The 114957-nt window shown below is 45.3% G+C and overlaps 1 protein-coding gene and 1 long non-coding RNA gene across 5 annotated transcripts; one reads left to right on the forward strand and one right to left on the reverse strand.

Moving 5' to 3' along the window:
- Positions 1 to 5871: 5871 nt before the first annotated feature.
- Nf2 (NF2, moesin-ezrin-radixin like (MERLIN) tumor suppressor) lies at positions 5872 to 94208 on the reverse strand. 4 transcript variants are annotated; one of them, XM_006972955.4, is made up of 17 exons: positions 94075 to 94208; positions 62355 to 62480; positions 60258 to 60380; positions 57938 to 58021; positions 49902 to 49970; positions 47968 to 48050; positions 45132 to 45207; positions 41133 to 41267; positions 35908 to 35982; positions 34646 to 34759; positions 31267 to 31389; positions 29900 to 30117; positions 27368 to 27473; positions 24382 to 24509; positions 21853 to 22018; positions 20285 to 20329; positions 5872 to 8228 (listed from the first exon to the last, which is right to left on the reverse strand). In XM_006972955.4, exons 1-16 carry the CDS (start codon positions 94186 to 94188, stop codon positions 20294 to 20296), a joined length of 1776 nt encoding a protein of 591 aa, XP_006973017.1. In that variant the 5' UTR covers positions 94189 to 94208; the 3' UTR covers positions 5872 to 8228; positions 20285 to 20293. The 4 variants fall into 4 exon arrangements, with proteins under 4 accessions (XP_006973017.1, XP_042141636.1, XP_015847226.1 ...); XM_042285702.2 differs by having other exon boundaries at positions 20270 to 20329; XM_015991740.3 differs by lacking the exon at positions 20285 to 20329.
- On the forward strand, positions 75445 to 87040 carry LOC143267552 (uncharacterized). Its single transcript, XR_013042740.1, has 2 exons — positions 75445 to 75537; positions 86840 to 87040. It is a non-coding gene; the product is annotated as an uncharacterized LOC143267552 (long non-coding RNA).
- Positions 94209 to 114957: the final 20749 nt, after the last annotated feature.

Below are 114957 nucleotides of genomic sequence, written 5' to 3' on the forward strand. Positions count from 1 at the left end.
GGCCCAGCTGCAGATGGGGGTGGGCCGGCTGCCAGAGGGGCTGAGGATGCCCTGGGAATGCTGATGCAGGACCAGGGTCCCCGTCCCTGTGGCTTCCAGGACGGCTGCACCCTCCAGGCTGTAGTTCTGTCACCAACTCGGGGACGCTTGTAACTGCGGGTCCCGATTCTGACCCCCCACAACGCGAACTCCAGGCTGCTTCTTGGCTGGCCGGATTTACCCCTTTGTTTGCCTTGCAGAGGTTCCAAAAGGGGGGCCCAGCTGCCCTGGGCTTCTGAGTGGGAAGTAGAACCATGCAGAGCTCTCTGGGCCCATGCTCGGTCTTGAGCTGTCACCCTCGATGACTGATCCAGGACACGCACACAGTACACACAGCTATAACCACACAGCAGCCAGCTTCACTTAATGCACTCTCGCTGCAGCAGGCCTTGGCTCACAACCAAGGCTCCCTGATCTAATGTGGCCCCAGGAAGAGCCTGTAGTGGGCTCAGAAGTGACTCCTGTTGGAAAGGGATGTAGCTGAGAGGCCAAACAGCAATATGGGCCAGAGCATCCTCACATGGTCCTTGTGGGCCCCAGCCTTCCATCCAGCCCCTACTCGGTATATCTCAAAGCAGCCTCCTGAGGTGGGCGTTTGCTCTGGAAGTCGCGTTGTTTCTTCATGGCTCATTGGCCTATCCTGGATAGGAAGGCTGCAGGGGAAAATGGGGCTCCCTGAAGATTTGGGGGCACAAGACCACCCATCTCAGATAAAAGCAGAGGGGAGGCATTCACTGGTACCTGTACCCCTTTTTCTCTTCTTCCGGAAACCCAGTCTCCAGGTCTAAAATCTGCAAAGTTCAGCCCAACTCATACCTGTCCCAGACCCAACATTTCCTATGCGCATGCCTGGGTTTCTCCCAGAGGAGCCAGGAGCAGTGGCCTTGGGACTGACATGTGGCAGCCAGCCAGGTCCCCCAAGAAAGCTGTGATTTCCACATGGAGCCAGTGAGCACCCTCCCTGAGTTAGTGGTAGGCAGTTCCTACCTCCTGGTATCCCCCATCCCAACTCTCTTCCTTTCCCTTCTAAATTTGGTCCTTAAGGGGCTGGGCCCCAACTATGCGTGAACCGGCCACAGCAAGGCCCACTGAAGGTTGTTGGTAAAGTTGCACCAAGATCCCAGAGAGACAGCAGCATGCAGCTGTTTTCCCCAGGAAAACGCAGTTCCATTGGGAGCTGCTCCGGGCCCCTCGTTCTTGGCATCCCCACGTGGAGAGGGGAGCCCTGGAATCCCCTGCCACTCTTCCCCTTCCTTGGGAAAAGAAGAGGGAGGAGAGAAAAGCCGTATTAATAAAAGAATAGAATGCTGCAACTAACTCCTTGCTGGTGTGTGCAGCCCAGAATAGCAATGGGCTTTCTCAAGGCAAACAGAACTCCCCAGGTGTTAATGCAAATTCACTCGCTTAAGATGAAAGAGGGTTGTTTCCCCCTTCGCTGGTTAATATGAAGGACTTAATAGATTCAGCCTAGGGAACTGGGGATCTCAGCCTGGGAGCTGAAGGCAGGGAGGAGGGAGGGCGGGGAGGGATCGGGCGTGGTCCCCCGTGGATTTCAAAGCAGGGCAACTGTCATAGCAGGGCAGGCTGAGGACTCAGCGCCTGCCACCCCATCCTCCATCCTGACTGACAGGAAGGACCTGTCAGGGACTCCAGAGGCAGAGCACTGGGAAAGTCTGCAGTGGCCATGCCAACCTTCTGTCTCCATTAATCTGGGGGCCTCTAAGGCCCCTTCCCAAGCTGTGCCAAGAGAATGTAGGGCTAGGAGAGAAAACGGGGTGAGGTGAGTATTCTTACCACAGGCCAGGCTGGCTGGGTCTAGTCCATCTCCATCGTTCTTTTATTTCCCCCAATGGTGACCCTCTTTTGACAGAGCTGAGGAAAGCCAGGCTGTGAAACTGAAACTTAGGGGATCCCAGAGTTCTTGTGCGAACACGACCTTGCACAGCCGAGGCTCAGGAGCCCAGACAGGAGACAGGACTTCCTTCCTCAAGTCTACACAGCTAAAGCAGCGAGCTGGAGGGAGCAGAGCCCTGCCCGCAGCAGCTCCCTGGGGCTTTCTCTGTCAATCTCTCCTCCCAGCCTGGAGACCCTCAGGCCTGGACTAAGCCACACAGCCCAGGGCATTCAAGCTTTTCCTGCGGGCTTCCCAGGGCACCTCTCTCCACGAAAACTACTCACTCACTCAGGACCTCCAGAGAGGAAAGAGTGGAGATGTGGCGCCGAGCGATGCTAGGCTCCCATAGGTGAGGGCCAGGAGCTCTAGAGGGGTGTCACTTGGACTCAGCTGGGGATACAGAGAAACTTGGAGCCCGGCTGTGCCGACCCAGGCTAGAACCTAACTCTGGTCTGGGGTAAAGGCACAGCAGGTACCTGTCACAAGACACCACAGCCGCTCTTGCTTTTGTTTACTGACTTAATTCCTTCAGATCAAAGGCTGCCCCTTCCTCCTCAATGGGGGGGGGGGGGTGGAGGTGGCGAATTACATTATTAATATTGGAAATGGGCAAGGCTCTGTGGGGACTACTCCCTTATGCCTGATAAGAGAAAATTAGGTCACTGCCACCTCTCTCTAGTGTCTGCTGCAAGAGTCTTTCAACCTGGGTGCCTTGGAGAGGGATAGATCCATATGCAGAGGCGATCGTGGCCCATCCAGAGCCTCAGGTCCATCCTGAACCTCCAGTAAATTATTGACCCAAGTGGAGAGTATTAATGTGGCACAATAACGTCCTTCCCGGGCAGCTCAAGCCAGGCTATCTATCATTTCGTGGGCTCTGCAGCTGGCACTGGGCAAACACTGAGGACAAATAGGCCAGATGCAAGGTCATTAAGCTCCAGGTGCAGGGGGTGGGATGGGGCCCACACGGGGCAGTGGGTAGGCCTGGTGCCTCTGGGCTGTGACTTCCTCTGCGTCACCCTGGTCCTTTTCTCTGCTTCCTCCTGCCTCAGCCCTCCAGAAGGCACTATTCAGAGAAAGCCAGCACCCTGGAGTGACCGACCACATGTCTGGGTCCTAGGCTCAGGGCCTTTAGGCATCATTAATCTCTATAAAGCCCTTGAAAGTCCCATTGACAGCACCAAAAAGTGAAACCACTTGCCGAGGTTGGAATGGCTGGTGAGGGGCTGAGCAGGTGTGGGACCCCGGGCTTATTGGGCCAAGTCAAGAAGGGCCTTAAGTCCCTCTGCTAGGACAAGACTTGTCCCCAGTGCCCCAAGGCTGGTGATAAAGAAGATTCCAGATGCCAATGATGGCACACACCTGCTATCTCAGCACTTGGGAGGTGAGGTGGGAGGATTTTCTTGAGTTCAAGGGCACCCTGGAGTACAGGAAGAGCCTGTCTAAAAACAAAAACATTGTTTCTTCATGCCGTTCCTGATGTTACATGCCCATACCACAATTTCCTGAGAAATTGGAATACCTTATTTATTTAGGTTTTTCAACACTCTGTAGACCAGGCTGGCCCCAAACTCACAGAGATCTGCCTGCCTGAGTGCTGGGATTAAAGGCGCGCGCCACCACTGCCTGGCATTTAAATTTTTATTAGTGTCTTGGAATATTTAAATTTTTTATTACAAATGTTTACTGGGGGGTGGCATGCACGTGCTGAGGTGCTGGGGTAGAGGTCAGAGAACAACTTGTGGGAGTCAGTACCTCGTGGGTCCTGGGATTGGATTTAACAGCAAGTGTCTACCCACTGAGCCCTCTCGTGGCTGCGGAGTATTTTTTGTTTCCCATTTTCATCTGCCTCAGGCCCCTAGAGGTATCACGTCAATCACTTTTACAGAAGTGACAGACAACCCTGCCCAGGGGGTGAGGGCAGTGCTATGGCTAGGCAGAGCTGATAAGTGTAGGCTGGGGTTTCCTCCGGGTTTTGTGGCTCCCACCTCAGGGTTCACAGGCGGCCCTGAAGTCTCCCTGGCAGCAGCAGGCAAGGTGCTATTCTGGGGTCACCACTCCAGTGAGAAACCTGCATCCAGTGAGAACAGGAGAGCAACCAGCGGGGTTCCTCTCTGAGCCAAATAAGAGACCTTGCTGTGCTGATAAACGGTCCCATAATTTGCTAGCACGGCCCTGCACCACGCTGATGGCTGAAGGAGCTTTCTCCCTACAGGGCTGGAACTGCAGCCTCGGGATCCTGCCATAATGCAGTAATGACAGGCTGCCAGGGAGCCCCGCACGGCAGGCAGGCAGGGAGGGGCGGGGGAGAGCCCTCTCGCTGGAGAGGATGTCTGGGCCGTCTGCAGGGAGACACAGAGGTGAAGGCGGTGACTTTATCTTCTCCAGACTGCAAGGGATTGGACCAGACAAGGTTGCAGCAATATTCTGTCAGAACCTTCTGCCCTTCTAGACCTGGGCTCCCAGCTCTTCAGTACACGTGGGAAACTCCTAATCTGATCCTCCCCATGAAGGCTTCTGGGACACACAGCCCTGGGGGACAGCTGCCAGGCACTCCCCACTCAAGAAGCATAAGGCAGAGGAGGAAGTGCTGGCAGGGAGGCCACAATGAACACCAAGGTCCATGCTACCTGAAGACACCAGAACTCAGGCAGTCTGTTCACATTCCGATGCCAGACAGAGCCTGGCATCCCAGCACTCGGTGAGGCAATGACAGGGAGATGGGGGCCAGCCTGGACTACATGATGTTTCAAAATAATGAATTATCAGCCAATACTGTCAGTTCCAGCTCCGCTTGACGGAGATGTTAGGCTGCCACTTTGGGCTATTGGGGTGTCTTTAAACAGTCAGGTAAAAATACTGCTTAAAATGACCAGTATATACAGAGCAATATCTCTGCTTTGACTGTCCAGGAAGTCAGGCTCCTCCAGTGATTAGGACTAACAGTCTACACGTAGAAGCTTGTATTTAAGTTGACCCAATACAAAATAGCATGCCTGGAGCCCTGGGTATGACCCCAGCAGCACATGAATCAGGAGTGGTGTTTTGTGACTGCAGCCCCAGCACGGGGCTGGGGGTGGAGACGGGGAAACAGGAGTTCAAGGTCATCTTCAGCTGTGTAGTGAGACAGAGTAGCCTGGGCTACATGAGACAATATCTCAAAAAAAAAAAAAAATGTTCTGCCAGGCATAGTGGCAAAATCCCAGCACTCAGGAAGCAGAGGCAGGTGGATCTCTGAGTTTGAGGCTAGCCAGGGCTACACAGAGAAACCCTGTCTTGAGAAGCCAAAACAGCATGATTTAATCAGTAATGGACTCTATATTCAAAGCTAACAAAACATTGCCAAAACTTTTATAAGCGTTATAACATCATTCCAAAATATATAAAACAGTATTTAACTCAGACCCTGGGAAATATGTATCCAACTATGCACACTCAGTGATGGGGACAGATTCTGAAATACACTGTTATTTCCTTGTCTCACAAATGCCATAGCGTACGCACACAGACCGCCAGTCACTAGGCCGCACGGCCTACAGAACCACTGCATAGAACGGCAGCATCACCAGGGAGGGAGCGTAACTTAGTTTATATTTTTGGAGACAGGCTGGCCTCAAACTCGAAATCCTCTTGCCTCTGCCTCCTGAGAGCTATATAGGTGTGTGCCATGGACTATTTTAATTTATTTGTGTATGAGTGTCCTGCCTGCATGCATATGGCTCAGAAGTTAAGAGCATTTGTTGTTCCAGAGGACCCAGGTTCAGTTCCCAGCAACCATATAGTGACACACAACCATCCCTAACTCCAGTTCCAGGGGTTCCGATGTCTTCTGACCTCCGTGAGCATCAGACATACATGTGGTACACATATTTACATGCAGGCAAAATATACAGTAAAGAAAAATAAATCTAAAAAAAGTTAAGACACTAATGACAGACTCTAGCAGCTTAGAATTTTTATTAAAACAATCACTTAAATTACAATCACCCCCACCCCAAATAGAAAACAGCTTTATGTTCTGGGCCCAACAGGAGTGACATGGGCCTCGCAGGAAGAGCTGTTTAATAAGAGAACAGAGGAATGGAAGCCCATGGGCGCTGGCTTGGCCTCAGGCACCTGGGGGAGGCTGGATCCCCCCAACACACACACACACACACACACCATGAAGGCTGCTTTCACCGGGGCTTCGAGACTCTGGCCCTGTTGGCAAGGACAGTTCGTCACTGCTGCTGGCTGTCAGCCTCTGGACTTTTTTGAAAGTGAGGGAACAAGAAAAACCTGTCTACAAGATGATAAAACAGTAACTCAAGTAGTGTTATATACATCCATGGGTGTTATTTAGCAAGGCCTGGCAAGTAAACCAATAACTGAGCAGTGACCTCGGGTCAGAGTGCTGCTGTGGCCGAGGTATGACCTCAGGCAGGATGTATGACCGGCCCCAGGCCAACAGCAAGGCCTCAGTGTCCTGCACTGAGCAGTGACTGCTGAATGTCATGGTACCTCAGCACAAGAGCTGCTGAAGCTGGAAAGGCACTCAGTCGCCAGGGCTGGGGCCCACTTCCCTTGGACTTCAGAGATGTCTCTCCCATAAAGAACTCAGTCCTCCTTCTCCTGGGGCTGAAGACACCCTGGGGACCTCAGCCTCTCTCTTCAGAGGAGCTGAGGTACTCCTGACTGAGTGGGTTTTGGCCCCACCTACCAGGCAATGGTCACACCTGCCACTGTTCAAATACCAGGGCTCCCACGTGGTTATGTAGCTTGGCATTCCCCAAACTTGAGATACAAACAGTAGTTAAATTAAAAAACAAGGCCTGACATAATTTTTAGAAACCAGCTTCATGCTCCTGTGCCCCACAGCCATTGTCAAAGATTAAATTTACAGAGAGGAAGAAAGTCAATCCTGGAAGAAATTCAGGCCCAAGAAGACAGCTCAACATCAGAGCCAGGGCAGGCTTGGCAAACACCAGCATGTCAATCTGGAGGACTTTCCCGCAGCCTTAGGTTCCAGCCTAGAGTCCTAACCTAGGTGCCCAAGGAGGCCGGGTGACACTCAGGGGTGGCTAACGATGGCAAAGTGGCCAAATGGGCAGCCAGCCAGTGGGAACAAGGTAGAGTACCACCTCCGTTTCTCAAAACCAAACTGTTACTGTGGAGTGTACCTTTGTTCCCAGCCCCTCAACTCAGCTCTCTTCAGTTAATATACTTCTTTTCATGGATTGAGGCATATCACCTGTTCTGCTAGGACCTGAAGGGTCCTGATTGGTCACAGTAGTGACACCCAATACAAAGAAGGTAGACCCAACCATGGAGTGTGTGAGCCGCACGGTATGCATCTGCTGCCCTGCACAGAGGCAACCCACAGGGTTAACCTGTGAGACCCCGACTGTGAGTGGACACCTGTCAGGCTCAGGAACGGAGGAACAAGAGGGACACTGCTGGGCCCCAAGGGAGCACAAGGGCAACGAGGCCTAGGTATTAGACAGAGCTGGGGAGAGGATGATGGGATGGGCAGCAGGGTTCTGGAGTTCCATGTGCTGAATGGGATGATGGAGGGAGGCCCTGGTCACAGCTGGGGCCCAGGCACTGATGGGACTGTGACCAGGAAACCCCTGGCTTACCACAGGCAAGTGACTGAGCCTGAAGGGAGTCATGTGCACACTATACTATCAGATCCCCGCATGGGCTCCACTCGCCCCCCAGCCCTTTAGCCAGCCACCAGCCTCTCATCACAACTTCTATCTTAAGCCCGCTTCCTGCCATCAGACAGCTACAACACTGTCTCAGAGGAGCCTGGCCATGCTTCTGCACTGTGTCTCACTGTGGAGGGAAGGCACAGCTCAGAACCCCAGTGGGGAGCGGGTAGCACCAGCATGGTAGATTTTAGGCAGCCTCCACACTGGACTCCTAAAGTCACTTCCCGAACCAGGTTCTGGAGTCAGCAGCAGGCACTGGGACACTTACACCACCGTGCCTAGAACGTAGGAAGGATGGCATCCATGCACAACAACAAATACTTCTTAAAAGAAAAAGAAAAAAGAAAAGAAAGAGCAGGCCAGGAGAACTGGAACACCTTGAGAGATCTCTCTGCAAGGCCAGAGTTCAAAACCAACTGCACACGAAGGGGATTGGGCCCTCTACTCAGTTCCCAAATACGCCAGCCCCCTACTGATGGTTCCCATGGGGTCAGGCCATCCTGTCGCTGTCAGGAACAGAAGTAGCAGATCCTGAGGTGGCCGGGTCACTGCTAGAGTTCTTCAAAGAAGGCCACTCGGGACTTGGCACTCTGCAGAGTGAGCTGTAAGAGAGGAGAGAGAAGCTGAAAGGGGCTCTGGGGTCACGGCAGGGCCCGTCGTGCTGCAGGGAGCGACCTCACAGATGTCAGAGCAAGGGAAGCATGTCCAAGTAGATGTTCAAGACACTGGTGGTCAAGCCCAGGTAAGGGTCCAGATATACCCCAGGATTCAAATGTAGAATGACAAATGCATGCCAGAAAGGATGGTTTGTGGGCAGACGCATCACAGCAGGTACATGTCTATCATATAACCTTTTCCCAGAGGAGAGCCTAGTCTGTGATGCTCGTGTTTCTTCTGGCTCCGGAACACCAACTCTCATTCTGTGCTACCCGTAGCACACCAGCCTCTCTGGGCTGAGGCCCAGGTTGGCACTACAAGCCTTTCTTACACCTAGGGCAAGGCGTATAGCTTCGGGTGAGGAGGGCTCATGTCAGATCAAAGAGTGCTCTCTCTGCTCCCTGTTTGGGGTGACTTCAAAGCACACTTGCCCATGGCCTGGAAGCCAAGAGGCAACAGATTCTCCTTCTCTGCAGGACAGGTGTACTAGGCAGTGCCTGAGCAGTCACCCCAATACCTCCCAGAAAGAGAGCACCCAAGAAAACGGAGAAGAGGAGCAGAGGCAGACATGCCTCCCCGACTCCAACTCTGGGGCTGCCTCCCAGCCTCTCTGTAGACACAAGCATCTGCCATGGCACCTATTTCAAGCTATTTCTGAAATGGAGCCCTGGGGGGCTCTGGGTGCAGCCCTGGGTTTCCCAGAAAGGAGTGTGTCAGCAACTTCACACTGTCTTTATCCCCCAAATATCTACCTTAGAGCTTGGCTCCAAATGGGAGAATAGATTGTTTATTGAGTGGATGGAATGGGAGATGGGCTATAGTTGTAACTAAATAGGAGACACAAGGCTGACTGTTTCCATTCCAGCTCACTGTGTGGCCTTAGTAAACACCCTTGACAACTCTGAACCTCACTCCTCTGGAGGTAAGCCATGGGGCAGGCTAGCTGGTCTGGTCCTTCCCTGGGCCTTGGGTCGTCTCTGAGTCTGAAGACGCTGCAGTACTCCCCAAAGCTCTACAAAAGGCAGGAGAGGGAGACTGTGACCCACCTTACCATCAAAAGACAGGCAGCATTAGTGTGCTCAAAACGAGACAGCTTGAGAGCCGTCTCTTTAAATCCTGCCAAATCTTTTGGCCTTGAAGTTCCCGACTAACAAGCTGAATGCAAGGAGGCATCCGAGCTGTTTTCTGAGCGGAACCAATCCCAGAAGCTCTATGGAAGCCCAGTCTGCCAGGAATGGAGAGGGCTTTTCTTTGCTGAGGCAAACACCCTCCAGACGGGAACTGCATTTGGCTGGGTTTCTCCCACAGCGCCAGCAGAGAGGGGACAGTGTGTGTGTGCCCTGTGATAATGGGGACCAGGGCGGTAAAGGAGCCGATGGTGCCAGAGATCTAGGACAAAAATCCTCCCCGGGGAGGGCTTAAATCAAAAGGTGTCCCCACACTTCTGGGGCAACCTCAGGAGGTTTCTTGGGAATGAGGAGCCTGCAGGCAGGGACAGGACAAACCCACAACCACTTCCAGTGAAATCTAAGCACAGTGAGACCCAAGAATCTGTCTGTGCAGTAACCAGGTCCCAAACCCACTGGCCTCAGTTCCCCACAGTGACACAGAGTAAGGCGGCCCCTTCTCAGGGTGGCACCCACCTGGTTCACACTAAGAACTCATCCGCTGTCATTTCTAATTGTGGCGTCAAACCCTTCTAGGTTAGCAGAGCCCTGGTTAGATGAGCTGCAGGCAGAAGGGCCACAAACTGTGCCAGCCTCAGAGCCAGGACAGACACTGCCCTGAGAGGCCTGGCTACTTCCCCAGGCAGGACGCCCAGGATGTGGGGGCCTCTCAAAGTCTCTTGCCTGTTTCCACAATGTTGGCTCCAAGAATTCCTGGATCCACTATGAAAGTATGCTGGCTGTCCCCTCAAGGTGCTTGGGGAGGGTTCTGGCAGCATCCGATTCCAGGTACTCAAGCATGTACTCGTTAGGATGCAAAGCTCTCTTTTCGGGAAGCTGTTCCTACCAGAATCCCACTCGTGCTGCACTGCAGGGTAAAATGACCTCTTTCCTTGCCAGGAGGGTCTGTCTGTCCTCAGTACACGGGAAAGTACAGGCTGAGAGCACAGTCAACACCGCAATGTCATGCAGATGGTGGCCTTTCAGGAGCCCTAGGCTGGTAAGTCCACAGTAAGGGTAGCTGAGAGCCTCCTGTGGTCACCGCCCAGTTCAAAGGGAGGCCTGACTGTACTGCCCCACCCTCTACCCTTACCCTACAGTCCCTGGCACTTGTAATTCCATCAGGAAACCCAAAGTCTGATGAATTTACAGTGTGTGCTCACTCCGGCTGCTGGAATGCTTCCAGTGGCCACCTCTGCCTGCTTCTCCCTCAGCAGTATCCTTTATCTTAAGACATCAAATGCCCTCCTCCTGGCAGGACCGGAGGGCAGAGCTCATGTAGGAAGGAGGCAGTGGTTCAAGGGTATTCGGAGAGAAGCCTTGAGCTTCTTTCTTTAGTCTGCACTCAAGGGACCCATGAAGGAGCCATTCCAGAGCCCAAGAAGCCCTTGTTTTGGGGGGACTGCCACCTGTTTCTGCTGAGTGTGCTCCTGGTGAGGCACTCTGCAGGCAAGCTACCCCGGGGATCTACTGTTAGCTGCTCTCTCTGACATAGGCAGCGCTCACCCTAGAAAGCTGGTCACCACACTACAAGCAGGAGGTCCTCATGAAAGGAAATGCTCAGGCTCAGAGGAACTGGAACATGGTTTGAGTCCTTCATAATACCAGCCAACAAATTTCCTGGGGTTCTTGTGAGACTTTCTTCACATCCCAAAGTCCATGAACCCACAGCAACACTTGGGCTGTCTTGTCGCTCAGTGATAGGATTGGATCCCTAAGCACAACACAGCAACATTTCTGCTTGTAAGATCAGGGAGTGCCCACTAAGATTCCAGCCTCAGCAGGGCATGGTGGCGCAGAGGCAGGTGGATCTCTGAGTTCCAGGCTGCCCTGGACTACAGAGAGAATTCCAGGACAGCCAGGGCCACACAGAGAAACCCTGTCTTGAAAAAAACAAACCAAAGATTCCAGCCTTACTTCCTTTCACAAGAGCCTGATATCATGTCACACTGAGCTGAGAATTGAACCCACCCAAGTCCCAGCCACCAGCAGAATCCCAGCCACAATGTTCACATACACACTTTGGCTATGGAGGTGGGGTGCAGAATCCCAGCTATAGAGTTTAATATGTACCCTTTGGCTGTGGAGGCAGACCCCTTGAATATGGGGTACAGGCTCTGCTTGGACCACTAAGATACCTGGGAGACTGGGCACAGAGAGTTCTCTATTTCATCAGGCAGTGAAGCTGAGATGCTCAAGACATGGATATGCCACCAGGTCCAATGCTCCAGGCTGGGACCTGCCTTCTGTGAACAAGCTAGCTGAGCCTGTCCTGACCAGTGACCATTCTGCCATGCACAGTCCTTCAAAACTCACACTGGATGCAGACAAGGTCAACCACAGGCATCTGGACAATCAGACCTTGCTCCTCTGGGAAGGCTGGAAACCACGAGGAACCAGCTCCCTGAAGATGACTAAAGACATGCAGCCTCCTCACCAGGCACTAGGCTGACCTGCTGCTCTTTAGCTGTCTTCATATCTGATTGGAATCAGCCCTGTGAATAACACAGGAGGAATTAAGTTCTCTCTGACGGAACCGGTTAGTCTGTCACTAATCCAATTCCAATCTGAAGAGACCAACTTCCTTTTCCTTCTCTGTGGCAGATCTACGTGGCTTTGTTTTTATCATATGGGTCCCTGGTCTTCCTTCCTACCTCAGTACACACAGACAGGCCTTGGAAGAAGCGGTTTTCCTCCTGCCCACCAAATGACCAGGCTGTGGAAAGGGCGAAGAGGGAGCCACTTAGCAAAGCAAGGTCTCTTTGTGTTACGTGACAAAAATGGACATATCATCAACTCTAAACAAGTCTGGATTTGGGAGATACATTTGTCTCTTTAAAAAGACAGGAGTGTCCAGCACAGTGTGCCCGCCTGTGATCCCAGCACTTGGAAGGCAGAGACAGGAGTATTATAGCAGGTTTGAGGCCAGACCAGCCAGAACTACACAGCAAACAAATGAACAAAAGACGAGAAGCACACTGGCACATGCCTGTAATCCCAGGATTCAGGAGGTTGAGACAAGAGCACTCTAAATAGTAAGTTCAAGGCTAGCCTGTACAACAAAGACCCTGTCCTGGGGGGAAAAAAGAAAAAAGAAAAAGAAAACTGGCCAGATATGCTGGTGTTAACCTTTAAATATCAGCACTAGAGAGGCAGAGGGAGGAGAACCTCTGAGTTTGAGGCCACCCTGGATTACAGAGTGAGTTCCAGACCAGCCAAGGCTACAGAGAGACCCTGCCTAAAAAAAAAAAAAAAAAAAAAAAACAACAAAAGAAGACTGGCTTTTCCCACCTTCAAAAGTGACCTGCTACCCAGCTGGTCTCCTCTGATCCATGCATGGATCTGCAAACACAGCTGTCTCCTGCTCACTGTATGTATGACATGGACTCCATCAAGATGCTCTGGAGAAACAGCTCTGCTCCAGGGCTGGCAGACACCAAGCCTGGAGGTACCTGTAACCAGTGTTGCCCTGCTGAGAAGGGAGGAGTCTAACGTTCTTCTAACATTGACCCTAAGAGCGCCCCCTGCTGGAAACCCACTGTGAGAAGGCAGACTGCCAACTCTGCCCATCTCTCCTCTAAAAGTCCTTTTGGGGGACCATTTCCCAGAGTGACAGGGGGGTAACTAAATGTATTCCAGCATGAAACCCGCAGCAGCAAGGCTGCATGATTAAGAATGAATTACACTTTCATCAGCACAGAAAGAAAATTGATTCACAAGGCTGCATTGTGGCAATCTTGTCCTAATACAAAAGGGAGCAGAGAGGCAGACAGGACAGAGGCACTTTGGCTATCAGTGGGTGGAAAGGAAGCGCCACAATTAAGCGGAAAGAACAAAACTAATCAGGGCACCAGGATTCCTTAAACTAGTCTCTGGGGGCCTTGCCTCAATCCACTTACCCCCAGGGAGAAGAGGAAGGTGGGAGGGGGCTGTCTAATTCATTTTAAATAATAAGACCCACTGTGCCGAACTCATTTTAGATACTAACCTAATAACTCCCAGTGCTGAGACTCAGCTCGTCCCATAAAAATGCAAGCCCTAAAATCATGTTAGACTTCCTCTCCGCCACTACATATTGAAAATGAAGGAGCGGGGGAGGGCGGAGATAGAAAAGGACATGCAGATTCTCTGGCATGAGGATGCACAGGGAACAAGCAGACTCGAGCAGAAAGGTGACAGTCAGAGCCAGCACCAGCAGATTCAACATGATCTTCGTTTGGGTAAGATGAACATTCCCTTTTCTAGAGTGGAGCCAAGGTGGGAGGGGGCACTGCTATAAACTGGGTACACTAAACTCTTCTGCAGTCTTGCTCATGACAGCTCACACTCAAATGCTTTCTTCACCATGTCTTCATGGAGAGAGCTGTCCACATGCTTACGCTAAACAGAGGTGGAACGAGAGGCCACATCCATCCCGATAAACAAATCCAATTCCTTTACAGAGAAATCTGCCCAGGAAATCCCTGGGGAATCTGCTCTGGACTAATCCGTAGGGACATAAAGCAGCAGCAACGTCTGGAAACGCCTGTGTCTCTGCTGCCCTGTGATGCTGGAAGGGCCTTTTGCTACTCTGTTCTTCCACCTAACAAATGAACTCATCGGCCTGATTCACCTCACTGGGCAGGTGGAGGCTAAATGCGCTCTACCAAGCACTCTGGGCAAAAACCTTAGGAAAGAGGTCCAGATATACTGATGTCACTTTTAAATTGCCAATCTCCAAAGAGAAATCATGGCAAGGCTCATAAGAACAGAACCCCGAGCCTGCAGAATGAGTTTGCATCCCGGTTTTTCCTCCCACTGTTGCAGCAACAAATCAGGTGCCCTGGGAGCGCTGTGCTGAAACGAAACATATCTTCAGAGCCAAGGGGCCAAATGGAATGTTTTACTGCATCAAATAAGGCCCAATAATGGCCACAGGCACTTTCAAATAGTCATAAAACATTCTAGGCCACAAGGCAGGGTTTGTAGGCTCAACGCTTCCCGAAGCCAACTCCTTTACAGGGTAAAGCTTCCCCACCAAAACCAGGATCAGGCTAGATAGCCTTCGATAGAGGCTGTCTGACTCTTCTATCTGGACCTACCACAAACAAACAAGAAAACCACAGCCCTCAGCAGCCACAGGACTCTTGGAAGCTGTGTGTTAGGAGTGGCTTTCAGGAGTGAGCCCACAGGGTGACAACCAAGAAGAGCACGCTTTTTAAAAATCTTATTTTATATGTATGAGTGTCTATCCTGTATGTGTGTCTGTACTTGGGGCCCAAGAAGTTCAGCAGAGGATGTCAGATCCTTGAGCTCGAGTTACAGATGGTTGTGAGCTTGGGGCACTGGGAACCCGACCTGGGTCCTCTGTAACTAACAGCCGTCAGTACTCTTAAACGCTGAGCCATCACTACAGCCCCAGGAAGAGCTCTTTCAAGACCAGCCCTCAAGCCAGGATGGGTGATGTATGCCTTTAATCCCAGCACTCTGGAAATAAGAGGCAGGCAGATCTCTTTGAGTTTGAAGCCAGCCTAGTCTATATAGTGAGTTCCAGGACAGCCAGGCTATGCAGGAAGAGCCTGTCTCAGACAACAAAAACAAAAAGAAGACCACCGGCTCTTAAGGCCTTCTGTGTGCAGGTTCTTCTGGGTCTTCTGGGCTCACATCTAGCCTTGCTGCTGCTCCCACGCCACTTTTCTTTCCCTTCTTCCATGAATACAAAAATAAAGGAAGATTCTGGAGCCTAAGGAGCCAGTATGCTGGCTTTATGTCATGACTGAGGATGTTCTACCAGACAATGCCCCATTTCTAAAGCAATTAGGGTCACTCAGCCCACAGGTTTACAGTGAAGGATAAACATATGAACCATGCATTAAACTTCTCAGCAGCAATCTTGGAGAATATCCATGTATACCAGAGGTAACCAGGGAGGCCCTGGTTGCTTGTTTTAATTGTGGGAGATGCCTTTCACGCATATTCAATTTCTCCCTGTGATTTATCACTTCTCCAGGTGCCTCAAGTGTTCTACTTCATTTCGCAAGCCCTGCATCTCCAAGGAGACTTTGCAGAAATTGAAGATGACATTGGACTTTTCTGTCTTCCTGATCCAGGAGAGGCAGCTGGGCTTCCCACAAATGTCAAAGCTCTGCTTTTCCTGCTCCTCCACAGTGGGAAATGCAGTTCGACACCGACAATATAACCATCTACAAATAAAGTAAGCTTTCCCAGCTCCACGACCCCCATACTTCCTCATCTGTCTACTTCCTTTGAAACCCTCTGCTCTGTCGGAGGTTATGGGCATGAACGATGATTTGTTTGCTGGCTCTTGGATCAACTCCAGAGCAGAAGACTGAAATAAGAGTCTTGAGAGAATGACAGGATGGCCCCAAAGGGTACCTGCTTCAAGATGTTTTCACCTCCAGAGTATGGTGGCTGAGCTAACCCACACCTGGCTCCACTGTCATCAGCACTGGAGCTCTGAAGCCCAAACACTCAGGTCTAGGGTGGCCTGTGCACCCACTCAGCTGGACTGCTAGGTTCAATCTGTAACTCAGGGCTCAGATGCCATGTGTCTCTCCCTCTGAGAGTGAAATGAATCCTGGTTCCGCAGGGCAGCTTGCTGACTCAGATGCAAATGCCACACCAGTTGCATTGATATCAATGGAGAAAAGTGGAAAATATAGGGACATAAGATTCGGAGGAGGAGAAAAACCTGTAACCTTGCAGACCCAAAGCAAACTGGACAAGGAACCAGAAAAGCCAATTCTGGCTCTAGGAGTCTTTCATCTTCATCACCTGTCAGTTAACACACCTAGTGCTCACCACCAGTGTGGGTGTAAATGTGGTAGTACAACCCAAGGTTCCTCCTTCCTCCGGCATCGCTGGTCCGCAAGCAGATGCTCCTTTTCATGCTGTTAAACCCTCACTGTGCACTAAGTACCTCATGTGACTTCTCTCATTTAATCTCAAAACAATCCTGGAGATGGGGGAAGGAAGAGGAGGAAGAGGAGGAGGAGGAGGAGGAGGAGGAGGAGAATGTTTTGAGGCAGGGTCTTACTGTGGAGTCCTGCTTGGCTCTCACTTACTATGAAACTTACTATGTAGACCAGCTAGCCTTAAACGGAGATCTGCCTGCCTGGGATGAAAGGTGTTTTAGACCTGGCAGATTGTTTTTAAGATCTCTCTGCTACTGGGATCTAAACAGGGCCTCCTGCATGCTAGCAAGTGCTCTTCCATTGGCCTTTTTCTTTGAGACAGTGTCTTCTTTGTTACTGACTGAAGCTGTCCTTGAATTCGTGATTCTCCTGCTTCAGTCTCCTGAGAAGCTGGTTTATAGGTGTGAACCACTGCCAGGCTTCATTTGTCTTTTACAGATAAGGATTCTATCTCTTAAAAAAGCAAATGTGGGCCGGGTGGTGGTGGTGGTGGTGCACGCCTTTAATCCCAGCACTCGGGAGGCAGAGCCAGGCAGATCTCTGTGAGTTCAAGGCCAGCCTGGTCTATAGAGCGAGATCCAGGAAAGACTACAAAGAGCAAAGCTACACAGAGAAACCCTGTCTTGGAAAAAACAAAACAAAAGCAAATGTGGGGGCTGGAGAGATGGCTCAGTGGTTAAGAGCACTGGCTGCTCTTCCAGAGGACTAGGATTCAATTCCCAGCACCCACATAGTGGCTCACAACCACCTGCAACTCCAGTTCCAGAGAATCTGAATGCCCTCTTCTGGCCTCCGTCGACACCAGGCTTGCACATACTATACAAACACACATGCAGGCAAAATATTTATACACATAGAAAATTTTAAAAAGAGTGCAAAAGTTACTGAGAAAGGATGAGAGCCCATTTCTTGACATTCTAATGGCTAACTGTGGTGACTATTAGCACATCAAAGCACAAGCTGGCCTACAGGAACGCTCAGTACCTGTGGCTCTTCTCAGCTTTTCTCATCTACCTCCCTACCCTAACCCTCTCCAGCTCATGGGCTTCCCTTCCCCCAACTACTGGTTCCTATAGTCCCCTGACATTTCAGCCATGTGCTCTCTTGGCTCCTCTCTCTTGGTCTCCTCTGCCCACACTCTCTCCCTTCCTCTCTTGCTCTCCCCTCACCTCCTCTCATGGCCTAGTCTAGTCTGCTGGCCATGTTCAGTCTCCTGCTTTCTTTCCCTGCTCTGGACCCTTCCAGATGCCCTGGCTGCACTCTCCCTCACGTCTACAATACAAACCTCCTCAACTATACCTTGGAGTGGTCATGTCCTCACTGTATACAATGAGAATCCAAGCCCTTGAGTCAGCTTTGGCCTCTCACAGCCACTATGGAACTGCTGAGACCATGTCCACACAGCTTCTTGGTGAGGCAGAAACAGTGAAAGCAAGAACAATACCCCTGGATTCCAGTGAAAGACCTATTCCTTGAAGAAACCTATGACCAAACCTCATGAAAACAGAACAAAAGCCAATGCTGACTAGTTTGGACACAGGCTAATAGGCTCTCCAAGTCACCATCAGCCTTTATATCTCTGTGGTGATTTGAATGGGAATAGCTTCCATAGGCTCATATATTTGGATGCTTGGTCATTTGAAAGTGGCACTACTTGACAGGGATTAGGAGGTGTGGCCTTGTTGGAGGAAGTCTGGCCTTGTTAAAGGAAGTGTGTCACTGAGGGTGGGATTTGGGGTTTCAAATGCTCAAGCAAAGCCGGTTTCTCTCTCTTCCTACTGCCTGTCAAGATGTAGAACTCTCAGCTACCTGTCCAGCACCATGTCTGCCTATATGCTGCCATGCTTCTGCTATGATAATGGACTGAACGAAACCTCTAAAGGTAAAAGCCAGCTCCAATCAAATGCTTTCTACGAGTTGCCATGGTCACGGCATGTCTTCACAGCAACAGAAATCCTCACTACAACAGTCTCTCACCCCCAGTGTCAAAACAGAGCCCTTCCCTTGACATGTCGGTACTCACACGTCCAAAGCAAGAAGGCTCACTTTTCTGCTAGGCTAGCGTTGGTTTAGACACTGATGGGAATGACTTGTGAGTTACCACTACACAAGGTGGCCATCATGAGCCCTGACCACTAGCCACAGGGACTGCCAATACCCAGTAAATGAAACATTCCTCAGTCTTCCTGTACAGTGGAACCCACCAGCATTTAGTCTAGAATTACTGAAAGAACTTACATCATATTGGAAGCCAAGTTCTTGCTTTTAGTAGCCTCTGGTTAATCAGAATTCTCAATTAAATAGAGCCTAGCGAACTATTTTGAAAACAACTTCACATTAAGACATTCGTGTGAATGAATGAATGAACATTCCCATATACAGTTGCTTGCTGCTTGATGACTGGGTCATGCTGTGAGAAATGTGCCATTAGATGATCTTATCACTAAGGGAAAATCATAGAATGTGCTTTTTACACAGTCCAAAACGGATGCAATGCCACTGGGTAATACAAACTTACAGAATCACCACTGTGTACTCGGTCTGTCATTGGCCAAATGTCATTTTGGGGCCATGGCTATATGTTTAAAATGAATACAAAGCTGACTAAAAAGGAAACTTCCTTTGTCTCTAACAACTCAGTGAGAACTGATGAACAAAATTAGGACCCTGAAGAATGTAAATATTCTGTATCACACACAAAAAGATGACCCCACATTCACAGGAAACTGTCTAATTATATGCAGGAGACATCTGATGCTCCGGGTAAAGCAAATCAGGATTTTCTGCTCACCCTGTGTTAACCAGAGTTCATGAACCACCACGGATCCACTTGGGTACCTGGTGCCATGGGGTCACCACTTGGGCAGAGATCCACCTGCCGGCCTGCTCTGATGGCCTGCTCAAAGCACACACTGTGGAGTCAGGGTAACACCACCAAAGTGGCAATGAAGCTGAAAAAGTCCGAGTCCATTCACTGTCAGGCTCCAGAGTTTCCTCCACTTGACGACAGTGAGGATGCTAAGGGACACGGCCTCTACTCCTGTCAGAAAGTGTCAGACAGAGGTACAGTGGCAAAGGTGTGAGCGGGATGACTGGGGATTAGGCGATAACAGAGGTAGGATGGCATTTTAATACTGGGCAAAATAATTTCCTTCTATTGCCTGGGCATGTTGAAAGGATAATCTGCCATGCTTTAATTAATTGACTCGTCTCCTGGGCATCTGCAATGGGACTGCTGCAGATGAGACTGTCCATGCACAGCTCCCTCCCTCCATGCTGTAGGGGCGGAAACCAAAGTGGCCTTTAGAGTGGCCATGGGACAGCCAGCTCACTGCAGCTGGGCTCAGAGATGCACCAGTGCTCTGGGTTTGCTGCCCTAGAGAAGAAAAGGGGTGTGCAGAGGATGGGGAGCTTGAGAGGAAGATGAGAAGGAGTGACCCACACCCAGAAGCCACCAGCTGTGATAAGTCTGCAGAGTGCACCACCACAGGGTAGGAGCCATCTTGTACAGACATCAGTCTTAAAAGCATCAGAACTGACCCCATTTCCATGCTAGAGGTATCTGTCAAAGGAGTACACCACCAAGAAGACAAAGGACTTGGAGACAGATCTGACCAGACAGGAAGCCATGACCTTCCGCAGCCCAACAGTGACATGAGATAGACACAGCAACCAGTCCTGCAGCCCCGTGACATGCTCTTCAGAATGAGGCAGCCTTCTGGGCCCTGGAGGCAGGTCTGGGCCCCCCAGGGTGGATACCTGCTCTCACCCTTAAAGCATGCTGTGGCCAGGCCCCAGGCTTCACCTGCCCTCGGGAGGGCTCCATGTAGCCCGAGGACAGAGACAGGCAAGCTCATGCATGGGTTAGTATCACAGACGGCAGGACCATCACCACAGACAGAATACCTGGGAATAACCTACTTTGAGGACTCAAATGCAGATAGGTCTTCTGCCTTGGGCTTGAGGCTAAACCAGCAAAATAAAATGAAAAAAACAAAGACATACCCTGTGAAATCAAAATGCCACATGTGCCATTTACAAACCTCAGAAATCGAGACAAGTGACTTCATGTACTCTCACGGCCTGAACACTGGCCTCTCCCGTCTTCAGCACTCCAGGCTTTTGTGGCTCAGAGCCCAGTTCACCACAGAGCAGCAGCATAGGCTCAGGGTGTCCAGATGACAAGGAGGCAGGATGAGGGGTCTGAAGTTGCTCCCTCTGGGCTGTTTTGGCTTAAGGGTAGAGGCCCCCTTTGACCCCCCTCCCTTTATGAGACAGGGTCTTATATAGCACAGGCTGGACATGAATTTTCTATGTAGCCAAAAATGACCTTCAATCTTCCTGCCTCCGTCTCCTGAGTTCTGTGGGCCACCATGCCTGGTTTTAACTCCTCCCCTTTGACGTTTAATAATTTTGTTTGAAAGGAGAAACCCAGAAAACAACAGGAGCTGGAGAAAAGGTGTGGAGCATGGCGATGCCTCCCCTGGTAGGTTATGCTATCAGGAGTAGTTCTCTACTTGGTGTCCACTGTAACATGTTAAGAAGAAGCAGTGCTCCCGACTGTAGATACATATACACCCCAGTGACGGTGGAGAGACAGAGGCTTCTCTGGACTTTCAGTGACAACTTAATCATTGAAAACAGAGACAGTCCTTAAACTGGAGACTACTTTACTGACTGAAATAAAGAATGAAACTTAGCCACATCAGTTATCATCCAAACTCAAGGATAAGGAGACAGGGTCTTATTCTGTAGCCCAGGCTGGCCTTGAACTTACAGTTCTCCTGTCTCTCCCTCCTAAATACTAGGGCTACAGTTGTGTGTTTTACAGGGGCAAACAGGTCAAAGCAGAGTATTAACTTCCCAGAGAACCTTTCTGCTTTGCCTAAATAAGAGATCTGTACACTCTTGGGCTGATAGCGAGGACTGAGTAACTTCTAAATCCCTAAAATGATGAGCACTCTGAATATCAGGAGAGACAGACGGGACTCTGTGAGCATCATAAGTGAAGTCTCAACCTCTTAAACATTAAGGCTCTCCTATACATTTCCTTTTAAGTATGAAAAAAGTTGGAGATTCAGAACATGGTCTTACACAAAGACTAGGGGGACTCCATTCAACAGCCTTTAATTCATTGTGCTTTCTCATTAAGTAAGGCAGCTCCTTGGGCATAAGTCCCACTGGCTTTAAAGACAGAATTACTTTAGTGCTCAGTGACAGATCAAAACCCATCCTCAAACAGGGACTCATCTCATCAGAGCTTTTAACACAAGCTCTACTTCCATCAAGCCAATGGGTTCATGGTCATTGGCAGATTAAATTCTCTTTCTGTCAGGAGCTGAAAAATTCCCTCAACTAAGTACATGTTTAAAAAAAAAGAAAAAAGGCAACAGTCTAATGACTGGGCTCCTGAGGAAACTAGATGCCAACTTCCCATTTCATTAATAAGTATCCTGTTCATTAATAAGTAACCCAGGAGACTCCGGTACCTTCTTAATGGTATTGTGCTTGCTACTGGTGCCGCCCCTGTCTGAGTTCTCGTTGTGTAGGATGTCCAAGGCTGTCTCCCGCTCTTTGAGTTTCAAGGCCTCGATTTCCGTCTTGAGTTCATTGAGCTGCTCTTGCAGATGCTTGCTCTTCTCCATGTACTCCACTCTGTGGCAGGAGGAAACCAAGCATCAGAACTGGGGAGACACTGAGGCATGGAAGAGGTGCGCCATGACGTACAAGCTGTTCAGTATGGCAGCCAGGAGCAGCCTGGGGTTCACATCTGAACCTGGTCACTCAGCAGCCGAGGGAGCTCGGGCTCCCCACTTAGCTGCTATGAATCTCCTTCCCATCAGTGCAGCTGGGGTACTAACCACAGGGCCTCTGGTCAGGAACAAACCAAGTGTAGGAAGAAAGCCCTGCATAAACTTTCAGAGTGCTCTTCAAATAACCCCTGCCACAAACGGTTCGGTTCTGTGAGCACTCACATCAAACAAGCCTCCGGAACCCCAAACCCTCTCCAGCCTCTGCCCTTCCTGAAGCAGTCAGCCAAGCGACCTTGTCCAGTAGGCCACATCTACTCTCCCACTCATCCTCAGACCTTTAGAGAAGATGGCAGACATTCACTCAGCCAACACCGAGAAGAATAAATCTCCACTTTCGTTAGAGTGTTTAGGTACAAGAGCATGAACAGAAAACCATGTCACACAAACATAAGGAAACACTCTGAATGGACTACTGCAGCCAGTCAATGGGCTCTGCCAGCCTGGGTAGGAAATGAGTGCTATGGGCTGAATGTAGTGCTGTTCTATTCATACGCTGTGGCCAACTCACCAATGTGTTAGGAGGTGGGGCCCTGGGAAGTGATTAGTTCAGCAGCCTCATGATGGGATTTATGTCCTTAAAAAAAAAAAAAAAAAAAAAAAGACCCTATAGAGATCCTGACACACATGAGCACACAGCAAGCTACCATCTAGGAACCAGGAAGACTCTCACTGAACTCTGATCCGACAACGCCTTCATCTTGGATTTCTAAGCCTCCAGAACTATGAGAAGTAAATTTCTGTTGTTTATATGCTTTCTAGCCTCTGGTATTTTGTTATAACAGCCAAACACACTAAGACGGTAAGAAAATACAAACTATAAAAAACCAAGGCACAGGACAGGATGTGGCCTTATGCTGATCACAACTACATAAACACGTACATCTGGACAATAAGAAAGGGACTCAGTCTGATGCTAACAGCAGCAGCTCTGGATCATAGCTCCTTAGCTGTTCTCAGCAGAGGGATCAAGGAGGACAGCCTGGTTCATGATGGCTCACGCTGGACTGCAGAGTGCTCCTCTGAGAACATCACAGTGAGGAAGGGGTTTCAGTTCTTGTCCTGTTCCTCATCAGCTATGTGATGCTGGGTGACTCATTAAACTAATTCTATTCTTTTATACAACTGGAACACTAAAACTGTTTTTTGGAGATAGGGTCTCATGTAGCCCAGACCAGACTTGAATTTGCTATGCAGCCAAAGACAGTCTTGCAGTTCTGACCCTCCTATCTCTACTTAGTACTAAGATTACTGGTGTGGGCCACCATGGCTGACTTGTACTGTGTTAGAGACTGAACTCAGGTCTTTGGGTGTGTTAGGCAAGCACTCCACCAACTAAACTATACACCCGGTCCCTAAATCCTGCCTTTGACGCCAGTGGGATGTTTGTTAATTAGTGTGAATTAAATGAGACAAACACTAAAAAGCCCAGACTCACAGGTGCTCAATCCATAGGGCCTCCGTGATTGTCCTCTGCCAGCTGTGGTACTATTAACCAATTAACTTCTGGCTCAAGGACTGCGAGGAATCTTAGATTTTGTCTACACTGGGACTCCTCTCCATCTCTGCTCCACTTCCACTGACCACAAGAGGAGGTGGAGGACACCTGACACAAGTGGCCGTGATCTGGTGGGCTGCCAGCAGAGGGTACTGATTCCACCTGACCACAAGAGGAGGTGGAGGACACCTGACACAAGTGGCCGTGATCTGGTGGGCTGCCAGCAGAGGGGTACTGATTCCACCTGACCACAAGAGGAGGTGGAGGACACCTGACACAAGTGGCCGTGATCTGGTGGGCTGCCAGCAGAGGGCACTGATTCCACCTGGGCCCAGGCTCTGCTCAGCCTAGGAACCTGTTCTGTTTTCTTCACCTTTGCTCCAGGCACAGGGCCTCCGCTGAAGAACGTGACTGGTGGAAAACTAGTTTAGTACTATGTGAACAACAGTGTGATGCGGGACTCACACGGCCTAGTCCTAGTCTTCAGTCAGGGTTTGAACCACTATAATTCCAGGCCCCCTGTCAAGTGTCATTTTATCCTGGTACACTGACTGCTGTCCTGATCTGCTATCTTTAATTTCTAATTAGGAAATTCCTTCTCTAGTGGACTCAGGGGAATGACTGGCTGTGGTGGTGACCACTGTGTCCCCAGGCCAAATCCACTCTCTCATGGTGGTCACTGCCCCAAGCAGGCCACAGAGAATACATACTTTTCTTTCTCTATCTCCATGGAGAGTCGCTTCATGTCAGTGTCCTTGAAGTCAAATGACAGGCTGTCACCAATGATGTTGAAGCTTGGTATGTCAGGAGGCAGTGGTGCTGGGACTGGGTTCATGGGCTGCCGGAAAGAAAGTCAGATTAGGAGTTTAAATCACACAGGATAAAGCCCTCTACACTCAGTACTGCCAGGTAAGTGGTCCCAAAGTACCCACATCTCAGCTTCTCTCTTCTCAAACCTCATCATTTCCATGATCACTTGAATCAAATACAAACTTACACTCAGCTTGTCATGTAGGAAACTCCCAGGGATGGGGCTACGAGCTGGACACAGAGAAGACAGGCTCCCTGGCTCTAAGCACATGAAAGTCTTGTTCAGGAAGCAGATGTCTGCAAATCCTCACAGTTTAGTAAGGTGAACACTAGCCAGGGCAGGAACAGAGGCTTAGGAGGCTGGAGGGAGTCGCTAGGGTACTGCTTCCATGGGGATCAGTGAATAAGCCAAAGAAAGGTACCAGACAAGAGGCAGAGCGGTAGGTGGAGTGGGTCCAGCAAGAGCACTGGGCATCTGTAGTGCCCTGTGGGGAGGCTGGTAAGAGACTGGCTTTGGACCAGAAAGGCTTTGCTTGGATGTGAGGGGCTTAGATTCAGAAGACAGAGCCAGAGGAGGGCTTGAAATAAAGTAAGGAGAAGTCATTAGACTTGCTTTCAGGCCCTTTTCATCCCAGAACAAAAGGTCACCTATCATACAGCCCCTATCTACCTCTCCAGTGTCCCCCATTATTGTCCTGCTAAATCATAAAGAGGCCATGGCAATTTCCCATTTGTGTACTTCGGCCTGTGTCCTCCTTTCTTTCCCTGCCTGCCTCCTCTCTTCCTCTTTCCCTATCATTTCCCGTGGTCCTAGGGACGTGTGTGTTAGGTAAACACTACACTAAGCTACAGCCCCGGCCCTTTTGTTGTTGTTTCTGAGATAGGGCCTCACCACATAGGCCAAGCTGGTCTCAAACTGGTGGGCCTTCCGTCCCAGCCTCCTGAGCACCAGGCTTACAGGTGTATGTCATCATGTCTAGCAAGTTCTCCATTCCTTGTTCAAGGCTCTCAACTCCTTCAGTCTCTCACCAAAGCCCTTCGAGACCTGTCTTGGCAAAATGGCTGCTCTTTCCCTTTGCTTTTCTTTAGTGTGGTGTGTACAGTGCCGCAACAGGTCTGTCCCTCAATCCCATCCTGCCAAGTTCCCTCATGGTTATGTCTTTTTCTTTCTACGTCTACAAACTTCGTGAAGGCACTCTGCCTTTTTAATCCTTGGATCTTTACCAGGTCTGGAACAGTGTTTGGGAAGGAACAGAAGCTCAGAACTTTCATTTATGGTGATGAGGTCTAAGGCAGGACATGTGGAGGGTGTCAAATGTCGCTCTGAGCAGGGACATCTGGGCCCTACATATACTTGTTTTCAGGGCCAAATGCTGGGTATATGAGTCTGGTCTGTGAAAATTCATCAGGCTGGATAGTTATAATTTTGGCACATCAACTTACCTTATACTTCAAAAAAAAATTCCCAGAAAGGAAGAACACTAGCTGTTACCCTTCTGAGGAGAGCAGAAACTACCATAACCTCTTTGGCGAGTATCATAATTGAACATCTGACCTCAGGGTTCAACTTATAAGAACTGATTCTACCAATATTGTCACATATGTGGGCAAAGATGTGTGTTCGGGGATGTTCAGTGCAGTTGTGTTCAAAATTGCTACAGAAAACATACTAAATACCTATCTATCTATAGGGACTGGCTAGCTGCATTACAATCCACCCACAGGGCGTGATGTCATTAAGGAACTGGTGTGTTCTCCTCCAGGACACACTAAAGGAAAGAGCAAAAGGAGAGCAATTTATAAAGTTTCCTCCAATAGATGTTTTAAACACATGTACTTCAGGTACACAGCCCAGCTGAATCCTCAGACTATCCCAGTCCCAGCTGTCACCTGAATGTGACCATCTGAGAGATCTTGAGAGAAGACATGAGCCTGGTTAACACATCATGCCCCAGAGACAAATAAATGGTTGTTTGGGGTTATCTGTTACTCAGGAGTAGATAACAAGGACACATGGAAATAACAAACTGCTCGAATTTCCCCAACTCAAACCCTGGGCACTTATGTCTCTGCGTCCTGAATGCATCTGTGCAATATGTGAGTGTGCCACGTGCACAAATGTACAGTGTTTGCCATGTACACGACTGTGCAGTGTGTGTTGTTGTGTATGTGTGAATGGGTTATATGTTTGTGCTGTGAATACACTGTGTCCTTGCCTAGAACATCCCATCGCCTCTTCCCTGCTCAGCAGGGAATCTGGCTCCTCTGCTAAACGCAGCCACACTAAGCTCTTCCTGTCTCCAGAGCTGAGTTGTGATCTGGGCACCAGTGCATATCTGTCAGGATAGAGATTTCCAATCGATGATGTTCTATGGGTAGAGAACAAAACCTGTGCAGAGTGGAATGAGCAGAGGAAGAAAGGGAAGTGATGTTTACTTATCTTGTGACCCCATTCAGGACAAGTCAGTCTCCCAGTCCCCAAACTGAGGTCGGCGGCTGGTTCTGGCACAGCAGTGTTTCACTCTGAGGTACAGAGTTAGTCCCTTCACAGAACTGTATTATGGCACTTAGCATATACTGACAGCTGAAGATTACATTTAGCTTGGCATTAGGGATCTAGACAGTAAGTTCTCTTGAGCATAGAGACTATAATAGTCATAAACACTGCAGAGCTGGAAACAGCTCTATGGTCTGTTATCTAAGAACAAGAGAGGTAACCGACTAGCCAGTCCAAAGCTAAATGACAGACTAGGAGGGTCCCATCCAGGCTATCTGCTTTGCTCGATCACCCTGAAGGCACTGTGAGGTGAACTAAGGGGCTGGAAGGCTTAGGGAAGTTGCTAGACCCAAAGCAGCCAAAGGCTGCTAGACCGAGCCCAGGCTCACTGGATATGTGGGCTTGGTGGCGATTTCCAAGAGCTTCTGCTTGGCTCTTCGCTCTGCTTCTCGGGCTTCCTGAAGGTCTTGCTTTAGCTGATCAGCCTCTTTGGCCCTGCAAAGACAGACAGAGATGTCAGCTCCACAGAAGGGGACAGAGAGAGTGAGCAGACACTTACCTTACCTCCAGAGCAATGATCTGAATTAACCCTGTACGTGGCACCTAACAAAGCAAACAAGGACAACGTGACAGGGACATTTACAGGAAGCCAGCACTTCTAAAGTAAGAACAGTATTCCTGGGTACCGTTCATCTCAAGGGTAAAGTCAGACTGGATATGGGGTAGCTGGTGGGAAACAACTAAAGCAGCAGCTCTGCAAGTCAGCAAAATGCCGTGGTTTGTGCCTGTGGTGCCAGCTACCCCAGAGGCTGAGGTAGGGAATCACATAAGTCCAGGAGCTGGAGGCCAGCCTGGGCAACACAGGCAGATGCATTCTCAAAATAAGAAAAATATCTAGTGTGGCAGCCCATGCTTTAAACTCCAGCACTATGAGGCAGAGGCATGCAGACCTCTGAGTTTGAGGCTAGCCTAGTCTACATAGTGAGTTCCAGAACAGCCAGGGCTACATAGTGACACCCTGTCTCAGAGAAACAAACAAACAACAGTAGCCAACCCACCTCTGAAGCAGGTTGAGAGGAGGGAGGGGAGGGAGGGCCCAGAGACACTCAGCTTTTTCTGGGTGAAGAGTGGGCTGGGCCAAAGAGAGCATTACAAGCCTTACACTGGGCCACAGAGGGCAGAACATGGAAGAACTGTTTCTTCATGTCCCCGTAAAACACTTGTAGATCAACTGTCCACTTTTCTTGGGCAGGAAGAAGTCCCACCACTGAAGGCATTTGTGTCTTGGTGCAGAACTCTGCTCTGAGTTAGGTATAGCATGGAAGGCTTGTACAGGAGTCCAGCCCCAGAGATACGATCCATACACAGAAAGGGGCCAGGGGTGAACAGGCATCAAGGAACCATACTCTCAGAATGACATGCAAAAAGTGGTGAAAGGGACTGGAGAGATGGATCAGTGGTTAAGAGCACTGGCTGCTCTTCCAGAGGACCCGGGTTCAATTCCTAGCAACCACATGGCAGCTCACAACTCTAACTCCAAGATGATACCCTCACACAGACATACATGTAGGCAAAACACCAATGCACATTAAAAAAAAGAAAAAGTGATGAGAAAAAACTGTAGTGAATGTACCTTAGTAGCTAAGAGCCAAATTCAAGTGCCCTAAATCAATAGAGCCAGATGCTGTGGGGAATGTGCCAGTGTTTATTTATCTGAAGGCTACAGGACTAGAACAATCCAGAGCCTAGAATAGTCTAAAGAGTACAGACAACAGTTCTATTCTTTTTTTTTTTTTTTTTTTGGTTTTTCGAGACAGGGTTTCTCTGTGTAGCTTTGCGCCTTTCCCGGAACTCACTTGGTAGCCCAGGCTGGCCTCGAACTCACAGAGATCCGCCTGCCTCTGCCTCCCGAGTGCTGGGATTAAAGGCGTGCGCCACCACCGCCCGGCAACAGTTCTATTCTTTAACCTGGTCACAAAACACACAGCTGCACTGCTCCCCTAACTACCTGAAAACCTTCTGAAGCAAATAACTGCCATCGATCTGCATCAAAAGGGAAGGGTGATTTTGTGGGTGTGCGTGGGTGAGCAGGCGCAGAGGTCAATGTGGGGTATAATCCTCTATTGCTCTCCACCTTAGTGGAGGGCCTCTCACTAAATGAGTAAGCTCATGAATTCAACTAGACTGGCGGCCAGTGAGTCCCATGGACTTGCTTTCACCCCCAACTCCTGAGTGAAGGCTATAATACACGCCACTGTGCTCAGGCTTTACATGGGTGCCAGGGATACAAACCCAGGCCTCCTCATGTTTGTGCAGCAGGCACTTTACTGATCAGGCCATCTCCCTGGTCCTACTTCCCCTTTTAAAAAGTTAGTTTATTATATGTATGGGTGTTCTGCTTGCATGTATGTTTCTGTGTCATGTGCATGCCTGGTGCCTATGGAGGCCGCAGAGGGGGTTGCATCCCCTGGAACAGGAATTATAAGTGGTTTTAAGTCACCATGTGGGTGCTGGCTGGGAATCAAACCTGGGTTCTCTGGAGAGTAGCCAGTGCTCTTAACCTGTGAGCAACCTCTCCAGCACACTGCTTCCCATCTCTTAAATGCAAAAAGACCTCTTCTCCTTTCTTTGGCTAAAAGCAGTCTATGGATACCCTTAAGTGTTCTTCTCCTGCAAACTTCACTGTTAGAAGGATGGGATGTGCTGTGGAGGAGGCATGACAGAAAGGTTCCCTGGGCAAGAGAACTAAGTCCTATGCCTTCCCAGTACCTCCCATCCCATCAGCCTGTCAAGGAAGGAGGACTCTGACAGTCCTGTTCCCACAACAGAGAAGAAGTCTGAGGATGCTGCCACCAGCTCTGGAAGGGTTGGAACAAACAAGCCACCGCTACCAGGCTCCAGGGCCCAGGACAGCCACTCACCTCCTCTCTGACTCCTCAGCCATCTTCAGCGCCAGCACTTCAGCCTCCAGCACCTTCTGCTCCATCAGGCGCTTCTCCTCCTCTGTCCGAATGGCTGTGGCCTTGATTCGCTGCATCTCTTGCTCAGCCTCTGCAGCCTTTTGTGCCAGAAGCTTGGCCTCCTCCTCCGTGATCTGTGCCTTTTCAGCCAGCAGGTCAGCTGTTTCCTCAGACCGCATCTGGGATGGAAAGAACCCCTGATAGTGCTCGTGCCTATTTCCCCACATCTGGCCTCCCCAACATGGCAATAAGAACCAGTCTTTTTTTTTTTTTTAACTTTTGTTTTTATGTGTATAGGTGTTTTGCCTGCATCTGTGCACCTGTACATGTGCCTTCAGAAGCCAGAAGAGAGCATTGGATTCTCTGGGGCTAGAGTTACAGAAGGTTGTGAGCTGCCATGTGGGTACTGGGAATCAAACCCGGGTCCTCTGGAAGAGCAGCCAGTGCTGCTAACCACTGAGCCATCTCTCCAGCCTGCAGGCCAGTCTTAATCTCTCTGTGCCTTCCCACTGAGAGACTCCCAGTCTGTGTGACAACAGATGACATGCTACAACACTAACTATTCAGCCCTGCAGATGCCACCATAGGAAAAAGAAAAAAGCATTTTATATAGAGAATGCATTTCAGCAGAAGCTTATGTTTGTGAGTGAATAAGCAATTTAAACTCTGTTCTGTCCCTTTGAGTCAGAGATTCAAAAGCAGGAGTCATGCCCACTGCCTACTCCTGTGCAAATGTCTGGAGACTATTTTCCTGTAGTGCTGGAGAATCAAATGCAAGGTAGGCTGGGCATGATGGGTGTGCCTCTCCTCCAATCAGGATCAAGAGTACACAGTTTTCCTTGGCTAGATAATAAATTCAAAGTCCAGTCCAGGACACCTGAAACCTGTCTTCCTACTCAGCACGCCCCCAAACTGAATACATAAAAATGAATAAAAACACAGAGCCTTGGGCATGCTAGAAAAGAGCTCTGTCCCTGAGCCACATCCCAGTCCTAGGATATTTTTGAGGTTGGAGTAACATTACTGGCAGCTAGCAGATAGAGGTAAGGACGTTACAAGCATCCTTCAGTGCAGAGAACTACTCCCTTAGTAGTACCAGATTATGGTGTGTACTACTCCCCAAGAGTTGGTAGGGCCAAGGCCAAGAACCCCTGATTCAAAGACAACTCAGTTATGAAAGTGGAGTTTGGCTTCAAATGAATTGAACCTAAATTTTCCAAAAAGAAAAGGTACTGGTGTTTCAAAAAGTGAAAAAGTTCATGGGCCACAGGAGGCCTAACTCCTAAGTCCCCATGTCACCTCCAAGAGCCCTAACCCTCAGAAATCACCAGAGCTTCGTTGGCCATCGTTGCTTCTTCTTTCATCTGCAGGAGCCTCCTCTCTAACTCGTCCCTCGTGCGCTCGGCCTCCTCCCGCATCTGCTTCTCTCGGGCCAGCCGCTGACGCTCCATCTGGGGGTAAAAGAACAGCTCTAGTCACGGTGCCGCAGAAACCAAACGGCCAGCTCTGGAGCCTCGCTCTCCTCGGGGGTCTGTCTAGTGTCTTCACTTCTTGTTGTCTGCTGCACTGTCCTAAACTAACTGCAGAATGAAAAGCTGTACTCCTTGAAACAAATTCCAGTCGGGAATACAAATTACAAAACCAAATTCAGTCTCCACGTGCAGAGAAAAGAACATTCTTGCACACAATGTGATCTGACCGTACAAATCTCTGTTATTTGGGAAACCTCACATGCCTCTGCTCTGTGACTGGCAGTTCTCCACATAGGTTCCTCCTGTCCAAAACAGTGCCCCAGAAAAAAACAGCTCTCTTATCTGTTCAGATGAGCCACCTTGACATTTTCAGTCCCTACGGCCCCTTCACACAATTTCATCCACGATCGCACCTCTTCTCCCTCTGCTTACAGAGAATGATAGTTCCCACTCAGAATTTCACAGCAGGAAGCTGCAATGGCTTTGCACAGTCTTGTACAGCCCCATGTGGAGGCAACTCCGAGCCAGGCAGGAACACAGACCTCACCCTTACAGAAACAGTACAAAGCCTCTACTGCCACCCCCTAGCCTTCTGGATCACAGTGTTAATTGGGCCACCTGCCAAGCTTAATAAGGGGACCTAGACTAAAGACAGCACAGCTCTCCATGACTCCAAGGCACTGAGTTCAGAAAGCAGAGGCCAAAAGTGACCAATGGACTATTTTCTCCTTAGATAACAAAATCATGTTTAATTACTCCTTCCGGCTTCAACCTCACCCAAACTCTAGTGCTACAAGGCCATCCTTTCTAAACATGAAGTCCCCTAAGCGCCCTGTAATTGAAGGAATCATGCAAACAGATAAGCAATAGAGTAAAGTTCTTTGATTCTCCTCTTGACCTCAGTGAACAGCTGGCAATCTGTTCTTCAATTTCCACTAAAACACAATTTCTATTTCCATTATTCTCCTTTTGAAAAAAAAAAAAAAAAGGACCAGGCTGTCCCCAGTTCCCAGCCCTTGTACTTTTAATGAGACCTTCACCCTAAATAAAAAAGGACTTCCAGTTTTCAAAGAAGGTCATGACTTACGAAGATTTTCAGGTTCAATCTGAAATAGGCATCACCAGCTCCCACTTGACAGATGAGAAAACTGAGCCACATAGACAAGATTTGGCTGTAAGGCTGCCATGTTCCATTGGGCGGCATTCCCACTATTCCCTTCCAGGGCCCAGGGGCCTTCACTCTCCTAGATGCCTTCAGATCTCTAACTTCTAAACTCCCCTTTGCTGAAAGTGAGGTCAAAGAGTGCGCTTCTTAAAGTCGTCACTACACCTCCACGCAAGCTTAGTAGCACTTTTTTGTTCAATAGAACCTATACCATCATCCCTAAAACATCCAAAAGAAGACACTGATGGTCCACTGTCCCAGGAGCAAACAGAGGGCAAGCTCACAGCTCACTGGCTCAAAGTAGGCATTTCTCTCTAAAGCCTGGGGCCAGGAGCCAGCCTCTGGGCTTCCCAAATCAGAGAACACTACACAGACTAATTACTACACCTCTGAGCTTGCAAGGCCTGAGGGGAGCCAACTGCAGCTGTAGCTACTCTATCAAACAGTTCATCCCAAACCACAATTGATATTCTCAGCAGCAAGGTTCAAATTAGCTGTGGATTTCAGTGAGCAGAGAAGGTCTGTGAGTAGAAAACATCGATGCAGCTAGTCCAGTCTGCTGATAGGTGCTGCCAGGACCTCCTGCAGAGGGCTAGCCCTGTGTGCCCAGGCTGACCTGCAGTGAGCAAGTGCAGCGGGAGCCTAATTAACATTCCACAAGAGGCATTGAAACGCCGTCTTGTATTCTATCACCATCTAATTAGAAAGGGCACTGACCTGGCAGAGGAGACAGACATAAAGGACAGCTAGATAGACAGAGAGACAAAACCATTCCTGGCTCCCTTGTCCCAAGTCTGTGATAAGGATAAAAATGACTAAAGATCTTGGTGTGTGTGTGTGTGTGTGTGTGTGTGTGTGTGTGTGTATGTGTGTGTGTGTTTTAAAGATATGCTATTAGAACTTAGTATGCATTTCCTTTAAAATTTGTATGTTTATTTATTTGTGTATGTAAGTGTGCATGTGGCAGTTAGAGGACAACTTGTAGAAGTCAGTTTTCTCCTTCTATCATGTGACTCCTGGGTATCAAACTCAGGTTGTCAGGTTTACCCACTGAGCCATCTTGCCAGCCCAAGTGCTTATTTCTATAGCTGACACCCCATTATCTTGGCACTAACTAAAAAAGATCCAACAAGAAGGAAGAGCAGGTACGTCTATAACCAGACGGATAACAGCCATCCCGTATCTTGTAGGCCAAGACTGACCAAAAGCAGTATCATCAATTACAACAAGGTCTTTAAGCCAAGTGTGGTGGCGCACGCCTTTAATCCCAGCTCTCAGGAGGCAGAGGCAGGTGGACCTCTGTGAGTTTGAGGCCAGCCTGGTCTACAGAGCAAGTTCTGGACAGCCAGGACTGTTATACAGAGAAACCCTGTCTGGAAAAAAAAAACCTAAACCAAACCCAAACAACCCAAGATCTTTAATTATTACTACTCACTACTGTGTGTATGAGTGAGTGCATGAAATGTGTGGCACATGTCCTGTGGTACCAGTGTGGCTGTAAGAGGACAACTCTGTGGAGTCCGTTCTCTTTCCATCTTTCCATGGGTTTCAGGTATCACATGAACAATGGCAGGCTTGCACAGCAAGAGCCTTCCCCTGATGAGCCACCTTGCTAGCCCTAAAACCACATCTTAGCTGGGCATGGTACACGTCTGTGATCCCAGGATCAGGGAGGCCGAGGCAAGGAAACTGTTTTGAGTTTGAGGCCTGACTCGGCTCCACAGAGTGTGCCAGGCCAGGTAGGGCTACATAGTAAGAGTGTTCCTCAAACAAACAAACTAGGGACGGAGGGATAACTCGGTTAATAAAGAGCTGGCTATGCAAACACAAGTACCTGAGTTTGATCCTAGCACCCACAAAAAATGCTGGGCATGGTAGCATACTAGGGAGGTGGAGACAGCCAGAGCCCAAGGGCTTGCTGGTTTAGCTTTATCAGTGAGTCCCTGGCCACTGAGAGTCCCTGCCTCAAAAGATAAAGTAGATGTCCTTGAGGAATGATACCCAATCAAGTGCACAAATACATATATACACAAACCAAATGCAAGGAACAAAACCTGAAGTCTTACTCACCTGCTTTCTAGCCTTCTCCTCCCTGGCCTGGGCTTTCATCTGCTGAACTTCTAAAGAGTCAGCCTTCCTTCTCCTCATAAATAGGTCATGGTTCCCAATACATAGCTGGAGAATCTGTGGCCACACAAACAGAAAACATGTTAAGTGTATGAATTTACTTTGTTGCCTACCAGCCTGCCTCTTGGGCTCTGTGGACAGCAGTAAACCTGAGGAAGAATGAGTAGAATAAAACACAAAAGCCTTGCTAAGGTCTTCTAATGTTCTCAGTTCTAGAAACATGTACAAGGAAGGTACCTCAGATAATCCAGGAGATAAAAATCACAAGTGAACAGAGGACACTCCATTAGTCACCCGAATGTACCAGTCTCCTAAATCAAGATGTGGCAAGACAGATAGGGGGACAGGAAGACCAACCAGGAAGTTGGGTTGGGTCAAGGGTTATTCATGGGGAAAGAAAGAAGCTGGCTCTCTCCCTCATACCAAAAAGCTGATTCCAGTTTCAAAGGTGACTTTTATTTGAAAATAGAGTCTCTTTTAAATTAGGAAAGGAGAGCTTAAGTAAGGAAACACAGAAGAACAATGATCGGGGACTTTTTTGGGGGGTGAGGTGGGGTCTGAGACAGGGTTTCTCTGTGTAGCCGTGGCTGTCCTGGAACTTGCTCTGTAGCCCAGGCTGACCTCAAACTCTGAGAGATCCGCCTGCCTCTGCCTCCCAAGTGCTGAGACTAAAGGCGTGTGCCAGCACTGCCCACCCCGGCTATGACTAAGAATTTATTGTGTTGACATGAAAGGTGAAGATTTTTATTTGTCATAGCATCACAAGAAGGAAAATGAGCCTTAGGAGGAGGATAATAATTAATAAAGAAAACAAACAATCCAAGAGGAAAGTGGCCCAAAGACATGAAACAAGAATTTAACTGCACAGGAAATTAGATTTGGTCAACAAATATAAAGATATAAGTTCATTAGTAATTATAAAATGCAAATCAACATGGCAAGCTGAGATATACCTCAGATAGAGTGTTTCCTTACATGCACAAAGCCCTAGATCTTATCTCCACTCCCCACCCCACCCCCCTCAAAAAGGTTAACTGTATAGGTTAAACTAAAGAGAAAAGTATCTACCAAATCAAGTATTATTTTATACCTCTTAGCAAGAGAAACTAGGGCTAGATTCCTGGCAGAGAAGCTAATATATATAAAATCACTAAATTCCTCAGAAACGTTAGTTCTCTGTCATGAAAAGCAGGGTCTCAACTTACCAGCTTATTAACACGAAGCTTTGAGGAGTTAAATTTGAAGACATCAATTTTCTTATCCAGTGGCTTAATAGTAAACTGAAAGAAAGGAGCACAGTTTCATGACACCAACTGGGAATCCACTGAAGCAGCAACCACACTGCCCCTCGTCCTGTCCTCCCAGCGCCCAGGAGTAAAGCCTTGCTGAGCTGGAGGCATACAGGGACCAAGACTGGGGCTGTAGAAGTTCATGACCCTAACCATCTGTGAGGAACTGACAGTGGCAGCCTGAAGTTGGAACCCATGATGGGCCAGCTCCAGAGGTCACACTGGCATAGGTCTTTGCCTTCATAAAGCCCAGGCTAGTAGGACTTGGTCCAACAATAGCCAAATACTCAAAAGGTAACACCATATATCAGTGTAGGGAGGACATGTCACAGATATCCTAGAGGTTTAGAGCAGATCTAGCACAAATGGGAGGTATTATAACTGGTCTTAGAAATATATGACAGAATAGCTAAAAGATAGGTGGAGGGGCATCTCAGACAAGTAATAAGAATAAATTCAATATCCAGCACCAAAAATTAAGAGGAGGAGGAGATGGTGACTAGGGATATTAACTATATTAGCCCCTTAGTAATTGCAATGATACAGTAGGCTTAGACAGATAGGAAGGCTGATGGGTGGTGAAGAATCAAGAGTCAGAGGGGGTGATTGCTGTGGAATATTATTTTAACTAGGCAAAGACATGTGACATTTGTTTATGCTGTGGAGTATTACTTTAACTGTAAAGGTGTGTGACATTTGTTTATGCTGCATTTGCTTAATTACCAAAAGATGTGCTGCTGTTTCACACTGCCTGCCTAAGACATCTGATTGGTCTAATAAAAAGCTGAATGGCCAATAGCTAGGCAAGAGAGGGATAGACAAGGCTGGCAGGCAGAGAGAATAAAAAGGAGGAGAAATCTAGGTTGAGAAGAAGAGAAGAGGAGAGAATGAGGGAGAAAAAGAGGGAGACGCCAGTCAGCAGATACCGAGTAGAACATACATAAAGGTAAAAATCTGTGAGACAAAAGGTAGATAAACAGGTTAATGTAAGTTAAAAGAGCTAGCCAGAAATGAGCCTAAGCTAGGCTGAGCATTCATAACTAACAATAAGTCTCTGTGTCATGATTTGGGAGCTGGTTGGTGGCCCAAAAAAGACAGCCTGGTACAGGTGATATTTGATGTGATAAGATACAGCAAGCTACTATGGGTTTCTGAACATGGTCAGTAGGTAAAAGATGCTAAGAGAAGAAATACAGTGTGAAGAAAAATGGATTGCTGTAAAAGAGAAAAATATAGTTCCTGAAATCAAAAAAAAAGGATAGGTGACAACTTAGAAAGAGAAATTTAAATCACACACACACACACACACACACACACACACACACACACACACACACACACACACACTCACACAAACAACAACTGTTACTATGAACCACTGAGGAGACCAGAGAGCTCCCAGATGTCAAGGATGCCCCTGGAAATGTGTCTCAGCTGGACATGATAACACACACCTGTCATACTGGCACTTAGGAAGCAGAAGGAGGAAGATCACAAGTTCGAAGCCAGCCTGTTCTATATAAAGAGTTCCAGGCCAGCCAGGACAACATAGCAATACTCATTTCAAAGCCAAAACAAGCCAGGCAGTGGTGGCACACATCTTTAATCCCAGCACTTGGGAGGCAGAGGCAGGTGGATCTCTGTGAGTTCAAGGCCAGCCTGGTCTACACAGTGAGTTCCAGGAAAGGCGCAAAGCTACACAGAGACACCCTGTCTTGAAAAAAAAAAAAAAAAAAAAAAAAAAAAAAAAAAAAAAACTAAACCAAAATGGAACAAAAGCATATCTAGATCAAAGCATTTTATATGCATTCATGAAAATATCTTCCTGACACCCATTACTCTGTACAATTAGCATATGCTAAGAAATACTGTAAAAGTGCAAATACATTCCCAAGAGAAGCTTGTACAGCCTCTCCCCAGCGAAGCAGGAAAAGATAAATGAGTGAGCTAGAGGTGCACCTCTTGCCTGCAAGTGGTTTCCCTCCTCAGGACCACTAAATATAAAACAGAAAACAAAAAACGAGTTGCTTAGCAAATAAACTTACCGGGAAAGGCAAATTCTTGGGTATTTCTTTTCTTCTTTTTAAATTTTATTTAAATAACATTTTTTCATTTATTTTACACAGCAAGCACAGTTCCCCCTCCTCTCCTCCACACCCTGATATTTCTCTACATGTTTATATTGTCCAATGAGAAATGAGCATACATAGAACAACAACAAAATTCTTTGTTTAGAGTTCAGCCAAGTTAATTTGTCATAGTATGCTCTGGTGTAGAATATTATTTATGAACTTCATAAGCTTATTTCTACCCTTGCTAATGAACCCTAGAGCCTGAGTGGGAAGTCACAAAATGTATGAAAACCACAGGCTCTGTGTCATGCCAGGCCATACACCAAGAATCAACCAACTGAAACTGTTTTAGCAGGATGGCTGCCATACATAGCTCTCAAAAGTACTTCCCATTATGGCATGCCAAAGTATTGGGGTCTGCTTGCTGTGTAAGGTACTGATATGATGAAATATGATGGTACCTTGCCCCTAGAGAAGGTACATTAGAGTTGGTTGTGTCAGGATAGACTAGGGAGCCTTAATCCTTGAACTCTCTGAAAAACAAGTATCTGAGGAACCTTTAGTGTACAAACTAAAGGTTTAGTGATGTGTAGTGAACACCCTCTGTGAAACTGGGAGGTGAAGGACTACACAGTGGAACATTCACTACTTTAAGTCACGTGCAGCTTCCAATTTAAGGACCTGAAAAAAAGAACTGCCTACTGCTTACTTCTCAGGATAACCAGCTACAAAACCAACCGTCAGAATGGCTAGATTAAGAAATGCAATTGGCCTGGCAAATGGCTCAGCAGGTAAAGGTGATTGTCACCAAACCTTAAGAACAGAGTGTGATCCCTGGTACCAACATGGTTAAGGAGAGAAAAGACTCCTTCAAGTTGTTCCCTGAGCTCTCCACACCCTGGCACAAGCCACACCCCTTCCTCCAATAAATAAATAGATCAATGTAAAACAAGCAGCTCATTTTGAGTTTGGTATGGCGATGCACACCTGTAACCCCAGCATTTAGGAAGACAAGACAAGAGGACTGTAAGTTCTAGCCATGTAGAAGGACCCTGTCAGGGAGACAGAGATAGAGGGAGAGGAGGAGGAAGAAGAGGAAGGAGAGAGGCAAGTTCAATTTGCCTCAGCAAGCATGGTTGAGTAATTTAAACCACAGATTGGAAACAAGGGCCTAGTATTCCTTTACTTGAGTTGCTTAAAAAAAAAAAAAAAGAAAGAAAACAGGAAATTTGCTCCAAGACCTGCAGACAACATAAGCTAGCACTGTTACTCACTGCCTGCCTACTCTGCCTCGGATGTGCACAGGTCCAGCCTCTGGACCTCCCTGATAAGCAGGGAGCACTCTAGCTCCTAGTCCTGGCCACTCCACTCATCAGACATCAGGTCTCAATGTATCTGTTTTCTGGTGACATGGACACCAAACATGTCCCTGCCTTTACAGTAAGTTTCTTCTGAGGACTCAGCCAGCCGGGGCTCATGCACTTGTAATTAGAGGCCCTCCACAACAAAAAGAATGAACACATAAATCACGGGACTGCTGCATGTGGAGAGAGCCATCACCTTACACAGAAATACAGGAATCAACTCTGGGCAGAGTGGCTCACGCCTGTAATCTCAGAACTTAGGAGGCTGAGGCAGGAGCACTGCTGTCAGTGCAAGCCATCTTGGGCTACTGAGAAATGTCTGAACCCAATGAACGTTATCTAAGTTCCTCAAACTAGATCCTCTAACTATGGCAGCCTGCTGCCTTCATTCATGTCATTCATGAGAGAAATGACGTGATACCCACTGACGGCTAATCTTGGCTGTCATTTTGAGACTGCACCTGGAATCAATCAATTAAAACGCAAGCTGCCAGACACTCCTGTGAGGGATTTTCTTTCTTTCTTTTTTCCCCCTCCTCTGGACAGGGTTTCTCTCTGTAACAGTTCTAACTGTCCTAAAACTCACTTGGTAGCCCAGGCTGGCCTCAGACTCATAGAGATCCGCCTACCTCTGCCTCCCGAGTGCTGGGATTAAACGTGTGAGGGGTTTTCTTAATCAGATTATGAAGCAGGAAGACCCACCCTAAATCTGGGCCATGTTTTCTGGTGGCAGCCCACATAAAAGGGCTCTTGCTAGCATGTCCTGTTGTGGTAGCACTCCTTTACCAGCATGAGAACTGACTTCACTGGGGTTACAACACAGCCTGAAGAGCAGAAGCTCTTTAGGAATCCCCAAGCCTTCAACACAGATCGAGACTGCAGAGACATCCAGCCTTGTGGAAGGAACAACTACTTGACTCTCGGTCTTTCCAGTGGGAGACAGCCACTGTTGGACTACTTGGACTGTGTGCTGTAAGCCAATCCAATGAATATCCTTTTAATAGACATATTCATCCTATCAGTTCTGTTTCTTTAGAGAATCTTGACTAATACACCTCCTACAGACTATGTAACTATCAACCTGGCATGGTGGTTCATACCTTTAATCCCAACATTCCGGAAACAAAGGCAGATCTCTGAGAGTTAAAGGAGGCCTGGTCTACATAGCAAATTCAAGGTCAGCCAAGACTACACAGTGAGACCTTGTTAAAAAATAACAAGGTTGGACTGCTAGAAGGGGGGAAAAAAGCACCCCCAGAAAAAAGACACACACACACACACACACACACACACACACACACACACACACACACACACACTTTTCCATTACACGTACCAAACACAGTACATAAGGGGAAGCATAACATAGATCACACTTAAAATACAAAGAAACAGAAAGCTAAGTAATCAGAAATGTTCCTTTTTCCTTCTGTTCTTTGGGGTTTAGTCCTGACAGGCTAAGCTGCTCACTCTCCTGTTAGTCAATAGTAGGTTTTAGCCATGCCCTTTGAAGAAAGGATGCCAAAACTGTTCCGTAAGTACTTTAAAAATCAACAACCAAAGTTCTAAAGCCTGGGAATTAAAGGACTTTCACCGACAAAGAGATGGTCTGGCTTGGAAGCTTTGGCAAAGAGGAGAAATGGGAAAGGACCTTTGGCAGGACCACCGCACCACAAGTGGCACCTCCAGGACAGACACGTCCTACCTCCTTGTCGCTGTAGGAGATGTTTCGGATTTCATTCCATGGGAAGGAGATCTTGGGGGTCAGCCTGTTCTCAGGATCATAGATATGAAGTCCCAGAGCATCCACTCCAAGCAGCAACTCTGTGCCCTTTTTATTCTGCAGAGCCAATAAAGAGCAGCCGTTGTCAGCTTCCGGCTGGGGATTGTGTCTAACGTTCTAAAGAATCTGGCACACACTGTTACATCTGACAAGTTTCAACAAGTCTCAACAGAAATCACAGCTCTCTTGTAACCCAGGAGGCTTCCAGCTTCTGGATTTAGGGAAGCAGAGGCAAAACAATACTATTTTTGTGATTGGTGTGTTCTCTGGGTCACTGTGGACTCAGGCTCCTGTCACTGGCTTGGTAGCTGAAGAGACGGTAATTTAAATGTTGTGAGTACTAGTTAGCTAACCAGATGATCAGAGGGATCAAATGTTCCCTGCGTTTGAACATTTCTCCTGTCACAGGAAACGGTGGCTTCAGAGGTCACTGTTGCTCTGTGGTAGTGTTCTCGTCGGCATGTACAAGGCCCTAGATCTGATCTTCATCTCTCACACACATACAAGTTGTTGGACTGCTAGAAGGAAAACTTTAAGTCTAGGAGCTAGATGATCTTATTTTAGGTTAAATGCAGTCTCAATGTAGTTTTACTATACCATACCCCAATATGGTAAAATGTTATTTGTATTTTAGGGGTAGCTAGGTGGTTGGTATATATGGCATTCATCAAAAACTTAATTTTCCTATATTTCAAATGCTTGATAATTAAATGTTGGAAGAAACATATACAGATTATACTTCAATGAAGCTGTTTAAAATACCAGTTAACTATATGAATGTTATACTCATTCCCTAAGGGGAGTCCTGGTCAGCAGTTAATACAACCAGAGGCCTAGGGCCCTGTGCCCCAAGTTACTGACCCAGCTGTGAAGCCACTGGCTCCAACCTCATAGGCAGACCAATTTGCCAGTGCTATAGCCTTTGCTGTGGAAAGAAACTCCCCCTCCCCCGCCCCTCCCCACACGAGGACACTACAGCTCCTGACCCCTTGCTGACAACAAGGAAATTGAGCCAAGACTCAAGGGTAGGCCAGCAGATCTGCACACTGAGAAGGTGCTTGGGCTGTGACGACAAGTACCAATCTAACAGCAGGTGTTAGATGTGTGCTCTAAGATGATCTCTCTACTCTTTCTAACACCTGAAACCAGGCGCTGCCACCCAGGCGTAAGAGTGTTGTCCTTGTCTGAAAGCTTTTAAAAAGGATGTGCTGACAGAAGTGAGGCTTGTGTTATTACATCTGTACCCCATCTTGGAAAATAAGGTATTTCCTTGTGTTTCTGATGATTTAAATAAAAAAGAAAGGATTCTACCCTCTGCTATCATTACGACTATGACACTTCTAGAGACCAGAGAGGGTAGCACAAATAACGCCTCTGAAACTGTTTTAACCACCTAGTAGCCCATTAATACATGCAAGTATATATTTATCAGTTAAAATCAAATGTTTTAAGCATTTACCTTCCCTAGTTAATGACAGAATTTAAGATCTCTAACATAAAATTACTCAAATGTCTTTAACTTTGTCCATTGCTCAACATAAAAAACATACAAGAAGTAGTACATGCTCATCTGATTCATGTAGAAATATTCCTATGAAGAAGAAGAGAAGGAGGAAGAAGAAGAGGAGGAGGAGGAGGCTGGGTTTTGGGACTGATGAGTAACTTAGTGAGTCAAAATGCCTACTGTCACACCTGATGACTGAGTTTGACCTCAGGACCCACATGGTAGAAGAGAACTCGAGCATATTGTCCTCTGCATACCACCAGGAATAAATAAACAAATAAATGTAACAATAAATATATTATATATACATAATTTTTCTCTTCTAAGTAAAACAAATTTATAAGAACACGAGTGGTGTTTTTGTTTTTGTTTTTCTTGAGACAGGGTTTCTCTGTGTAGCCCTGGGTGTCCTGGAACTCACTCTGTAGACCAGGCTGGCCTCAAACTAAGGAGATCTACCTGCTTCTGGCTCCTGAATGCTGGGATTAAAGGTGTGCACTACCACCATCCAGGCTAAAAGTTTTTTGTTTGTTTATTTTTAAGATTTATTTATTTATTATGTATACAATGTTCTGTCTGCATGTATGCTTGCAGGCTAGAAGAAGGCACATTACATATGGTTGTAAGCTACCATGTGGGTGCTGGGAATTGAACTCAGGACCTCTGGAAGAACAGCCAGTGCTCTTAACCACTGAGCCATCTCTCCAGCCCCCTAACAGGTTTTTTTTGGTGTTGTTGTTTTCTGTTTTTTTGAGATAGGATTTCTCTGTGTAGTTTTGGTGCCTGTCCTGGATCTCGCTCTGTAGACCAGGCTGGACTTGAACTCCCAGAGATACATCTGGCTCTACTTCCCGAGTGCTGGGATTAAAGGCGTGGACCACCACTGCCCAGCCCCTAACAGGATTTTTAAGGATTGCAAAATGCTTTCTTTCTTTTTCTTTTTTTTATTTAATACAATTAATGTTGGTGGTGGGCAAGAGAAGTCAGTTGGGTTGACAAAAACCACAGAAGCTCACTAAATTGGTTTAACCTCAAAGAAATGGACGTTAGATACAAATTAATGAAACTTTTAATTATTTAATATTTACTTATTTACTTATGCGTGTTGTGTCTGTGCATGCATGTTTACGCTACAGTACACATGTGAAGGTCATAGGACAATGTGTGGGAATCAGCTCTCTGCTTTCACCATGTGGATTTCATGGACTGAACTCAGGATGTCATCAGGCCAGGCGGCAAGTGCCTCATCTACTATTCCATCTCACCAGTCCTCATGAAACATTAGAAACAACCTTCTGCATTTTTAAAAAAGATTTGTTATTATTATTATTATTATTATTATTATTATTATTATTATCAGTTACATATACCCTTGGAGGCCAGAGGCATCAGATCCCTCTGGAGCTGGAGTTTCAGGCAGCATGAGCCTCCCAAGCTGGGAGCTGGTAACTGAACTCAGGTCCAGTTGCAAAAGTAGTATGTGCTCTCAACTGTTGAGCCATCGTTGCAGCCCCTACAACTTTCTGCATTCCTATAAAATACATTTTGAGGCACCTGCTTATTATAGCTGAACATTTCAGTGTGCCCTATTTTTTATGCAAAGAAATCCACAAAAACCTGTATTTAGAAAACAAATTAAGCAGAAAGCTATCCTAGAATACTGGAGATGTACTTAATTCAATTTACTCAAAGTTAACACAAAGATGTAGAAACCTACAGGAAGGCAGAGAGTAACTGAATCACAAAGGTAGATGACTGCAGCTGATCTACTCATGTGTGGCCAAGCATCCTAACAACCCCTCATCTACCAGTGGAGAAAAGCATGGGTACATCACATGGACTCCTTTGGAAGAAGCCATGGACAGACACACTGCAAACAGCAGCCAAATCCCCAACAGGAGAAATGAACGCTCTAGGGCCAGACCTGAGCAGAACACAAATGCCTTTCTCTGCAGAAGCCCTGGTTCCCAGAGGCCTGGGGACCATTAATGGTCTGAATAGAAAACTAATTAGCCTCACAGTGAGAATAAGAGTTCTACCCAAACAAATTAGGAATCTATAAGAGCAGCCTTACTTTCAGTGGGCCCCAGGGAAAGACACTATTTCCAGGTGCTCCCTGGATCTCACAAGAGGCCAGAATAATCAAACATCACATGGCCAGCATTCCAACAGGTTTCTGCTGAGAAGAGAACCAGGCCTACATCCCTGAAGGTACCACTGACAATTAATTACCTCTGATCTAGTGTGAAGTCCCCAAATAAAAGACCAGGCTCTAGATTCCTATCTTCCTCTTTTCTTCTTTACCATCAAACCATAAAAGACTCTAACTACCCTGGGATGAAGAAGTAACTCATCTGGCTGTGTGGTCCTAGTCAGTCTATCTGGTAGCCAGGGAACTTGGGGAGTCGTCAACACACCCGGATTGCAAAGTAGTTCACACCATACATCTCCAGGTCCTGAGCTATCTTCAAATATTCCATTTCAGCTTCATCCCTGTAAGGAGAATGGAAGAACACCGTCACTGGGGCTAAGTGACAAGGGTGGAGGACAGACACTTGCCAAGCTAAGTATTCTGAGCATGCCTATCCTATGGACTTCTAACACCTGCAGCAGATAGCAGACAGACCAGACACCAGCAAAGCTTCTTCCAATCCAGAGTCTATTAAACACAAGCAGAATTGCCCATCCCCGTGAAAATAAGAAAACAGATTCATTACACTGTCTCTTGGCTTCAATTTCACACTCTGCCCTTGGTAAATAGTGACATCTGTCTCAAGTGATTAAAAAAAAAAAAAGAATGTGGGGGCTGGGAGTGTAGCTTAGTGGTACAGCACTCACTTAGCACGTGCAAAGCTCTGGGTCCCATCCCTAGCAATAGCAAAAAGAAAAACCAAAACCATACTGTGTTATTTTCAACCTCCGATGAATTATTTAAGTTGTTGCCTTATTTCTGTGCACTTTCTTAACCTAGAGGCTTTAGTAGTGAACAGGCTTTTCTACACACTATGACAGCATCTACTTTCCTGATTTTTGTCTCTTGGGGCACTGCTGAAGGTTAAGGCAAGAACTATCTGAGCCATAAAACCCAGGCCAGTGGGTGAAAATTTGTGTGTTGTAACTCAAACTTAAAGCAAGCTCTGGAAGCAGCAGTGACTTGCAGAAAACTCCCCAATAGGTAAATGTATTGAAGTAATTCAACTCAAGCTTCCCTATGACCTTGTCCTTGTCCTCTCTCTCATCTCAAAACACTCTCAGATGGATTTTAAAAATTCACCCTGAGAGAATGCCAAGTGTTGGCAAGCAGGTGGAAGAACCAGAAATCACACTTACTGCTGATGTAAATGGATTCTATTACTTTGGGAAACTGTTCAACATTACCTATAACAGCAAAAACCAAGAAACAACCCAACAACCCAAAAGTCCTTCAATGGTAGAATGGATAATAATAATCTGCTATACTAATATACTGGAATTCTGCTTAGCCATGAAAATGAGAAAATTATTGCTACATGCCATGTACTTAAATCTGACAAATGATCTTCAGAAAAAGAAAGCAGTGAATATAGAATTTAGTTGTATTTATCTAAAGTTTAAAATGGGTGATAGTGGGCTAGGGATGTAGTTCAGTGATATAATAGTTAGTTGCCTAGCATATGAGAAACCTTGTATTTGATCCTCAGCACTGCAAACTAGTAATATAATAATGGTAAACAAAAATCAGTGGGCAACACTAGCCTATGGGAACACAATTAGAAGTTGGGAAACTGGATTGGGTAGGATGGCATAGCCTTTAATCCTAATACTGAGCAGAGGCAGGCAGATTTCTATGAGCACAGGCCAGCTTGGAATACATAGGAAGTTCCAGGACTCTAGGAGCTACATCGTGAGACTTTGACCCAAAAAATAAAAAGAAAGAAACTGGAAAACTAGTTATCTTTGGGAAAAAGGAAGCTGAGAAGTCATGAGCTTATCTTTTTGTGGTAAATGATCAAGCAGTATACTTATGATCTGTCCATTTTGTGGGTATAAACAAAAAAGAAAAAAGATACAGAAGCTGGAGAAATGTCTCAGTGGTTAAGAGCATTGACTGCTCTTCCAGGGTATCCGGGTTTAACTCCTAGTACCACACAGTGCCCCACAATCATCTGTAACTCTGGTTCTGGTGCCTTCTTCTATGTCCTCAGGCACCAGACAAGCACATGGTACACGGACACACATATAGGAAAAGCATCCACATACATAAAACAAACAACAAAGATATAGTAGGAAGCTGATATGAAGGAGTAGGGTGGGGGGCCCAGTTCAAAGATGATCAACATCTAAAGCTACCAAGGGAATACTTACAACAAACTATAAATTTTTGTGTTTTAATTTAGTAAAATTGTAGATTGATTAAAAACAAATGTTGAAAGAAACCTAGGGTGGTAGGAACATTCTACTAACACTGGTGATGGGCATGTGCCAAAAGGCACAGATTTTATTTATTTATTTATTTATTTATTTATTTATTTATTTATTTATTTATTTATTTATTTATTTAATGATTTTGTTGTTTGTTTTTTGAGACAGGGTCTCTCCGTTGTAATAGCACCACTGGTCATCCTGGAACTAGCTCTGTAGACCAGGCTGGCTGGACTCAGAGATCCGCCTGCCTCTGCCTTCAGAGTGCTGGGATTAAAGGTGTGTGCACCACCAGCGCCTGGCTATAAATTATTTCAGAGAGCAACTTAGTTTCACCTGTCAAAACACAAAATGTTCATGTCCTTTGACCACTAACTCTCTTCCAAGAATCTACCCTCTAGTCTTGTGCAACTATGTAACAACACGAAATCGTATGCTGCAGAGCTTTCTGTAAAAGTGAAAAGCATTCAGATATTCTAGATGCCATCAATATAGGCCTGAATGTAAAAACAAAGGGCCTTCAGACAGAATGTTAAACTGCTACCAGGTTTGTGTATCTTGATAGGCAGAATACAAGACCACTTTTAATTAATTAATTTATGAATTTGGTTTTCAACCCAGAATCTTACATTCTAGGCGAGCGCTGTACCACTGAGCTATGTGCTCCTTTTATAGCAACACACTACAATAAGGATGCACATGAAACTGAAGACCAACATTATTCCCAGTTCTCACTTTTCCTTTTATATACTTCAGGACTGCATTTGTCCTACAAGCATGCCCTAGTTTTATAGTTCTTTAAGGGTGGGGGAGAGATGTAAAGGAATGGAAACAAGGATGGAGCAGCCTCACCTGGCTCTGCCCCGGTGCTCCGCGTACCAAGCAGTAATTCTCTCCTCCCACATTTCCGGAGTCATCTGATAGAGATTTATCACCTACCAAAAAGACAGCAAAAGAAAATCCACATGCAAAACAAGTCTGGGTATTGTTTGCCATTTTTATAATTATGGTTCATTTTTACAAAACAGCAAAGCTATTTTTATAAAGCTGCATGCAGGGAGAGTCACACACAAAGGTGGGTGTGTAAACAAGCCCCATTCCACTAGAGGATCGACCTGCAAGCTGCAGCATTCCTCAATCCTAACTACACTCCTGGGCTGGGAAGATCCACCTCTGCTGCTAGGGCTGCTCATCCAGGGACCACCTGACAGAAAAGCGGTGCTTGCTTACTCGAAGCCATCAAAGCACAGGTAAAGGCAGGGAAGGGTTGAGGAAAGCCTTTATTACCCAGTGACAGATGATAAGTGGGGCTATAAGAAGGGAAACAGCCAAGGCTGCTTCTGTGTCTAATGAGTAAGATGAACAAGAGTGAGGACTAAAAGCCTCCCCCACCTCATCTTCTCCACCCCAAACAGCTCAATTCTGCACAGTGAACACAAGATCTCATGGCTCCCATAAGTCAATGCCACTCAACCATCTTTAGAGATTGTCACACCAGAAAAATACCTATAGGCCACACACTTCCTAGCAATTCGACATCGATTCCACAAAAATCTTACATTTTTTGTTTTGAGACCAAATCTCCCTCTGTAGCCCAGGCTAGCCTTAACCTCATGATCCTCTTGCCTCTGCCTCTTGACTACTGGGAGTTCAGATACAACTACTATGTGGAGCAGCATCTTCGCTATTCAGGTGCTTGACCAAGAAAACTGGGTGCAGTGGTACACACCTGTAGTTCCAGTACTCGGGAGACTGAGGCAAGAGGATAGGGAGTTCAAGGCCAGCCTAGACCGCAGAGCAAGAGCCTGTCTCAAAAATTAACAATAGGCGCTGGAAAGAAAGCTCGGTAGGTAAAAGCACTTGCTCCACAAACATGAGGACTTGAGTTTGAATCCCCGGAATGCCAGGATGAGAAGATGTTAGGAACTGATAGCTCTTGGGAGAAGGAGAATGGATTTCCTTCAAATGACCACAGCGTATGTCAAGTACACCCCAGGCGGCACACTCAGGAGCAGTTGGCCAACATAAATTGGATCCATTACTTTGGGTGGTTTTTGTTGTTGTTTAAGAGAGAGAAAGAACATAAAGCTGGGTGGATAGTGAGGTAGAGGGGGTGGGTCTGGGAGGAGGAGGGGAAGGGGAAAGAACATGATCAAAATATATTGCATAAAATGTTCAAGAAATAAACTGGGTGGTGGTGGTGGCGGTGGCGGCGGCGGCGCACGCCTTTAGTCCCAGCACTGGGGAGGCAGAGGTAGGCATATCTCTGTGAGTTCAAGGCCAGCCTGATCTACAGAGCAAGTTCCAGGACAGCCAGGACTATTACACAGAGAAACCTTGTCTTGAAACAAACAAACAAACAAATACCCTCAAAGAATAAATAAAAACATAAAAATAAGAGTGTACATACATGCCTGTAACCACAGCATTGAGGGGTACAGACAGGCAGATCTGGAGTGCTCACTGACTGGCCAGCCTAGCCTAAATGGAAGCTTCCAGCTGAGAGACCCTGTCTCATGGCATAAGGAAGAGAGAATACAGGAAGACACCTGAAGTCTTGCTCTGGTTTCTGCATGTGTGAAAGGGCACACATACCTGCACACTCACAGGCACGCACAACACAACACAACACACACAGTACTAGTAAGTAAATATGCTTAACCAAGATTCCATACTCTTCTCAAGGTTATGAACTATGCAAATGTGCCTGCTTTGTACTTCCATCAGTCAGTGGCTTTCCTTCAGCCATACTACTGTTTTCCCAAATAGAGAATTTGATTTCTTACCCTTTTTGGAAGCAATTCTTCTTGGGCTAAAAATCCCCGCTTATGCACAGAGGGGTCATAGTCACCATACTGGAAGAAAAAGAAAAGAGATCAGGTGATTGAAATTCTAAAGACTACTGTCATTTCTGAACAAGGCTCAACTCAGTTGGCCCCTCCTCCCAGTTCCAGCAATTCAATTCTGATGACAAGATTTCAACCTTGCCAGTTTGTTATCCTTGAATGAAAATACAAAGCTGATTACATCTATGAGCAGAGTTGCAAAATCCCATAAGGGATGGATGGGTGATGTGCTAATAAGAATGTGACATGTGTATGGAAATGTGGTCTGTTTCCTAACCCTCAAAGAAAGCAGTCATTTCCAAACATTAGCTTTGGAATGGAAACAACAAAACACAACTGTGAAAGTTGTGATTAGCAAAGTGTGATAAGAGCCTTACCTACAAATGCCTCTAAGTGGCTGGTAATTGGAGCCAATTGCTAGGTGGGCCAGGGAATAATGCAGGCAATATTTTTAGTACCTTTTGCTCAAGGCTCTGAAAATTGCTTTTGGAAGATCTGATATCAATACTCTGTCGTTCCTACTGTACAAAGAAACAAATACAAGGCTAACGGATAGAGCCGGAGCTGTAGAGCCGCGCTCCAGTGGGGCCTGCAACCTAAGTTACTCCTCCAGGGACAACAACTCGGATATTTATTCTCTTATTCTGAAAACAATACTCCTTTCTTTCCTAGAAAACTTAGGTCAGACCAGAGAATTACCCCACATCAAAGAACGGGGCAGATGATGCTCGGTGGCACAGCACTTGCCTAGCGTACATAAAGCCTCACGCCTCAGCCCTAGGTATAAAAAGAGACTGTGGCCGGGCGGTGGTGCTCACGCCTTTAATCCCAGCACTCGGGAGGCAGAGCCAGGCGGATTGCTGTGAGTTCGAGGCCAGCCTGGGCGACCAAGTGAGCTCCAGGAAAGGCGCAAAACTACGCAGAGAAACCCTGTCTCGAAAAAACCAAAAAAAAAAAAAAAAAAAAAAAAGAGAGAGAGACTGTGGGCTAAGCATGGTGGTGCATACCTTTAGTCCCAGGCCTTGGGAGGCAGAGGCAGCTATGAGTTTGAGGTCAGTCAGAATTACATAGTGAGACTTTGTCTCAAAGTAAAATAAAAATAAATAGGTGAGAGAGACAGAAAACAGAATATAATCACAAAACCTATCTCTTGGCAGTAAGCAGTCAATGGTTTTTCTCTCTTTTACATTTACTTATTTGGGGGGAGGGGTGCAATGCCACAGTGCTTATGTGGACTCAGTTCTTTCCTTCTATCATGTGGGTTCCAGGGATCCAGCTTAGGTTGTCAGGCTTGGCAGCAAGTGCCTTTACCCACTGAGCCGTCTCAGCAGCCCAGGGGTTTATCTCTCCCTTTTCTTTAATTGAAAGTTTATTTCATTTTATGTATATGAGTGTTTCACCTGCATGTTGTATGTCTATGTCCCATGTGTGTGCCTGCTGCCCTTGGAGGCCAGAAGAAGAATCAGATCCCTGGGAACTGGAGTTACAGATGATTGTGAGCCACAACATGGGTGCTGAGACTCAAGCCTGGTCCATCTGTAACTACAGTTCCAGGGAAGCCATCTCTCTATTCTGGCCACAGTGGGCAACAGGCATGCACAAAATGCACACACATACACAAGGTAAAACATTCATACACATAAAATAAGATCAAAGGATTTTTTAAAAATGTAAAAGATTAAATCTCTCCAAGTTTCAGTTCTCTTAAATGAGAGCACTGGCCCTAGAGGATGCTGAAGGGCCTCTAGAGTGCTGCTGTGGAGGTCTTTAAATAAGGTACCCTCTCTTAAGTCACAGTGTCCTCACCTGGAAAGCAAGGAACAAACTGTAAAGAAATCCAGGCAAGCATTTTGGGGTGGTGCTGGTTAAAGTCGGGCATGAGCATTACGGTGTCCTTTGCATTACTGAAGACCTCATAGGATATGACAGAAAGCCATATTAGTTGCATTTGCAAGCCTTTCAACACTTGCCAACCAAATTTTAATGCAAAAGTAAGCAGATATGCAAAGTTAAAGTTGTAAATTCAGGTCTCAAAAGCTTGCAAGATTAACAACCCCCATTATTAAATTATATCGAGCTCCCAGCTCCTACACTGATCAAATATATTACATCTAAGCAATGCAGAAGTGGTGAAGATTCTGCTGAAAGAGCTTCTTCACTGAACTAACTCCACTCAACATTAAAGCTACCTTGATGTCTCTTTAAATGTCTATTAAAAACAAAGGGGAAAAAGCTGGTGTTGAGGCAGTAAATAAAAAGAAAGCCATACCACACTAGAGATGGAAATGACTAGTCCTCATCTCTTTATATAACAGAAGCATTCTGAGAAGATCAAGGTGAATTTACTGTGAAGGTAAGAAAGCTGGAATCTCAAAGTTCTGCAATTTTGTGGGCCTGTGCTTAATCTTATAGTCATCATTTGGTATTCCTGTATTAAAGAAAAACCTGTAAATTGCCTAAATTTAAGAGCCCACAAGACCTGATCTTATACTGCCCTACAAACATCTTGAATTTAAATTCAAGAAGGGGAAGACCGAGGATGCAGACCAGTGATGTAGCTTAGCATGCAAGAGATCCATGTGCAATTTTTAGAATTAAAACCAAGTAAATATCATTATCACTTTGAGGAACTGACAATTAATATAAAATTCTTGGAGGTGGTGGGGTAGGCTGGAGACATGGCTTAGCAGTTAAGAGCACTTGCTGGGAGCCCCCATGGTACTGCACTAGGCCCTCTGGATAAGTGAGACAGTTCCTTAGCTTGAACTGTTTAGTGGGCCAGGTAGTGGGATCGGGACCTGTCCTTAGTACATGAGCTGGCTTTTTGGATCCTAGTGCCTATGCTGAGACACTTTGCACAGTCTCTGTGCAGGGAGGAGGGGCTTGGACCTGCCTCAACTGAATGTACCAGGCTCTGCTGACTCCCCAGGGAAGACCTTGCCTTGGAGGAGGGAGGACAGGTGAATCTGTGGTTGATATGTAAAATGAATAGAAAATCTCTTAATATAAAAGAAAATACAAGGAAAAAAAAAAGTACTTGCTGTTCTTACAGAAGACCTGGGTTTGATTCCTAGCACCCACATGACAGATCACAATCATCTGTAACTCCAGTTCCAGGATAGCTGATGCCCTCTTCTGGCCTCCTTGGACATTGCATGCACATGGTACACAGGCATACATGCAAGCAAAACACCGATACACATAAAAATAATTAAAAAAAAACTTTCTCTTGGGCTTGTGATATAGCTCAGCAGTTAAAGGTCCTTGCTGCCAAGTCTAATGACCTGAGTTCTATCCCAGGAACTCATGATGGAAGGAGAGAACTAACTCTTGGAAGTTGTCCTCTGACCTCTACATCTTCTGTGAGATGCCTCAGCAGGTAAACGTGCCTGTTGTTAAGTCAAGTCTGATGATCTGAGTTCAATCCCCAGGACCCACGTGACCCAGGGGAGAGAACTGAGTCCTTTAAGTAGTCCTCTGACCGTCACATGCGTGCTATGGCAGGCACACACACAATATAAATAAATATGTAATTAATTTTTTTAAAGATCAACTTCTGCCAGGCAGTAGTTAGCACACAACTTTAATCCCAGGACTCAGGAGGCAGGGGCAGGCAGAATTCTGAGTTTAAGGTCAGCCCAGTCTACAGAGCAAGTTCCAAGGCAGTCAGGGCTACACAGAGAAACTGTGTCTCAAAAAACAAAAACAAAAACAAAAAAAAATTGCTCTTTGCTGCTCTGGGGCTGGGGATAGAGCTCAGTGGCAGAGTACTTATGGACCTGAGTCTGACCTCCAGTACTACAAAGTCAAAAGCTCAGCATTTATTTATTTATTTATTTATACAACTCTGTCTTTCTTTCTGTCTGTCTGTCTTCCTATTTTCAGGAGGACAGATGTGTGGGTATCTCCTATGTTGCCCAGGCTAGTCTCAACTCCTGGGCTTGAGCAATTCTCCTGCCTCAGACTCCAAAGGAGCAAGGCCTAGCCACTTAAAATGCGTAAGCTAAAAAGGAGTCTCTTTCCGGGAATTAAGTTCCTCTCTGTATATGCAATGGAAAAATCAGACCAAATGTTCTAAATGAGTTCTAATAAACCAAAGTTTGTTTGTCTGTCTATCTTTCCTTTTCTTTTCTTTTTTGGTTTTTTGAGACATGGTTCCTCTGTGTAGCCCTGGCTGACCTGGAATTCACTCTGTGGACCAGGCTGACCTCAAACTCACCGAGATTCACCTACCTCTTTCTCCCAAGTGCTGGGATTAAGCCACCACCTGGCTGATCTGTTCTCTACATAGCCACCAAAGATTCTGTGCAAAACATAAAACCTTCACTGGCTCAGCAGCACCCGTAGACTAATGGAAAGACCTTTCACGACCTGCTCCCCTAAAGGGCTTTCACCTTCAGCTCTTGCCACTGTGCTTGTTTAATATGTACTCAATTTCTTACTGAATTACATTTAGCCACTGTCCCTGACACTTTAGAGTACTAAGAAACACTAAGCTTCTCCCACTCTTTTTGTGTTTGTTTTGTTTTTGAGACAAGGTCTCTGTATATAGTCCTGGCTGTCCTGAAGCTAGGCAAGTGGACCAGGCTGGCCTCAACACTCAGATCCTCCTGCCTCTGCTTCCCAAGTGCTGGGATTAAAGGCATGCACCATAAAGTCTGGACAGACTCATTCGTTTTTAATTTCTGTGTATATGTGTGAGCCTTTGTGAGCGAGTATATGTGTAGCACACGTGTGCAGGAGCCCTCAGAGACCAGAAGAGGGCACTGAATCCCTCAGAACTGGAGTGACAGGCAGTTGTAAGCTGCCATGTAGGTGCCCAGATTCAAGAACAGTAAACACTCTCAGTGGCTGACCATCTCTCCAGCTCCATCTTCCACTATCCTTTTCTTCCTTCTGAAAGATCCTACTGGCAGCACCAAGATTCATGAATGACATCCTATTCTCTCCTAGTAATTTTCAGTACAAACACATTCAGGAAAGAAAGAAAAACACATTTGAAACACCAAATTGTCCATATAAAATCCAACAGGTGGCTTAAAAATTGCAAGATGGTTTCGTTTGTCATGTGACTGATCTGTTCTTTTGATTCTAGCATAACTCAAACAAGAACCAAGAAATATGGTTCATGTTGACTGAACCATGTGATTAATATTTGTATTTATACTTTGAAGTTAATTGTTTCTTTATGCTTTGGAATTAAGTGTGTCTGTATCATTCCAACAGCTGAAATACTGTAATGAATACATTTGCACATAATTATGTTCCATGTGTTAATGAGCTCGATTCCACTTCCCCTCCATGTTTTTACAGTTCCTTTCTGTTTTAGAAAGGCTAGGATGAAAACAAACTGCACATAATGGAAGGAGCCAGTATGGCTTACTGAAAAGTTCAGGTTATCTTTATTTGTTTATTTATACTTTATGTGCATTGGTACTTTGCCTTCATACATGTCTGCGGTAAGGTGTAAGACCCCCGGAGCTGGAGCTACAGACAGTAGTGAGCTGTATGCAGTTGTGGAAATTGAACCTGGGTCCTCTGGAAGAGCAGCCAGTGCTTTTTAACCACTGAGCCATCTCTCCAGCACGAGGTTGTTTCATCTTGTAAATGAAACTAGAATTTAGTGAAAATTAATGCCTGACCTCCACACACCTCACTAGACAGTATGGGGCAGGAACAAGGTACTGGGTCAGGTGGCCCAGACAGCGGGGTCTCCAGTCTGACTCCACCCTCCCTCCACTGCTTCAATCCTCATGGAGAGGCAGGTAACGAACTATACGGGGTCTCCAGTCTGGCTCCACCCTCTTCCCCTCCCTCCACAGCTCCAATCCTCATGGAGAGGCAGGTAACAACTATATGGTAGAGCACTTGCCTCACATGTGCAGGGCTTTGGGTTCCAACCCCGATACCATGAAAACAAAACACAACAAAACAAGTAGCTTGGACATTTCACAAGTACAAAAATAACATATAAGTATTGTGATTTTGAACAAACTTTTAACTTTTTTTTTCTTTTTTTGAGAAGGGTTTCTCTGTGTAGGCCTGGCTGTCCTGGAACTCACTCTGTAGACCAGGCTGGCCTCGAATTCACAGAGATCCGCCTGCTTCCACCTCCCAAGTGGTGGGATTAAAGGCGTGCACCACTACGCCTAGCTCATTCATCTTCTCTAACCTTTTATTTTGTCGTCAGGAAAACAAGCACAAGCCTTGGCTTCCAAACTATACTACATGAACTATCATCTTGTGAACAGTCTGTTGAGCACTTTGCACACATCATGGATATAGCTCGTCCTAAATATCTTCTCACTAATAACGAGTAGTTATTAAACTGGTAACATTGTTAGAGTAGGCCCTGTTTTCCTGAATGCAAACAGGGCCTCACTTTACAACCCCTTGCTGGCCTGGAACTCACAGGGATCTGACTGCCCTGCCTAGTATTAAAGGTGTGCACTACCATGCCCAGCCTGAATACAGACTTTAAAAGCTAGAGATTACCTACCTTTATTTGTAAGATTCCTAAATTTAACACCAGAAAAAAATAGTTAAGAGCACCCACCCCCATATGAACCACATATGTTGTCTGTGAATCACTTTCATCTCCAAATTGGCAGAAGCCAAATAAGTAGGGCTTTCCTGCAGTGGAATCTGTTCAAGCAAACATCTGCTGGTTCCTTGAAAAATGACCCCTACCCTCTGCCCCCCACAGGTAGCCTGTGAATCTGTGACCCCAAACCCATAGCCTCTGAGACTGAGATAATATCCTTGAGTGCTTGGGTCTCAAACAGAAGAAAGCACACATGAAGGAACTCATCTGAGCCCAAAGTGCATGGGTTTAATGAGAGGAATGATGACGGCTTTGTCCTGTTAGGACGGAAAGGATACCTTTTCCCGTTACTAATATTCTTGATCAAAGCATCAAAGGAGCATATGCTTTACGTGAACCACAGCCCATTTCCTGTTTTCTCAATTACTCCTTTTTCAAGGAAGGCATAAAATACAATTCTAAAGCCATAGATTCTATCTCTAGCTTTACCCATGAAGGTACCAATGACCTGGGAGAATCACTGAGAGCAGAACTTGCTCTAGTGCCTGCATCTGACAGTTAACAAGCCTCACGTCCCATGCCTTGTGACTACTCAGCAGACACTGAGTCATCAAATGATTAAACTGACTCTGTGCTTCTACTAGCCTGACCAGCATACATACTTCGAAGTCCTTTTCCCAACTCAAATGGCAAACAAGTCATTCCTGACTTTGACCTGAAGTTGTATTAAAAATGTGATTGAGGTGGAAAATCCAAGGGTCATGAAACACTCTAGATGGCCTTATACGATTGGACAAAAACCTAATACTCAAAGATGTTCCTCTCCCACCACTCCTGGTCTGCTGTCTAAACAAGAGTGAATGACTTTAGACTAATGAGATAACACTAATGGATGAAGCAGGCTCAAAAGACCCAGCTCCTAGCCACACGCACAAAGTATGCCCACTGGGACCTCACCAGGCGTGCAGCTTCTAAGCATATGGCCTCTGGAAAGATAAGTTTGGATGGAGAATCTGGGTCTTACTGACCTAAAGGCCTCATTTGATCATAATTAGAGACCATAAACGCACTTTCCCTGACTAATAAAACAAAGCTGATGTGATGAATGTAATGAACCACATGTGCATAATGAGATTACACAGAAAATTCATCTTTTTGAATAAATTCACTTAGAATGAATTGTAAGTCATTAGAATGATATGCTTGTCACTTGTATACACAACACATACACACACACACACACACACACACACAAATACACACAAATACACAGAAGCTGAGGCAGCAAAGGTAGATGCCCAACTCTCATGACATCTCATTTTTGGGGGCAAGTTGTTCTGAAGTCCTCAAAATCCAAAGAAACGGAAGATTGGAGCCAGGCTGTAATAAGTTAATGTTGAGGAAGAATACATTTTTCTTTCTTTGCACCCACCTTGGCCTGGACAGCGTAGGAAGCCAAGAGCACTGAAGCCTCAGGAGGGCAGTAGATCTTTTCATCCAAAATCTGTTTCTTCACCTGAAAGGGCAATGAGTGAGAGAGATGAGACGGCACGTGTGGAAGACAGCAGTGGCGCCTGTCACAGCAGACGGCTGCAGGGAACTCCAAACGAGGGCTGCCAGAGCAGCCTATTAACGATTTTCTGACAAAGGGGGCTTCTTAAAAAAAGTGTTGCAGACCAGTGGAGAGTTCAGCCACTGAGAAGTTATCAGTAAGATAGCTGCACAAAAGCCCTATCTCTTGTCCTCAGAGTCAAGGCTGAGGAGTAAATAGGATCTGCTTGATTACAGCAGACACTGACCGGGGCAATGACTAAGGGTAGCTGCACTCTGTCTCAGTCTTGGCCCCGGTGGAGCACTCACAGTACTAGAGGAGATGGAGTCTACTTTCAAATCTTCATACAAGACAAAAGTCATCAAGGCCACTGAATTATGACTGTAGAAAAAGTCATTACTTCCAATGTGCTGCTCTAAGGAAAAAGGAAGTAATAAAATTTGATCGATTCAACTTTTAAGTACACATGAGGTTCAGGAAATACAATTCCTAAGCTATAATGTTGAATTAACATATCTCATTGCACCTAATTCCATACAGTGGTGCAGTGTATGATGTTCCAGACACAAGGACAAGAGAACCACATGAAGTGGGGGTACATTAAGCAAATCTAACTCTTTTCACAGATTCCTATTAGTAAATGTTGCCCTGCTTACTCACAAAAACAATCTAACATCACAATATGAAGGAAGATCAAGCAAAAGTCACAGGGGACAGGTGCTGCCTCAGGTACTCACAGGAAAGCCATTTCTATAGTACTAAGGTATTCTGGCCTCATGTAGCTTGAGGTGGTCTTGAACTCTCTACATAACTAAAGATGACTCTGAACTTCTGATCCTCCTGTGGATTACAAAAGTACACTATGCTCTGTTTACACAACACTGGGGTTGGAACCCAAGGCTTCATAAATACAAGGCAAGCATTCTATAGACAGCTGCATCCCCAAGCCCCAAAGACTCTTCATGTGGCTTCATTCTCACATACACTATCCCCACCCCCAGCCCCGGCCCCCAGGTTTTAAAACTAAGAGAAAATGAAAGCTGAGATGTTCTGAAACAGTGAAACCTTCGAGTCTCCTAGTTTCTTTACAAAGAGAAAAGAAGAAGCCATAACAGAAAAAATCTGAAAGGGCTACCTTTTGACCTAAAACATGCACACATGCACACATGTGTGGAACTCCTTTGTAAAAGAAACTATTTAGCCAGGCATGGGACACACATCCCAGCATTCCAGAGGCTGAAGCAAAAAGATCTCAAGTTCAAGGCCAGCCTTATCTATGGAGTGAGAACCTCTTAACAACACAACACAACACAGCATTATATGGAGAGTAATATCATTTTCACGTACTATATCATGAACACAATACACAGAGGCTTCATATTACAAGGATTGTGTAAAAAAATCACAGATGTATTTCTGGGAAATCAATGTACTCAATGCCCTGTTACAATCTTTTACATCGTGGACAGTGGGGCACCCTGGGACACATAAGCAGCTTCAGCATGAGTCACACTACAGATAGCCATGAAACTGGGAAGGCTCTGACAATGACAAAACACGGTTTCCTTCCTTAAAGGAAGCAGCTCCCTGTGCTCCTAGATGGTCAACCTGTAATCTGGAATGCCTAACTTCTTCAGTTTGGTTAAGAATGACTTAAGAACACCAACTGCATATTCAACGAGACTGTCTCTAAGGAGCTTGCACTCCAGGGAAGGAGGAAATGACAATATACACCCAGAGTAGTGCAGAACGGGATGTCTGAAATACCTTCGGCATGGGTCAGACCAAGAGTCACTGCCATTCCAAAGAACTGCCTTGATGATGGCAGATCTTGAACTTTAAAGAAACTTCCTGCTAAGCCTCTGAAGCTTTTCTTTATAACCTCAGAGAACTTTCAAGTTAGCTAGAGGAACCTGGGATGTATGTTCACAGAGGTTTATATATTGGGTAACTGCTTCTACTATTCTTCATCATCACACCTCTGCAATTTCATCTGACATCAATTCTCACCACATGGGCAAAGTTCTATTCTCAGGATTTTTTTCCCCATTCCTGAACTCAAAGGACTATTTGGAGGCAAAACATTTTCTGCAGTGTAGAAGCATTTGTGGCCAACTCTAAGGGTTCACCTGGGCTGCTTTTGCAACCATACTCAAATTGGTCCTCTTAGAACTGGGGGAGATAACATGGGCTGGTGTACCTGTAAGAAAAATAAGTGTTGCGTGATCTCTTGAACTAGCTCCTCCTCAGCATTCTCAGGATAAAATTTGGCCAGGAAGTGAAAGGTAACTGGTTCTTCCTTCGAAACATCATGATCCAACACCTGCAGAATTCAGAGCAAAAGACATGCTGTGCTGGTTCCTCTTCATGGACTACCATCAAAGCACGCTGTGCAGGGAAGGTATAAATCCCTTCCCCGGTTGCATTCATCCCATTTCCCAAAGGCTGTGTTTCTACAATTGGAAGCATTCACAAAGCCATCCATAGCAGGAGATAATATCCACTTCGCACAGGGGGTTCTGAACTAAACCAATCAATAAACCCAAGGGGTGAGCAGAGCTACGGTGACAGCATCAGTGTTCTCAAAGCCACGGAAAATAGTTACAAACCAGAATGTATAACTCAAAGATCTTGGGCATTATCCTTTATTCTTTTTTCTTACTGCCCACTCTAATAGGTTCCACTGGAATACAGCTTAAACTAGATTTTTGTGACATCATTTATATGTTATAAATACTAGAAGTGAAACATGGCCATCATGGCGATGCTTTGTTCCTGGAATCTTTCCGAGATGGCCACAAAATGCTTGCAGTGCAGTAAGTAAACCACTGTCTTTAATCTTCTAACAATCCCACCCACCCCCTGAAAAGCTTGGACATCTGCTCTCCAGAGGGAATTTCATTTCAGGACATAAACATACTACCAGGCTCCATTAACATGTGTCATAATTTATTTCCCTTGAGCAGCAGGTTCTATGACTCCTGATGCCCCCAATCTAATATCCATTTGGCTAACATTCAGGTATGATTTAAAACTCACTTTGCTGAGAATCATAAAAAGATACAGAAAGCTTTGCTGTGTCTGCTATATAACTCTCCATATGCTTGCCCAAATTCCAGCAGCAGTCCCCAAGGGACTCAAAATAAGTCTAATCTAGTTGCCTTCCTCGGCACTGGCTCTTTGTGGCATTTAGAGTTTCTAGTAATTGGGAATGACCATTGAAACAGACAACCAAAGGAGTTCTAAGCACGAAAGAGATCACCATATCCATGTTGCAAACACAATTTGAACATCTCACTTAACATTAGTAAGAGGAGACTCTTGTTGGTTACCATGTTATGCAGTAGATAACTTCAGGGGCAATTGACAGGAGCACCATTTAGGGTCAGAATTAGACATGGGCCGGGCAGTAGTGGTGCACGCCTTTAATCCCAGCACTCGGGAGGCAGATCCAGGTGAATCTTTGTGAGTTCGAGGCCAGCCTGATCTACAAAGTGAGATTCAAGACAGGCTCCAAAGCTACACAGAGAAACCCTGTCTCGAAAGAATTATACTTTGGACTCGGGTCTTTTGGCCCTGTTCTCCAGCTGTCTCCACTGTGAAGTGGCCAGGAGAATAGATAGGCATATCTTTGCGTGAATATATGAACCCATAAATGGGCAGCTTCCCTAAGCCATAGCCATTTCCCAAGCCACCTCAAATTACTAGAAACCTAGATTTCACGTGATTAAGAAACCCCAGAGAATCCTGAGGAGGAAACGGGCATTGCTCTTTCATCTCAGGCTCTTTATTCCTTAGGTTTCATTAATGATTAAGTCTTGGTGTTCTCAAAGACTTATTAAAAAATAAAAAAAGAACACGAGCCCCAGGAGAATCTCTCAAAGACATAAACTGTTGAGGTTATTGTTTTTGTTTTTTGAAGCATACAAAGATAATAGTAATGCCATCCCTAAAACCTGACTATTGGTTCAATAAACTAACCCCAAAAAGCAAACAGGGTAGTGACAACGGGCAGAAAAGCTGGTCAAGATTTAGGCCTGGTGAATCCTGCTTGTCTGGGAGTCTGTGGAGAGCAGAAATGCCTGCAGGACCTGTTTCCTACATACATGACTTAATATTAAAATGTGCCCCCTTCTTTACCATATCCTTGTGATACTCCAACAATGAGCAAATAAGCTAAGTGCAGGCTTAGGGAAAAACAAAAACAAACAAACAAACAAAAAAAAAAAACAGAAACCAAAACCAAAACCAGAAAGCATAAGCCTCCCCCACTGGTTTCATGGAGATCGAGCCCAACCTTCTTGTCCATTTTGAGCCAAGCCACGGTGTCCTTGATTGTGTACTGCAGTCCAAAAAACCAGGTTTCCCGAAGCCCCAGCGTCCGACACACCAAATCAAACAGGTCTTTCCCTTTCCATTTCATCTGCAATAACAAACCAACAGGGAAGGATGATGTGAGCAAAAATCATAATCAGCTCACACACAAAACTGTTGTCAGCACTCTCTACTATCACCAAAATGTCTGATGAGCAGCACTGAATTCCTAAATAATCTTAAAGCTTCCCACACAAAACCATGAGTGGGAAAATACCAATTAGAGCTTAATGGCTCAGTCGCTGCGGAGCACACACAATACCTCCTTGGACAGTTCCGTACAGAGCTCAGGATCCCCGAAGCTGCTAATTTAGGAAACCTGGTAAATAGGCAGCCTCATTTAGGAAAGTCAAGCCTCCTAAATTAGCCCAGGAAGATGGCTAGTTTGTGAGACACTAACTCCCTTGAGATGTTGTTGGGTTTTTTGTTTGTTGTTGTTTTTAAGTCATGACTGCCTTTTGATAAAAGGTAAGTATTCTCTTTTTAACTTAAAGACTACTTTTACTAGGAAAAATATTAAATATATGGTTGTAAGCCACAAATTGCAGAGCAGAACAAGGAAAGAGCAAATAGGCCAGTTGCAGGTCTCTATCAGGATGCCTGGTTGGGCCCAAACAGAAGCAACTTGTCCACAGGCACAACAAGCAATTCTAAATGCTCAATGTCCAAACCCAAGCAACGAATATACAAATTAACTATGGCATGTTTATTCATAGCCTCACTTTCCAAAGACCTGAATCACAGCTAACCCTTTTTCTTTTTCTCTGCTATTCAATGGTGTAGCTGGAAAGAGCCGGGCGGTGGTGGCGCACACCTTTAATCCCAGCACTCGGAAGGCAGAGGCAGGTGGATCTCTGTGAGTTCGAGGCAAGCCTGGTCTACAGAACAAGATCCAGGAAAGGCGCAAAGCTACACAGAGAAACCCTGTCTCAAAAAAAAAAATCAATGGTGTGGCTGGAAAAGCTCAAACATCTTCATAGGGAAAGAGGATGCAAGGCAGCTGAGTAAATGTTGCCATCTAGTGGCTTTCAGTCAACTAGGTTTTTCCTGTATTAACCTCTTAGCTACTGCTTGCCAGAAAACCACCCCAGCTACCCCATATATCAAAAAAAAATTCAAATAAACACTTGAATACAGTTATGATCATATGAAACATATGCTTGAGTGATCCTGAGATGCAAATGTAAGGGAAAGATAAGGCCACCTGATTGCAGAAGTATCTGCTCTTCTCCCGCCCCCCATTAGGAAACCTCCACTCTCCAGGGAGACAGCTCAGTGAAGTGTTTGTTTAAACTTAAGCCTGAGAACCTGAGTTTGAACCCAGCACTCATGTAAAAAGTTGGTTGTGAGCCCGGCAGCTGTGGCACACGCCTTTAATTCCGGCACTCAGGAAGCAGATCTCTGTGAGTTTGAGGCCAGCCTCGTCTACAGAATGAGTTCCAAGAAAATGAGTTCACTACACAGTGAAACCCTCTTGAAACAGCACCCCCCCCACACACACACAAAAAGAAGTTGGTTGTGGTGGCCCATACTTGTAATCCCAGCACTGGAGGGGTGTGGGGTGCCAACCAGCCTAGCTTAATAAAGGAACCCAGGTCCCAGTGAGCATCTACTTTAATAATAATAAAAAAAAAAAAAAAAAAAAAAAAAAAGCCAGAAGCAGAGGCAAGAAGATCTCCAAGTTTGAGGCCAGCCTGATCTACAGAGCAAGTTCCAGGACAGTCAGGGGTACACAGAAAAACCCTGTCTCCCTCTAACCACACACGATTGCATTCACACTACACACACACCTCCAATAAATAAATAAAATTAAAAACATGAACAAGGTGAATGGATCCTGAGGAACCAGAGGTTGACCTCAATGTTTGTGTTGGGTGTGTGCCATGGATATGTGGAGCTCAGAGGACAATGTGGTGAAGTTGGTTCTCTCCTTAGACCTTTATATGGCTCTGGGGATCACTCTTGTAGACAGGCTTGTACAGTTAGTGCCTTTACCCACTAGCCATCTTGCCCACCCCTTTACCTCTTCCCCCACCCCAAGTATTAGGGATCAAATGGGGTCTTGCACTTCTTAGGCAAGTATTCCACCATTGAACTATACTCCTAGCTTCAATAGATGTGAATGAACAGAGTCCTCTTCAGGTACTCAACAGGAGAGCCATCTCTCTCTGTGTTTGCAGCCAGAGCCAGCAACCCAAATGGTAGGACACCAAGATCACAGCACACAAGTGGCATACTGGCTTTGGTCCTTTGCCAAGCAAGGCATTTCTCCTATCTGTCCTGCAACCTTGGCCCCACACCCTCTGACTATAGTCAGGTCCCTGGAATACGGCAAAGATGGAAGTCTTTAGAGATTTTTGATTAGGAAAAACTGAGTTTTATTTTAAAAATATAATTGCTTTCTCCCTTTTATAAGGCTAGATAATAAGCACACCCATTTGACAACTGGAGACAGGGTTTCTTAATTCTTTGAAGGTCTTAATTCCTACAGGCAGACTTAACTGAAGAAATGTGATTTTGAAGAACTGGAAGCTTCAGGATGCTGATTCTCCTCTTGTCTCTATTTTAAGCAGCACACAGTATATAAATTATAAATGCCTACCTTGCCACAAGATAATGTGCCACTAAAGAACAGGCATTAACTTGGAGAAGTTAAACATCCGAGGGCCAAGAGGATCAGGACATCACTCCCAATCCACCATAACTCACAGCCACAGTCAGGTCAGGCCTTGGCACAAAGGGCTGTCAGCAAGCAGGGTGAGTAGACCTGGAAGGAAAGCTCCCACGGGACAACGAGTGAGCTTCCACACTGGGGAGCTGAAAACCTCAACGTAATACTGTGTTATTGCAGCTTTCCTGGACCCTTCTATTTCTTCGTTTTTAAAATGCAGGCCTACTTTTTGTTAACTGCAAAAGACAATGTCACTGTCCCATGGAGCTTGCAATAAAGTGAAGAAACAATTCTCAGAACAATCCAGAATGCCCTACTTACATTATTTTCCCTACTTATACCTAACATTGGTGCAAAGAATCATTGACTATTGGAGCTGGAAATGAGCCTCAGGAGTCACCCACTGTGAATCCACGCTCTTTTTGTAAAACTAAGTAAACTGAGTCACCAATTATTTGGCAGTCTATCAAAATAAACACTGGTCTGTTTTCTCATGGTGATCCAAGGCAGGCAAACCCCTTGTCTCACAAACACCCTTTTCCAGTTCTGTGATCATCAGATCTTTTTACCTTGGCCAGTAAGTGACCAATACTGAGACAGAACCCTCTGAGAAGAGTCAGACACAGCTCATTCACAGCCCTCTGTGGACAGAGCCCGTTTTCCAACAAGAACTGTAGAGCATACCAAGTGTCACACACTGAAGCTATACAATGGCGAAAGCAGGGTGTCTGTGGGAGAAAAAGGCAAGAACTCAGGTCAGAGGAGACTTGAAGAACAAGTAAAGGTTCAGTGATGGAGGGAAGGAACACTATCTTAGAAACAAAAACAAAACACCATGATCACTCCAGGGACCTGCAAGTCTATGTGCTGTGACCGGCACTGACAGCCAACCTCTGGAGTGGGGTGGTGGGACGACACTGGAGGCTGGAGCAGGTGGCTCCCTTCAGCAGACAGCCTTAGGCTTTGAGGACTTATGCCACCAGGGTGGAGAATAAGTTTCAGGGAAGGAACAGTTGCAGGACAGACAAGAGCACAGAGCAGATGACCCCCTCCTGTCATCAAGACGGCGAGGGAGAGAGAGGCTGGGAAGCGGAAGGAGGCAGGCCCAGAAGCAGCACTTGAACAGGCTAGAGGGAGAAAAGCTCAAGGACACCGACCTGCGTTTCCGGCTTGAGCACCCGGTATCCCACTAAAAAGAGAAGAAATACAGAAAAAGCAGCAGGTTTGGCGAAAACAGATGAGCAATTAAGTTTTAGACAAGATTAGTTAAACCAAAGAAAGCAAGTGGCCTGGTGGCACACGCCTTTAATCCCAGCACTCAGGAAGCATAGGCAGGCAGATCTCTGTGAGTTCAAGACTAGCCTGGTCTAGATAGTAAGTTCCAGGTCAACCAAGTCTACCCTGTCTCAATTTAAAAAAAAAAGGAGGAGGAGGAGGGAAGGAAGGAAGGAAGCAAAGTAGAGATGTCCTAAATATATTTAAGCTTCCAGCCCTCTGAGCTGGAGAGCTGGCTCAGCTGCATATGCCACAAAGAAGTCTAGGAACCCAAGTTCATTCTCTGGGACCCACGTGGTAGGAGAGAGCTGACCCCCACAACAGGTCATCCTCTGACCTCCATATATGTGCCCACACACAGACACAAAGTAAATAAATATAAGTATTTTTTAAAAGACTTAAAGACCTTCATTTATAAAATACAACATTCTAAGGTGAGACAGGAAGATTGGCTGAGCCTAGGAGTCCATGATAACGCTACATAATACAGTGGGACCTCATTCCAAAACAAAAGAAATCTTTAAGCAATTAATAAGTTTTTTGACCAAACATGTTGGCCTTACACCTGGAATCCTAGCACTTGAGAGGTTGAGGCAGGGGACCAGCTTTGTCTATACAGAGAGATTCAAAAACCAACCAACCAAACAAGCAAGCAAAAAAACCAACAATCAGGGCTGGAGAAATGGCTCAGAAGTTAAGAGCACTATCTACTCTTCCAGAGGACCCGGGTTCAATTCCCAGCAACCACAAGGTAGCTCACAACTGTCTGTAACTCCAGTTCTAGGGGATCTGACACCTAAAATAAATGCACATAAAATAAAGTTAAATAAATTATTTTTTAAAAAATCAAAGAAACAAAAAATCAGAAGCTTTCTGTTGGGTTAAATTTAATCTCCACATGTTACCTATAAAAAGTTATGCTTTCCGCCAGGCGGTGGTGGCGCACGCCTTTAATCCCAGCACTCGGGAGGCAGAGCCAGGCGGATCTCTGTGAGTTCGAGGCCAGCCTGGGCTACCAAGTGAGTCCCAGGAAAGGCGCAAAGCTACACAGAGAAACCCTGTCTCGAAAAACCAAAAAAAAAAAAAAAGTTATGCTTTCCAACATGTTCTTCCTCAAATGCATGAGGCTTTCTTTGTCTTCCTTATTTGAGTTTCTGCGTCTATATAAACAAGAACTGTTGGCCATGGGTGCTCTAGAGAGTTCTCAAGTTCCTGTGGAAGGGAGGCTGGGCTTCCTTGGTACAAGATGGCTTGCCTGACCACGATTGTTCTATGTTAATTTGATGCTTTGAAGTGACTCATTGTCATCTGAAGGTCTCTCTAGACTGTAGGCACTTCTAACTAGAAGCAGCATTAGTCATCATCCCTAGTGACCAACGGAGAGTATACAGAGTACACAAGACACACTCAGCAGCTATCTAATATCACTGACTAGATGACTTGAAAACCCAAGGCTCTCGGGCAGTGGTGGCGCACGCCTTTAGTCCCAGCACTTTGGAAGCAGAGGCAGGCTGATCTCTGAGTTCAAGGTCAGCCTGGTCTACAGAGCTAGTTCCAGGACATAGAGCTGTTACACAGAGAAATCCTGTCTTGAAAAACCAACAAAACAAACAAACAAAACCCCCAAAAATTCATGATATTGTATGAAAAAAAAATTCAGTAAAACCCAAGGCTCAGAGGCTTAGAGCACAGTTAGTGAATACACATTGTGTTCAACTACAGACCAAGGTACAGGGGGCTCACTGGGGGACAGGGACAAGTCTTCACTTTTATAGGTTTTGAATAGAAGTCAGCCAAGAACAGATGATCACAGGTGAGGGTTTCAGCATGGAAACACTTGTGTTACGACAGGGATACCCAGGAACTGTGGGAACTCCTAAGAAAGCAAACCCCCTTCTCACAGAAATGACATCTAAATTGTCTCCTGGTGGAAAAGAGAAGCCAAGTGAAGATTGGGTTTGGATGAGACTGGAGGGAGAGGTGTTGCAGGCAGAGAGAATACTATATGCAAAGGTCTAGAGCAAAAGGGTTCTTTAGGGGAATTAAAATATTTTAGTTTGATTGGGAAATATGTCCGAATTTACAAAAGAACCAAACTGAGCCTGTGACATGGTTCAAAGGTAAAGACACCCTGCCACCAAGACTGACTACCTGAGTTTGATCCTCAGGACCCATCGGTGGAAAAGAAATCTCCCATTTTCTCAGCACACGTGAGCCCAGGAGACCTGGGGAAAGGGGCTACAGTGAGGAGACATTGGCTGAGCTGGGTCTTGTGGAGAAGGCTGACAAAAGGAAAGTCATGACAGCCTGAAGGAACAGTGTGTCTGCACTTGGGTCCAAGCAGTTATGAAAGAAATGTTCTTTGCACTTTTCTAAATTTCTCTGATCTACACAGCTACACACAAGCTCACACAAGTGCGCTCGTGTGCTCTCTCTCTCTCTCTCTCTCTCTCTCTCTCTCTCTCTCTCTCTCTCTCTCTCTCTCTCTCTCTCCCACACACACACACACACACACACACACACACACACACACACACAAAAAAAACAAAAACAAAAAAAAAAAAAACCTGGAGAACCAAATTATGGCCACACATGGTGGCACACACCTGTAATCCTAACATGAAGCAGGATGAATGAGAAGTTCAATGTCAGCCTGAGTTATATAGTAAGACTCTCTCAAAAAACAAAACAAGGGACAGTGTGGTGATCTACTGTGTCCCCCAATATATTGTGCACCCTAATAAACTTATCTGGGATCAGAGAACAGAACAGCCACTATATTAAACACAGAAGTCAAGCAATGGTAGCACACTCCTTTAATCCTAGCATTCCGGAGGCAGAGATCCGTTTGGATCTCTGTGAGTTCAAGGCCACACTGGAAACAGAGCCAGGCATGGTGGCACACACCTTTAATCCCAGCATTTGAGATCTCATGTCTTTGCTTGGGAAGGACACACGCCTTTAATCCCAGGAAGTGATGGCAGGAAGCAGAAAGGTATATAAGGTATGAGGACCAGGAACTAGAGGCTTTTAAACAGTTCAGTGGAGATCCAATCCATTCAGGTGAGGACTCAGAGGCTTTCAGTCTGAGGAAACAAGACCAGCTGAGGAGTAGACAAGGTGAGGTTGGTTGTGGCTTGTTTTGCTTCTCTGATCTTTTAGAATTTACCCCAATATCTGGCTCCGGGTTTTCTATTAATAAGACCTTTGAAGATTTGTGTTACAGGATAGGCACTGGGTGTAGCAGCCCACACCTTTAATCCCAGCACTCGGGAGGCAGAGGCAGATGGATCCCTGTGAGTTTGAGGCCAGCCTGGTCTACAGAGTGAACTCCAGTCCAGCCAAGACTACATAATGAGACCCTGTCTCAAAAACCAACAAAACAACAGTAAAATCTCCAGCATCTAAACACATTGTTTTGTCAGCTGTCTAATTCTACTTCTGGCATCTAAACACAGAACCCAGAAAGTAATCTAGTGACTATTTTCTCCAGGCTCCTAAGAATGGAACAAAAGTGGTTCCATTCTAGACACACAGAAGGCAAGTTTAATCATTACACAAGATGGACACCTCAAGATATTGGGGCTTCTTTCCAGGAACCATCCCAAAAGGCATAGGTACTGACCTATGACAGTGAGTTATCTGCCGCCAGTATATCTCAGTACTGTTACTGTGTGACCTTGGGCAAGTTATTGAACTTCCTCATGCTTTAACAAGGATAATGAACAGAACCTGTCTCAACAGATTGATCTAAGGATTAAGTGAATTAAAACACTGAAAAAGGCTAAGACAGTGCTGGGCCCAGAACAAACAAGGGGTAGTTATTGTTAATTCCCACTCTGCCTCCCTGCCTTGGTTCTCAAGTGGTGCTGCTTAAACCCTCCCAGCCCCACTTCGTACCGCGATGATGGATGACAGATGGGAAAGGGCACCATCAATTCTCATCGAGCTAACCATCCTATCACTCATTTGACACACATTTATTGAGCACCCACTATGTCCTCGTCTTTGTGCTCAGCGCAGGAGATAAATGATGAATTCGGGACAACACGTGGCCCCTGTGCATGTCTGACAGGGAAGACAGGTAAATGGATAAGGAAAAACAAACCGCTAAGTTGCTAACGGAACAGGCTGTTGTTCTCCTGACTTTAGTGAAGGGCGCTACACTGAGGAGACACTGGCTGAGCTGGGTCTTGTGGGGAGAAGGCTGACAAAAGGAAGGTCATGCCAGCCTGAAGGAACAGCATGTCTGCACTTGGGTCCAAGCTGTTGCGAAGTAAGGAATGTTCTCTGCACTTTTCTAGGATCTGACAAACAGCATGATTTTCAATCTGCAGTACTGAATGTTCAATGCAGGACTGAATATGTAGCTTTGGCCTGGTACATGTGACAATTCTCATTCTGCACAATCGGTCTGAGATCAGGCTGTGTCAGGGCACTGGATCAAAGCAGAGATGCACCCTACAATAGTATCTGTAGGAACAGAAGCCAGAATGAATGGGATGGGTCTGTTTATTTTCCCTATTAAAACGTTCCTAGCCAGGCCTTAATGGCACAAGCCTCTAACTGAGGCACTTTGAAGGATGGACACAAATTCTGAGCTAGCCTGAACTGTGGAGCAAGATCTTGCCTAAGGAAAAAAAGTGTTTCTGACACTTAGGTTTCAGACCTACATTTACACTATGATACACCTTTAACATTTTTGTTTGAGTATATGTGTGTGTGAATGCATGTGGTCAGAGGACAATTTGTGAAAGTTATTTCTCTCCTTCTAGTGAGAGAAATAACTTTCTCTGTGAGTGAGTCACAGAGCTTTTGAATTGAAGTCATCACGCTTGGTGGCAACTGCCAAATCATCTTGATGGCACAAGATGGCCCTACAGACCTTTAAAATAATCTTTAAAATTACATTTATTGGTGGGGAGGGGGCGGGGTGTGCGCACACACAAATGAGGGAGTTGGTTTTCTCCTCTACCTTGTGGACCCTGCAGATCAAATTCAGGTCATCAGGGGACTTGCTGCTTTCGCAGAGCATATAGGTTCTGTTATCAGCAACCACATGTCAGTTCGCAACTGTCCTTAGCTCCAAGTCCAAGAGATCCTGACACCCTTTTCTGGCTCTGTGGACACCATACACACATTCAGTGCATATACAACACATGCAAGCAAAACATGCATACACACACAATAAAAATTAATAAATCTTTAAAAAAAATTCAGGTTATCAAGCACCTCTACCCACTGAATCATCTGGCTAGCCCTGTATGTGGGGAGCCAAGGAAGCCTGAATTGAGTGAATATGTAAATAGCGGCTGAAGTCCTGAGAGAGTATATATTGTTGACATGTCCATGCCCATGTCGAGAACCAATGCCTCAGACCCACTGGAGTTTAGCAAAGTCTTCCCACTGTGGTGAGGCTTAGAATTGCAAAGCCTTCATCTAGTCCACAGGCAGTGCTTACAAATGATTGACCAGCATGTGCAAGCCTAGCAACTGCAGTTTCCTCCTGGATACTGACAGCCTGAGACTTCTTGTCTCCAGGCACCTCCTCCCAAAGGTAGTCAGCAACCCTGTGCTGTACACAGTAAACATGCAGAGTTTGCTGCACTTAGTGCAGCTCCATCAGAGCACACACAGCCCATCCAACTGCAGCTTTTCTATGTATGTTGGTTGTTTCTTTAGAGCCTGTCCATTCCTCATCCCTCACTGCCCCGAGTCAAGTCAAGGAGACAACTGTGCAGTACATGGTATCTGTAGGCTTTTTCTGGTTAGGTTTATAGTCTTTTCTGAACAATTTGTCAAAAATAGAACAGTCTCTGTTTTTGATGAAGTGAGCATTTAAACCCATCTCTTTCCATCTGGCCGAAGTATTCAACTGTTCTACTTCCTTCTGCAGTCCTCTTCCCTGGTCTTAGCTTGGAGAAGAGGAGAGAAGCTAAGAGGCAGGTGTTCATTTTGCAGAAGGGAAGAGGGTAGTTTGCAGAAAGAAGAAAGGTATGGAGGAGTGGGAATCCAGCCTCCATTAGGTGGAAGCATCCCTCTGCAGGCCCCCTGTCCTCCAAGTGCCCTTCAGGCCGAGAAGGGGCTGGAGGGCAGACCTCTGGAAGCTGCTCGGTTCTGTGGCTGTGCTTGCTTTCCTGTTACTTTAACAGGCTGCAGTGTGATGTCATGGATCTATATTGTGCCTGTATCAAAGACAGATGCGTATGAACTTTATAAACAGGACTAAGTGCTGTCAGCTTGTTATTTTTTTATAGCGGCTAGATTTACAAGCTTTACCAAGAGTGAAGTACTTGTCATTTATCAACTTTAGAATGTTTTAAGTAAATAGCACTGAACACTTACCCTCCACCGCAGGAACAGCTAGAATGCAGCACTTTGTTATAGGAAGCAAATGCCACCAATAACCTGTGGGGTTGACTGGAGTCTATTAGCTTGGACAACCATCTTACCAGTTGGCCAGGGTTACATGAAGTCCTGACAATGCCAGCTGTTTTTGACTTTGCCGTCTTCACAATACATTTTTTGGCAGCACCATGCAGCCTCTCACAATCAAACTCCTTGTACATGCTGACAGGACATTGCCGGGTGAGAGGAAACTGGCTACAGGCTGGGGAAAAGCCACAGCAAGACAAGGTTCACTCTCTTGAGGAAAATAAGCCCAACTCTGATGCTAGATGTAAAATGCCTAAGAAGTAGAGCCCACAGAAAAACTTCGGCTTTACACACAACTCACTACTGAAAAGAGCCAAGACAGAGGCTTCTCTCAGAGATGGAGGTAGGCCCTCAACCAGCGGCTCCCCAGTAGTGGTGGTTGACTGTTGATTCCAAAAAGGAAGAGAAGGAGAACCAGAGAACCCCTTTGCTTCTCAGAGCCTTCTAATTACCTCACAAGCTGCTCCGGCATCTGCCATCAAAACTATAGAGAGGTCAGATTCCTTGCAGACAGAGGGACAGAAGGACTGTGCTTCCCTGGCTCAGAGCCTGTGCCCCATGAGTACTATTATTCAAAAATTCAAGATGACTGAGATTTCCCTGCTCAACGTTTATCCACAACTGATATTTGTAGTCATAGCTGGTCTATGAGAACAAATTTACAGAAGACTTGTGAATTTAAGATATTTGTATAAAAGATTCAAACCTAAATACAACTTTTATTTATTGACATGTCTTGAAAAAGGAGATATTGACAGGCATGTTTGCACACAACTTTAATCTCAGTATATGGAGGCAGAAAGCCAGGCAGATCTTTGTGAGCTTGAGGCCAGCCTGGTCTCAGAACACACACTCACTTACTCACTCACTCACTCACTCACTCACTCACTCACAGGGGGTGGGTGGGCGGGGAGAGAGAGATCAAATATTTCCCTGTAATTCTTGTGAGGTAGAGGCAGGAAGATTACCAAAAGTTCAAAGCCTATTTGTTCTACATAGCAGGTTATAGGTTGGCCAAAACTACCATCTCAAAAAATCAAATGCCAAAACAAACAAAAAACACAATGGAAAGAGTTATTAGGGGCTGGGAATGCAACTCAGTGGCATAACATTTCCCTAGTATATTCAATCTCCAGCAACCTGCTCCTAAACATTTATATATATAACTTTGCTGTGGAGTAAGTGAATAATGAACTCCATTAAAATCTGACTAATCAAAGAAAATTTAAAAAGCAAGGAGTAAGACTATACCAGCAAAGCAGGCTTTTCTATCTCTTGAACTTAAACTGCAAAATCAGCCAGCCTTTTGGTCTTGCAATTAAGGGATACACCCCTTCCTTGCATGTGGGCATTACTGCTCAGCATAGCTCAGCATAGGGAAAAGGGATTCTCCAAATAGAAACAAGAACGTAGCAGAAAATTCTATTCATCTCATCACAAACGGAAGCTTCTTCTTTGCAGAAAAAAAATAATTTAAAAAATCCTCCAATCTCCTGCCTGTCAGTTTCTGCCATAATCAACTACAGCAATTAATTTTCCCCTGCCAGTCCTCCAATCATCTCTGTTATTGTGCCCAATCTATATAAATTATTAGTTTTAAGGCTTTCCACCAATTGCTTCTTCTCTCCTTCAACCAATTACCCGACCTTATTACAACTCAGCCTACACACTCAGCAGAGGTACGTGCTTCTAGACCTTTCTAAGAACTATTCCTTTAGCGCCTCACTATTCACCCAATATCATGCAAGAATCAGTATGTACTTCACGTCCATGGAAAACTGAGTTTATCTTCCCCAAGATTCCTGTCTTTTCTCCAATGCTACAGATCACCATTCCTTGATGCTAAGGGGACACGGACACACACACACACACACACACACACACACACACACACACAAAGTCTCTCGGAATACAGGCAAGTGCTGCACAATCTGTGGCCACTCCACTAAGTGCTTGTGGTTGGCTGGGGATGCTGATGATAATGATGATGATAACTAGACGAGGCTTCTGAGTAGAACACTCCTAAGTAATGATTGCAATGAAGCAAGAATTTATGACACTCCTTATTAAAATTCTAATTGCATAACTAGGCCTTAAGATACATATTTCCCCCTTTGGTGACACATACTGATTCTAAAAATATCTTGGCAAAGAAATCTAAACCTCAAAGAACCAAAGAAGAAAATTTTCCACAGAACAAAAGACACTAGGAAGAAAGAAATCCCAGCACTTTGGGAAGCCACCAAATGGAGGTTTCAAACTCTGGTTGAGCCTTTCAAAGCAAAATAAGCTGCTGTTTTTTAGAGAGCAAACATCCCGATGATTGCAGCTTCTGGCATCTTCCCTACTGAAGTGGAGAGTGACTATGGGACCAACAGTGAATCCAGAGAAGAGATCAATGTTGCAGACCCTCCTTCAAGCACCAGGAACAAGCCTGAGACTTCAGAGAACCACAGGTCAGGCAAGCCCCAGTGTTTTCATCCTTATTTCCCCCATGTCCTGTGTAACCTCCAGATTTGTGCTAGAGCAAAGAGGATGTACTTGTTTTCAAAGTCAGCTGATAGATGACAAAGCAAAAAAGAAACAATTACAGTATTAGAAAAGCAAGATAGAGTCTGTCCTCCAAAAGCCAAGAAGACCTAGCTATCTGCGGAATTTAGCTCACAACATGAGAGCAATCACAGCTCTGTCAAAGAGCCATAAGCACCTCAACCTGCTGTGTTGGGTAAGTCACTTAACCTCCTCGGGGCTCTTCTGCAGTCATCAATGGTCACCCTCGGAGTCCATGAGCTTGAGTTGGTTTGTATAAATCATACAGTACTTTTTTCATTGCTGTAGCAATTTTCTGTCCATCCTTTAACAACCCATTCTGTTATCTTAAAATCATTTCTAGGAATATAACTAATACTTAATCCTTTATTTATGTGTACTTTGCACAATGTTTTCCCTTATTCTGGGTTCTGCTAGTACGGTCCTTATACCTCACAATCATAAGTGGACGATGTAGCCAGAATAGTGTTGTACACCTGTAATTCCAGCACTTGGGAAGTACAGACAATCGGATCAAGAGTTCAAGCCAACCTTGCTACATTATGAGATCAAGGCCAGCCTGGGATACATGAGACATGTTCTTAAAAGAAAAAAATTGATTGCATAGATGTATTATGAACTCTCTAATGCAAAAAAAAAAAATGGTAATTATAAATATTGCTGAAAAGTAAGATTTTAGCAAATAGCATGCTGTGGAGAATATGCAATTAGCAATGATTACAATACTTGACATACCAAAAATAACAATTCTCCGAAAGAATAGTAAGGATTGTTTGGTAGGGATAAGACATGAGGCTAAATCAGAAGTGGTGGCTAATGCCTTTACCCCAGTACTCAGGAGCCTGAGGTAAGAGGATAGCTGAATTTGAAGCCAGCCTGAGCTATTCAGAGATTGTCTCAAAAAATAAACAGAAAAAAGGTAACAAAGCTGAATTTTTTTACATTAAATTTAATTTTTAAAAAGTTTAAATTTTAAAAAATTTAATTAAAAAAAATTTGGAAGGCAGGGGCAGGCAGATTTCTGAGTTTGAGGCCAGCCTGGTCTACAGAGAGAGTTCCAAGACAGCTAGAACTGTTACACACAGAAACCCTGTCTCGAAAAAACAAAATAAAAGCAAAACAAAAATTATGTGTATTGTTCAAGCTCTCCCCTGAAGATGAAAAAAGAAAAGACAGGCAGTGGTGGTGCACGCCTTTAATCCCAGCACTGGGGAGGCAAGTCAGGCGGATCTCTGTGAGTTTGAAGCTGGCCTGGTCTACAAATCAAGTTCCAGGATAGACAGAGCTGTTATACAGAGAAACTTTGTCTGAGGGGGAGGAAGGGGGAGAAAAGACGTTTTGCCTACATGTAATCCTGGTGCATCAGATCCCTGGGAACTGGAGTTACAGATGGTTGAAAACCGCCATGTGGCTGCTGGGAATTAAATCAGAGTCCTCTGGAAGGGTAGCCAGCACTCCTAACCACAGAAACATCTCTCCAGATCCAAGAACACTAAATTTCAAGCCTCAACATTAGGCAAAACTAGCAGCAGATTATCAAATACAACCCATGGCAGAATATTATTTAAATGATTATTTATGTCTTGGATATTTTTTTTAAAGCTCCTAAACCAGACCTAGTAACACAGGCTTACGATTCCATATATTCTGGGAGTCTGAGGCAGGAAGATTATAAGTTTAAGGCTATCTTGGACAACCTATTGACACCTTTGTCTCCCAATAAAAAGTAAAATAAATAAATAATGGACTAGAGATATAGCTCAGTGGTAGAGCACTTACCTAGCACACCCAAGGTCCTGGGCTCAATCTCTAGTGCCTAAACAAACCAACCTCAGTGGTCCTGGGGACAAGCTCAGTAGTAAAGCACAAGCTAGGTAGGCATGGGTCCAATCCCAGCATTCCCTCCTCAGAAAACTCCTGTATTGTAAACCAGTTCATGCAGCACCCAGAAAATGTAAACATTCTGCCAGGCAGTGGTGACTCACACCTTTGATCCCAGCACTCGGGAGGCAGAGCCAGGTGGATCTACAGAGCGAGATCCAGGACAGGCACCAAAACTACACAGAGAAACCCTGTCTCAAAAAGTAGATAGATAGATAGATAGATAGATAGATAGATAGATAGATAGATAGATAGACAGACAGACAGATAAAATAAACATTCTGTCTCTGTTTAAGATTTAACACTGACTTTGGCAACACTGAAGAAACAGGAAGTTACAGGAGTGGGTAGAATTGGTAAAAAGTTCTGTGGATGGATAAGAACTACTGAGGTCTGAAGACTTTTTAAAAAACATATTTATGGGGCTGGAGAGATGGTTCAGCGGTTAAGAGCACTGGCTGTTCTTCCAGAGGTCCTGAGTTCAATTCCCAGCAACCACATGGTGGCTCACAACCATCTATAATGAGATCTGGCACGCAGACAGAACACTGTATACATAATAAATAAATAAATCTTTAAAAAAAAAAGCATATTTATGAGACTGACTTAATCTGAGAATCAACAAGAGTAAGAGAGTAGATAAAGGCACTGCTGAGGAATTTAAAACCATAGATCAGTCCAGGTAAGTTCTGCAATTACTCTAGATTCAGTTTTATCTGAAAGTCAAACGAACAAACTACTGAAACCAGACAACCATAAGCAACAAAATGAACAAAGACTTTCTGTGAATTTCCCAAATCTAAGCCCAAATTTGGCAAAGGAGAAAAATGGGAAAGGGAGTTAAAGAGCCAAAGAGGAAAAAAGCCCAGTGACTTAGAAAATACTGTGCTCTGTCGCCACCTAGTGGTGCCCGTGAACAGGCCGCTTTAAGACCTGGAGATGTCCCCCAGTGAACGAGGGCTTGCCTATGGCCATAGATTCCATCTCCAACACAATGAAAACAGATTTAGACTCTAAATTAGCCAAAGCACACACAGGGTAGAATGTATCGTTTTGTAACAAACCAGTGAAGCCTTGTCACCAGCTAGCTAGAGCTTTCAGTAGCTCTGAGAAAATGCAGTTCCGGGTTTTCTAAGTCTCAAATGCTTTAAATTCTCAAATTAAAACTAAGAAAGTGCCAAAAATGTTCTCAGACTAGCACAAATCACTGGGGAAGTCATCAAAACCAAGACAAAAGCTGGGGAGGGTGATTGTATGTCTGTAATTCCAGCACACAGAAAAGAGTCTGAGGTAGAAGGATCCAGAAAGAAGCCGGCTGAGACTATACATTGAGGCCCTGTCTCACAAAAATGGAAGGTGGGAATCGGTCTCCTAAGGCAGATGCTTGAAGCTGAAGACCGTGAAATGTGACTTCTTCCCTTCATTGTACAAATGAACAACTAGGGAAAGGTGTTTAACATGCCCCAAAGAGCTCAGCCTAGAAACCAGATGTTCAGAGGCCAGCTTGGGCTCAGTGATTGTATACAAGTGGCAGGGAACCACATACAGAGAAGGTGTGTAGACCAGAGCCCAGCTCTAGCCAAGCCTGCCCAGTGAACTCTCTCCCACTCAGCAGGCCTTGGTACTCACCCTTAACCTTGGGAACTGTTCAATCTGGTAGGAAGACCCTTGTTCTTACATTCACTAGGCCCTTACATCTGCCCAGTTTTCTCCCAGCACCCTCTGCTATACATGTTTCTAAGAAAGTTTGGCTTTGGTTTTGTTTTGTTTTGTTTCCGAGCCAGGGTTTCTTTGTGTAGCCTTGGCTGTCCTAGAATTAGCTCTGTAGACCAGGCTGGCCTCAAACTCACAGGGATCCACCTGCCTCTGCCTCCTAATTGCTGGGATCAAAGGTGTGCTGCGCCGCCGCCACCGCCGCCGCCGCCGCCGCCGCCGCCGCCGCCGCCCGGCTTTGCTTGGTTTTTTGTTGGTGGTGGCATTTTGGTTGTTGTTGTTTTGTTTTGTTTTTTTAAGGGACAAAATCTCATTATGTTGCTCAGGATGGTCCTAAACTCTTGGGCTCAAGTAACTCTCCCACCTCAGCCCCCTAAGTATCTGAGACTACAGGCACACGTGCCACAGTGCATGGCTTCTCTCCCAGTTTCAACAGGATTCCAAGCTCAAATGTTTGAGGTGTGTGTGTATATATATACATACATGTGTGTGTGTGCGCGTGATACATATACATCCATTTTTTACAATATCTTTTCATATATGTTTTGCACCTCCAACTAGAACATGAACACTTTGGAAAGTTAGTACCTTTCCTTGGTTCCCCCCATCCCGCACTCCTACACCCCCCCCCATAGGAGTTACTTTGAAACTCAAAAAAGAGCCATGCATTTACAAAATGCCTGTAGTCCCTTTCCTCTTACTGTACAGAAACTGTACTCTGATGATCTTAATTTGGCCTCCTCTAAAACTGAGCCATAGAGACACTTGGAGGGAAGGAAGAGGTGAACTTCTAAAAAGTTAAGGAAAATGAAAACAAAGCTGGGGGTTAGCTCCTTGAGGGAGCTTGTCTGGCATGCTCCAAGCACACAGAGAAAAAGAAACAAGGTAACCAGCTGATATCTTTGTGGGCACACCAAATGTATGTCTTGGAAGGACGCAGATGAATACAGAGGAAGATCCACTCGGACCCTAAGGAATGTGAAACATGCAACTAGAAAATACTTAACTCTTGTGAAATAAGCTTTACTTTAGGCCAAAAGCTTGAATTCCAAGCTGACCATGGGCAGCTGAAAAAGATGCCCTTATAAACCTGTCCAGGGTCCAAAGGACAAACTGAACATCAAGGAAGGACAGCAGGGACTGTTAGTCCTGTCATCACCCAGCAAACTGAACATCAAGGAAGTACAGCAGGGACTGTTAGTCCTGTCATCACCCAGCAAACTGAACATCAAGGAAGTACAGCAGGGACTGTTAGTCATGTCATCACCCAGCAAAATCTACACCCACCGGCAAGTTCACAAAAGGGTTGAGATAGAATCTTACACCAAGTGCAATAAACAAAACAATGAAAAAGACAAATAAGTTGTCACAGTAGAAAGTTCTTTAGTTGGGTGGTGGCACACGCCTTTAATCCCAGGCAGAGGGAGGGGATCTCTGAGTTTGAGGCCAGCCTGGTCTACAGCGTTCCAGGACGGCTAGCAGGGCTACTCAAAGAAATCTTGTCTTGAAAAACAAACAAACAAAACAACAAAAAAAGAAAGTTTATTTCCACTTTTTCCTATTTACCAAATATTTAACCTCTCAGGGGGTGGGGGAGTGTCAAAATTTCCTTCTTTCTGTGTGGAGATTCCTACTGAGTATCATACCCAGTGGAGAGAGGGCTGGCCTGGAAGACTAAATCCCAGGCTCACCTTTTAGCAGCAGTATGACACCCAGCACAAAAAGCAAGCTTGGACAGCATCTAAGTTAATAATATTTAGAATTAGTTTTAGAATTGGTAATATCTCTGTGCCAGGCAACAAGTGAGGGAGGCATTCCAGGCACTGGGTTGGCCTACACACAGGCTCTGTGACCAGAAGCTGGGGAAGTAAATGGGACAATCAGCTCAAGCCAAGAGTGTGTGACAAACCTGGAGAAGCTAAAGGAACGGGGCAATGGTAAGGGCTCAGGACACACTTCCATTTATGCAAAAGCCCTGATACAGTCTTACTCTGGGCCAGGTGGGTCAGTTCCTCAGAGGCAGCACTAGGGACCAAGCCCCCTAAGTCATGACTCAAGGTCCTCCTCTGCTACATAGCAAGTTCAAGGCTAGCTTAGGACATCTGAGTTCCATCCCCAGGACCCATATAAAGGTGGAAGGAAAGAGCTGAGTCCACAAAAGTAGTCCTCTGGCCTCCACACGTGAGCTGTGGCATGCGCATGCCCTTTCACCCCTGTAATGTTTTTTGTTGTTGTTTTTTGGGTGCTGTGGGATGTTCTGTATGTCCTGTGGGAGCCCTTCTTGGGTTCTTTGTGGCGTTACCCAGCAGGTCCGCATAGAGGATGATTAGGACCATGGGCCTGAGTGCAGGTGTCTGAGATGGTCTGCACTTGGCTGTGCTGGGGGATGGTCTGTATGTCAAGTTGTTCTGATTGATCAATAAATAAAACCTGATCGGCTGTGGCTAGGCAGGAAGGATAGGCGGGACTAACAGAGAGGAGAAATAAAAGGACAGGAAGGCAGAAGGACTGACTGCCAGATGCCGCCATGACCAGCAGCATGTGAAGATGCCGGTGGGCCACCAGCCACGTGGCAAGGTATAGATTTATGGAAATGGACTAATTTAAGCTATAAGCACAGTTAGCAAGAAGCCTGCCACGGCCATACAGTTTGTAAGCAATATAAGTCTCTGTGTTTACTTGGTTGGGTCTGAGCGGCTGTGGGACTGGCGGGTGACAAAGATTTGTCCTGACTGTGGGCAAGGTGGAAAACTCTAGCAACATTTGGGGTTTTTTTTTTTTTTAAAGTTTAATTAAAATAAAAAACTATCCAAGCAGTGGTGGTGCACACCTTTAATCCCAGCACTTGGGAGCAGAGGCAAGTGGATCTCTGAGTTCGAGGCCGGCCTGGGCTACAAAGTGAGGACAACCAAGCTATTTACTCTGTTGAATCCCTTTCCCCCTGGAAACAAAGGAAGCAACACTCCTGTCACTATCTGGTGACACCAGGTGCCTCATGCATGTGGGAACTCAGCATCTCCTGCACCAGTCCAGGAAGCCCTGCTGTACCGCCTGGAGCCCTGCATTTAGCACTGACACAGCACACGACACAGTCACAGCTATCCCGTGCCCTTCATCCCACAAAGAGCAAGCATGGGGTCCGGAACAACAGCACTACCCAGCAGCTCCCTGCCTCTCCACCAGCTCATCCTTCACCCTGGCCTGTCCACATCACAGACCACAGAGCATTCCAAGTCACTGCCTACATCCATAGAACACAGGAGGTAAAGAGGATGACAGCCTTTCTTCTGTAACACACACACACATACAGTCCTAACATCCTATACAGCCTATAAAATAGTCACAACCGTAATTTCCAGGTGTTGTTTGCCTACACTGTGGGAAGTATAGGAATAAAGATCCTAAATACCAGAATTATTCCTTCTGCCCTCCCCTGGAAGGTTCTGTTATGGAAAAACTACATCTACTAGCTATACGGTGTAATGACCTGTAATGTTGCCATTCAATTGATCATAACCCCATTTGGTTGTGGTGAAAACATTTAAAATGCCAACTAACATGAGAAGGCTTTGTTCTCTGTGTAATACAGTATTAGAATCTTCCAAACTCAATCTTGAGAAATTTTTCATATTTGGCTATTTTACTGATAGATTGAATTATCAGAGCAAAATTCCAGCCTAGATAAGAAATGATATAACCGTTTAGCCTCCTGGCAAATTCTATTCAGCACCCACTTTCTCAAGATGACAAGTATCAAATCTCTCAAGTGGAAAAATCTTCTAGCGCATCAAGCCAATTGTGCAATGCAGCAAACAGGGCAAGAGGGAGAGGTTCCCCCCCCACCTCTGCAGCCAAACCTGAACGTACTGCTGCCGTAAGGCAACTGACTCACGCCAGCTCCCACTGGCTCTGAAATCGAGTCCTTCTTGGAAGGCCACTACCATCTGACCTTAAAGCCAAGAGTTCCACAAGTACTGGCTTTCATTTCTCACTGAAGGCATCTGCCATTTCCTTGCATAAGCCTGGCTCAAAAACATGGCAGAGAGTGAGACTATTTGCTTCTCCAAGCTCTCTCTACCACCATAAAACAAACTATTATTACCTTCAATGAATATTCAATCATCATTTATAGACAGTGTTTCCATTATAATTTGGAGTCTAGGGAGATGCAATGACTTAACAAAAACCACAAGAGGACGGTACCCAAGGTGATGCAAGACTCCTATTTAGGCCAGTGATAGCCCTTTCTGCTCTTCTTTCTGAGGCACTCAGCATCACTCAGCCTTATAACAAGTGTGCAGGGCCAGCACTATTGATCCCACTTTCCTGGTGTGGAAACTGAGGTCCACAGCCCGTAAGTATCACATCCCAAGCAGAAGTGGACAGGAAAGAGCAGAGCTTTAAGCCTCAGTCTGCCTATTTCACAGTCCATGTGCTTTCCCCTCTGCTCTGCTACTCAAACTGTGGTCACTGGGCCAGCAGCATTGGCATCACCTGACAGCTAATTAGAAACAGATTTCTCAGTTCCACTGAACTCCTAGATCAGAATCCACCCAGGCTTTACTAAGATCTCCACGCCATTGTGTGCTCAGTCAAGTTTAGAAACTGTCCTATACCACTGTGCCTCTCTGACTGCCACTACTACTATCCCTTTCTACGGATTTGCACTGGGTTCTCAATGTCACAACTGGAGACAGATAGATGAATACTGCTAAGACCAGAGACTGGGGCTGGAGAGATGGCTCAGAGGTTAAGAACACTGGCTGTTCTTCCAAAGGTCCTGAGTTCAATTCCCAGTACCCATGTGGTGGCTCACAACCATCTGTAATGAGATCTGGCTCCCTCTTCTGGCCTGCAGGGACACATGCAAACAGAACATTATACATTTAAAAAAAAAAAAAAAAAATCAGAGACTGGACAACTTGATAAACTCCCTATAATGCCTCTAAGCCTGGTAGCCCAAGCCTATAATCTATGCATGGAGTAAGATCATTACAAGTTTGAGGCTACAAGTTTGTAGTCTAGACTACATAGTAAGTTCCAGGGTAGCCAGACCTACGTAGAAAACTCTTTCAAAAAACAAAACAACAAAAAATCCTACCATGCACAAGACTACTACCTACACAAAAAAATTACCCAGCTCAAACATCAGCAGTACCAAAGCTGAGAAACTACATCCTAGTTGATAATAAAATCCATTATTTTTGGATCTACAAATCATTTTTTAAAGATTTATTTTTACTATTTTTGTTGTTGTTTTTTTTGTTTTTCAAGACAGGGTTTCTCTGTAGCTTTGGTGCCTGTACTGGATCTCGCTCTGTAGACCAGGCTGGCCTCGAACTCACAGAGATCCACCTGCCTCTGCCTCCCAAGTGCTGGGATTAAAGATGTGTGCCACCACCGCCTGGCTTATTTTTACTATTTTTAATTACGTGTATATGTAGGAGTCTGTGTATAAGTATGTGCATGTATGTGAACCAAGTGCACAGTGAAGCGAGAGGTATAAGATCTCTCTGGAGCTGGAGTTACAGATGATCCTGAGCTGCCTAACATGGATGCTAGAAACCAAACTCAGGGCTTCTGCAAGTTGCAGTAGCATATGCTCTATTTTTGCTTGTTTTTTTTTTTTGTTGTTGTTGTTATTTTTTGTTTTTGCTTTTTCTTTCAAGACAGGGTCTCAATATGTAGCTCTGGATGTCCTGGAACTTACCATGTAGACCAGGCTGTTTCTCAAACTCACAGAGATGCACTCTGCTTCCTGAGTGCTTGGGTTAAAGGTGTGTGCCACTGTGCCCAGCCAGTACATGGTCTTAACCACTGAGCCATCTCTCCAGCTGGGCATGAAGACACATGTCTATAATCCAAGCACTTGAGAAACAGAGGCAGGAAATCGGTAATTCAGGGTCATTCAGTTACATATCCAAGTTCAAGGCCAACCTGGGCTATATGAAACCTTGGCCTGCTTCCCTCCCCTTAAAGAAAGACCAGTTCAGTGGTATAGCACTTGCCTGCTAGGCATGAAGTACCACACACCCTAAAAAGAAGTTTTTCCTGTCAAAATTATAGCTGAATAAATGTCAAACAAACTTCTTTTCCCTGCTGGCTAGTCGATCAGACTCTCATAACATTCAGCAAGAACTTGTTAGAGGTCATCAAACTATGGTCCACAGGACAGATCAAACTCTCCTTATTCTATGTAGAGCTAAGTTTTTTTTTTTATTTTATAAAGCTTTTTTAAAGATTTATTATATTTTATGAGTATTCTGCCTGCATGTATGTCTGAACACCATGGGCATGCCTATTGCCCTTAGAGGTCAGAAGAGGGCATTAAATCTCCTAGAACTGAAGTTATTGGCAGTTGTAAGCCACATGGGTGCTGGGAATCAAACCCAGGCCCTCTGTAAGAACAAGTGTTCTTAACTGCTGAGCCATCTCTCCAGCCCAAAAAATTATATTTTCATTTTTATTATTCATGAAATTCAAATTTCTGTGTCCATAAAGTTTTATGAATAACAACAGTAATAGCCACTGCTTAGATTTGGTGTAAGGTGGCTTTTTTTTTTCCTGGAGCTGAGGACCGAACCCAGGGCCTTGCGCTTGCTAGGCAAGCGCTCTACCACTGAGCTAGATCCTCAACCCCATAAGGTGGCTTTTATAAAAGTTTTTTTTTTTTTTTAAATGTAATTCACACACTTTTATACCTTCTCCCCCACCCCCGAGACAGGGTTTCTCTGTGTAGCTTTGGAGCCCCTCCTGGGACTCACTCTGTAGCCCAAGCTGGCCTCCAACTCACAGAGATCCGCCTGGCTCTGCCTCCCGAGTGCTGGGATTAAAGGCGTGCGCCACCACCGCCAGGCTATACCTTTTTTTGTAATTCACATACTTTTAGAATCCATCGATCTAAATTGTATAGTTCAATTTTTTTGGCATATTCATAAAGTTGTATAGCCATCGTGTAAGGCCCTCAAGCCACACGAGTGGCCAGGCCCCTCCCCTGAGGCGGTCTATCGGATTCCACCCACAGAATACTCTGCCCCCAACCTATAGAGTAAAAAAACCCATCTCTGGATATGAAATCCCACCAATCTCCAACCTGGAAAGCTCCACCCTGAAAAGTTCCAACCCCTTCCCAAGAAACTCTATATAAGCCCGGTATCCTGTTCAGTTTGCTGCTGTTTCTCACCCGAGCAGAGGCAATCTGTTGTAGAATATTATTTTAAGATGTGTTACATTGGTTTATGCTGTGGAACATTTGTTTTAAAGATGCAAAAGATGTGTTGCATTCCTTTATGTTGCCTTTGTTTAACTCTGTGAAGCTGTGTTACTGTGCCTGTCTAAAACACCTGATTGGTCTAATAAAGAACTGAACGGCCAATAGCTAGTCAGGAGAAAGCATAGGCAGGCCTGTCAGGCAGAGAGAATAAACAGAAGGAGAAAAAGAAAGAAGGGACAAAAAAAGGAGAGGAGGACTACAGGGGCCAGACACCCAGCTACCCAGCCAGACATTGAATAAGAAGTAAAGAAAAGATATATAGAAATAGAGAAAGATAAAAGTCCAGAGGCAAAAGGTAGATGGACTAATTTAAGTTAAGAAAAGCAGGCTAAAAACAAGCCATGCTAAGGTCCGGCATTTATAAGAAAGAATAAGCCTCTGTGTGTATTTATTTGGGAGTTGGGGGCGGGCCCCCCAAAAGAGTAAAAACAACCAACAACAGCAGCCACCCTCCTCGGTTTTTTCCTCCCAATAAATCTCATGTGTGAGGTTTGTTGTATGGTGTGACTTTGTAGTATTCCTTGGCTCCCGGCTGCCAGGATACCTTTCCATACGAGCTATAACGCTTACACATCACCCATAGTAATTTTGAAATCTTGTTGTTTTTCAGCACTGGGTATGGAATCCAGCGTCTCACACAAGCTGAGTACACACCTTAACCTTCAGCTCAAAGAACATTTTCATCACTTCAAAAAGAAATTTTGATCCTAAAGCTAAAATACTCTTAAACTCCCATTCACTTTCTGAGCCCTGAGCAACCACTAATCTACAGTCTGTCTCTGTTAACATCATATTCTGGATTTTCCATGGATGGAATTGTATGTTCTTCTGTGACTCCTGTTTTAAAGGTCTGTTGAATCATCTATTGATACTTCATTCTACTTCATTGCCAAATCATATCCCACAGAATGCATATGCCATCTGTTAGTGGACAGCAGAGCTGTTTTCGTTTCTTGGATATTGTGAATAATTCGGCTGCATGAGGTTCTCTGTAAACACATTATTTCTGTCTGATGGGTGTCTCTGAGTAGAAATGATAGGTTATATAGAAACTATGCTTAGAGTGAGGAACTGCCACATAATTGTTCACAGTGGCTTTCTCTACATTCACAGTGACACTACATAACTTTTTCATTCCAGGAATCTTACTGGCTGCCTTTCTTTGTAGTCAAGTCCTCACTATGCTTTTGATTTACACTTTCTTGATGATTAATGACACTGGGTATCTATCTCTTCTTGTGTTTATTGGCTATATATCTTCATTAGAAAATATCTATTCAGATCTTATGTCCATTTATTAAATAGGTTGTCTTTTGATTATTGAATTATAAGAATTATTTATGAGGCTAGAGAGGTGACTCAGTGGTTAAGAGAACTGCCTGTTCTTCCAGAGGACTGGGATTCAATTCCCAGCACCCACATGGCAGCTCACAACTGTCTGTAACTCTAGTTCCAGGAGTTCCAACACTTTCACACAGATACTTATGCAGGCAAAACACCAATGCATATAAAATAAAATAAAATAAAATAAAATAAAAAGTATGTGCCAGGTGGTGGTGGTGGTGGAGGTAGCAGCGCACGCCTTTAATCCCAGCAGTGGGGAGGCAGAGGCAGGTGGATCTCAGTGAGTTCAAGGCCAGCCTGGGCTACCAAGTGAGTTCCAGGAAAGGCTCCAAAGCTACATAGAGAAACCCTGTCTCAAAAAAAAGTATGTTTTAGATGTAAGTCTGAATTAGTTTTCTTGTTGCTGTGATAAAAAGCACCTCAGGGAGTTTATTCTGACCCACAGTTTGAGAGGACAGTCTACTATGGCAGGGAAGGCATGGTGGCAAGAACATTATTAGGCAGCTGCTCACATTATATACACAGTCAGGAAGCAAAGAGATTAATCCTTATATTCAGCTTACTTTATGCTTTTATTCAGCCTGACCTAGCCTAGGGGATGATACCACTCACATTCACAGTGTGTCTTCCCTTCCTAATTAAAATGTTCTAGAAACATGCTCAGACATATCAGATATTTCAGAGGGAGGAGCTAAGGGAGTGTTAGACAGGGTCTCAATATGTAACTCTGGCTGTCCTGTAGGTCAGACTGGGCTTGAACTCACAGAGAGCCATCTGCCTCTGTGACCGCTGGGATTAAAGGCTCTTCAAGTATGTTTCTATGGGGATTCTAAATCCAATCGTTGACACTGATGAAGAATCATCACAAAGTCCCTTATCAGCTACATCATCTGTTACTTTTTCTCTTCATTTAACTCTGCCCTATGAAGCACAAAGTTTGAAATTTCAATTGTTTACTTTTTAATGTGGAGGAGTATGTGCATTGACCTGCACATGCAAAGGTCAAACTGTCTTCTTCTATTAGGCTTCACCTTATTTTTTGAGACAGAATCTCTCACTGAACCTGGAGCTCACGGATGGGCTGGCCACAAAGCTCCAAGATCTACATGTCTCTACCATCTTCTGACCTCCAAGGGCACTGTTCACATGTGGTGCACATATACACCCACATGAAAAACCCCCAGCCATTTAATTTTCTTACCATTTACTTTTGGGTGTGTATGCACGTTGGCATATGTGTATATCTGTGTGGAGGCTAAAGGATAACTTGGTATGACTCATTCTCTCCTTACACTATGTGAGTTCCAGGATCAAACTCGGGCTTTCAGGCTTGGCAGCCAAGCCTGCTGAGCCATCTCATCTGCCCGTTGATCTTATCTTAACCAAAAAATTTTAATGAAACATTTAATTTTTTAATGATGCCAGATGTATTGTGGTACATGCCTTTAATTCTAGTACTAGGGAGACACAGGCAGGCAGATCTCTATAAGTCCAAGGCCAGTCATGTCTACATGGCTACATAGTGAGATCTTGTCTAAAAAAAAATTAAATAAAAAAATTAAAAATAGGTATGGTGTCGCATGCATTCTGGAGTCGTAGGTGGATCTCTGAGTTCAAGGCCAGCTCCACTGTAGAGCAGCTCCAGGACAGCCAGGGCTACACAGAGAAACCTTGTCTCAAGAAAAATCAAAACCAAAACCAAAAACCAAACCAAATAAATAAATAAAATTTTAATAACCTTTTTTTCTCTTTTTTAAAGAAAGATTCATTTTTTGTGTATGAGTATACTGTCTGCATGAAAGAGTGCCACATGAACGCAATGCCCATGGAGAGGGCCATCAGATCCCCTGGAACTGGGGTTACAAATGGTTATGAGCTGACTTGTGGGTGTTGGAACCAGCCCTGTGTCCTCTGCAAGAGCAACAAGTGATCTTAACTACTAAGCCATCTAACTCCTGTTTTCATATTTTTAGATCTTTACAGTAGCTGCTCTGGAACTTACCATATAATCTTGACTTATCAAAACCAACTTCAGGTTTATATTAGTTTCCTTTAAATGATCCAGCAATGTTCTGCTGTGGTATTAGTATATATATCTATCAAATTTACACTCAAAGTAACTCACTGTTATAGCTATTCTTTTACCATCTGTAGTCATTTCCTTAGCCCATTATGGCTTTGTTTCAACGCGTCTCTTCTGTTATTGTTACCAAATGTGTTATACGTACAATATATATTATATGTCCAAAATTACAAGCACTTAGACAATTTTTTAATCAGTTAAGGAGAAAACTAAGCATTTACAGCATCACATAATTACCTTTACTATTCTCATTGAGGTCTCTTGCTTTCAGCCTGAAGGACCTCTTAACAGTTTTTTGTAAGGCAGGTCTTTGAGCGATAAATCCTCCCAGTTCTTGGTATCTGTTGTCTTCATTTCACTACTCTGAAATGACTCCTTAATCTATAATCAACTTTACTAGACCTTAATTCTTAGTGGACTTCCTTCTTTCTTCTGATAGTTCGGATTTGTAACTGGGGTTCCTCGACTGAGTCTTTTATTCCAGCTATTAGACTTTTCAACTCGAGAGCTTTCATTTGGTTCTCTTTTATAACTCCTCTCTTTCGTGAGCTCCACTTGATTTAGCAGTATCTTGTGCCTTCCTTTACTACTTTGTGTGTCCCTTAAGTTCTGGGAATATATTTATAATGGCACACACACACACACACACACACATTCAAGAGTTTGTGCATGTGCATGGATGTGTACTTGTGTGGTGCACAGATGCACGTTGGACATGTGGAAGCCAGTAGACAGTGTTAAGTGTCCTCTATTACTCTCTGCCGTACTCTGAATGACCAGGTCTCTCACTGACCCTGGAGCTCAATGGTTCACTTAGCCTGGCTGGCCAGTGAGCTCCGGAGACCTTCCTGCCTCCATCCTGCATCACGGCTTTTACACAGTGCTCAGGATCAAAGTGCAGACCCTCATACTTGCATGGCAAGCAGTGCACTGACTGAACAACCTCCCGACAGCCTTTTTCCTTAACTCTGCCCCCTGTTCACTCACAGGGACTTCTGTAGCTAGCTTTCCCATACCCACCTCTTCTTCCTTCCTTGTACAGGTCATATTTTCCCATTGTTTTTGTTTTTTTTTTTTCTTCATATCTCATAGTTTTTGATGTTTTGGACATTTCAGATAATATATTTTAGTGACTCTGGGTACTGGTGCCCCCTATCCAGGGCTTCTATTTTGTGAGAGAGGGGCAGCACTCTCTGTCCTTGTATTTTTGAGGCAGAGTTTGCCATGTAACTCCAGCTGGCCTTGGCCACTCCATCCCCTTCCCTCAGCCTGGAAAGTGCTAAGAGTACAGACAGACCATCAAATCCAACATCAAGACTTACCATTTACTTGTTTGGTGACTGGTTGGAGGATTTAACAAAATCTACTTATCCCACAGTGAGAAGGCCTATGACATTTCCCCACAGGGAGATGTTGATTGGGTAGTTAACCTTGAATGACATGGCTTTGGTCTTTCCTTCCATGACCATCTAGCTGTTAAACTCTAATTGTGGCTTGTTTCTCTAATATTTGTAACAACGCCCTAGGGCACAACTTGTATACAAACTAGCTTACTGAATTACGAGTTACTCTGAGGGAACTGCTGCTGAGGTAAATGTTTGATCTTTAGTCTTCCCTAAGGAAAGTTCCCTAAAACTTTCTTGAAAACTGGAAAACATACAGTCTAGGCTGTATCTTCATAAAATCCAATCTTCTCTTGCTAAAACAAGTATTCTCAAGACTACTTTCAGGCATGAACTTTCCTGCTGTGTTTCAGGTGAAGTTATTTCCTTTGGGGTAAGATCAGGACAGTCTGGGTTTTGTTTGTCTGGGGGGTTTGGTGCTAGGGGTTGAATCTTGGGGTCACCTGCATGCACATGCTTTATCAGAGCTATACCCCTAGTCAACAACTCTGTTTTAAGTCCTGCTCCTCTCCATTCCTCGGGCAAAAATCTCTGAGCCAGGATTCTAGAAACGGGCAATGGTGAAAATGGTAAGCTTTTCTCTGAGATGTCCCCTTCCCCAATTCCAGGATGGAGTATTCGGTGGAAAAACACACAGTAGGTTGAGGTTTCAACTTGCCTTTCCTGAGGTCAATAACCGCCTCACAAGTCAAACTTGGGGCAAAAGCGGTCCGGTCCTAAATCATCTCAGTACGCCACACCCTGATCCACAGGTAGGAATTGAGTAGAAAAAGGAGGCCCCACCTTCCTAGAACGCAGCCTCAGCAACAAGGAGTGGAATGTATCTAACTCATCCGAAGGGGGGAAGAAGCATTGACAGTCTTGATTCAAACTACTGCTTCTCACCTTATTCAATTTTCATTGCTATCTTGTTGTAACACTTGCTGTTCACCCTTACAACTATTACCAAAGCTTGTTTTCAAAAGAATCTTCACCAGCTTTGGAGTGGACTATGTCAGGGGAGCACCTGGTACTGTCATGCTTAATTCAGTCCTATCTAAAAGCAAAGCTGAAGAGCTGAGCAGTCGGTGCCGACAGGGTCCCGAGGACCTGTAACGCTGAAATGATGAACTATACAGTTCTGAGTAGAAACAATCTGGTAACCCCTGATCTACTGTCACGCTCACCAATGCTGCTGGCAACACTCTGGGGAGCAAACAATAAAATGCTTAAAGTATCATCCTGGCTAAAAGCTTAGTCGGAAGTTCAAAATCTTGAGGCACTTTTCATATGTAAGAAGGAAAAATTAAAGGTTTTTTTCTACCTTTTTTTTTTTCTAGTCTTGGTTTTTTGAGCCAGGGTTTCTCTGTGTAGCCCTGGCTTTTCTGGACTTGCTTTGTAGATCAGGCTGGCCTCAAACTCACAGAGACCCTCCTGCTGCTGCCTCCCAAGGCATCACCACCACCCCTTATAGAGGCTTTTGCCACATTCAGTAGCCCAGGCTGACCTTGAGCTCTCACAATTCTCTGGCTCAGGCTCCTAAGCACTGGGTTTACAGGTGTCAGCTGGGTTTACAGGTGTGTGCTGACAAAAATCTTTCACCAAGATGTTGGCAACATCAACCAATCAAACAATTCTTTCTTCCATCAGATACCAGTTGACGATCCTTTAATTCAATTCAATTCTGACACACTCTTCTTGGAATGTTAAATCTCATAGGTATTTTTTTTTCAATTTATTTATTTATTTATTATGTACACAGAAGAGGGCGCCAAATCTCATTACAGATGGTTATGAGGCACCATGTGGGTGCTGGGAATTGAACTCGGGACCTCGGGAAGAGCAGTCAGTGCTCTTAACCTCTGAGCCATCTCTCTAGCCCCACAAGATCTTTTTTAAAGCCTAAGGTAAGGCGTGTGGGGAAGGGTGCTGAGCTTGTATGCCACTCCTAGCGAACATGTTCAGCTGGAAGCTCTCTAAAGCCCATCCTTTTGGGAGTTTATGGAGGCTTAATTATATAGGCATTATTGATTAAATCATTGGCCTTTAGTGATCAATTTAACCATCAGTCCCAGCTTGAGAGAAGAATTGAGAAGTCCCAACCTAAGGATGCCTTCCTGGCAACCAGGCTGAATCCTAAAAACTGAAGCCTGGCAACAACAGCTAACTCATTAGCACACAAGAAGACACTCACTACTTGGGAGGTTTTAGACGCAATAGGCCAGGAAACCAGATCAAATATATTGCAGCGACACGGGTACCTACCCAACTAGTTTTTGGTTGTTGTTTTGTTTTTCGAGAGTTAAATGTATAAACGTCTGACACTTGGAAAGTGCTCAGGGCTGTGGATATAACCCAGTGATGGAGTGCTTGCATAGCATGCGCACGTGCACACACACACACACACACACACACACACACACACACGTTTTCAACAAATGATAGCTATTATCACCATGTTAGAAACTATGGAAAGTAAATCTAAGTTACTCTTTCCTCAAAGAGTTTTCCCTAGGAACTTTAAAGTTTGGAACTGGAAAAAGTACAAACTTTCAACAACACTAGATGTAAATTTTTAGACCTAACGTACATAATAGTACCTAATGAAAAACTTCCTGGAATTTTAAGCGCAAGCCCTACACACCGTAAACCAGTTCGTTACTACTACGGGAGATTCCAGTTTTTTCCAAAAACAAATGAATGAAAATAACCTTCAAGAAGGCCAAAACCAAGAGACCCACGTTTTTGGTGTTTGTTTGTTTGTTTGTTTGTTTTTTAAACAAACAACAACAACAAAAAAAAACCCCGGCAACAACAACTAGCTTTAACTTGTGCTCTGGGCCTAGATAGTCCTTTCCGGTTCTTGACCATCTCCACCCTTGCCCAGAGAAGGGCAGATACCGAATCCCTCAAGCTTCCACCTCGCCTGTCACTGCAGCGAGGCCGCCCCGTGGGTGGGGACGCGCGCCCGGGACGGACAGCCAGGGATTCCGTGGCTCTCCGCTCTTAGTCCGTCGGGACTGGGCGGCCGGTTACCTCGCAGTTGAACTCCATCTCGGCGTCCATGGTGACGATCCGCACCGTGAATGTCTTGGGCTGCTTCCTCTTGAGCGAGCTGAAGCTCATGCGGGAGGCGATGGCTCCAGCCATGGCGGGGGGTTCTGGCCTGGGGCCCTCGCACCCCTCGGCCCGCGTTCTGAGTCTATTAGCCCCCCTGGAGGAGCTGCACAGGCCTCAGGGCCACCATGGTGGCCGGCCGGCCGGCCCGGGACGGACTTAGGCTGCGTGGGTCCCCAGCGGCCACCATGGGCCGCGAGGACCCGGCCCTCGGTGCGGAAAGCCGAGTTAAGGGACAGGTCTCGGACAGCAGCGAGGACGGGACGCGGGGCAGGAGCGGGCGCGGCCCGGCGCTCGAGGACTCGGGCCGGGGACGCCGGGGACGCCCCTGGACTGGAAGCCTGGACGGCTGCGGCGCGGACGCCGCGCGCCTCTCAGCGGCCCGACGGGGGTCGCGGGGCCGCGCAGGAGTCGGGAGCGCACGCGCGCGGCGCGTGCGTGTCTGTCACCCGCTCGGCTCCGCGCGCCCTCGGGAAGCGGCCTCCACCAACCCCCTCCTCAGCGACCCGCCGGGCCCCCGCCCCGCCCTCGGGCCGCTCAGAACGCTACACACGGACGCAACCTAACCGGTCCTCTCCCCGACACTGTGATTGGCTACAACGCCAAAGGAAGCGGGACTTCCTCTCCGCCCCGCCTCCTCTAGGACCACTCCACCAATTGGAAGTTGCACTGAGCCAGGGGCGCGGGTCTGTACTCGGCGTTGAGTGGCTACGGAGGCGGTCACTCCGAACGCTTTTGTTCGTAAAGAATACGCCTACTCTAGCAAGACCGGTTGAGAAGGCGCAGGCGGCGCCTTTCCCGGGAAACCTGTGGAGGCCCCGGCGGCCCCGCACGAGGTCCCTCGCGGTCAGAGACGCCTTTCCAGAAGTGCGTTGGCCCGGAGCTTAAGTCGTACTTGGGACACCGGCCGCAATTCCTTTTTGGCACCTAATTACATGTATTGACCTGTATTTCTCAAACTTTAAAAACACGCAGAGAGGCTTCTTAAAGTGGCTCCCACTTTCCTGCCTGGTCCCCCAGCTTCTCTTTAGGAGAATTACAATTACCAAATGGATGGTGACTGCCCTTCCTTACACCTGAAGCTTGTTTAACACATGCAGAAAGCCTTCGAAAGGTGTCTGACTAGGTTGAATCCTATGTAAATGAGCTGCATCGAAAAGGATGGGAAAATTAAAAGCATTTTCATTTTGTCCTCTGCATTTTATTTATTTTTTTCCAAAGTACATATGTTGTGCCTAGGTCGCAAGACCACCACAGAGCCATTAGCCGATGCAAGCACACAGAGGTTTTTAATAACAAAACCAGCAAGCTTGATCAGTCATCCAACATCCGACACCTGTGGAGGAGAACAGCCCCGAGCACTCACTTGAAGGGGTTTATAGAGGAAAGGTTTACATGCAGCTTGGGATTGGACCAGGGGGCGAGGGGTGAGGTAGTTTTGTTTTTTTTTGTTTTGTTTTGTTTTGTTTTGTTTTTTGTTTTGTTTTTTTGTTTTGTTTTGTTTTTTAAAGACAGGGTTTCTCTGTGTAGCTTTGAAGCCTGTCTTGGATTTCGCTCTGTAACCCAGGCTGGCCTCGAACTAAGAGATCCGCCTGCCTCTGCCTCCTGAGTGCTCCACCACCGCCCGGCTGTGAGGTAGTTCTTTGAAGTTACTGGCTGAACTATAAGCATGAGGTTACTGATGGCTAACAGGATTCAGGGTATCTACAGAGACATCATTTTTTAACTCCCTGTGTCCTGCTTTTGTTGAACCCAGGATATATACATTCAGATTTATTGTTCCAGTCCTACTCTCCTCCAAGGTCAACTTCTGGTCAGTTGAGCCCATTACTCCCCATATCTTGTTTCGCCAAGTCCAGGACACATAGATTTATTGTCCCAGCCTTATAAGTTCAACTTCTGGTCACTTCTAAAACTACTGGTCAGCAAATACCTTTGGAGGAGGGGAGGGGGAAGCGCCTCTCAAGATGGCTACTGATTTTTCCTTCCACATACATGTAGTACTTGTACCTTAATGTCATCAAGTGTTATATAGGAGAATTTCTGCTTTCTAGGGGAGTTGTAGAGTTTTATTTTAAAGATATATGTCCCAGTCACTGTCCTGTTGCTGTGAAGAGACACCATAACCAAGACAACTCTTGCTTGTTTGTTTGTATTTTTTGAGACAGGATTTCTCTGTGTAGCTTTGGTGACTATACTGGAGCTCGCTCTGTAGACCAGGCTGGCCTCGAACTCACAGAGATCCACCTGCCTCTGCCTCCGGAGTGCTGGTATTAAAGGCGTGCACCACCACTGCCCGGTTAAGACAACTATTATAAAAGAAAGCATTTAACTGGGGGCTTGCTTACAGTTTCAGAGGTTTAATCCATTATGGTGGGGATCGTGGTGGTATGCATGGTGCTAGAACAGTAGCTGAGAGTTATATCCTGATCCGTAGGCTCAGGAAAAAACTGAGGTGATAGAGTCTCCTGCTTGACTCAGATCTAGAGAGACAAGGCTAGATAGAAATGGGACCTCGGTCTGCTCTTACCAGTGTGCTACAGAGGCTTCTAATGTCTCATTGCTAAAGCTTCAAAAAATGAGACTAACAGGAACAAAATTTAAGGATTTATATGTATGACAATGTCATAATGAAACCCATTTTTGTATGCACAGAAAGTTTAAAAAGCATTACATGAATAACATGATTGGAATTCTGTAGTATTCAGCAGACATCGTTGCTGTATATAGAACTATACTTGTATGGTGACCCTAGGGAGCACCAGTCGGGACGGGAACTGTTGCCTGGACCCACCAGAGAAGATGCCACCAAAGTGATCCTTCAGGGTACTGTGGGCTTGGTGTGGGATTCTCTTCATTTTTATTGCTTCAGTTCTTCTCTGCTGGTGAGAAAACCAGGTTGGATTCTTCCCTGGGCTTCCCGCAGAGACAACAAATAACCCAGGACCAAAGATACTGCCAGCAAATGAGTGATATGGGGAAGCCACTAAGGAGAAGCAAAAGGAAGTAGATCACACAGCAGGAGCTAAAATATAACTTTGATGATCAGTAATAGTTCATTTTTATAGAAGACTCCCTAGGTACTAGGCTCAGGGCTAATCTGCAAAATACTCTATTTAAAGTTCCTGGGAAGATGTCCAGGTAAGATAGGTTGTTCTGAATCTCAAAAGAGAGAGCCAGAAATGAAAATAGATATGATAGGGGTTGGAGATAGCTCAGTGATTAAGAGCATTTAGTGTTGTTACCCAGGCCCTGAGTTCAATCCCCAGCACCCAAGTGGGACAGCTCACAAGAGCCTGTAATTCCAGCTCCAGGGGATCTGATGCCTTCTTGCTGGGCTCCTCAGGTACCTGCACTCACATGCAGGTTACAACACACACAATTAAAAAAATAAAATGGGTGAGGTGGCTGAAGAGATGGCTCTGTAGTTAAGAGCACAGGCTCCTCTTCCAGAGGACCTGGGTTCAATTCCTGACACATATTGTAGCTCCTAACCATCTGTAACTCCAGTTCCAGGGCATCTAAATGTGGTGCATAGATAAACATGCAGTCACAACACCCACACACATAAAATAAAATAAAAAATAGTAATTTTGGGGAGCTGGAGAGATGGCTCAGAGATTAAGAGCACTGACTTCTCTTTCAGAGGTCATGAGTCAATTCCCCGTAACCACATGGTGGCTCACAATCATCTATAATGAGATCTGATTCCCTCTTCTGGAGTACAGGCAACCTTGCAGAAAGAACACTGTTTATATAATAAATAAAATAAATCTTTTTTATTTATTAATTTATTTAAATTAGTTAATTTATTTTTCTATTATCAGCTTGATACAGTATAAATTCTTATCTTAATAGTGAAATGTTTCAGTGAAACTTGCCCAGTGATTGAGTAAAACCAAAACTTATTATAAGCCACAGTCATCCTAGGGTCCCCCCTGCTATATAGCCTCCCTGTATCTGTGGGTTGCAGTCTGATTGTTCTTTGCTTTACATCTAGGATCCACTTATGAGTGAGTATATACCATGTTTGTCCTTCTGGGTTTGGGTTACCTCACTCAGGATGATTTTTTGTAGATCCATCCATTTGCCTGCAAATTTCATTCTGTCTTTGTTTTTCTCTGCTGAGTAGTACTCCATTGTGTATATGTACCACATTTTTTTAATCCATTCTTCAGTTGATGGGCATCTAGGTTGTTTCCAGGTTCTAGCTATTACAAATAGTGCTGCTATAAACATAGTTGAGCATGTATCTTTGTGGTATGATTGAGCATTCCTTGGGTATATGCCCAAGAGTGGTACGGCTGGGTGATTCCTAATTTTCTGAGAAACCGCCATACTGATTTTCACAGTGGTTGTACAAGTTTGCACTCCCACCAACAGTGGAGGAGTGTTCCCTTTGCTCCATATCCTCTCCAACATTGACTGTCATTAGTGTTTTTTAATCATAGCCATTCTGACAGGTGTAAGGAGGTATCTCAGAGTCATTTTGATTTGCATTTCTCTGATGATTAAGGATGTTGAGCATTTCTTTAAATGTCTTTCAGCCAATAAAATAAATCTTTAAAAAAAAATAGTAATCTTTGCCAGGCAGTGGTAGCACATGCCTTTAATCCCAGTACTCGGGAGGCAGAGGCAGGCAGATCTCTGTGAGTTCAAGGCCCACCCCTGCTAGAGAGTGAGTTCCAGGAAAGGTGCAAAGTTACACAGAGAAACCCTGTCTCGGGAAAAACAAAAAACAAAAGTAATATTGGGCTGGAGAGATGACTCAGAGGTTAAAAGCACTGGCTTTTTTCCCAGAGGTCCTGAGTTCAATTCCCAGTGACCACATGGTGGCTCACAACCATCTATGGTGAGATCTGGTGCCCTCTTCTGGCTTGCAGACATACATTCAAACAGAACACTGTATATATAAAATAAATAAAGTTTTTTTAAAGTAATTTTTTTAAAATAGCATAGGAGCTGGAGAGATACACAGAAAGTTAAGAGCACTGACTGTACCAAGTATGATAGTGCACGCCTTTAATCCCAGCACTGGGAAGAGGAGACAGGAGGATCTGTAAGTGTGAGGCCAGCTAGACTGTAAGTTCCAGACAGCCAGGGATGCATAGTGAGGCCCTGTCTCAAACAAACAAACAACAGTAACAACATCCCAAAAGCACTGGCTGCTCTTCCAGAGTACCCAGGCTTGCTTTCCAGCACCCATATAGTGGCTCACAACTGTCTGTACCTGGATCCAGTGCCCTCTTCTCACTCACTCAGGCCCAGGCACACAAACAGTGCAAATAAAAAACCACACACATTAAAAAAAAATTAATTGGGGCTGGGGAGATGGCTCAGAGGTTAAGAGCACTGACTGCTCTTCCAGAGGTCTTGAGTTCAATTCCCAGCAACCACATGGTGGCTCACAACCATCTGTAACGAGATCTAGTGCCCTCTTCTGGCCTGCAGACGTACATGCAGACAGAACACTGTATACATAATAAATAAATAAATAAATAAATAAATAAATAAATAAATAAATCTTTCTTTAAAAAGTCTTTATTTAAAAAATTGTATTATAAAATATCTTTAAGGGAGAGACGGCTCAGCAGTTACTGCTCTTCCAGAGGACCCAGGTTCAATTCCCAGCCCCCATATGGCGGCTCACAACTGTCTGTAACTCCAAGATCTGACACCCTCACACAGATATACATGCAGGCAAAACACCAATGCACATAAAATTTAAAAAAATACATTAATTAAAAAAATCTTTTTTAAAAATAGATTATGGTCATTTGTTGTGGATTATTTTAACTATGAAAAGATATGTTACATTTGTTTATGTGCAGAATATTACTTTAACTGGGTAAAGGTGTGTTATATTTGTTTATGCTACATTTGTTTAATGAGGTAAGGATGTGCATTTAATTATGTAAAGATGTGTTGTATCTGTTTCACCTTGCCTGCCCAAGGCACCTGATTGGTCTAATAAAAAGCTGAGCAGCCAATAGCTAAGCAAAGAAATGATAGGTGGGGCTGGCAGACAGAGAGAATAAATAGGAGGAGGAATCTTGGCTCAGAAAGAAACAGAAAAGAAAAAGAGGAGAGAAGGCGGGGGAGGAGAGACTGAGGGACACACCCAGGACAAGAAGCCAGGCAGCCACCAGACAGACAGACAGACAGACACAGGAAGCAGTGAAAGTAAGACACACAGAAGGAAAGAAAGTAAAAAGCCCCCAGCCAAAATCTAGATAAAGAGAAATAGTTTACTTTAAGATAAAAGAGCTATGCTGGGCGGTGGTGGCGCACGCCTTTAATCCCAGCACTCGGGAGGCAGAGCCAGGAGGATCTCTGTGAGTTCGAGGCCAGCCTGGGCTACCAAGTGAGTTCCAGGAAAAGGCGCAAAGCTACACAGAGAAACCCTGTCTCGAAAAACCAAAAAAAAAAAAAAAAAAAAAAAAAAAAAAAAAAAGGTAAAAGAGCTAGCCAGAACGAGGCTTTTTCTTTAGGCCACTAACCAGCTCCAAAATCATGACACTGAGAATTTTTTTTTAAATGACATATTGTGGTTTACACCTTTTTAAAAGTAATCTTTATATGTCTTTTAAAAAACTGAAGCCAGGTTTGGTGGTCCACACATGTAGTTCTATTTGTTCTATCACTCAAAAGGCTGAGACACTAAAGATGGCAGGAGCTTTGAAGCCAGCCTATACTACATAGCAAAAAATTGTCTCCAAAAAGGGAATGGAAAGGGAATGTGTTGGGGAAGTCTGGGGAGAGGAGTGAGGAGTTGGTCCTAGATATGGTCAAATACATTGTTTACATGTTTGAAATTGTCAAAGAATAAATGTAAAAAGAATCTTTAGAAAGATCCCACTTTTGGAGGCAGAGGCAGGTGGATCTCTGAGTTCCAGGCCAGTCTGGTCTATGTGGTGAGACCCTTTCTTTAAAAAATGAACAGGAGCTGAGGCTGTGGCTCAGTTAGTAGAGTGTTGACTTGCATGCACAACAACATGGGTTCAATCCCCAGCACCAAAAAAATCTGTGTCAGGAATTCAAGAATTCCTGGCCGGGCAGTGGTGGCACACGCCTTTAATCCCAGCACTCGGGAAGCAGAGCCAGGTGGATCTCTGAGTTCGAGGCCAGCCTGGGCTACAGAGCGAGATCCAGGACAGCAGGCACTGTCCTGGATCTCAAAAAACCCTGTCTCAAAAAAAAAAAATAAAATAAAATAAAATAAAAAAGACTTTATTGATATTTCAACAATTTTTCTACTCCTGTTCCTGGATCCAATGTAGGTTCCAATGTAGCATTTAGTTATTTCTCCTTCCTCTCCTATATCCCATGATACTTCCACAGTCTTTCCTTGCATCTTATGACCTTGACACTTTTTTTTTTGAGAGTCAACTAAATATTTGCAAATGTCTCTCAGTGTGCCTTTGTCTTTTCTTTTCTAATGTTCAGGGATTTCGCTTTGGTTTTGGAAAGAGTCTAAACAAATAGCCCATCCTGAGCTGGAATTCAGTATCCGACCCCTCAGTTCTGGGTGCTTCTGTGAGCCGAGTCACTTTCCTTTATGATAGCATGAAAAGAGAAGCCACATAAGGAGGTTCTTACTTACTAGCAATCTGGGAGGTGACCTGACCCATTATCATACCGGGCCCTGGTGATCTTTCCGTGGTGGGGATGCTTTTCCTAAGTGCCATTCTGAGGCACTGAGTTGGTTTTTGTTTTGTTTGAAATAGAATCTCACTGTGTAAACCTGCCTGGCCTCCATCTGCCTGCCTCTGCCTCAAGAGTGGTGGGATTGGGTAAAGACTTGCACCCCCATCACTGAGGCACTGAGTTTGATGGGAGCAAGCAAGCTGCAGATAATAACTTCCATGTGAGAGAGCAGTAGTAGGCATCCATTGTTAGAAATCTAACTGTCCCTTGCTCAACTGGGATGAGAAAACTTGACATTTCAGACAGGAAAATCCGTATGTATTCCCCTGCATGCTGTTGAATACTGGGAGGAATCTTGCCCTGTCCTGTCCTTTCCTGTACTGCTCTGACTACCTGGAAGGTGAATCATCCCTTAGTTCCATTTATCCTGTCCTGGCTCTGGCCCACAGTTTTTTAAGGATAGCATACTACTGGAGGAAAAGGCCCTTGTCTATGGAAGCCGCTGTCTAATTCATAATTTACTGCTGTTCCTTTGTTCCATATATTGATACTTTGGGTTTTTTGTTTGTTTATTTGGTTTTTTTGGTTTTTCGAGACAGGGTTTCTCTGTGTAGTTTTGGTGCCTGTCCTGGCACCTCTGTAGATCAGGCTGGCCTCGAACTCACAGAGATCCTCCTGCCTCTGCCTTCTGAGTGCTGGGATTAAAGGCATGTGCCACCACCGCCCAGCTGTTTGTTTTTAAGGCAGGGTCTCACTATTTGAAACAAGCTGACCTTGAATTTGAGATCTTTCTGCCTCAGGCTCCTGGGTGCTGAGATTATAGGCATTCATACTGAAGAGGCCTAACTTAACATTAGTGCAGCCATGACAGGCTGCAAACTAACAATACTAGAACTAGACCTCACCCTTACAATAACCAGGAAAAGCCACAAACTCTACCCTGCAGGGGACCAATCAGAACTGAGACAAGTACTAGATGCTCCAGAACATTAAGGATTTCCTTGCAGCAGTGCCAGTACCAATCCCTGCTTGACAAGACTTCTGCTGCCCCGTTCCTGCCCAATCAGGAGTTCAAACCCCCATCTGAATCCGGAATTCCCCTACCGCCCCACATCCTTCACTCCTTAAAAACCCTGCCTCAACTGAGCTTGATACTCTCCCTGATTCACCCCACCCACTGTGTCAGAACAGACAGAAAGCCCAAGCTTGAGATTGGAAGAAAGGCTCTTTGCTTTTGTATAAGAACTCAGACTCCTGGTGGCCTCTGGGGGGCTCATGATACAGGCATAACGACACCAGGCTGGTACTTTTTGAGTCTTAAGCTGATACTCTATTAGTTTTCTAGGGCCACTTTTACCAAAGCACCCTAAAATGGGTCACCTAGAAAAGCGGAAGTTTCAAGCAGGGGAAATGGTCCAGTGGGTAACACACTTACCCTATGGCATAGTGACCTGAGTTTGAATCCCGCCGCCGCCGCCGCCGCCCGCAGCCCATGTAAGAGTCAGGCCACAGCACTGCCCAGATCTGTGATCCCAGTGCTCCCGTAGAGACACGGGGACAAAGAGGAGAATCCCTGGATGTCTGAGAGCCTCGAGAAATACTTGGTGTCGGAAGCACCAAACAGCAAAGAGACACTGCCTCAAACAAGGTAGAAGTCAAGGGCTGACGCCCGGGGTTGCCTCTGACCTCCACTATAATGTGGTTCGCATGCATTTGCATTCAAACACAAGAGAAAGGAAGGAGGGAGGGAGGGATTGTCTGTCTCACTCTGGACGCAGTAAGTCCGAGACAGAGGAGTCAATCAAGACTGCGTTTCCTCTGATGCCTACAAGGGGAAGGACCCGTCCTCATCTTTCCAGTGTCTGGTAGCTCCAGATGCGGCTTGGCTTGGAGCAGTGTATCTCCAGTCCTTGCCAAGCTTCTTCTCAGATTTCCTCACACCATTTTCCCTCAGCACTTGTCTGCCTCTGGTCAAATTCCCCCACTTTATTACAACACCTACTACTGTGACAAAACACCATGAGCAAGCCAATTTATTTATTTATTTATTTATTTATTTATTTATTTATTTATTTATTTATTTATTTATTTATTTTTCCTATTATCAGCTTGATACAGTACAAATTCTTATCTTAATAGTGAAATGTTTCAGTGAAGCTTGCCCAGTGATTGAGTAAAACTAAAACTTATTCTAAGCCACAGTCATCCTAGGATCCCCTCTGTTATGTAGCCTCCCTGGTTCTGTGGGTTGCAGTCTGATTGTCCTTTGCTTTATATCTAGTATCCACTTATGAGTGAGTACATACCATGTTTGTCCTTCTGGGTTTGGGTTACCTCACTCAGGATGATATTTTCTAGTTCTATCCATTTTCCTGCAAATTTCATGCTGTCATTGTTTTTCTCTGCTGAGTAGTACTCCATTGTGTATATGTACCACATTTTATTTATCCATTCTTCAGTTGAAGGGCATCTAGGTTGTTTCCAGGTTCTGGCTATTACAAATAGTGCTGCTATAAACATAGTTGAGCATGTATCTTTGTGGTATGATTGAGCATTCCTTGGATATATGCCCAAGAGTGGTATGGCTGGGTCTTGAGGTAGATTGATTCCTAATTTTCTGAGAAACCGCCATACTGATTTCCACAGTGATTGTACAAGTTTACATTCCCACCAACAGTGGAGGAGAGTTCCCTTTGCTCCACATCCTCTCCAACACTGACTGTCATTGGTGTTTTTGATCATAGCCATTCTGACAGGCGTAAGGTGGTATCTCAGAGTCGTTTTGATTGAGCAAGCCAATTTATAAGAAAGAAAGCATTTAATTGGCCTAGGGTTTCAGAGGGTTAGGGTCCATGATGGCCGAGCACAGTGGCAGGAATGGCTGAGAGCTCATACCTTAATCCACAAGCAGAAGATAAGGAGAGACACCCTGGGAATGCTCAAGTCTTTCAAAATCTCAAAGCCCACCCCCAGTGGCATCCTTCTTGAACAGTTCTACCAAGTGGGGACCAAATAGTCAAACATGTGATCCCATGGGGGGCATCCTCATTCAAGCCCCCACAAGGCCCGTTCTGATGACTTCATTTTAACTTGATTACCTTAAAAAAAACCTTTTTTTAAGTGAATGTGCCTGTGTCTGTGCAAGTAAGTGTGGGTACCCGTGGAAGCCAGTGGCGTCAGAGCTCATGGAGTTACAGCCAATGGAAGAGCAGTACGAACTCTTAACTGTTGAGCCATTTCTCTAGCCTCCCATCCTTTTCTTTTTTAGAGACAGGGTTTTACTCTGTAGCCGAGGCTGCTCTGGAACTCACCATGTAACCTAGGAAGGCTGGCATCAAACTTGGGTCAAATGCCCTGGACCAGCTTCCCAATCATTTGATTACCTCTAGCCAGGCATGATGGTATATGCCTACAGAGTACTCAGGAAGCTGAGGCAGGAGCATCATAAGTTTGAGGCCAGTCAAGGCTACATGGCAAGACTATGTCTTAAGAGAATCCAAACCAACCTGGTGGTGGTGGTGGCGGCGGCGGCGGCGGCGGCGGCGGCAGCACCACACGCCTTTAATTCCAGCACTCAGGAGACAGAGGCAGGATAATCTATGAGTTCAAGTCCAGCCTGGTCTACAGAGAAAGTTTCAGGATAGCCAGGGCTACACACAGAAACCTTGTTTCAAAAAACAAACCATTAAAAATAAGAAAATCCTGATGAAAATAAACAACAAAGCCCAAACAAGCAAACAGACAGGCTAGGGAGATGGCTCAGCAGACAAAAGCCCAGGACACAAAAACCTGACAACCTGAGCTTGATCCCCAGAACCCATGGTAGAAGGAGAAAACTGAAAACCCCTGAAAGTTGTCATCTGACCCCCAAATGCATGCCAAGGCACATCCATGTCCACATGACATCTGTGTTACACACACACACACACACACCACACTAAACATTTTAAAAAACAACCCTGCCGGGTGTTGGTAACAAATACCTTTAATCCCAGCACACGGGAGTCAGAGGCAGGCAGATCTCCATGAGTTCGAGGCCAGCTTGTTCTACAGAGTGAATTCCAGGACATTCAGAGCTGTTACACAGAGAAACCCTGTCTCCAAAAAACTAAAACAAAACAAAAACAACCTCCAAAGAAATAATATTTCCAAATAAGGCCACATTTCATGGTACCAGGGTTAAAAATCCAGATCTCTTCTGTAGGAACATAACTCTGCTGGTATGACTGAGCCTCTCTAGAATAGGCTTCAGAAATGTTTTTGTTTTTTTGGTTTTTCAAGACTAAGTTTCACTGTGCAGCCTTGGCTGTCCTGGAACTCACCCTGTAGACCAAGCTGGCTTCGAACTCACAGAGATCTGCCTTCTTCTGACTCACAAGTGCTGAGATTAAAGGCATGCACCACCACCACCTGGCTTCAACAGCCATTTTTATGCTAGGGTAGCTGGGGAGGCCTGGGAAAATCATATTTAAGAAGGATGCTTCCTGTAAACCTCACAATTAACAACTTTGCATTCCAAGACCTGTTTTCCCTCTATAGAAAAGAATATAAAGGCAAAGTAAGTTGGTCTCACATCACTCTCAAATCTATACAACCACCTTACCACAATTTTGCCTGTGATGGTGCTGTGTGTCTTTGCAGTAATATTTCCGTCCATGGACACACTCTAGATAAATAGTACCACTTGTCACATGGGTGGCTCAGTCCTCATCTCAGATTCCTTCTTTCTTTCTTTCTTTCTTTCTTTCTTTCTTTCTTTCTTTCTTTCTTTCTTTCTTTCTTTTTTTTTTTTTTTTTTTTTTTTGAGACAGGGTCTCTGCATAGCTCTGGCTGTCCTGGAACTGGCTCTGTAGCCCAGGCTGGCCTCGAACTCACAGAGATCCACCTGCCCCTGTCTCCCGAGTGCTGGGATTCAAGGCATACACTACCACTCCCTGGCTTCATCTTAGTGTCTTTATCACATCCAATACCTACTCTGCTTGTGCTCATATGATGCTGCTATCGCTCTTCAGTTTACACTAAGTCAATGGCCAGAAGACAGCTCCAATCGTCACAAAAAGCAGTTGCTACAGTCCAAACAAACTATGGCAACAGTCAGATTTCTCAGCAGGGCCCATCTTCGAGCTTGAATTTCCAGGCTAAGGTGATGCCATCTTGTGGCCATAGTTTGTGCACACAGTTTATAATTCATTCCATGCCGGCCGCTTTGAAATTGTTTGATAGCTGAGATAAGTTTGGGGGAGCACTGGTACTATTTATCACTTACACACAGACTGGATTTTATTAATATGCCTATGCAGTACTATGTCAAAGTCGCATCATTCATATCTGCATAGACCCAAGGGCTGGGACTTAGTCTTGTGGCTCATGCCCCAGCAGAGGCATGAACGCTTTCTAGTCTCTAGCTCTCCTATTTGGGGTCCCATAGGAGCTGGAGGATTCAGTTCTCCGGGAGCAGTTGGGCCTGAGCATAAAAGCCCATCAATAAGGAGCAGGTGACAGCGCCACAGCTGGGTAATTTGTCTCTTTGCTCTTCTGCAGCCTATTCGCTGATGATCTATTTGTCCCAGGGAATAGATGGTGGCAGGTTTGTCCATATTTCACACTTGTGAACCTGCCTGCTCCTCTCGGCCCAATGCTGCTCATCTGTCAATGTCCCTGGCTCCTCTCATTTCATTCCACGAGTGGACAGCAGGCCTTGGCAAAGAGCTCTGAAGGTGGATTCTAAGAGGGTGGGTTGGGAAGGGAATGAAGAGAGGAGGGGGGGAGGGAGGGAGGGAAGCTGAGAGCAGGGGCCTGTTCCCTGCAGAGGGGGAAGGGATGGTTGGGAGACACACTCAGGAGAGAGAGAGAGAGATGCCCCAGACTTAGAGTGGGCTGGAGGGAGATCTAAGAGCAAGGGGATGGATGGGAAGGTAGAGGAAGGGGTATGAGACAGGAGGACTTGGGGATGCTGGGGATGCTGGCTTGTGGAAGGCAGGTTGAAAGGACTAGGGGTAAAATTCCTGGTTAGCATTCTTATTACTCTGGGTTCTGCCTCCAGGCCTGAAAAGGGAGGATATGCTGAGCTTGAGGACTGAGTCTGATTCAAACCATGAAGTCGGACCTCCTGCAAAACCTAAAGGTAGTAACCAGCTTCCAATATGCCCTTGACATTCTTGGATGTTGGTGTTCACAAACTCGGTACAAGGAAATGAACCTAGGGCCTTTGTATCCTAGGCAAGTGTTCCACTGATGAACTAGATCCTCGGCCCTCTTTTAACATTTTAGTTTGAGATATGGTCTCACTAAATTGTATAAGCCGGCCTTGAACTCACTCTGTAGCCCAGACATCCTATGCACTTGGGATCCTCCCGACACAGCCTCCTTGTAGCTGGCATTAGAGGCCCAGCTAGTATTCACAGCTGGGATTAGAGGCCCAGCTGGTATTCACACTCTTGTATGGCCCACTCCCACACTGATCAGGCTTCAATGTGTAACCAATCGGATGGGTAGAAATGACAGAGTGCAACCTACTTCTAAGTCCTTGAAGGTATCCGCTTACTCCCTTTGGTCTATTAGTCTGGAGGAAGCCAGTTTCCATGAGAGAATACCCAAACAGCATCCTGGAGAAAGAACTGAGGCCTCCTGCTAGGAACTAGCATTAAGTTATATGATTCACCACAATTGGTATTCTCCAGCCTCAGTGAGGTCTTCAGGTGACCATAGCTTAAGCCAACATCCTGATTGCACCCTTTTAAGCATCCCTAAGCTGGCATCACCCTCACTAACCCCTTGCTCTGCAATTCTGCTTCCACAGGGCCCTGAGAAATAATCAGTGTTTCCTGTTTGAGGCTAGAGTTTGGGATAATCTATTCCACCATCATTGGGAATGGTCTAAATTTTTATTTGTGGATTTTTTTTTAAATTTTATTTTAGGTGCATTGGTGTTCTGTCCACATTCATGTCTGTGTGAAGGTGTCGGGTCCCCTGGAACTGGAGTTACAGACAGTTGTGAGCTGCCATGTGGGTGCTGGGAATTGAACCTGGATCCTCTGAAGAGCAGCCAGTGCACTTAACCACTGAGCCGTCTCTCCAGCCCCTTATTTGTGGATTTTTTTGTCCCACTGTTTTGCTGGTCTGAATGCACTGTCATTGGGCAAGACCAGGTTCACAGTAGATGTTCCTCCAGCAGCACTGCATATAATAGAGCAGCTCAGCAAGCTGGATGTGAAGCAAGGAGGAGATTCTGGGACAGGGTTGTACATCCTGGATAATAAATCCATAACTGGGATAACTTCACCTTCTGGTTTCTTAGACTGAGTGGATTCCTGGGACAAGGGACTTTCTGTGCTAAAACAGAGACATTCCAGTATAAACTGATTATTTTGGTCATTCTAACTAGGGTAGAGGAATGGGCATCACTAGTTAACTGCCATGTATCATGGTTCATATGAGTCTGTTGTCCATTGCTGTAATAAAATAATTGAAGATAAGTAATTAAAAACAAAGAAATTTATTTATTATAGTTCTGAAGACTGGGAAGTTCAAGGGTGAGGGGCTGCATCTGGAGAGGTCCTTCTTGCTAGCCAGGACTCTACAGAGTCAAGAGATGACATAGAATATCATATAATAGCAAGAGAAAGCCAAAACAGCCAAACTTGTTTTTTATTTATATTCTATCTGGGGACAGAATCCAGGCTTCATACATGATGTAACACTGGGCTACACCTTAGTCTTATAATACATCCACTCTTATGACCTGCTTACTCAATAACCCCCTGATCCAATAATTCATGAATTGATTAACCATTCATGAGGTCAGCATCCTTACGACTCCATCACCTTCCAAAAGTTCCATTTCCAATTGCCATTAATGTATAACTTTAAGGACCAGGTTTTTAACACATGAAATCTGGGGGACAAATACTCAAAATGTTTCACACAAAATAGGGACTAAAACCTGTCTTTCATCTCTCCTAGTCAACAGTGGAATGTTCCAGAGCCAACCTATTTCATTTTCCTGCTCATCCCCAGCTTAGGTTGAGGGAGGAGGGAAAAATCCTTCTTAGGAATGGAGCAGTCTGATTGATCGTGTCCTTTGCCTTACAGAAGCTTCTCAGTTTGAGGAGGTCTCATTTATTAATTGTCAGTCTCAGTGTCTGTGCTACTGGTGTTATATTCAGGAAGTGATCTCCTGTCCCAATGCGTTCAAGGCTACTTCCCGCTTTCTCTTCTATCAGGTTCAGTGTAACTGGATTTATGTTTAGGTCTTTGACCTATTTGGACTTGAATTGTGTGCATGTCCATAGATATGAATCTATTTGCATTCTTCTACATGTTGATATCAAGTTATGCCAGCACCATTTGTTGAAGATGCTTTCTTTTTTCCACTGTACTACTTTGGCTTCTTTGTCCAAAACCAGGTGCTCATAAGTGTGTAGATTTATGTCAGGGTCTTTGATTCAATTCCATTGATCCACATGTCTGTTTTTATGCTGATACCAAGCTGTTTTTATTACCATAGCTCTACAGTAAAGCTTGAAGTTAGGGATGGTGGTGCTTCTGGAAGTTCCTTTATTGTACAGGGTTGTTTTAGCTATCCTGGGCTTTTTGTTTTTCCATATGAAGCTGAGTGTTATTCTTTCAAGGTCCGTGAAGAATTGTATTGGGGTTTTGATGGGGATTACCTTGAATCTGTAGATTACTTTTGGTAAACTTGTTATTTTTTACTATGTTAATCCTACCTATCCAAGAGCATGGCAGCCTACAGAATGGAAAAAAAATTATCACCAACCCCACATTTGACAGAGGGCTGATCTCCAAAATATATAAAGAACTAAAGAAACTAGACATCAAAATACCAAATAATCCAATTAAAATGGGGTACAGATCTAAACAGAGAATTCTCAACAGAAGAATCTCAAATGGCTGAAAGACATTTAAGGAATTGCTCAACATCCTTAGTCATCAGGGAAATGCAAATCAAAATGACTCTAGATACCATCTTACACCTGTCAGAATGGCTAAGATCAAAAACAGTAATGACAACCTATGTTGGAGAGGATGTGGAGTAAGGGGAACACTCCTCCACTGTTGGTGAGAATGCAAACTTGTATATCCACTTTGGAAACCAGTATGGCAGTTTCTCAGAAAATTGGGAATCAAGCTACCTCAAGACCCAGCAATACCACTCTTGGGCAAATACCCAAAGGATGCTCAATTATACCACAAGGACACTTGCTCAACTATGTTCATAGCAGCATTATTCGTAATAGCCAGAACCTGGAAACAGCCTAGATGCCCCTCAATCGAAGAATGGATAAGAAAAATGTGGTACATCTACACAATGGAATATTACTCAGAGGTTAACAAAAACAATGAAACTTGGGGCTGGAGAGATGGCTCAGAGGTTAAGAGCACTGACTGCTCTTCCAGAGGTCCTGAGTTCAACTCCCAGCAACCACATGGTGGCTCACAACCATCTGTAATGAGATCTGGCGCCCTCTTCTGTATACATAATAAATAAATAAATCTTTAAAAAAAAAAAAAAAAAACAACAACAACAATGAAACTTGCAGGCAAGTGAATGGAACTAGAAAAAAATCTTCCTAAGTGAGGTAACCCAGACCCAGAAAGACAAACATGGTATGTACTCACTCATAAGTGGATATTCGATGTAAAGCAATCCATAACCAGGCTACAATCCACAGTCCCAGAGAAGCTAGCAAGGAAGATTGCCCTGGGAAGGGGAAATAGATGAGATCTTCTGGGTAAACTGGGCAGGGGTAGAAGTGAGGGGTTGGGGGTGGGAACATGAGGGATTGAGACAGCTGAGTTGGGGGAGGGACAGAGAGGGAGAGCAATGAGAGAGATATATTGATAGAGAGTTTTAGGGAGAAACCTGTTGCCAGGGAAACTCTCAGGAATCCACAAGGATGGCCCCAGCTAAGACTCCTAGCAATAGTGGAGAGGATACCTGACCTGGCCTTCTTCTGTAATCAGATTGGTGACTACACTAATTGTCATCACAGAACCTTCATCCAGTAACTGAAGCAGATGCAGAGATCCACAGCCAAGCACTGGGCCAAGCTCCAGGAGTCAAGTTGAGAGGAAAGAGGGGTTGTATGAGCAAGAGGGGGGGGTCAAGATCATGATGGGGAAACCCACAGAGACAGCTGACCTGAGCTCGTGGGAGCTCACAGACGCTAGACCAACAGCCAAGGAGCCTGCATGGGACCAACCTAGGCCCTCTGCATGTGGGTGATAGTTGTGTAGCTTGGTCTCTTTGTGGCCCCTAGCAGTGAAACCAAGATTTGTCCCTGGTGCATGAACTGGTTTTGTGCAACCTATTCCCTATGGTGGGAGGCCTTGCTCAGCCTTGATGGAGTGGGGAGGAGCTTGGTCCTGCCTCAACTTGGTAAGCCATGCTTTGTTGACTCCCATGGGAGGACTTACCCTTTCTGAGGAGTGGATGGGTGGTGGGGGGGCAAAAAGGAGGTGTGGGGCGGGAATTGGATGAGACGAGGGAGGGAAACTATGGTTGGTATGTAAAATAAATGGAAAAAAATTAATAAAAAAAGTGAGAGGTCTCGCTGTAGTGGCACACACCTTTAACCCCAGCACTCAGCAATGAGTCTGAGGCCAGCCTGGTCTACAGAATGAGTTCCAGGATAGTCAGGAATGTTATACAGAGAAATCCGGTCTCAAAAAAACAAAACAAAGACAAGAAAGAAAGGAAAGAAGGAGGGAAGGAAGGAAGAGATGAAGGAGGGAAGGAAGGAAGGCAAGCAAGCAGACAAGCAGGCAGACAGACAAAGATTTGTAAGAAAAGCTGCAAGTCACCCCCTTTTCTGTTCTCTTGAAAATTATTGTGGACCAGCCTTAATAATCATCTTCCCAGGGTCTCAGAAGAGGAACTATGAATGTCGAGAATTATTTTCAGAAAAAGAATCTAAGTACACCGAGCTCTTAGTCCATCTACTTATTCCTCTGGGATAGCATGCTATCTACACAGCTTCAGTTCTGTTCTCATGCCTAGCTCCTTTCTTTTCTGACTTCTCTCTACATTTATCTGCTCTAAGTTCTATCTTAATTCTCTCATCTTAGTTCTGCTCCATCTTGGTCTTTCTCATCTCATTCTTACCCACCTAGTTCTTCCCCATCTGGCTCTTCCTCATCTTCCATCTCATTCTTCTAGTTCTCCATCTAGTTCTCCAGTCAAAATCCTCCTCAGTCTCTGAGGTTTACAGTTCTATACCCATGCAATATCAGTGCTCTAGCTAGAGCAAGGTCACCAGGCTTGAATTCTTACAGGGTCATAAAGACAGACAAGAGTTTTCCTCAGGCACTGACCATCAGGCTTTCTTTTACAACCCAAAAGGGGAGTGGTAAAGAAGGAGGTCAACTGAGAGCTAATATCAGTTACTAATATATCAGAAAAAGGGAATTTATGTGCTCACACTACATTCCTAGAGGTGATTAGGTAAATGTTAGGAGTCTATAATGTTAGTATAAATACCACTAAGGCTGTATAAGAAAGGGTCTGAGCTTAATTTGCCTTAATTCAGGAGATCGTTTGGCCTTAGATGCTTGATAGCTATTTCAGATAAAACACACTGTTATGAGTTCTTGGAAGCATACATAGCATGCAATAATATCATTACAGGAATTGGCTAATATATATACAAAAGCTGAAATGTCACCAAGACTTCTTGGTCATGGCTTGACCTTTGGAAAAATCCTTAACCTTTCCAAGTAGTAGCTTTTGTGATAGTAGCTGAATTCCATTATGTTTTCCTGTGCCTTGCAGCACCATTTCTCTTTCCTTTCCTTCTTCTCACCCACCTCAGCATACGAATGAGGCATTCAGAAGCTCCAGGCTTCATGCCAAGTATGGTGGTTCATGCTATGATATCAGTACTTGGGAGGGGGAGGCAAGAAGATTGCCGAGTCCAAGGCCAGCCTGGGCTTCAGAGTGACTTCCATATCGTCTGGGCTACAGAGTGAGATCTTGTCTCATAAAACAATATGAAATCCTGGAGTTGAGTGACATTGTTACATTAGGGCTGGCAGAGCCAGAAACTCCTGTCCATGCATCTTATTCTTGTGGCTTGATTCTCAAGAGCCTCTATTGGTTACATGGTCAAAAGGTCAAGGTCATCAAGACTACCCATTTCGATTTTGTTTTTGTTTTTTTTTGTTGTTCAAGACAGGGTTTCTCTGTTTTGTTGGTGCCTGTCCTGGATCTCACTCTGTAGACCAGGTTGGCCTCGAACTCACAGAGATCCACCTGTATCTGCCTTCCAAGTGCTGGGATTAAAGGCGTGCACCACCACTGCCTGGCTTTCAATTTTTTATTAAAAGATGATCCCTTGTAATTAGTGAAACAATGTTGCTGGCGATCTCCACCCTTTAATTACTTTGTGATTGGATTGCACTTTTGTTCTGGAAGTTCCTTCATATTCAGCCCTTTGTATTCATGGGTTCTGCAGTGGTGCACTCAACTAATTGTGGGTTAGAAACATTTGGGGAAAAACACACATGTACCGAACATGTACAGACTTTATTCTTGCCATTGTTCCCAATATAGCATAGCGATTATTTCTATAGATTTCACTGTGTCACAGGTGTGAGTAATCTAAACCTGACAACTGAGTTAGTGGGGTAGGCCTGTAATTCAGGTATTTTAAGGTGTAAGCAAAAGAATGGCAAATTCAAAGCCAGCCAGGGCAACATAGTGAGATATTGTCTCAAAGAAAGAAAGGATTTTTTTTTTTTTAAAGAGGGCAAAGCTGGGCATGGTGGCACATGTCTTTAATCCCAGCACCTGGAAGGCAGAGGTAAGTACATTTATAAGTTCAAAGCCAGCCTGGTCTCTATAGCTAGGGCTACACAGTAAAACTCTCTCAGAGAGAGAGAGAGAGAGAGAGAAAGAGAGGGAGATTTATTTTATTTATTTTTGTGTGTGGGTATACCTGCATGAGTTTAGTTCATCACATGTATACAAGTGTTCATGGAGGTCAGAAGAGGTCAGATTCCCTGGAATTGGAGTGACAACATTGTGAGGCGCCAGATGTAGGTGCTGGAAACTGGATCCTAGGCTCTCTACAAGAGCTGAGCCATCTCTCCAGACTCTTGATTCTTAAAGGAAAAGCACATCCCACCACATGACAA

This window comes from Peromyscus maniculatus, chromosome 10, assembly GCF_049852395.1.
Source record: "Peromyscus maniculatus bairdii isolate BWxNUB_F1_BW_parent chromosome 10, HU_Pman_BW_mat_3.1, whole genome shotgun sequence".
In the NCBI taxonomy this organism is placed as follows: Eukaryota; Metazoa; Chordata; class Mammalia; order Rodentia; family Cricetidae; genus Peromyscus; species Peromyscus maniculatus.

Bases quoted from the DNA above. Each gene is read 5' to 3' on its own strand.
- Nf2 (XM_042285703.2), bottom strand. From the start codon at position 94,188: ATGGCTGGAGCCATCGCCTCCCGCATGAGCTTCAGCTCGCTCAAGAGG. The intron at 41,268-45,131 runs GTGTGTTGACGA...TTGGCTCTGCAG, and splicing joins TGAACTACTTTGCAATCCGG to AATAAAAAGGGCACAGAGTT. The intron at 31,390-34,645 runs GTGAGTAAGACT...TTTTACCCCCAG, and splicing joins AGGAGAAGGCTAGAAAGCAG to ATGGAGCGTCAGCGGCTGGC.